Consider the following 143,492-nt stretch of genomic DNA (forward strand, 5'->3'; position numbering starts at 1 on the left):
GCTTTAGGGAGGACACTGAGCCATGATGAGTGGGGAACTCTTGCAAAATAGACTACAGTGGCATCCTTCTCTCATTTCCACCAAAGGTAAAATAATAAAAAGGCACTTGCATAGATGAATTGGGCATAAACTAGAAAGAGTGTCTGCACACCAAAACTCACCATTAGCTCACGGAATCAGGCACACGTTTCACAATCACTAATGTGAAACACCTTTTTAAAATGGCACAGTGGGGGTTGATCCAAAGCCCACTGTAATCCACCAGATTCTTTCCACTCCCTTCACTGAGCTTTGAGTCAGGCCTAAAGGCAGGCAGCAAACGGGATATCAAAGGGAAAAGGTCTAAAGAGAATGAAGAACAAGGAAGGAGCAGGTATGGCAGCTGCTGTAATAAAATACAAATCCAATATTTTACAAAATAGAATACTTGCAGGAAATATCTACTGTACATAGTAAAAAATTACTTCTAAGGCTAGGTTAGTTTTTCCCTTATTTATCACAAGAAAAAAAAAAAAGCTACATTTTTTTGTGTGTGTTTTTGTTGTTTTTCTTTTTTTTGTTGTTTTTTTAATTGACTTCTGGTAAACCATAAAGTAGCTATGCTAGCCTGCTGAATTAGGATTTCCCCATTAAATCCATCCTCAATGGAGTCTGAGTGCCCTTCTGAGCAATCAGATAAAACCCAGCCCAAATCCTGGGCTAGATTTGGCTGTGCCAATCCAAGGATAAATTCCAAGAAGCACAGCTCAGACAAAGGCATGAGCAGGACACCAAAGGGACACAACCCTTAAACGCAACAGCTATATGGGACAAGAAGGAAACAGTGAAGAAAGAAGTGTACTGGACCAGGATCAAATCTGAATACCGCTCTTGGCTTTTCCACTAGACTTGGGCCAGTCGCTTCACCTCCCCGTGTGCCTTTCTCAGCCCTCTTTTGCCCTGTCTGCTGCCTGCATACAAAACCCTTCAGGTCAGGGACTGTCTTGCCATGCAGTCACCTCCAGGCCTGAACTGTACACATCTTTCTGGCTAAGCGGTTGGTCTGAGATCACATCTCTGGAAAAGGACATAAGAAGAGGAGACCCATAAGAAGAGGTGGGGAGGAGGTGGAGGAGGAGTGGGTGTTCAGTGATATTTGTATGTCCAATTTCAGAGCTTGCCCAGACCACGTGCAGGGTTAGGGAAGGTTAATTCTCTTCATTGTGACTGCTTGAACAAAATCTTGCAAAGCTAATAAATACTATTTACAACAGTAACAGGAAGATGGCAAGAAAAAGAAAACACAGGACAATCTGAGACCTGGTCTACATGAGAAATTCCATCAACGCATCTAGAAGCCAATAAATAAAATCCATACGGTGCTCTCAGGAGGCACTTCTGGTTTAAGCCTTATATTGATTAAGTTTGTTGGGAAGGAATTGATCCAAACTAAACAGATTAGCCTTAAGTAGACTAAAGGACATCCACCCAAAACATTGCATGAAGTTAACAAAACCTGCTTTCTAAATAGATTTAGTTAAACTAGTCTAATTCTCCCACAGAGACGAAGTGTGACAAGACAGTGACTGATCTTTGCTTGAATTCCACATGGGTGGAAGCAGTAGAGATGCCTACCAGGACTGCTTCCAACCCAAAGAAAAAGCTAACTCCACTAAATGACAAAGGGGTTGGTGGGGAGAAGAGAGGAAGATGTAAGGGAGGACAATGCAGCACCATCATTGCACACCCCTCTCCTGCCTGTGCTGTTCACAAAACAGAACTGGGGCCCGTTCTTGTGCCTTCAGAGCAGATGAAGCACATGTTTCTCAATCTTCCCCAAAAGGCTCAAATGCTACAGACCAATAGGCATGGAGCTGTGGCTAGATTCTGAGCAGCATCGTGCCGCCTCTCCTGTTTCTCTCAATTACCTCCTCCCAAGGATCCCATCACCCACATGCTCCCATCGGTTTTGCGTATTCCACTCTTTTACCAAATGTCTTTGTGCACAGATGATGATGTGTACATGCAAGCACAGGCACACATACACAAATCAATCATCAGCACACTGCTGGTATCTTCTGCAATCATAATTCAATCCTGCCCTCGCAATATCAGACAGGAAAGAAATAAAAGCAAAGAGGGATTGTGTGTGAAGTAAGGAAAGGAGTTACAAGACAAGAGATCCCATCTGCAGTCACAGCCTCACCAGTCAATGCAGAATTTGGTGAATTCCCTCTCTTTTGTGCTTTGGTTCACTGAGGATGACAAGTCAGGGGGACTTTGGTTGAAAATATGTGGGAAAGAGGGAAGTCAAGAAAAAAGGCCTTTTTATTTTTAAGAGGTGGCATTGACTCTTCTATCTATTTCAATTATCTTCAGTGTTTCATTTCCTTCTATTTCAGAGTTGACTCTGTAGGAAAAAAACAACAACAACAACAAAGGTTAACACTAATAGTTAGTCATTTTTAAAAGCACATATCCTGCTCAAATTAGCTAATGCTAAAAAGGCGCTCAGTATTTACCAGGTACCCATCAGTTGGAGTACGGTAACACATTGAATTAGTCATCTCTTTGGCCCTGGGTATAACTTCGACACAGATGCTCAGAAGGCACGCTTGGTGTGATATGGCTCAACCTAGGCCTCTGAAAAGCATACTTCTAAACACAACCCACCTCCACCGTTTGGTGTGCTTGCTACTGCTTGTTAGCAGAGACCAAGACCTGAGCCATCAGGATAGTGGTGGGACAAACAAAGTTACAGTGGAAGGAAAACTGCACCCACATATTTAAACCAGTAGATATGTCTTTTTGCAGAGGCTCCAAACACAAACTTACGTTAAAAATAAAAAATAAAAAAATGAAAGAACTTCATGCTAAGAAGTTCAGATAATAGATTTGCCTTTTAAGTCTGAATCCTGCAAACTTTCTGCAGCATGCATTAGTAAGATCACTGCTGTGAGAAGCTCCAGCTCTTCACACCCTAACCTCAACAAAGCCCAGTGAGTCACAGCCTCACACTTCCACCCAACTGGTAAAAGCTTATTCCTTTAGGAGACACGCAACTAAATGCTTAAAGAAGCGGAGTGGGCATAACTAACAAGCCTACAAGGGCTAGGTTTCTGGTAGAAGCACCGAGCTTGGCAGCTTTGTTACTAAAATATTGTTGCAATCACTTCTCCAAACAAGAGTAGCAATACCTTTGTCTATAAGCTCCCCAGACAGAGAGTCCAAACTCTTGTTTCACAAGCAGCCCATCCGGCACTCACCTGTGCTGCTGCAGGCCCAGCAGCACTGATTTCTCTAGCCTCGTCTCGTTGGCTATTGTGAACTCCATGATATCATCCCGCTGCATCCCCGGCACAGCTTCCAGAGCTAGCGCCGTGTACTTGGAGCTGTCCGCGTGCCTGTCGTTTCGATCTGCAAAGGAGATCGGGCTTGACGACTCCTCCAGCTGGTGAGGCTCTTCATATATTAGCAGACTCCTTGATCTCACTGCATATAAACAGAAGGGAAAAGAGAGGTGAGAAGGAGGCAGGTCAAAGAGAACAGCCCTGGTCATTTCAGGAAATGGAAATCATCAGAGCAGAACTAGAGCTGCAAAGGTCTTGTCATTGCAATTAACTGGGTAGGTTGATAGCAGTGGGAAGATACCACAGCAGTGGTCCGAACAGGCATCAAAAAGCTCTAAACTCTTCACAGAACAAGAGAAAAATGAAATAATCACTTTAATAACATACGTTTAAAGCAACTTGTTCTGAACTGGCATGCAATACTAACAGCTTCTCACTCAGTCCTTGGACCTTTAGTTGACACTGGCAAAGGAAGCACCAGCTGACAGCCGCTGTGTTTCCTGACAGTATGAGCAAGTGGTACAGAGCAGAAAGCAAACTCTCCTGCTACCTTTTACAGACTACTAGCCTTAACTCCTCAAACAGAAACATAAAGGCTTTAAACAGAAGTACCAAGCAGGCTAGTGGAGAAAGGCTTTGCTCATCTTGATGAAGTCTGCTGCCATCAGCACACTTTGCCAAGCTATCTTTCTTTGATATATACCCTTCTTCTATATCGATGCATGGCCAGCTAAGGAGCAGAAAAACAAGAGGTGCTTGGGGATGGCTGTGGGGATGGGGGTGAAAAACAAATGCCAAAGAGCAAGACTGAGGTGGTTGTCACTTACCGATGGAGTCTGTGTAGGACTCTGGTGAGGAATGTTGCCTGGGCAACACCATCTTTGTAGCAGAAGGATATGGCCCATAGCTCTGAGAGAAGCTGCCAAAAACTACTGCAAAGCACAGCACCACCATCTGGCAAAGGGAAGAGGCATAAGAGGTTAATTGCACCACCTCTTGGCCCATGCGTACACATCAAGACTAAAAATCGACACAAAGCAGATCTCATAGGTCTTTGAAACAAAAGACTAGAGGCTATTTTCATCGCTATCTACCATGCCTCTTAGCAAAGGCACATACACAAGAACAATTCAGTGCTTTAATCCTGGGGTTTGTTTTCAGTGTCTGCCATCATTTTGGCCTGTTGCCTTATTTACTCCCAAAGTTGAAAAGCAGACACAACCGCCATGTGTGTTTTACAGATACTGTCGGGAATTTCCGAGGTTATTTCTGCTGCTGGCCCCAGTCTTGCTTCAAAGTGACAGAGAGGCTGGCAGCCGATGAGAACAGCATAGGCCTTGAATATCATTTCCATCAATTTATAGCACCAGCATAAAGGGAACTTGCTGGCTGGGTGTAAGGTGGGAAGAGCTTCATTCTAACCCTTTTCATATCCTGACAAATATTACTGAAATAGGAGAGAGGTAGATTTACAGCCTCAGTCATATTTTCATTTGGATGAAAAGGTTTATTTTTACTGGTATCTGAAAATCCAAGCATCAAAGGGCACCCGTGTTTTCATTTTACAACTCTAGACACCATTTCTCACATAAAATATTGTAGGAAATAATAAAACAGGTTACTCAGAGGAGCAGTGCTGCTTCTTTCATCACTGCAGCACCCCGCCAAAAGAACAAGCCCAGTCTCCTCCAGAATTTAATGCCCATTAACAATCATTAATCTTCATCAGCCAGGATTCTCACCTATCTCAAAATTAAATGTGAAATTATCAAGAGAAGTTTCCCAACCTGAGCATTTGGAAGTGAAGGGCTTCACAGAACAGAGGATGTGCCTTTGAGTAGCGGAAAGGGAATCTCATTCCCCTACAATTCCCAGTTTTAGGGAATACTCACCATAAGACAGGTCCCTGTCTGCGTGCTAGCTGCCTTACATGAACGGGACACCTTTCCAGCAACTATGGCTTGGAGTCTCTGCAGCTGCTGAAGAAGTGTTCTGGAAAGCAAAGATGAGGCATGACCATCAGATGTAGTGATCTACTTGCTGGCTAAACAGCTTTTTGCTTCACATTCCACACCTGGCAATAATGCATTTAGTTCTTGTGACAAGGTACAGATAATTAAAATCACCACCTTGATATCAGACATAAGGAGTGTTTTTAACTTTTACAAAGTTCTTGCACGCATTAGCGATGAATCTTGCAAAAATATCTTTTGCCTTTTCTTCAGCTGTTGTCCCTGAACAATGATTTATTTACCTTTTTTTCAGAAAGTTATTACAAATAAAAACTGCTTCCAGATTCTCTATGGGAAGCGACTCTGGTAAGTGTACAAACAACTGAAACTCTCTCCATGCAAGTGACTGGCTACTTATATAACCTGGTTCTATGGCATGAATTGAGCAGGAGTTTCACCATTATTTGAAGTGGTGCAAAAGCAAGCTTGTAGTTGCTGTAGTTGATGGCAGAGGTATATATGTCTACCCCCTTTTTCTGAAAATGCCCTGTACAGTGAATTGCTTCATTTTCAAAGAAAGGCATTTAAAGCACACACTTTGTTTCCCATAATTTCATTTAATAAATAAAGTATTTTATTGCAATTTGTTAAAGCCTCCAGGAGTTTACGAGAACAGTTGCTTGAAGCAGCTATTCTGACCGTGCCATTCAGAGGTAACCTCCATGGTAATTCTGTTCTGGTTGGAGTCAGCAGTCATGGACCAGGAAGGTATTCTTCTGCTTTTCTGACTATGTTTCTTCTGCTGTAGCATCATTACTTGCTACAGTCAGGATATTAGTCATTCAAGACGGCAATGATCTCAAAGAATAAATGGTATAGGGTTTTCACAACTGTTTTCATTAAAGCTTTTTTTTTAACAGAGAAGGAGTAACCCAAATGCCTGTCCTCATCACAGTCAGATATAGTACTATTTTGCCTCAAGACGTTAACTTTGCTGTTTGTTTCCAATTTTACTTTTTGCTTCTCTTGTATGTCTCACTACCTATTGCTGAGGGTAACCCTCACAAAACTCCAGGCAACAGCTTTGGAGACCATGACGTCAAACGCTAAAGCAAGAAGCAAGGTTAGGGTGTCAGAGAAAATAGAAGGTTTATTTTAAGATCAAACCAGCTAAAAGCTAATTGTAGGACAGACCCAGAGGTGCCTTTACAGCTCAATATATACTTGTCTGCCTATTATTATAGATTTTTTTAATCATCAATGATCATTGCTAATTAGGGTTTAATGAATTCAAGGACTTCAGGAATGCATTCTGAAATGAGCACAAGGCACTACAGCACATTTATCTGGGCCAGCAGATCCTTCCCAACTTATTAAGGAAGGATGTCTTGCATGCTCTTGAGAGCACCCTTTATTCTGCAACTCAGTGTTAAAAAGAAGAAAGCGGTTTCCTTTTTCCTTCTTCAGTCCTTTATTCACAGTTAGAGACCACAGGCAAATTAAGAGATGGAAACAGCATCCATCACATAGATGAGACCAGCCTAATGCTCTGCTCCCTGCTAACATTTCTCCCCAGTGTCTCCCTTCCGTCCACTTCATGGCTTAGGGGTCACACAGACTTGCATACAAGCTATGTATCATCTTCTGGCACCGAAGAAACTATTCCTTCCATATGCCACGTTACACAGCAATGCCTTTTTAACCCTGCAATCTCTGAGCTATTACAGAAGACGAAATCCCCCCCAACCTGCTTCAGGCCTGAGTCACTGCGACTGACAGAGAACAGCTCTGAGGCATGAGAGGAAGGAGCTCTCCTCCTCCCCAGCTTGGGGGCTGGCAGCAGCAGCAGACTTGAAATACATATCACTCCTGCCTCTTTTTGTGGAGGCGTCAGTGAGAAAACAGTTAATGGCTGTCGAGGATATCGACAGGGAAGAGGCGATTCTCCTTGGTTTTGCTCATCTCTGCCTTTTTGTGTCCAATTTAAAAAACCTGCTGGGCAGAGCAGGCCCAGAGAGCTGACACCAAAACACTCTTGTTTCGGAAAGTGTAATTAAGCAGGTATTTGAATCTGAAATGTTGGAAGATTGGATTCCAGGATGTGAAGACCTTTCCAGCACACCAGCTGCCTTCATTGTTACTGGATGGCTACAGGGATGGTCTGGTGTAAGAAGAGAGGACCAAGGAGCAGTTCTCCACTCTGAAGAACAAGAACTTGGGTTATACTGTTTCCTCTAAATATCATCAGGAAGGCCAAGAATGCTCTTAGTGCAATGTACTGCCAATGGCTAGATCCTAACAGGAGAAAATACAATCCCACGGCAGCGTGTATAAGGGGCTTTGCACCCACAAGGATTATTTTCCACTGTGTCTGACACATTTCCCAGTGATATTCAATTAGAGGGTCACCTCCGTAGGAGGTGTGAAATGTGCTTTCACGCTTTTCCCTGCCAAGGGAAGCACCTCAAAGGAAAGCTGTAAAGTGACTGAAGACTCCTGCTCTCCTTTCCAGCACTCCCAGCAAATCCACTCTGCTCATGATGTCTTATTTTCATGTGTGAATTCACGTAATTATCTTCAGAAGGACCCCTTTCACTACCAGAGTGAGGAACAAGTCAAGGCTTCCCCTCTGCTTCCAGTGACACTTTCAGTATGGAGAGGAAATCTGTCACTGCAGGACCTAGCCACCTGCGAAACTTCCTCAATACAGTATGTAAATTTAAAATCCAACATTGATTTAAATAACAGCAAATAGCTTCTAGGGGGAAAAAAACAATGTTTATTTTGACCTTTTTTACTTCAGAGAATGTATCTACTTTGCGAGGCAAAAAACTTATCATAAATGATTAAAAGGCAAGAAAAATATTCTCTTTCTTTCAGCTCTACACACAGAGTCCTTCTCTGCCTGTCCTATCTGTAGGACAAAGCAAACCCCAAAGTAAGGTTTTCATTTAAAGACCAGAATACCTCAAAGGAAAAATAAACCCAACAACAACAACAAATCATGATTCTTTCTGTTTTGAATTACAAAGGAAAAAAAAAGAAAAGAAAAAAACAGCATTTTTTTTTCATCAGTGTTGCTTCAGCACAAAAACACTGTCCTGCTGCTTTCAAAATAAAGAGTTGGGTCCAGGGCTGTCAAGCTTTGTCAGCTGTTATGGGGGTGGTCTGAAGCGAAGTGCAAGATGTCTCACTGTATGTAAATCCAGATCCTTCTCGTCTTGAAACAAGACTTGGTTAAAGGGATTTATCAGCCTCAAATGAATGAAGGGCCATGTAAATCAGTACCTTTCAGTACCCTAAAGGGGGCCTCCAGGAAAGCTGGGGAGCGATTCTAGGTCAGTGAGTGTAGTTATAGGACGAAGGGTAATGGATTCAAACTAAAAGAGGGTAGGTTTAGATTAGACAGGAAGAAATTCTTTACTGTGAGGGTGGTGAGGCACTGGCACAGGCTGCCCAGAGAAGCTGTGGATGTCCCATTCCTGGAGGTGTTCAAGGCCAGGTTGGATGAGGTTTTGGGCATGCTGGTCTGGTGGGAGGTGTCCCTGCCCATGGCAGGGGAGCTAGGACTGGATTGCGTTTAAGGTCCCTTCCAACCCAAACCTTTCTATGATTCTGTGATTGTCTATTTGTGATAACAATATTTATGTACTCAACCATACGCTAATTGCATCCTATTTCTATCTACTTCTCCAGAAGAAGTGAACATCAGTGTATTTATTTATAAATATAGACTTAACAGAATCGAAAAAGAAAAGTACATCTCACATGTCATACACATAGTACCCAGTCTTTCAATTCCGTCTCTTTAAGCCCAAATAGCCACAGCTTCCAGTTAGACAACACTGGTGTATGGACCACAGTAAAAGCCTAGACTAACATCATTTTCTGTCTTCGGTCCCAGTGCCACCATGTGAGTGGATCAAGCCCTCTTGGTGACAGGGACAAGCCGGCTCAACTCTTGATGTCAGCCTCTCCTCACACCCTTCTGATACAGCAGTGCTCAACATGTTTGGACGCTACCCAAACCAATGAGACCCTTGCTCACTTGCGGCTACAAGGCATAAGAGACGTGCATATAATAATGTGTTCCTGTAGTTTTGAGAAAACTCCTTAGAAAGGAACTTGGATGGGTTTCTTGCAAGGCACTGAGTCACATAAATTAGGAGAGGAAACATATGCCAGTGTTCTAATACTGAAGATGCCAAAAATGCTGCTGTCACCCACTCACATTAATGAAAATTAAAAACTCCCCCGCATCTTGATCCCACAGCCTCCTGCCTTGCCTTATAAGATACATGAAAGTCAAGGAAGATTCTTCTGGATACATTTTTTTTGGACCACATTTGCACCTCTTACATCCAATCTTTTCAGTCCCAGAATTTCAAGCTGAGGCAGGTTCTTGGGAAAGATTCTTCTAAAATTTTTTACGCTGCTTTTTTTAGCAAGAAATTGTGGTGCTTCCATGGTTTGGAGCCAGACTTTGAAATGTAAGCAGGGTTTCCCTGAAGTCCTAGGTATGTATCTGTGTAAAATTTGTTCTATATATAGACTAACAACATGCTCTGAAAAACTGATTGCACATACTGAAAGAAAATCCTGCTGCTCAATAGTTGTATGTGCTGGAAATTGCCTGTCAGCTCTCCTCAACTCCAGACAGACTATAAAAACACAATAGTGACTGCACATGCATGTCCACAAACTTTTAGGTGAGCAGCTATGGCTCACTTTTCCAACAAGGAAAAAAAAACAAACATAAATTTTGTCTTCATCCACACTGAATGCAAAAGGATTTTGTATGTAATCAAAGTGCTATTTTATTGTTATATTTTTCCACTCTTACATTTTTTTGCTATCAGAAACAGCTCTAACACTTGTAGATCTACTTTCATATAAAACTGTCACTGAGGTCTTCATTTTTTTTACTACATTGAACACTCAAAGTTGCAGCTGAAGTCAACTTGGACTCTGATTTGAGCATATTAAATAAGTCACGTATGACTGCGTGCTTAGGAACTTTGAGAAATAAGGTCCTAGATATTTAAATTTGGACATCCAAGAATAAAATTGGCAATGCATAATTTGACCTTCACTTCTCTATGAGCTTCGATCTCTGACTGTAAGTATGAGATGAAAGTACCAGCTATAGGATGCTATGAAGACAAGTTCTGAAACATTTGAGTAATTTCTGGATGACACATCAAGGCAATGTACCAATGAGGAAACTGGTCATTTTGAGTTCAATGTAGAAAAATGGATTATGTATATTAAGCAAGGACCTGGAATCATTCTCTGAACAAGACGTTTACAAAGCTATACACTAAATTAAAGAAAGTGTCTCTTTGGGGTGAGGTTTAAAAAAAATGGTGTTACATAATTCAGGCTTGATGAAAGCAGGCACTCTTACAAATCTCCCCATACTTGGATTTGCAGCCTTCACAGTTTTTAGGTACAGTTTGCATCTGAATACCCAAACCAGATCACCATGAAATACAAGAATTTCTGTGAGGAGGGTCAGGAACATCTGTTTCTCTGCAGGAGATTACAAATCAGCACTGATGCTCGTGCAGAGAGAAGAAAACAATGCAACTCATCCCATATGCCCAGAATATGAAGATTTCAGAGATAATATCATGTAGGTAAATAGTTTTAGACCAGTTAGCTTTAGGGAACTAAGATTATACAATAACAGAGAAGAGGTCCTAAAAGAACGGAAAATGTTATTAACAAAGCCATTCTCATGACTTCATCCGCAACAAGAGATGTAAATCTGGCCAAATTTAGCCAAACTAGGGAGAACAATTCAAGGCTTGACAACTTCTTGTCCCTGAGTGGATCATCCACAGCTGCACCCTCCCTTTTAGCAGCTGTTTTCAGCACCTACTGGGATGGATCCTAGGAGAAAGAACCCTATTCCACACCTGCAGAACAATTCCTGGCTCTTTTACATAAAGCACTGCAGGAAGATACAGGAGGGACAGAAATGGCTTGGCTCTCTTCAAACAAGCAGCAGATGTCTTTATGCATGAGCAGTGTGTGGGAGACACTCTCTAGCAAATTACAGTGCTACAGGGTCTGGCTCCATGAAATTAGAGATTGGATCCGGGGATTAGAAACAACACATGCCACTCAATTAGCAATACATTGGCTGCCAGACAAGCTCTGGGGCCATTTTTCACGATCGTGGGTCTTATCTTGAAAACCAAGTTTCCTCCCACTTCAGTGCTACCATCATGTTTAGTGGTAATATTCAGCCATCACTTCAAATGCCTCTAAACAGAAGGTGTTACCAGTGGGCTCACCTAGTACCTACTCCTTGGAATTTGCCTTCAACAGAGAACATGCTGAGCATAAGCCATGACTGACACTCTATTCTCAGCTAACATCCAATTCAAAGCTCAGCTATAGATCATTTTCTGCCACGTATCCTTTGAGAGTCACCATCGAGACACCCATTTACTCAGAAATGAAAAAATGAGAAGAAGCTGATTCCACCTCCAAAGGAAGCAGTATTTCCTAAAATGACAGATATTCTGTGGTGTCAGATGATCAGAACAGCGTACAGTAACTGCAATGGTAGCTAGTAGTCCAGAACAAACTAATACTGACTCTTGAGCTTCAACAGTAAGTTCTACGAGTGTCATGTTCCTGGTCACGGCCTCCTGTCAAAGCAGTCTTTCACAGACAAAAGACAATTTGGAGAGTTGGGCTGCAGTCTTCTGTTTGTTATGCATCACTAATCATGTTTCCTTGGGCAGTGGAAGAGCTCAAGGAAGAATACTAAAAGGTTTCTCAAACACACCACAAGCTAGGAGACAGTTTAGCAGCTGACATCAAAGCCCCTGCATTTTACATCGTGCTGCTCTGTCATGGTAACTGTTCTCCATCATCTTTCTTTGACACTAATCAGATCAGATACAGCTATTTTTCACATTTCGATTGATCTCTTAACTTTAGTGTTTTCCTTTTTCCCTGTAAAATCATGCTACAGTTTTGTTTTATTCCCCTCACACCTTACCTGTTAGTATTCTCCAAGACTTCGACCTTCTTACGCAGCTCACTATTTTCATTTGAACAGTTCTCAACTCTGGAAATAGAAGAAAGAAAGATGGATATAAAAAAATTCAGTCCTTTATTCAAGACATTCTGAAACAAAACAAATTTGCTTTCACAGAAGCTCTGTGATTCTGCCTGCATTTACAAAAAGTTACACCAACTGACTTTAGTCATAATCTTTAATCCTGCTTCAAGGTGCAGAAGACATTGCATTAGATACTACTCGCTATAGAGCATCTGCTTACAGTGCTCAACTACAACCAAGTAGGTGCAGCTTATTCAGGGTAATCTGTAACTACTTTTTGCCCCTTGAAATAGCTACAGCAAAGACCCTGCTCCAACCTTCTCTGTGCATCAGGCCACAGGACAGATACTTAAAAGTCACTGAACATGTTCCATCTGTATTGTTAGCAATTATTTTGTGCAAGGGTGTTCCATGTGTGCATTTCATTTCTAGGATGAAGCACCGAATAATTTAACAAATACCATGCTTCTGAAAACAGATCCTTGAGTTTCATAGAGGTTCAAGTAAAAATATGGCATTCCTAAAAGACAACTATGCTATTACCTGCCTGAATAGCTTTAAGAGGAAAAAGGCAAAGGAAATACTTTCAAATCTGTTTATGTATGCTAGAATTTCACAAAAGTCTAACTCTGAGAAAGCAAGTCTCACCCATAAAGACATGAGAACAATAGGAAATTTAATCAAGGATATCGCCAAAGATAGTACACAAGATTTAGCAGATCCATCTGGTGAAGTGCATAAGAAAAATACCAGGATACTTGTCTCTTGGAAGACAGATTAATTTGGGATATAAATCACTAACTGGGGATTTGGCTCCTTCTTGTTAAAGGAAGTCAATTGGTCACATGTTGTTTTCCTGAGCCCTGCTTATTCTCCCAAGCAGTCTTGACTCACCCACTTCCAATTTCTGTCTCCATCTGTGCTAGAAGACAGAATATATTCCCTCTGACCCTGCCTTTTCCTGGACACTGCCCACCCACTAGACCAACACAGTTGCACAAGAGAAAGGCTGGTAGTAGATGGGTCTTGCCTTATTTGAGGTTTAAGGTCTTTGGCGGCATGTTACCTAAGCGTTGGAGATAGACACAGTTATGTACGGAGCATCTCAGCACATGTACCACAGAAGCCAGAAGAAGGGCCTTTTCTCAGTCACAACCACGAGATGGCAGCTGGCACTTTGTGCACGAAACAGTCCCAGCATCAACAGCTGGATCCCTTCCCACTGCAGCAACCAGTGCTATTGGAACGTTTGAAACAGGAAGGAGGCTGGCTTACTTTTTTTCCAGACTGTCCATGTATTCTTTCTTTTTTCTTCTACTTTCCTGGGCAGAGATCTAAGGAAAAGGGAAGAAAAACACCAAATATTTGCAAAGAAAAAAAAGCAGCAGAGATGAATTAATAAACTGGTAAAGAGCCCTGACATTATTTGATTCAAGCCTCGGTACTGTTCTCATTCCTATTCCTGGCAAGCAAAGCACTGACTTGGTCTGTTTCCACATCCTGAAGCAAGACTGCTCCCTCTCAGTAGTAGGAAAAAGATCACTCTGCTCTTACAGAACTATCCTTAAAAAGCAAATCAGATTCATCTGCAGAGAGTATCTTAGGGCAAATACTAAATACTAAAAGATGATGCCAGGAGAAAATCCTGCAACTGGGAGAAGAAAAACCCATGCATAGGTTAGAAAGCAGCTTTGCAGAAAAAAGACTTGGGGAATCCTGACAGACAACCAGACAAACATAAGTCAACAATATGCCCCCATAGCAAAGAATAACAACCAGAGCTGGGGCTATGTTAGCAAGACCATAGCCAGCAGGTCAAGGGAAGTGTCTCTTCCCCTCTATTCAGCATCTGCAAGACTGCAGTTGAGAACTGTGTGAAGTCTGGGGCTCTGAAATAAATACTTTGGACATATCGAAGCAAGTCCAGAGCACGGCCATGGCTATAACAAGTATGCTGGAGCCCACGACATATCAGCAGAGGCAAAGAAATCTGGATTTGTTCAGATTTAAGAAGATAAGGAGGGAATCCTATTGCTAAAACAAAAATGAATTAAGTCTTCTCAGAGGTGTATATCAAAATGAGAAGAGCCCTGAATACAAGTTACAACAAGGGAAATTCCAATTAGACATGAAGCTTTTATTTTATTATTTTTATCCAGAAAAACAGCCTAATTTGGAAATAGGTTGCCCAGAGAGAGGCTGAGGACGCAGCACTCAGACAGTAAAATGTGACTGGACAAGTCACTTAGTAACTTGATCTAAGCTGCCTGCTTTCACAGCAAGGGATTGGACCAAAGGACCTGCAATGATACCCTTGAATACAAATGAGTAATTATATGTAAGTGGTACATAAAAAGCACAAGGAAATTTAAAATATTTTTGAAAAATTATGTTAGACCAAATTTCAATTCAGTGTGGGTAAATTTACACCTGTCTGCCAAACCAGTAACAGAATGCATTAACCTTCAAAAATGTGCTAATATCATCTAGAACAAGCAAATTTGCCAGGTCTGAAAAAATGCTTTCCTCCCCATCACTAGCCCTTTGCCATCTTGGGAGAAAGAGGACTTGCAAGGCATTTCACAGCCTTGATATCAACCATTCATCTAAAGGTCATGGAATTCAGTGATAAAAAGACTGGAGTGCTGAAATACGCAGTCAAACTTTAAAACATGAAATGGTGAAAAACACCTTCATCACCATGGAAAGGACACAGAGGTTCTTTGCCTACCCATAAGAAAAAGATTGTACTGTTTTTAAAATGGAGCCAGGCAACAGCAACTTGATACTCTACTTACTAAATACTCTATTGTTCCTGCGTTCAGGTAAATACCTAGACAGAGAGGCACTGTCACAGTGACAGACAATTTGATGGATGTGTTAAGGAGCAAAGAAGAATACTTTCTTAAAAGACATCTTACAGCATTCAGCAGTACTACAGACCATTGCTACTGAAATGTTGCAAAAATTTGTAGTGAAGGATGAGTAGGTATTACCCAGCAAAACTGCTAAACAAACATTGATTTACCTTGTTCTTTATTTTTCTGCGGATTTTCTTCAGCACTTTCTCCTCTGCTTTTGTCAGGGGCAGTTTGGTAGGGATTGGGTACCCCTCTGCTATAAGTGTCCTCTTCTCTTCCTCTGTCAGGATGAGCGGGCCAGTCCCCTGCAATTTCTGCAAGTGTCACAGAAACAAAATAACATCACAGCAAGAGCACACAGCCCTAGAGAAAGGGGGTTAGGGAACAGTGCAAGGCAGCAGCTCTCCCACTTCAGAGTGGATTCTGTCTACTAACCCAGCAGTTTCTTGCAACTGGGAGTGTGTGGAAGGGGAAGACCTTTTAGGTAGCTTCCATTCAGAGACTGAACCTTTGGGGCAGGATTGCCTCAAAACAGCTGCTTTCAACCCTGCTCTGAAGCCAACAGAAAAACTCCCCTTGGCTCAAATAGGAAGGAGACAAATGAGAAGCACTGCTGAAAACCCCTCCCTAAAAATCACCACTTGATTTCCAAGACATAGCAACAAGTGGACAGATCTACCAGTGACAAGTTAACCCAGCAGAGCTGGGTGCTAATGCAAAACACAACCCATGATGGGAGAAATCTCCTAACACTGCTCAACCCTGCCTCAAGTCAGAGGAGAGGCACACACCATTCCCAGTGGGAACAGGATAGACAAGAGAGCAAGAATTGCTGGATCTCCAGTTTTGACCAGAGATGGGCACATCCAAAGAACAACAGAAATTAGCAAATGTATGCAAAAACAGTAATTAAAAAACGAAAAACAGATTCTAGAAAAACTGAGCCCAACTTACATGTGGTGCAGTCAGGAGAGGGGAATTGGAAAGCGCTGAAGCTGTGCGCGACGTGACTTTAGCCGTGGCTTGCAGCTGGATCGGGCTTGAAGGAGGGAGCGATCTAGCTGGGCTCTGCCCTCCTTCAGAGTCACTGCCATGACTGCTGGGAGGGGTTGGAGGCAAATGCAGGGGGTCGACTGCTGAATGGCAAGAGAGAAATATAATGTAAGATTTGGAGGTGCTAACCTAAACTTCCACTAGAGCCACTGCCGCCACCACCACCAGCAGCTTTCCAGGGCTAGGACTGTCCGCTAAAAGATGGGTCAAGCAAAAGTGGAAACTTGAAAGATTTTCAGAGCATGCAGCTCTCTAAAGGAGGCATGAAACACAGCAGCTCTCTTTAGGTTCAACAGACAAAGCAGGGCTATGCTCATGTGCTCTGATTATTTCTACCTACCCCTTCAGCTTCTCCAAATGCCTTGAGATTTAAGTATAAACATCCAGTACAAGTATCCTACTTGGGAAACCACATTAGCAGAGAGGGCTCTGAGCCACTAGACCTTTCCAAAAACAACAGCCTTTCCCAACCTTTCTATGGATTTAACAAATTGCCAGTATTTTTCAAGAGAAGATAACATGCCCAAGATGTTACATCAACAGTAAGAGAAGAAATATTTTAGCCCCTAAGGATCTAGTCTGGCACAACTGGCAGGTAGTGACAACCTTGTGATGGCTTTGCCATACTGATGGAGCAGGAATAGCATAGGTAGCCACCGCAGGAACCTCTTTCATATTGTGCTCTCCAGAGCTATAAGCAAACTTCTACTGCACTTGCAGCCAACAGAACTTGTGCTGCAACTGGCAAGCAAAGTGCTGCTTATGACCAAATGGGGTCTGGACCAAGAGAAACGGTGCAGTCTCAGATTACATGGACAACTTAGTTATGGCTCTTTTGGATGTCCACTAACTCATTTTTCCTCTGATACATTTACAGCAATCACAATTGGGAGCAGGAAGATACAGGGCTCCATTTTCCACCTTCCACTTCTTTTACGCTTTGCAAATTTGAGTTGAAAAGCTCAAATCGGCGTGGGGGGAAGAAGGAAAAAAAACAGTAACGAAAAAGTTATTACAAAAAAAAAAGTTATTAGGTCTTTTTGGCTAGCATCTTAACTCTGGTTGCCACATGTACACTTGTAAAACAGTAATGCCCTTAATTGCACAAATTGAGCAATCCCATCTATGTTTTGGATTAAGATATAGGTTTTTTTTTTTCCACCTGCTAAATCAATTGCCTCTCTTCCTAGAGCAGTTCTACTTGTCTACATAATCGAATTCACTAACAGAACACCAAGTGTTCCTAACTGAGATACAGTTATCTTCTTAAATTTCAGTCAAAATATTTGACTTTTTCAAACTTTTCCCAGGTTAACAGATTATACGCCACAATTCCATGTTTTACATTTGGGGCAGGGAAGACCACTCCTTCCCCCTCAATTTATATATTTCAAAGGGACCCTGGTGGTTTTTAAACGTGAACTGTAGCAAATATGCTAAAACCAGATGTGCCTAACTTAATTTCATATACACTCTCTTCCTTGCTTTTGCAGCAGAGGTCAAAGAGGTTAAAACCAGCCAAGTTTCCACTTGTGCTCTTCATATTTTCTGTGCCTTAGGTAAGTTCCCTCAAGTTGATTTCTCTCCTAACCTAAATAATCCCATACTTTAAGGATTCATGCTCCCTCCAGCAACTGCGTTAATTGTTAGGACGTTGCAGACAAAATAGAGATCGTTTTCTTTGTGATGCGCAAGACAAAAACAAAGAAAAGGAAGATATAAATGGGTCAGAAAGGCTGGCTTTTTAACCGCCTGAGTCAAATCCCTAGAAGGCAACAGCTTCAGCCTAAAGTTTAACGTGGTAAACAAGGAAGCCAAATATTTAATCAGGGTAAAGTACATTCATCGCGCATTCTGGTCATCTCCTTTGCATGTGTTGGGTTGGTAATTAACAGACCTTCCTTAGAAGAGAGGTTCAGAAACTGATCCACTTCATGGGGCTCCAATTTAATCTCCGGAAGCACTTTCTGGCTCAGTGGTTTCATCTAGAAAAGAGAAATTAACAGCATGAAAACCCAAAGCACACTTCTTGAGGTCTTTATAGAAGGATACAAGGATGATTTCTCCATAAATGGAGAGCTTTCCCTCTCATACTCTGCTACAGGCCATGCCTGAACTGCTTTACACAGTTTTGCTAAGCCAGGCTACAGAGAATGCTGCCCTGACTAGTCCTGCCATGGCTTTTCTTATTACTATATTTAGCTAAATAAAAGATTACGCCTCAGAGATGACATTTCAGACTGAAAGCTAGCAGGCAACCCACTCAAATTACTTCTCTTAGCAACAGAGCTGCCGCTAGGATTTGCCGGACTGCACAGCCAGTTTGAGCAGAGACAGAAATGCTCCTGGAGGCGGGGGAGAGCCTGTTCAAGGCCATTGTCACCTGGGAGCGAGATCCAGGTGCCACTCACTGAGCCCTGGGTTGTCAGACCCAAGTTCATTTCACAGTTAGGAGGAGAAGGAACAGAGACAGCCATGGCCAACAGACTTTTGGAGGACACCTGACTTGCCCTGTTGACAGGGCTGGTTCACCAGGCTGCCAAGCTGCTGGCCAATCTGCCTGAATGCTGCATTCCCAGGCTTGAGGAAGTCAGTCTGGCACACCAGCATGCTCAGTGCAGCCAGAATCTCTCCCAGTAACCTGTGTAACTAATCCATGAGATGGTAGCGAGCCACCAGTTAGTCCCAAGATGCTCTTTGTAGTATCACAGCACCCCAAGCTACAGCAAGGCTACATACTGGGGACAGTGCATGCAGGCTACAAGAGAACTATGGGAGAGATGTGTTTCAGTTTTCCCAGTTTCTCATGAAACAGTTTATGTCGCACATATTTCTGACCCACATCCTAGTGGGAATGTTTATTTCCAACATTTTCTAGCTCCAGATGGACTGGGCTGCCATCACACCCTGGGGAACAGGGATGTCACAGTACTTTCTCCACTGGTGGGGAGCTCTGGTGAGCCAACAGCTGCTGCAGTTTGTTCTCCTAAACAGCCAAACTAAGCCCTTGTGAATGCCCACTGGCTGCTCCAGCTGTGGTCAGAAAGGGATCACAAACACCTTACTAGGCAGGCTGGAGTGAAAGCAGCAGCACCTCAAAATGTCAAAGCTTGACAGGCCTGGCAAAAGTGACTTAGTAGGCAAAAAGGAAAACACTCCAGTCACGTCAAACAAGGAGTCTCACCCTGATGAAGGGAAGGTGCAGCACTAAAGCAAGTCATTGTGGAAGACATTCAGCTTGTCAGGGCAAATGGGTTAGTCACTTTAGGTGAGGAGAGGAGAAGAGAAAGTCTGCAAGTACCAGGGCATCAGCCTGCAGCTCGGCTTGCTCCCCGTCCAGCGACGTGGCCGTGACAGTGAGACTGACGGAGGGAGTAAGGCCTGACGTCTCGCACAAGGCTGGCTCAGTCTTTATTGCTGCTGGAGTCAGCTCGGTACCCAGACACCATTCCTCATTTTCCAGGTCACCTGCCAGGGAAGGAAATTGGACACCACATGTTTAGGTCAGAGACAGAGAAGCTACAAACGAAAATAATGTCATCCCTCCTGCAGAGAAGGGAAACAAACACAGAAGGTATTTCAGTCCATCAGCAACACTCTGCCCTTACTATTCAGCTCTCAGTCAATGCAGACAACTGTTTTGGGGCTGTAACCTAATCTTAGCCCCAGGATACAGAGAGGAGCAGTGAGGAAAGACACAGAGCACTAATCACTGCACGCTGCTGAAAGCTGCTTACACCGAGCAGAGCAAGACTAAACAAGCCTTCAGGTAGAGCAGCCAGGGAGCCACATCCTACACACGCTAATGCCTGTTGACTCAGTTTTATTCCTCCTTGCAGAGGTAGTGCTTAGCCAGCCCTCTGCTCCTCTCACTGCCTGCAGTCACCACATACCTGGAGTGGTGGCATTACACTTCTAAGAACAAAGGATTTCACACTTTCAGGAGCTTTCCCCAATGACTCATTTAGTAAGTATAAAAGAAGGCAGTGGCTTTGATGATTTCACAGGAGCACCAGTGGCACGGTGATGACGCTCATTTCCTCCCCAGAGCATCTGGGGGACACAGCACTGGATGCATATTTTGGCAGCAACAAAACATGCATCATATGTTGGCAGAGCTGGCCCCAGCCCCCACTTACTGCAAGTTCACTAATCAGAAGAAAGCCATGCAACCTTTAATTGAATAAAGCTGACCAGTTTGTCTTGCACTGTCAAGAACTGGAAGAAGGTTGGGCTGGTAAGTTGCTAGCTCCCTGTTTCCATTCCTGGGGTAGCGACTGGGGAGGAAAGATGTTTGGCTTGCTGAAAAGGGATTTATTTTCTTGGGTACAGAGTATGACAGAGGACCAAGAATTCAGGATTCAATCTTTAAAATAATTTCCCAAGGCCATCAAAATCCTTATTAAAAAAAAAAAAAAAAGGCAGATGCATTTTTGGCAGTTGCAATTCTACCTTTAAAAAATCCCATTCCCATTGCTGCTGCTGGGGTTCAGTTGTATACGGTGGTCTCTCCTGCGGCAGATTACCCCACCTCATTACCCCACCCCTCTGTACTATACCCCAGCAGCACACAGCGCAGTCCTCTGCCACGACTTGTCAGCAGCTGCGAGAAGCGCGTCCATAAATCAAGCAGCTGGAATCCAAGGCCAAACATACAGAAGGGAAAAGGGTGTTGATTTTCCTTTCAGAGCTCTCTCCTGCCTTCATCCTGCCTCTCCTGCCTGCGAGGCTGATACAAGACCTTCACACATCTCGGCGGACCATGCTGGTGAGATGCCACCAGAGCCGAGCTGCAGGTAGGTAACAAAAATAAGAGCAGTCTCACAGCCTCCGTGTTCGCCTGCCGCTGCTGTTAGGACCACACAGACAGGCTGCAGGATGGGAGAGGTATGCACAGCGCTGGGGCTGGTCCTTGCTCTGTGGTGGGACCTAACCTCCGCCGCTGGCAGGGAAAGGGGTAATCTGAGCAAAGGCACAGCGAGGGATTAAAGATGAAAACACCTATCCTGTAATCAGACGCTCCAGAGCTGCCAGCCCAGCTCTGCCAAGAGGAGTAGCTGTACAGCAAGGGCTGAGCACCGTAGTTAAGTTGTTGAAAGGCTCACTCCCAAAGCCTTCCGGGAAACGCAGAATTATAAAAATAGAAGTATTTACAAAAAAAAAAAAAAAAAAAAGAGGTAGCATTGTCTAAATATTAACTCAGGAGAGAGGACGTTGCTCTCTTTCCACCCTCCCTCCTGCACCTCCCTCCTTACACACACAAAAACGCCATTCCCTCCCCCTGCCAGTTGTAACGAAGTATTTGGTGGACTCCCTCTTGATTGGTGTGTGTAGATCATTCAGATAAGAGCTTTAAAGGGGTAAGTTTGCCTGAAAATCCCGAATCCCTTGGCAAATGCAGCTTTCAAATGTTTATTTGGATAACTTCTGCCAAAGCCTTCCCCTCGTGGTACTGCGTGGAGGCTCTGCTTGCTGCCTGTCTCACCTCGGGGTCGAGCTGCACTGTGGCAGTGCCAGCAGCATCCACAAGCTACCTCAGCCTCCCTTAGGGAGGGCAGGCTACTTTTAAACGGGAGTTGTCAGTGAACCAAGTAATTAGCCCTGAACTTTCTGAGATTTCTATCATCATGCAAGTCGAAGAGGCTTTTTCCAAGGCCATGGATGCCCAGCAAAACAGGGCACATCCTCTAAGCCTGCGGGTCTTGATGTTTATCACCTCTCATCCCCTGGCTCATCATAAGGGCTTAGCTGCTGTAAGGCAGCAAGACATGCTAGCCTTCAGCCTGTCTCTGTCCTCCCTGGAACCTGACCATGCTGACAAACCTGACGTCCCTGCCACCGCCACTTAGCTCCACACTACCTGCTCCGAGTTATTCGAGGCATTAAAGCCAGTCTAACCAGTTCACGGGGTTACAGATGGTTTTGGAGACAGCAACACAGTGCATTTGATACTGAGGTAACTTTGAAGGACTGCATTTAACTCTTCTTTGACATTGCCTTTCATGCGTGCGTGGTAACAGCTGTCATTCCAGATGAACCCTCTTGAAGAGCAGTGATGGAGCAGCACACTGGTCAAATCCTACCTCAACACTCCCCTCTCCCTGCTTTTTCCAAGCCCCTACAACACAGTCACCACCTTGGTCACCAATGAATCACTTTCTTCTGACATCCAGCTCCTGAAGTTGCCGGTGATCTCTCCTCCAAGCCAGGAGAGCTGCGAGTACATTTCCCCTTCCCCTTTCCCCTCTTTCTGAGCACAGTAGTATGACACTACCCGAAAGTCATTATAAGTTTATTATTCTAACAACCCCTAAGAGCTTTAGTCTACTCTGCAAAGCCCTGTACTAGCCAAACAAGGAGCCCTTGCCCCAAACTCCTTGAGAATACCACACAAAACAAGATACATTTAGGCACACAGGGGAAAAATTGACCAGACTACACAACACTGGTCATATTGAAAGGCATGGCACACCCTTCATGACAACATTATTTCTGATGGAGAGGTCTGAGGAACCATGACAGAAGGTTTATGGGGGATGAGAAGAAGCAAGAAGGTGCACATGAAACCTTGAAATGAAATACACACTGGAGAAGAAGGGCAGCGTCTTCTCCAAAACAAGCGAGACATTGTAAGAGCAGACGACTGGGGTCTGGAAGTTAAAGGTGAGTATTCATCTTTATATCTGTCATGATCTAGGAGGCACACATGAAGTATTGAGACAGAGTCCAAAACAACAGGCTGAGAAAATGTCCTTGGTGACTGTATTGTGGATGGATATGGACAGGGCAGCGCTGCATTGCCAAGTTGGGATAAAATACACCGCAAACCACTCAAGAATAAGAAAAGAAAGCCTGAATAAGAGATTTAGCTATCCAAATGGCTAGGAAAATCCACATCCTAAAGATGGTCACTTTGGCTGTTAAAGATCTCTTCTCAGCCTTCAAATCCCTGACACCAAGGTTTCACTGCCGAGCAAATGATCCTGGCTGCTAGGACCCCTTGCCCAGATGAAATTTCCTATGAACTTCACAGCTCTGTCATGCAATGACTCTCTAGCTGAGAAGCATTCCCCTTCACCTACCTTCTCAGTAAGTCCACAAATGCGAGGCCTTTTGGCACATGAAATCTGTCACTTAAGCCATCCATATACTTTGTGAAACCTCAGCTAAAGATCCTACATGCAATGTACTAGCACTGTTAAATTGCACATACAGCGTATGTTAACTGAACATACTGTTACAGCTGCAAAGCACCCTGATATTCAGAAATACCCATGAAGGTTTATTTCAGTGTGTCTTTGCATATTATATTATATATAATAGCAATGTTCCTAATGTGATTGAAAACGTTCTCTGCAGCACCTGAACCTTACCCAACACACAGAGTGCACGGCACTCCCTTAGCTGGGGTGAATGCCATGTTTTGTTACTCCCATTGCCTCTTGCACAGACTCAACTCTCCTTTACCAAATACATTTCAAATTCAGTTCCTACAGAGTTGTTTAATTCCCTCCTAGGGAACAATCAAAATGCTTCACCAACTGGAATTAATTTCCACAGCAGTCCTGAAAATTCAACTGAGCCACAGAGAGATTAAGGCCAAAAAGTATCTATTAATTTAAAATGACCAACTGGAGACAACCGGAATTGAATTTTTAAGATGATTTAGCACTGTTATTATACTTCACTTTATCAAAACAGTATGCATTGAGTTCAGGTGCAGCTGTGAGCATCTAGCACTTCTGCAAGTTAAACTTCCATTTCAAATCAAGCATCCAGAAAAACAATTCACCACAGTACCCGAGAGTTTGTGACATGCATCTAAGATCTCCCACGTCCAAGACCAAAATTACATTTCTTTAGAAAGCTTTTATGTGCTGCTTTGGTAATTAAGCTGCCTTGCTTTTCCTGCAGGCTCTTGTTTAGCATGCTTCTTCTTCCTTCTTTTTTTAAAAAAAAGAAAACAAAACCAAAACACAACAAAACAAGGCAGGAGCCTTACAAAGCACCAAAGAAATTCAGTCAGTGTACTGAACAAAATTCTCACTGATAGGAACAGCTTTTAATATGGACTTTTCTTTGCCAGCTGAGCTCATTGTGTGTCCTGCGTGGTCCCAGCTACAGCACTGATAACATGTTGTAAGAACCAGTGTATGCAATAGCACAGGAGAAGAAGCTCAAAATAAGATGCAATTCCCTCTTTTTGTGCTTAAGTACTGCACATGGTGCATATTTACACAAACTGTCCAAGTAGTCCAAGTAACAAGCAAATCCTTTCTGTCCTCCACCTTTAGTTTAGAGCCCCTAATCCTACCCCAGGTTCAATCATCTGCAGTTAAAATGGACGATGCTAGTAGGACCTACCCAACATACCACAAGTGGACTTTCCCTTTTTCCTTTCCTTGCTCCACATCCTTATACCCAAAAGGGAAAATGTTGTTCAACGTTTTGCTCAGTGAGAGCTTAAGATCTTTAAGATCCATTATGAAGACTGAGTCACGTCAAAGTGCTTGGCTTTTGGTGCACAGCACACCCAAATTCTTAATTTCTCTCTACACTGCTCACCACATACATTACAAAAGTAATTTTCAACAAAAATGGAGTTCACTGCTTCTCTAAGCATCGCAGCTGTAGCAATAATCAGTACATGTGATTTAGGCATATATGAAAAACATACACAACTAAAAAAGGCTGTGTTTGTACAGAAACCAAAATACTACCTCTACAGGTTCCTAATTTTGTCCTTTCAGCTGCCAATATTTCCTGTGAAGAGTCCTGTAACTAGACGGGGAAGGAAAGCAAAATAAAGCAACCCATGTGCTTTGCTATAAGATGTTTATCAGGTCCCTTTTCTATGAAAATCAGTCAAAACTCTCCCACAGAGCTCTCAGGTAGCTGCCAGCTGCTAAAGTAAGAAGCCAGGTTTCTTCGTTCTTTCAAAACAGCACTTAGGAGGCTGTGGTAACTTAGAGAAAAGGACAGAACTACTTTTGCTCCTCAATGTGCTTAAAAGGCTGTTAAGAACCTATAAAAATATGTCAGGATTAATATATATATATATATATATATACACATACTACTTCTGTATTCATTAAAAAACATGTACACACATACATATATACATTTATATATTTAGACATATTCTCTTAACAGCACCATGTGGCACTTTCTGGGATACTCATATTTCTCTGATGACCTACAACATTTTACTTCTTCCTTGGCTTTCCCTTTCCTTTTTTTTTTCTTTTTTTTTTTTTAATTATTTATTTCTATCCAATGTATTGCTTTGCTTTTTAAATATAAATTCTTCAGTCTCACCCAACATACCAACTCCCATCCTCAGAAAATATGTGTTCTCCAGTGTCAACTGAATTTCACCGTCCACAATAGACGTGCAAACAGAGCTTATGAAATAACTGAAAAGACATCCCTTGCTCCTCACGTTCTGCACTATTCATTGAAGAGTTTAACAGAGGCACTTTTTGCATGCATAGCCAAGTTGAATCATGAACTTGCTCTGTATCTGAAATGAAATTAGAGATGCGCTACACATCTCCACCCGTACCCAGACAAGTGGTGAGAACACGAGCATTCAGCAAAACACCATCTTTTTCACCTCTTTCCTGCATTAAAAAGGAAGACAGCACCACTAGGCAAACTAAGCCACACGAAGGATGTACCACAGAACCTAATCTTGATGGGCAAAAAAAAGAAACCCAACCAAAAACCAAGGCATACCACCCTTACCATCATGTCAGATGGCAATCACACTGAAAACAGATGTGTGTGCTGCACCGTCACTTGAAACAAGCCTGCAGGTAAGACATGTAAAAGCATCAAGGGTTATGCTTATATGTATAAGCAGAACAAAGAGGCTGTCCTTGCCTCCTCAAAGTTCACTTTCCAAGGAAAAGATAAAATGGCTAGAGAGGGACAGAACGGGAAGCTTAAGGAGACAGCAACAGACCACTCGTCCAAGTGCTTTGCACATCTATCAGAAGAGACAACTCAGGACAGCGTAACACTAGAAGACCCCTAATGTCTCCAAGTACTCCCCAGCTCCCATTAAAAAAAATCCCCTCTTCAGCTGCTTCATGGATTTCAGCAAGAGGGCTTGAATTTGCTCCTTTCAGTCCATGACAGACCTCGCAGTGCCTCCCAACGCAGCACCCATCACACGTTAATAAGCGGCTCTCAGTCAGAGCAGGAGCTATGCTCACACCAAAGGCCTGCGTGTGCCAAGCATCCAGCCCTCCGCCTGGCCCCACCAGCAGCAGGATGACTGCTCCCTTGTCCTCGCAGGGCCTGGGCTCGTGTAACCGCCCGTCAGACATAAGACACCTTCACAACACCCGAAGCACTCAAATCCCACCTCCCCTCAGCGAGGCGAGAGCCCGCAGCCATGACAAGCTGACACCAGGGCCCTTGAAATGGCCTCCACAAAGAAGATGCTGTTTGACTGCCAGACTGGGGGCCTTTTTAAAACATCAGGAAGGGGAAATTAAATAAACGGGGAGAGATACAGAGTGAAATAAAGCAGCAGCGATACACGGACATCTCAATGCACGGCAGAAGCGGCCTATCATCTAACGAAGCCTCCTCCCCTCCAAGCAACCCAGAATCCACCCAAGCCCCTCACATTACTTGCAGCACTACCACAGTTGTTAGGACAGAAACAGGGACACATTGTTCCTCCCACACCTAAAGAAAGCAAGGTCAATATCCTCTTTTCTGGGGAGAACTTCATGGTTTTTAAACCAGAATCAGCTTCTCACATAAACCCAGTCAGGAGGTATCTCAGGGTTACAGGCTTTGCTTCAACCACTCTTCAGGCTGAGACTGCACAAAAACACAGTTCTCGGTAGTTTTATTTTGTTTACAGAGAATAAAATGTTATTTTTATAGCATCACCCTTAACACATGTGGGAGCGAGATGCTGAAATAGGGGCAAGCTCTCAAATGCCAGCTGCCGAGTTGATGTTCCACAAATGGGCTTTTATTGCCTCCACAGATTTGCTCATGCCTGACAAAAAAAAACGTTCTGAGAAGCAAAAGCCACCATAAAAGAAGATAAATTCAGTCTTTCTAATCATTCCAATCCCTATATAGGCTCCCCCATCACCTTTCCGGGCAAAGTACACTTTGCACTGTCAGGGAGGTCAGTAGAAAAAAATTATATATATATGTATATATATATATATATATATATATATATATATTTGACTTACTGACAAGAGGTGCAGACTAAGGTGGTGACTGGGATTTACAACCTTAAAGCTCAACAGTATAACGTGCTATGAAAGATTTATTTTTTTTCCAGATATGTGACAATTACCCATAGAAGCACTGTGTTCAATTTAAACAGTTGTCTCTCGGCACTCTGAATTTTTCTCCCCACACGGATGCTGTGAAGGCACATCTGCATTAAGGCAGCAATCGGGCTTTGACGCACATTAAAAGGACTTAATGCTCACAGCAAATCACTAAGTGAGCATGAGCTCCCAGTGCAACAGTTCAGCTAAAAGAGAATGAGATCACTGGTTCCAGAAACAGCAGGACTGGAAGTGGGAGCAGTTATTCCCCTAATATTCATCATCTGGGACATTATTCCAGGGAAATCAGCTCCCACAGTCACTTTATACAGAGTTTTGAAAAGGAACTGCAAGCGTTCCTTTGTTTAGAAAGGAAATGCAAGAATAGCTCCCTGTCCAGAAGATACACCATATAGGGCAGCACCAAAGTGCAGTTCATTTAAACTGTATCCAAGCAGAAATCAAGAGGGAACATAATCACAGCCTACAAACACCTGGGGAAAGAGGTTTCTGAGCACAGATGGTTCTCTACTCCAGCAGGGAAAAGGCCATAAAGAGATCTTACATGTGGAGCTGGAAGCTAAAGAGGGTCTGACTGCAAATACGGTTGTCAGTTATAACAGTAAGCGTAAGTGATCACCAGAATGCCTACCTCTAAAACAAAACTAACATTTTTCTGACACACTGATGCAGAAGTAGAAGTTCCAGCTTGATTCAGAGTGACCTATTGAGATTTTGGACCTCAGACATATGGAAGGACAAAAGTCTTTTCATCCTTTCGAACTGCAGATGCTGATAAAGCCTGATTGTTAACCTTCCACATAAAAATCACTCAAATACAAGTTATCATCACCAAACAGCTTCCTCCCCATAAGGAAACAAACAAAAGCAAAAAATCCACATAAGAAAAAAAAGTTAAAAAAACCAAGTGCAAATCAAGTTGCATTGGCATGCACTCATAAAAATTATCGGTATGTTTTTCAAGCATCTTTTCCAATCACAAATGAAATTATTTAAAGAAAAGGTAACTGGACAAAGGCAGCGTAGAAGAGATTCCACTTCCATTGTTCACATCCCATGGATTTGGAATTGGGAGAAAAATATTGTCCGAATTGTCCGAAGCAGGACAATGCATATAAACTATATACATATAACCTATTATACATATAATAAATACATGAAATATCAGTTATACATATACTATATATAAACATATCTATTAAGTATGTATATTCGTATAAAAAGTATGAAGACCACCCTGAGCCTAAAGCCCATGGGTACCTCCTGTGCGAAAAGGTGGCACGCGGCAGATCACTGCATTGCAGACTCTACACATAAGGAAGCATTTTCCTGTACAAAGCGCTGTCTGGGATGAGGGCTGGATTTGTCATTGCCAGGCTATTTGCACTGGAGAAGTGGGAGCCATGCACAGTGATTTTGTGGGTGTTTCTTTTTCTTCTCCAAACCATGTAGGGAGATTGAGTTGAAGCTTACAAGAAAATTTTGGCTTTAAAAGCACATTGCAGGAAAACATAACCTCAGCAATAAAAGTTAAAAACACAACAATACAGGTTATATTCTGGGGCCAGCCCCAGCTTTGGCACAGGCAAGCATAGAACAGAAACACGCCATTTCTGCAGAAATCACTGTCAAACCTTTAGCCAAGGCAAGCTGCTTCAAATCCAAGTGCAACTTCAAAGCATTCCTGAGAAGGAAAGCATGAACAGGAGGGCAGGTGGGGACCAAGACAGGCCTCAGAAGCAGAGCCTGCGGGGGACTAGGAAAGGAAAGCACCCAGCCACCTGGCCCCAATCTGAGGAGAAAAAAACAAGTAAAGGACTAGTCAGCTGTTCACTCTCTCACCTCTGCAAGGCTCACCAAGTGAAAAACAAACAAAAAAACCAAATGCACCCATTGCTAGCCACTGCCTGATCATTGTAGCTTATCCCAGAGGATTAAAAGCCCCACACAGATGCTGCAGCCCCTGCCCTGTAGGTTTTCACCTACTGACCTAACAAGTCCAAAACAAGAGACAGCTGCTGTCCCAAGGAGTTTGTCCCTTACAGCAGACAACAAATGGTGAGAGGGCAGGGCTGGACCCCAAGCCATACAGGAGGCTAATCACAATCACTGCTGAAATTCCTGGCTCACCTTGCTTGCCTTCTTTTCCAACCACTGCAAAGACAACTTAACAAAGACATGCACCAACTGTAACAGAAAGCTTTTCTTCCCTAACCATTTACAACTACTGGAGGCAAACCTGTGCGCTGAAAGACCCCAATGGGTCCACAAAGTTTCCTTACCCACCAGCCTTGTTCTCAGTCTCCCCTCTCAGCTTCTTCATATGTTCTTCCAAGAAGCATTTTTCACTTCATAAGAATCCACCATGCATCCTCAGAGCTACTCTGCAGTTATGTCTTAAAAGCTGGGGCTCACAACCAGAAAGCAGAAACCTGCTGTGAGCAGGGCAGCAGCCAGTGGTGCTGTCAGTACCTGGGATGCAGTCTCCTTTCTTGTCCTCCCCTGGATCCCTCCCCAAGCCAGGATCCTTACTCACCGACTGGTTCCAGCAAACAAAAGTGTATGGTCAGCCAGCTGCAAACAAGCAGACCTATAAACCTTTCTCTCAAGTATCTTTAGTCTTAAAAGTTTATGCAAAATTGAATATAAGAATAGATTCTGGGGAAAAAAAAAAAAAAGGCAACAACGTACCAGATGTCTTGCACACATCTGCTTTAAAATAGTTACACCTGCGAGCGCATTCATAAGCTGGAGATTTCAGGACTGGTGCTTTCAGAGAGTGCACATGTTAGCAACAACCTGTGAGTGCTTGAAAAAGCTCTTCTGCACAAAGCCAGGGAAATAATCTGAATACAAACAGGTCAGAATGAATAATTGGGAAAAACTGGCGCCTGGACCTTGATCTTATGAACACTTATAAACATTTTCACCTTGCAGTCAATGGGACTTCTCAAAAGAGCTGAGCCTGGGCTGACACACTTGCCAGGCTTTATACCTCCAGCACTGTTTTTTTCTGTTGTTGTTGCCCTTTTTTTTCTTTTTTTTTTTGACTCTTTAGCTAAGATTGCCCAACAGGACGCTGCTCCAGCTGCCCCAAGGTGCTGCTCCCATGGGAGCCCCCAGCCTTGGCCAGGTTGCAGGATGCACACCCACAACCACCATCTGCAACGCACCCATTGCCAAGGAAACAAACTTCAGGCTATTTTTAAAGGCAGCCAGGCAGGAAAGGACACCAGGCCCATGCCAAAAAAGCGCCCTCCCGACCCCCACTGCCCTCTGTGGGGGCATCCTCCTCCCTCCTGTCCCACCTGAAGGCTGGGCCAGCACAGGGCTCACCAGCCACCTCCAGCTCTCAGATAGCACCCAAGGGCTGAGCAGCAGATTAGTCTCACGCAATTAAAATGCACTGAGTTAAAAGCAGCGACGCGCTGGAAGCCAGCTGGCGTCTAAATATACCGAGGCACATTGCACTTGAGACTTTACCTTTGTGGCAAGGAGCTAGCAGCTCCAGGTTACACTGACAGAACGCTGCTGGCATGACAACTCCAGCAGGGACCAAAACAGGTGCCTTTGCCAAGTACATACTCCCTACTCGTACAGGCTAAGGGGTCTGGCCCTAGAAATCCCTCCTTTTCCTCTCCCCTTGCACGTTCTCCCTATTTGCCTGCCCATAAACTCCCCCTGACAGAGTGACCAGCAGTGCTGCACACCCTGGGGATCCAGCCACCAGCACTCATTGCTAGGAGAATTACAAAGGGTCCAAAAAGAGAGCTATAAAGAAGAAATGTCACATTATTGACTTTACTGTAAAATGAGGACAAAGCCTGTTTACCACATGCTTTGTGCAAAACCCCAGGCCCTTAGTCCTCTGGAGCTAAAGGTGAAGCTCTGAAACAGCATCCAAGCTCCGCTTGATCACTGTGTGCCCTCTTCTTTTTTGCACCACTCCCACCGCAGGCAAGTGCCCATGCATGCACACACGCACGCAAGAACCTCACGCGAGCCTCCTCATCAGCCTGTTTCTGCCCTCGGTCCTGCAGGGCTGGATCCACGGAAATGATCATGGAAACACAACAGCAAGAGCTCAGCAATCTTCCCAGTGGGGTAGTTATTTGGAGAGGCTGGATATTTTGCACATTTTTTGTATTAGCGCCTTTGCCAAGGGAACTGGAGTTCACCAGGGTTGCCAAGAGCGTTGTGTGCCTCCACTATCTAACAACGAAGATGCTTTCAATCTTCAGTACCAAATCCTGCAGTACTGCCACCTGCAAAATACCCCCTCTCTCTCCCTCATGGGCTCAAGGACTGAAAAATTATCAGCATGATGCAATTTGAATATATATTTCAGACATCCACGTTAACTGTAACACTGTGATTTCCTCAAGTGTTTCTCTGAGCTTCAACATTTTGAAGTCAATACATATTGAAAGGTTCATGAGAGTCATTCCAGGGTGAAGATTAAATAAAATCCCAAACACCAAGAACAACTCCTCCTCCTCCTCCTCCTCCTCCTCTCTTACGAAACACTGCAGAATGAGCAGAAGATGAAATACTTTCCATTCATTTTCTATTTTTAAACCCACTTGTTAATGTTTCTTGGCTTTTTAAAATATCATTTGACTAGAGCTCTATTAATTACCCAGTAGTCTCAGCAGTATGAATTTCTTCAGGATTTTTCCCCAAAGGAAACTCCCCTCACTTTTAGCCTAGTTTGGAGCTTCTCTCCGTTAACTTCTGGGGAAGCTTGTTTTCTGAAGTTTCTTCTGCTTGTTCTCCTGCCACAATAAAAGTTTCTATCATCTCCTGTATGTATTAATTTAAAGATATTCACATAAAACAGTTTGGAAATACAAAAAGGGAAGGCTTTATGTAGATGATGTTTCCAGACCATCTCTAAAAACCCGGTCTCACCTTGAAAAGCCTTCTCACAGGTTTTACTTGTTGTCCTCAGCGAAACACAGGCAAACTTGTGAAATCTGCAGCAGGCCCCACCTTGTCTGAAGAGAGTGTTTTGGACTACAAAACTGTCAGCCTTTGTAAACTCATGACCTGGTGGATCTTCATAAACAGCTTAGCCTGTTAATGCTCAGACATAAGCACTAATCTCTCTCTGCCTTTTATTGCGATGTAGCTTAGTACTCTACTGCATTTCACTGTAAACCTCATGTTGAACACATAAACAGATCATTAGGAGTGAAATTCTGCCACATCGAGTACTCCTAAGAGATGCCAGTTATTCATGTCCTCACTCCTCCACCAGCACTAGCTTTTAACTTGAACTCCCCTCCCTGCCAGCAGGTATCTTCATACCAGAACAAACAGGTTGGATCCCATCCTCCCACCGTTCCTGCATTTCCATTTTTTTCCCCTCCAGATGTTTATAACAGCTGAATTAAACATGACTGCTAAAAAATGCCAGCGGCGTTCATCATATCCTGTGCATCACCATTTCCCACAACATTTACAATGCTGCAGTCACTGCCTTCACAAAATCACCAATGGCTTCTTGATGCTTTTCATTCTTTGCCTTTGTTTTCTTCTTTTCTTAGAAGTAAAAAGACAAAAAAAAAAAAAAAGAAACAAAAAAAAGAAACAGGACTTCAGCAAGACAGCTTTAAAGACTGGAGCGCCTGAAGTTGCATTCCTGCACATGTATTTAAAAAATAAAATAAGATGAGCAAGTTTTCATTTGGGGATACCAGAAAGCTCCACATACTCACTACTAAAAATAACTTTAGTTTAAAGGGAGGGGGGTGTTTTTTTATTAAACCTGAAGTGATGTAGGTTGGAAGAGACCTGTGGAGATCAGCTTTCCCAATCCTTTGCTCAAAGCACAGCCAGCTCAGATGAGATTACACAGGGCCTATTCTGGCTCAGCCTTGGATACGTCCACAGACAAAGACAGATTCTGACACCTGTTCAAGCATTTGACCCACTCGTGGTGAAAAGGGTTTTCTTAGCATCCAACTGGAATTCCCCTTCTTGCAACTTCTATTGTTACTCTTGTGCTATCACTGTGTATCTCTGAGAGGAGCCTGACTCTGTCTTCTCTGCATCCTTGCATCACGGAGCTGTAGACAGCAATAAGATCTCCCCTCTGCATTTTCTGCTGAAGACTTCCTTACATGTCCCATTCTACAGTACCCAGACTTTACTCATTTGGTTTATTGATCTCCATTTATCTTCAACAGCCACAGATTTGGATACACGGAAACAAGTGTATTTTTGGACCTTCTCCCATTTCTTTTGGATGAACACTTCAGTTTAATTCAATACGTGAACAGTGAGAAGTTAGTGATTTCTGTTGAGCACAATTTCCTTGTATGTGGACAAGTTTCTTTACCCACAATGCCCACAGACTTAAAGAAATCCCCTCCGTAACTTCACTGTAGGTATCCCAGCTAGCACAGAAAGTCCACACGCACCCTTGGTGCATCACCACCCCACCAGGAACATTTCATTACTCCATCACCATGGCAAGCAAATGAGGACTCAGTGGAACAACATGAATTTTGCACACAGCAGTACTACCTTCATTGAAGTTGTCATCGGTGGAGATGTGGGTGAGGGGAGACTGGGGCCGGGAGTCCCCACACAGGGAATAGCTGTGCTCTGCCTGGATGAGGGGCGCCGGGGATGCTGGAGACAGCTCCACCTCCATCACTTCATTCTTCTCAGACAAGAAGGGATCGTTCAAGAGCTGGCCTAGGACATCTGGAGAGAACTCATCCAGGAACTCTGTGAAGTGCTGTGGAGATAAAAGGGGGGAAAAAAAAGTTTATCTCCTTGTCTGTCTGTCTTTTCAACAACAGGAGAGCACTGATCAGAAGAATCCTAGTATCTGTACCAGGCATCTGTGCCAGCCAGCAGCAGGAACTACCAGCCCTGCTTAAAGACCTGCTGCTACAATCACTTCTTCCAGTTGAAAAACTACAGCTAGAACAGCTGTCCTCTCGTAGGCATACACTGAAACAGAAAGGTCTGTGATTAACTCACAACAAAAACGGAAAATAGAATATTTTTTAGTAGCCATACCCTGAAGCAAGCTCCTTGTTCGCCCCAAATGTACTCAGCACGCCACCACCAATGTGCTACCACACGTCACCAGACAGTGTGAAAGCTCCTGCAGGATTTATTGTCAGAATGCTTTGTGTGTGGAATCGAACATACTGGGTTAATGTTCACTGAAGTACTGAGAAAAAAAAAGGAAACGTATCCAGCACAGACCCTCTGCCACTGCCAAATGACAATTCCAACTGCCCAGACCAGGCGATGTGCTCTAGCAAAACAGGTCCACACACGTCTCCAGACAAGCAAGCAATGCATTTGCTATGCAGTAGATTTCCTGGCCAATTTATATATCTATTTCAGAAGTAGCATTCCAGCTAGGACAAGAGCACTCATCCAGTTTCTAGGCCCCACAGCTGGAGCTCCTGCCAGCCAGTACTAATTACCACTTTATTTATTACACTGGGTGCATTACACTGACAATGCATGGTATGTCTGTGTGCACCACAAATAACTTTGTGCTTGTTTCTTATTCAAAATGAGCACAAACCAAATCTCCTAATCGTGATTTGCTTCCTTGAGACCCCAATGCAGTTCCCATCAATATCCAACAACTCTGTGGCTCTTTCTGTTTTCATTTCAAATGTCAGAAGACATCTTGGACAGACCAAGAAACTGCATTGCAAAAAACTATTCCTGCTCATCTTATTCACACAAAGAATTCTATTTTAGTACAAAAATGTTTGTACAATGAATTATAATGAGCTTTTCCAAACAATCAGGCATTATCTACCATTTTATATAGGAGTCTTTGTCAACTGGGGCACAGTCCTAAGTCTGTTTGATTTGCTCTGTTTTTGCAGGCAGTATTGATCTTGGCTCTTCGTCTTGCTCTCTCCTGCAGAAACAAACACTGAAATTCAAGATTTGACTTCCTGTAGGCTAAATTAAGAATTAAACTAGTCAATATTGCATGAATCCACGAGGGAAGCGGTGTGCTTACACCTCTCGCATGCACATTGCACAGCTCCAGCAGCATTTGTGGCCTCAAGGCCTGATGCTGGAAAACACTGAGCTCAGTCGTCTCTTACAGAGCCCATGATACATTTGAAGGGACACCAGCGCCTCTTCCAAGATGCTCACTAATACTAACTGGAACTTCTTTCAAAATTAGAAAGGCTTCAGTCAATTCTGACAGACACTGAGGGAAAGAAAATATTTACTAAACATAAGGCAACAAACAGAGAACCACAGTTACTATGCACAAACAACAAACTGGCTAAAATAAAGCATTTACAAATGGCAAAATGGATTCATAGTCTTGTATTAGCTTGCTGTGAATGATAGCTGTACTAAAATTCTCAGACGACTCAGCAAGAAGGTCATCACCACATTAGAAAGGCATTTTTATTTTAATTTCAATACGCAAGGACTCACTCTTCACAGCCAGGGCTGCTTCCCAATATCTGCAAGGCTAAATGTATAAACTACTGTTCCCTACTAAGCAAAGCAGAAAGGATGCTCAGGACTAGCTGAATACCCTCATGTAGCAATAAGAACACTGAGTAAAGCAGGGTAAGCAGCTGTCAAAGTGTGAACAGGGGACAGTAATGCTTCCCCACCATGATAAAAGGCAAGGATGAACCTACAAAAAGCAGTGCTTTGCTTAGAAATAACTTTTTTCCCCATAGTCTACGCACTTCTTTTCCTTCAGGCTAGTAGTAAGTGTCAATTATATTTGCTTGCATATTGTCCTAAAACTGGCTAGAACATTTCCCTCTATCTAATTCCTGCATACATTACTCTGACTGATGACTAACATAAGCTGAAAATGGGCTGCTACTGCATTTGTACACTGGTTTCAAGACACAGCTACATTACCAGCAGCAGCATCTAACCTGAGGATGTCACCCTGGAAAATATCATACCTAAGCGCTGACTTAGTCTGACACAATTCAGTTGTTCTAAATTAAAACAGACCCAGCTGAAAGACAAAGTGACCACAGGCTACTCAGCTATTTTTGGCAAATTCACACAAAGATTTCTGCTTGCCTTCTACATACCACTGCTTCAATACGGACAAAATTCGTATCAATTGCTATTTTACTTATTCCACTTGCTTAAAGTTAGTTTAGATTTTTTTTTCTTTCTACATGAGGAATTTTCCTAAAACCAGTTCAGGAAAAGCAACAGAGGAAACAAACATTTAACTTCCCGAAACCAGACAAAAAGAGGAGCTTGGGGTAAGGAAGGGAGTTCAACATGTTCCTCAACATGTGTCCTTTCTCCTTCTCAATTGCAGCTGCAAAGCTGACAAGCAGCAAGCTGTGAGGAAGAAAAGAAAGTGCACACACAACAGAAGTGTCTGACAGTAAATAAATGCTCCGGCCATTTTTAAAATAGTTCTTTCATTTTGTTATCACATTTTAATCTTATTTTTAGTGATCTGTGATGTAACTTTGAACACTGGCCAACAAAGAAGCCTCCAACAAGGACCACAGGCCAGACTGGTCTTAGTGAAGAGATACAGTTTTGGGGGACCTGGACTTCTCAGTCATTAGAAAAAACAACACTGCTTGAATCACAGGAATATTTTGTATATACACGTCTCTATTACAGTGAACACGTGAAGCTATCTTGCTTTTTTTTTTTTTTTTTTTTTTATAAGGGAAACAATAGTCTCATTGAAAGCAGCCCTGTTTGCTTACAGAATTAAAAAAGAAAAGGCATTTAAGCAGCAGCTACAGCTGAAGCTTTTAGTAGATAGGCAGCCAGCTCCTCACAGTTTCCACCTAACCCTAAACTGCTCTCCTCTACCTTTTCAAGGCACATCCTCCCATCACCAACCCTCCTCCTCTCCTCACTCTGTTTCCACACACACTGCAGGCATCAGCTGCCACTTCCAGAGCCGAAAAGCCACCAAACAGCCCTCCATCCTGACAGTGCAGCAACCACCCCTGCACTCAGGAAGAGGAAAGGGCAATTTCAGGAGGAAACGGAGAATTTTACACTGCCAGAAAGTGAATATACATTTGGTTGGAGAAGAAAGAAGTCCTTTGTCTGCGGCTTTCAACTTGGCATCTTTCCCCACCAAAGTTTACCTTTTAAAAAAAAAAAGAGAAAAGAACACTTGCATGAAAAAAGTGCTTTTCAGAAAACAAACAAACAAACAAACAAAAGCCTCTGCAGAGAGCTCTGTTGCCAGCTTCCTGCTATCCTCACACACCACTGCCGGTGACAGCACTAATTGCAGCTACACTGCTACAAGGAGTCCACTTGAATTATTAAACTCTCCTCCCCACAGAGCAAAGTGATGTGTTCAGCTGGGATTTTAACCTCCGTAAAAAGTCGTGGATTTAGGACAGCTGTAACCTTATCTTCCACTTCTCCTTCTCCCAGAGCACTGCAAAGACAAACAAAACACCAGGGCTCGCGTTTGCAGGGGGAAAGCTGCAGCTCCGCAGAGTTTTGCCGCCAATCTGCTTGGACGTGGGCTCCTGCCTATGAGCCAGGTGCTCTGGGGGAACACAAAACACCTACAGACATCGGCCCCATGGTAAGCAAACAGGAGAGAGCTCTTGCATCCGGGCACACGGTGGATTTTGGATGGCTCTTAGAAAGTCCTATCTGGCTGCAGGCCAAGTGAGCCGCAGGCTGCAGCTCTCACAGCCTCGGACTGTTCCTGCCAGACAAAGCCCCTTTTCTCCAGCTCTGCCTAAGGGACAATTTTTTGTCTTGCTTGTCTGCTCAAATGAGCATCTCCGACGTAAAACAGACTTGGTCACGTTTTGGTAGTTTCGTGGGAGGGCTGGCTTCTGCAGCAGATAGCCTGAAGGGCGGAGATAGCGCTGATTATCTCAAGGTGTCACGTTATCAGGACAAAGAATGAAACAGGCGTGCCCAGGAAAATGGCTTTCGAAGAACTCACTAAAAAAGGAGTGAAGCCGAGAACCCCAGACGACATTCCGTAACTACGGTTAAATTATTAATCAAGTGACATGCTTGGCTGAGCCTGGAAAATGTACTGTGTCAAATAGGAGACCTACTACGTGCTTCCCACGAGAGTACACACAAGGTTTTCCAGCAAAGATATCCCAGATGGGAGCTGCAACAGTGGCACCTCGGCCCACCACAGGCACCAGGACACTGCTTGCCAGCCAAGTGCTACAAGCAGGCCGTGCCCCGCACTCCAGACAAATCCTACAAGCACGCCGTGTTCTTCAAGTGTCAATCCAAGAGCAAGCCGGCCTACACGCAATGTGCTGGGGCGAGAAACAGCCACAAATTTAAGATATTCCCCTCCAGGGAGTCACTGCTCCCACCCAGATCCCTGAGTCAGGGCAGCAGGCCTGCCGCTCCTGGAGGGATGCACGTCCCCCTCCACAACGGGAACCCCCTGTGTGGGAGCATCGCTTCTGTCCACCAGGCACTTGGGATAAAAGTGAAGCCCACCATTGGCCTGTGGGTAAAAAACTGCCCAATATTAACCACTTGTAAGGTCTGAGCTTCAAAAACGGGAGCAGGGAGCAAGGCAGAGACTGCATCCTTTCCTCTGTACCAAAAGAATACGCAGAGTAGACATCATGTACAAGGCAGTACTCACAGACAAGATATGGAGATAGGGGAGACAAATCAGTCCCCATCTGTAGGGATGTAGATACGCACCCCAGGCATGAATTTGTCCCCACCCACAGTTTCCTCTCTCCCCCTAAGTTAATTGGGAGAAGAGGGAATCATCTCTTCCACAGCTCTTTCATGGTTTGTATAATCAAAGGTGTGTAGGAGATAAAAGAGCATCACAAAAGACAGCACCATTTCCAGTTAATAGCATCAAACACCAAGAAGAGTGGCTACATGGAGATACCATCTCCTTTTCAAGGAGCCAAACACATTTCACAAGCATCTGGCAGCTGCTTATATGGTAGCTGAGGAGGTCTGACTAGGAGTCACAGCTGTTAACACAAGGCTTCAAACCCTGGGGCGTCCAGGCAAGGTGCCAGTGGTTAAAGATGGCACATACGTGCTATTCTGTCTCAGTGGGCTCAGCCCTAGACTTGGTTGTATGACAAGAGCTGTCAAAGGCACCACACACAGCTCTACCTGGGTTTGAAAGTGCGGCATCTGCCTAAGTCCTGAAGCAGAGATCTGCCCTCTCCAGCTAATGAAGAACCATGCCTAGAGACGTTGCTCATGGAGGACTGCATACACAATCCTACCAATGGTGATGATGCAGCAGAGAAGTCCACGACTTTTTGCATACCCCCCCGAAGGCAATTTCTAAAAAGCTCCCTGAACACCTGTGTTTTCTTCCCAGACATGTTGCTGGTGGTGCAGTTGGCTTTCCTGTTTCAAGTTCACCAGCAATGCCCTGGAGGTGTGAGCCAGCTTCCAAACAACCAAGACAACTGTTCTGAGCACTCATCAGCACTTGGGCATCAGTTCATTTTCACATAGATTCAAACACGAACTCTGCAGATTTTCAGGTACATCGCATCCCTCAGCTTCTTCCTCTTCTGGCAATTCTTTATTTTTGCAGTAGGGAAGCTGGCCAACACACATTTTTCTCCAAACTCAGCCACGGCTTGGATCACGTAGTATTCATCTTTGTCAGCTTTGAGAAGAGCTACCAATGGAGCCCCCTATAGCCTCACCTCCACAACTCACTCACATATACCCTTGAGGGAACAGAAAAGCTCATCTACTGGCATAGGATGCGTTGATACATCACTGTTATGAGGCACAGATCCAAGCTCCTGCTGAACTGCTCTTACAAGGATGAAAAATGAAGGACGACCTGGCAGCAACACAGTATTTTTCCAGCAGACTGATTCCAAAGATGGGGGGCTGAAAGAGAATCAAGGCCAACTCTCTCCAGCACCCCCACAAGGAAAAGAGTGGAAGAGCAGATGGCTGCACACTACACGATTTGATATACTAGGGTGCTTACCTTTGGTATGTGTTAATTTGGGGAAGGAGAAGAATAGGGGAAAAGAGAAACCAACTATGTTTGGCAGTGTATAATTGAAAAAAAAAGTCATCTGACTGTACCTGAACTGGCTGAAATTTCAGTTCCCCAGAAGACCTCTTGGACAGACCATAGTATTAATGAGGATGCAACTGCAGGCACATCTAACTGCTCACTCTTAAATGAGACACAAAGACCCTCCCTTTTGGCCTGATTAAGAACCAGAATAGCTGGAAGAGCTCTCTGATGGCAGGAGAAATGTCTTACACACAGCCACGGCAGAGAACAGGGAGACTGAGGACTGTAAACAGTGCCCACTAGTCACGCCTCAAACAAGCTGATAAAACAGCAGAGATTGGCTTATGTACCTGCCCAGGACAAACAGAAGGAACCTCAGATTTCTAGGTGTATATCTTTTACGGTGTAAAAAAAGTCAAAACCAAGATGCAGAGGAATAGTTGCTCAATTATTTTACTCTACTATAAAATTCTTTACTATATAGTCATTGACTACACTGAAATTGCCTCATTTGCAGGAGGATGTGAAGAGTAACATGAAATTGGTATTTGAAAACAGCGAAGAGATCTACCATAACAGCAGATAGGATCATTTGGAGTCTCACACCAGCAATTACTCATTTTAATCACAAAAAAAAAAATAAAAAAAAATTGGATGGATTAAAAAAAATCCACTAAGTGAATAACATTCAGGTTGTGTCATCAGCAAAACAAATGCCAGGAAATTCAGAGCTAATGGATTTACATGGTAATTAAATCTGCACATCTTCCCAACTTGCTCAGGTTACACAGCTGGAAATGCTGAAGTTCATGCTGAGCAAATCTTATAATCCACCCCATTATGCGCACATGCATGCACACACTTCCATTGCAAACATTCAAGTATTTCCAACCCACAATCGGCAAAGCAGCAGCCTACTTATTTTTAACTAATGGGGGATTTTTCAAGCAGCATATTTATTCCTTCGCCGTTCCTCGTTCAAAAATATTCTTCTACTTTCTGTAACCTGTCCTCCTCCAAAGAACTTTGGATTTGAAGAGGGAATTAAAAATAAAATTAAACTCTGTAATAACTAGGGGTAAAGAGGAGTTGAAAGAAAAAGGAGGAGCCCCTGCACAGTCAAGGCAAGGGTGAGAAGAGGGTGAACCCTGAAGTTCAGTGTCTCTTAAGCCCAGTGTCCGCAGACAGAGAAAAGGATGCTATTGCTCATTCCTAGCACAGGCCTCTTGGGAGCCATTCAAAATAGGAAAATCCTTCTCACATTCCCCTGCCCTCCCCCCAGTGCACAATTCTTGGACCCAGTCTAACTTTTCAATAGGCTGGGTGCATGTTTTTCTATTTCCCCTCCCCATAGGAGCTAAAGTCAGAGAGGAGTGAGTCACGGGGGGCAGCACACCAGCGCGGTGACTCAGTGAGCTGGAAGCCCTTCAGGAAGGCTCCCCATCTGGGTCCCTGGGCAAGACCTCAAAAAACATTATCAATTTTGTGTTGCAAGTGTCTGGATTATGCACTCAGGTCAGACATATTCTTTTGTTTGTTTCAGCTACCGATTTTTTTTCATTTTTAAGGGATTTTTGGTTTGGAGATTTTTTGTTTGTTTGTTTGCTTGTTTGTTTATTTTTCTCCTCTGACACCAGGCTCACTGCTATGCACTTCATTTGTCTCATAAATCAGCTCTCGGGCTGCCAGCTTGAGCTGCAGAACTACAGAAAACTGAAGCTCTCCCTCACTTTTCCCCATGCCCTTCACTCCATCCATGAGCAGCATGGCTACAATTATTTACCCAGAGTGATTTGAGAGGCTCCGAGACAAGCCTGGCTGACAGGTCTGCCTTTGACAAGCCTCCGAAATGCCAAGAGCAGCAGCAAGCCTCCCCCTGCCACCTCCAGCTGACGTGACTCACCCTAGACAGAGAGGGTAGTTGAGCTTCCAAACCTTAGTCATTCGTGTCTCTGGTGGTTTCTGGCATCCAGGCAAGGCGTTTAAACAGACCAGTTATGTCTTTTTAAAAATCATCCAGTGAAGAGCAGATGCAGCTGGTTTTGTTTGTTTTATTTTCTTTTTGCCCCAGCTATGCTCCATGCATTTCATGCCAGTCAAAAGCATTTGCTGTGAGGGTTTGGGGCACCTACTGCCTCTTCGGAAGGAACTTACATTTAACTTATATTTGCTGCAAGTTTTGCATCGAACTAGCGTCTTCTGGGCAGCCACCCAGTGTTTAGCCAAAAACAAGCAGTGAAAGAAAGCCTTCAGACAGGCTGAAATCTCTGTATACAAATTTTACAACTCACCAGTGGGCATTTATGGTCTTGTTAGCTGCCCAAGAGCTAGGCAGCGGGGATAATACGTTTTGTCATTGCACAGCTGGTTTAACTTATTGCCACTTTTGAAAGAAAACAGTTACTTTGGTTTCTTCTTAAATACACACAGAACGGCCTTAACATTAGAGCAGTATTTCACAACATTTGGGCACACTGCACTTGGTTTCATTTATCACCTTCGCTCACCGGGGAGGTGGGAGGGGGGGGAAAGCAAGGAAAATTTGTCTCAGTCCTGGTGTATCAGCATGGCTTGTTGAAGGGCACAAATAAGCCCTTTGTAAAGGGCCTTGCGCCCATCTTAAAGTGTAGCAGGAAGAAGAAAAGGATAACCAAGAGAAGAAATCAGAAGTCACGGGGATTAACCAGGGGGACTACAGCGGGGCAAAACCCTGTCCCCATCACAGACTAGCACCACACCAGTCAGACAGTTACTTAAAGCAGAGATGCTGTAACCTGCCCTGCAGGCACTTGGCTCATCTGCTCACCCCACAAAATCTCATTACCATCCCCATACATCAAAAGCAACACCTGAAGCTGCCAGCCTCAGGCCAGGGGCACAGCCTCTCAGAAACAACCACCCCAGCGGGCACACTGCACAGGGATGCTGGCAGAGCCTCGTCTACCTTCCCCTTCGTGCAGAGGGCTCCTGCAGAGCACAGATGCTCCCCAGCTCTGCCTTTTTCATGTTTAAAGTGTTCCCAACAGCCTCCTCCCTAAGGACCAAACCAGTATCTTTCAAAGGAGGATCCTAAATTAGTCTGAACAGTGTAGGTAGGAAACAACAACTTCTGCTCCATCGCTGGAGCTCGCTGCACGCTCTCGCTTGCCACTCATGACTGACAGGACACTTAGCATTTAAACCAAACATCGCTATTTTAGTCTCCAAGAACTTTACTTCTTTAAGGGCTGCGAAGTTTAAATGGCAGAGATCCAGCTTGCAGAGGTTATCGTTCCTTCTTTTTTCCTAGCGACGGCTGCAGACCTACACTATGACCACAGTCATCATTCAGGTCTTTAATTAAGGTTTTCTGGTTATTATAAAATAAGTAAGGCTTTACTACTGGTATTGGGCAGCTTAAGGGTAGACTTAAGGGTAGAGTGGGCGTTTTATTTCACTAAAGAGTTATCAGGTTTTGTTTTACAAATGCATTTTTAGTTGGAGGGAGGGGTGTCTTTTGGGTGTGCTTGTTTTAAGAGTAGGAGTATGGAAGCTGAGGCTGGAAAAGAAAGGACACAAAGTTAAGCTCCTAAATGTTTATTTAAATGCTTTTGGTTTTTGAAGAGTCAGGCTCTCTCCAAGTGTCCAAATGTGGACTCCGTAAGTTGATTATGGAGAACACGATAGCTTTTATAAAGTGCTGCCTAATGTATGTAGACATAGGGGTTAACGTTGCAGATGCATGTAATATTTTAGAAGCAAAAAGAACACCGCACACATATAATCCTTCCTTGAGCTCAAAACAAAAACAAAAGCCAGGTGCTTGATCACAGGGCAAGGAGAAATAAATAAACCAATAAATAAACAAACAAACAGTGGTTCTGCAAAACAAATGTGAAGAAATCCACAGGTCACAGCACCTTACCTGGGAGGTGAACTGCCCTGCCTGAATCAGAGCTCAAGGACCAGCAGCCTTTGGCTGACGATGACCTCAGCTGCCACGGGGCTTAGACCCTGCCCAGCAGAAACTGCTGCCCCCTCTATCAGACAGATATCTACTATCAGGCAGGAAGAGAAACAACACTGGCAGGACTTTGTGTTCTGTGCTGCTATCGTGGAGCGTTACACGTTAAGCGCTGTGCACTAGGACAGGCAGTTTGATGTCAAATCCCACTCCAGCATGTGATCGAGCCAGACACTGGAAAAGCCATCACGTTAAAGAACCCCTCACCTGTAAGCAAGTCCTACACCTTGCTTCCAGTAAAAACATCCTCAGTTTTGATCTGATACACCTCTCATCCCTCCCACAACCTTGCACTGTGGCAAAGTATCATCTCTGTATGTATCCAACACCGGGTATAATCAAACCCAGACCTTCCAAAACTTTTCCAAAACTTTCAAAAATCTTTCACCTTGCACCTATGCCCTATGCTTCGTGTCCACACAGCTACTGCCCTGGGAAGCTAAGAAAGCAGAGTAATAGGACTAGTGAAGACACCTGGGGGGGACTGCCCCTATCTTGTACCTGAAGCCATGACACTAGAGAGCTGCACTGAAGCAGTGAGCTCTGCCCAAACCCACCCCACGAAAGTACACCTTGCATTTCAAGCTGCCTCCAGTGGCCCTCCTCACCATGAGATGGAGGCTTTAAGACACCCACTGCACCGGTACATCCATAATTCTGCAGAAATCCACAAAGAAATTCACAGAAATAGTTCTGGCACCGTGCTTTGTATGGACCAGTACCTTCACCAACCTCTAAGAAGAAGATGCATTTTGCATTACATCACCATGAGAGCGGTGGGGGTCACTTGCTATTACTTGTGTCGGAGGCAGACCAGTTTGTTTTGAAACTGTACTGAAAGCTGGAGAGAGAAAGGAAACAAGGAGACAGGATGTGAACGAGATAAAATAAATATACATAGAGAAGTATGCGCAGCATTTGTCTAGACACATTATTTTAAGGCACCCCATACTTTAGAGACAGAATTCCAATTTCCTACAACAATTCCTTTGTCATGGAGCCAGAAAACATTACTTCAGTCATCTTTATTTATATTAAAAAAAAAAAAAAAAAGAAAAAAAAGGAACGGTTCTGAATGAAGGTTCAGGCCTTAAAATAGCAGTAGATGGAAACATCTGTATCCTAACACACGGTCTTAAAAAACGAAACAAAACAAAAACCAAAACAAAGTATGTAAGCTTCGTTCTCCATGCTTTCCTGAGATACAGGGACCGGGGGAACAGCTTATTTAGTAGTGTCTGCACTGTCTCTCTCTCTCTTCACAAGTCTTCATGATACAGGGGAGACTTTTTAATTTGGCTGTGAACAGGCATTTCAGCATCTTCTGACAGCTCTCCCCCATTTAGAGCATCATAAATCATAGAATGGCATGGGTTGGAAGGGACCTCAAAGATCACCTAGTTCCAACCCTCCTGCCATAGGCAGGGACGCCAACCACTAGATTGGGTTGTTCAGGGTCTGATCTAACCTGGTCTTGAACACCTCCAGGGATGGGGCATCCACAGCAGAATTCCTGCTGTTCCTGCAGTTCCCTGCAGACCTCTGCATTTCACAAAGGTCTGGACATCAACGTTTCATTTCCAGACCTTTGCTCCCAAGCAGCAGCACTTCTCAGGGCGTAAAGGAGTTCCTGGGAATTGGGAATGATGCTCCAAGCTACAGGCAAAGGCTCCAGGGGAGGAGCAGAGCAGAGGCATAGGGGCAATAGAGACAGAAGAACAGAGATGCACAGGGAAAGCAATGGGACGGGAAAGGGGAAAGTCACCATGCTTCAAAAGGAATAAAATTAAATCTACAAAAGATATGCAGCACTCTAAGGTTACACAAGAACTTCCTCTGTCCCCAGTTACGCATTTTTGCCAAGCGTCACTGACTTCTGTGCCATGATATTTAAAAAAAAATAATAATAAATCATAAAATGGTCATTCTTGCCACTGTTATGGACTTACTCTGATTTTTTTTCTTCTTCCACACCTGAAGCGAGTTCAGGAAGGAGATCAGAAATATTAGGGTACTGCTGGGGGCTCCAGCATCCCCAGGGCAGGGGGAAGCTGGCATTCTGCTGTGGGAACACCACCGTCAGTGCAGCCCAAGCTCAACTTCACTGAGATCTCCCTACCCTTCTCCTGCAACAAACCACACAAAATACACGCATTTCCTCCAGCCCATGCTCTGCAGTCCTGACAAGCTGGTCAAGCTCTTCAAGCTGCCCCCGTACAACAGAGGATCAAGAGAACCCAGGAGAAGGCCTTTAAACAAGAAGGCATCAAGGTGGAACCAGATGATCTCTGAGGTCCCTTCCAAGCTGGGCTTTTTGGATTGTAAATCATTTATGAACACTTCAGTATATGCCTAAATAAACAAATAACAACAACAAAAAACCCTGCCAACTCACCGTGGCAGGTAAAGAGAAAGCCATACGAGGCAAACAACCCTGCCTACCACAGATATAAGAGCACCCACAAGTCTCTTACATATTTAGGCTACTGGAAGAAAGGAGAAAAATTAAGGAGAGTTAACATGTATCAGAACGTAGAAAACAAGAAAGAGTTAACAGAAAATACAATTCAGAGGGAAACAAGACCACTTCTGAGCTTGTTAGGCCCTAGAAGAATGTTAATTATATATCGGGCAATTGCTTGGCTGAAGCTATGTGGGGGAAGGGGAGAGGACCAAAATGTTTAATTGAACACTCCTGGGAGGGGGCGGTTCTGAATTACTGCTCTTTATATGAGAAATAACAGATGATACAGCCATCCCACAGGATGGTAATGAACCGATTTTCAGCCCAACAACAACGAAGGAGAAGATAAAAACAACAGCTACTCAAAGCTGACCATTTTAATTAGCAGGCCTAGGAAGCCTCCATCTGAAAAGTCTGAGCAGAGCTGCTAAGGAGCTCTTGAAACTATTTTCAGCAAGAGACAATACTGATGGACTGGAAAAAAAAAAATATATATTTAAGTGTAAATAAGGCAGCCGAAGTAACAGTAAATTGACCTACCTGCTGTTCATTCCTGACTAAGGGAAGAGATGGAGAAGGAAGAGAGTAGAGTCCAAGAACAAAAGGGAAAGAAGTGTATTTTTTGCTTATAATTCCAGAATTTATAATCCAGCTTTGCAAATGTTACCTCTTTTTGTAATAATCTTACAAGCTTAATACACCTTTTCTCTGGTAAGGCAACTCGCATGGTTGTACAAAAAATGAAGCCACAGCGATACGAAGTCAAGATGACACATTCAGTGGGCAAAATAAATAAGAAATCTTTTGATGTGAAACATAAACCAGTAGATTGCGCCATATGTTTTCAGTGGGTTCCCTCAGGGATCAGTTCTTGGCCCCAGACTCTCCTATTTTATCAGTGACCTGAGAGGAGAAGTCACAACCACTGAACTTTGCAGATAAGGCAGCTCCAGCAGGAGCAGTGAGTAATGAGGTCAGGTCACAGAAACAAAACGCAGATTAGTTGACAAGTGGCCATAAACAAGCACCATGTGTTAAATAAAGACAAAGGTAAAAAAATCTTACTGCTACAAAAGAAAGGCCCCCAGTCACGCTCGCCTGATGGACGAGTGGACAATCAGAAGTGGAGATCTCAAAGTGGAGTTGGGATCATGGGAGGAAAGTGGCCAAAGAAGCACCTGCCAGGCAGGTGCTGCAGGCTTTGGGGCCTGGGGAGGAATTCCTGCACCAGGAGAGCCCTCCCCTCCCTTCAGCCCAGCTCATGCCCTTGGCCAGAGCCAGAGCATCGCTGCCTCACACAGTCCTGGGCCCAGCCCTGGGATGCTCACGGCCATCCTGAGATGGGGGCTGGCACCCGGTCCCCACAGCTAAAGAACTGGAGGGAGGTAACAGTACAGCCTGCCATGCAAACCTCTTGCTTTTTTTTTTTTTTTTCTTTCTTTGTATTAAATGAAGGAGGAATTTATTTTCTCCCTGCTCATTGTGGATGAAGCTGCTACTGGCCACAGCCACGCTCAAATCCTGTACTGCCAAATTCCAAAAAAAAAAACAGCAAAAGATGTTGATCAGCCAGGGAATTCCAGAGGATCGTCAGAATCACTGCAGAGCTGGAAATCCTGCCTCAAAACAAAAACAAGTAACAAAAGCAGAAACCAATATATTTAGCTTGTCAAAGAGGAAATGAATGCAGAACAAGAACTTCAACTACTGAAACTGGGAGTAAGCACTGGCGAATGGCCCTACCAGTTTGCAGATAAGTTTATATGTTAAAGTCAGATCCATTCATAGTGGTTATAAAGGAACATAATATTAAAAAAAAAAAAAAAAAAAAAAAGAATAAAGAAAAAGGAAGGATGATCAGTCACCATTGACTTTCTAAGCTGAAGCCAGATCCATTCATAGTAGTTATAAAGGGACACAATATATGTATTTTTTTTTTTTTTAAATAAAGGTGGGGGAGGATAACCATAAAGGAATGGCACGAATTCTTTGACCCAAGACATTCTGAATCCAAGATTGGAGGTTTCCCCACAAAGATATGCAGGAATTCAAACAGGAAACAATCTGGGGAAGTTTTACAACCCTCGATTTACATAAACGTAAACTAATTAATCATAATAGTTTCCTTTGGCCTTCTTGCAACAAAACAAGGCTGTTTACTAGAGCAGCAGCACGTATAGGAGAAACCTACACAGACTCAGAGCTGGGAAACCTGCTGATGCTGCTTTGCATTCCTACACTCCAGATAACTCGCTATCCTTATCAGGAAGGCAGACAGGGAACACAGTTCAAGACCCAAGGTTTAAGACCAAAGGTTGCTGCGCTACACACAACCCACCCACTCGGGAGCAAGCTCCAAGCGAAGCGCTCGATAAACTCAGCACTTCAACTGGCAAAGGCAAGTGGCAAACACATCCTGCGGCACCAGCCCATGGAAAGCCTTCTCCCTGCATTTATTTTTAAGGCTGGGCTCCCGAGCCGTGCTGTGGGAGTGACTCAGTGCTGCTCCCCACACCCGAGCTGGTCTGGTGAGGGCCATGGACACCACAGGGAAGGAGAGGCAGGCAGGGGCTGTGAGAGGGAGCACTGGACTTCAGGGTTTCTCAATCAAAGAGATCGAAAACAAAATCAGCCAGCAACACCCACACATACAAACTGTTCCTTACCCTTTTGATACGGATTTTTTTCCTTAGGGGCAGCTGCAGTTGTACCAAAGCATAAGTAAACACTCGCAACAACCTGCAAGGACTCACAAGCAAATACTATGTGATCGTTTTCAGATCCCATACTGAATTTCCAAACACACCAAGCATGATAGATGCCTGTTTTCAGTGGCAATGGGAAGTTCCCAGCGGGCCGGGTGAGGGCAATGCCGGGGCACGTGAGGGAATTAAAAGGAAGCTTCCACGTGGAGGGAGCGATTTCAAAGGAACTCATTCAGCAATTGCTCTTTTCAAAGTCTCCTTTACACTTCCTAGTTAGCAAAGCTGCACATGTCTGGGCATCTCTTTAACAGCCTCTCCTCCTTTCCAAACACTGAGTTTGCAGCATCAGAAGGCTGTCCATAGCAGAGATCATCCGAGGCAAGTCATTTTATTCTTGCTTTCAACCCAAGAAGGAGCACAAACACAAGCATCCCCAATTCAAGCACACAGAGAACAAGATACTTTGGGCTTTTAATAAATAAAAGGTCAATAAAACTTCCTTAATGTTTTTCTTTATAAAATTTAAAAAATAATTAAATAAATAAAAAATGAGCGAGTGACAGAGAGGAAGCAGAGGGAGCATCTAAGGGAAGAAGGAGTTTCATCCTGTTTCAAGGATTAATTACAGGATTAACTCCACCAGGCGATGTGAGTTTCTGGCACTTAAAGCAGAGCTGCATTCTAGCCAACGCCTCCAGCCAGCACACACACACGCACGCACCCCTTCCCAATCCACATCCCTCAAATGCTAATGCACAAACAAAGGCACTTTCCCTCGCAGCGCTGTGATTTAATTAATTGCCTGTATCGAGCGAGCGCACCGCACAGAGCAGAGGATGACTCTCCCGAGACAGCCAGAGAAGTTTGCCAGAGTCCTGGGGATAGAGACGGGCGGAGGGAAATTTCAGACATTGCATAAGCACCGGCACATGTAATCGCTCCCTGGCGCTATCCCAGCCAAGGCAAACACAGACCTGTGCGAGCTGCAGCCAAAAGCTTACTCGAGCCATTCAGAGGCAACTCGGTGCCTGATGAGCAGGCAGGAAAGGGACCGAGAGGCGCAGCCCGTGCGGGAAGGACGGGCACTCGGCCTTCTCTCAGACATCCGCCCCAGCATCCAGCAAGCGCTGGCTCCACGTCCCCACAGGCTGACCCCTTGGCCCGTGCTTGTGTAGTGATTATCCCAGAGCTCAGAAGACAGAAAACGGTGTTCTCTTCCAAGTTCTGTCAAAATTCCCGTAAGGCATGAAATTCTGCCTGGCACCCAACCGCCCCTGCCCAGCCTGCAGGGCCACCAGGCTGGGCTCCCCTCACCAGCATCCCTCCCACTGCTCAGCGAGGGATCTGAGAGGGGGCAGGCACCCCTGCTCACCCATCAGCCAAAACACCCTGGCACGTAGAAAGGATCACTGTGAAGCAACAGGCCCCTTTCCCGACCGAAGCAGCAGCAACCAGAACACAATCCGCATTTAAATGGAGGACGTCATGTTTTTTTTCCACGCATTCTGCGAGCCAGCTGCAATGCACAGCCATGTGAAACCCTGTTTATCTCCCAGCCAGCACTGCCCCCGGCATTCTGCCTTCTGCTAGCTCAAGCACAGAGCACCTGGTGGAGGGAAAACACTTTCCTGGAACCAAATGAGTCTGTCTGGTTCTAGGAAAAGAAAGGTATATAGCCAGACAAACAAACGAGGGAACCTTGCACTACCTATCTGCAATGCACAACTCCAAAGCCAGTTAAGGCTACGCACACATACACACACAGGAAGATATATACTTGTGCGTGCATGTGTCTCTGTGTGTATTAAATATAGTTTAGTTTTTCATACGGCACCGTTGGCTGCGGAACAGCTCCAGCAAGCATCTGCTACAGACCATCTGGGCCGGGAGGGAACGAGAGCGAAATGTTGCAGGACTCCTGAGGAATTGGAAACTTGCTGAGGATTTTACACACAAGGTCGTTGCGCAAGGTACACCAACAAATGTGCGATACCAGGAAGGTTCTTGTAGTTAGAAGGGGGAAAAAAAAAGAGAGAAGTGATCCTGAAACTGCTACTTTCTGCTGGGGTTGGAGTTGGCTGCAGACAATTCAGCGATCTCACCGTCTCACTGTGATCTCACACCGCTGAAATTCAGCATCATTAAAAGAAACAAAAATCAGGTTCTCAGGGCACGCGTCAGCATGGCAGAAGATGTAGAGCTAGACTGGGATTGTCCTGAAGAACTGAAAATGGTGCTTGAAGTTAAATGAGTTACAATGGAGTATCTTAACCTTCCATTGAAAAAGTTAAAAAACAAAACAAAACAACAAAAAAAAAGTATTTTTATTCCTTACATTAAATTAACAAGCACACATGGAGATGTTATTTAGCTGTAGTCTTCTCCAAAGGCTACAGCTAAATTCAGTAACGGAGCAAGATGTTATAAATCAAGGCTCACGGTGACCATGCCTCGTCTATGCAGAACCAATACAAAGACCCTTAGATGTGCCAGAACTAAAACCCTCTCATTTTCAGTCCTGCTGAGCACTCTCCTCTGGGTTTTTTGTTGTAGTGGTGGTTACAAGACCTACAAAGGATAACAAAGGAAACTAAACAACATCAAGTAAGTTCAAGTTTGCAGCGTCCGCCAACTTCCCCAGAAAATTGTTCAGCACACAAAAACAAAAAAGGGCTTGAAAACCACTGCTCTGGTTCTACTGAGAAGCTGCAGTTTCAGGTGGCTTGGGAAGATCGGGTACTTGGCAAGAGCCAAAATGACCACAGTTGGCACTAATGCCAAATGGGAACTCAGCATTTCTGGGATTTCCATAAGCTGAGTTGTACTTGTTCTGTAACAGTCTCGGGATGAGAGTATATAGACACCAGGAATTCCAAGAGACGACAATACAGAGGAATAGCAACTCGTTTTTAGAAAGAGTAGTTCCCCTTCTTTTCCCCACTACCAATCATGCTTATTTTCCCAAGATTGCAATAAACTTTATCTAATAACAATTCAGAAGGGGCAGCAGAGCAGCATTTTGTGAAGGGAGCCCACAAGCCTATTTCACAGAAGGGCCTAACAGCTCCGTTCCACAAAAGGATCCAGTTACACAGGCTTCCAGTTTGAGCTTTATGGAGACAGTCAACCATACAGCAAAAAGCCTGCAAACAGATGGAGATAATAGAAATGTAAACGGACCAGCCAGCTCTCTCTCAGTATAACAACTGTATGCGGTATTTTAGAAGTTGCCAGGTGAGTGGGAGGGAGGGAGGGAGGAAATAGAAGAGATCATTGGTGTTGCTCCAATCTCTGGTTCACGCAGTGCCAACCAAAACTATACCCCTCTTGAAAGGGATTGCTAGGTCTGTCACAAAAGGTCAGGCTAAAACGTGGAAATAGATTTAGACAAGATGTCCATGCTAACAGCAATTCAAACTCCATATTCCTGACCTAAAATGCCAATATCAAATAAAAGCATGACATTTTGATATGCTTTTAAAGGTCTAGTGCTCTAGCCATTTTTATTTAAGCAATTTGTCTGATCTCGATGCTAACCAACGTTCAAAAATACAAGAAGTGAGGAGAGATGCACACTGAGAAGCATCCCTTTCTCATGTGTTGAAATCTGTGTTCATGGCTTTTTGGTTGGCAAGACAGCTGCCACACACAGAGCTAAAACTGCAGGAATAAAAGCTTGATTTGAGTTTTCATACCATATAATGCACTGTAAACAAAGCTCCCTATTATTAGGCAGCATTGCTACCATACAGCTCCAGGAGGTGCAACCAGAGCAATAGGAAGCAAGTTGGCTTACTGACCCAGCCAAATCGTGTGAAATTTCTCATTGCTGTGGGATGTCCATCAGACAAATACCATGTGTATTCAGATGCTTTCCTAGTACACTCTGAAGCTGATGTTTTGTTTAGGGAAGAAATTAAGGAGTTAAGAAGGACTACAAAGGAGCTGCCTGCTAGTACCTGTGAGAACCATGGTACTGACCTGGCTAAGGCCATTGGTGATGAGACGGGCAAAAAAGAGGTAAAAAGGCAGAACAGAGGAGCAGTTAAGGAATGCACACAGCTCCTTATCTTGCTTTTCAGTGATTAAATTTCCCTGTCAATGACTGTTTCTTATCCCAGACACCACTTGCATAACTAGCCCAAGAACAGCCACAGGCAAGCCTCCTCTGCTGAGATACCCAAGTTTCATCCCAGGCAAGATAACCTGGAGCAGCAAAGAGATCATGCAGTCGTTCACCTTCTTCAGCCTCTCTGCCAATAATGCCACAAGAGCACTCTGCTTGTGATGGGGAGAGCCCTGGGGGTATTGGAGACAGGGATGATACTTAGCTAAGAGCCACCCAGAGGCACCCAAGGTGCATTTTGCATGTGATACCTGCCCAGCCTTGGGATACCCACACCCTTCCATCTCTGCAGAAGAACTAACAATTTCTGGAAGAAAAATCTACAAAAACAGCCCTTGTTCAAGATGACTTTGCCCTCCTGCTCCCTGCTCCATCCGCTGCCTGCAGAACTATCACTCTCACACAAGGAGGAGCACATCTTTACCCCAGTCATTTCTGCTCACAGGATGGGACAAGGTGCACAACTCATCTTCCTCAGTGGTTTAAACTAAAAAAAAGGGCTCATGAGGCCTAGGCAGCTCCTCCCAGGGAAGTCTCCAGCAGAGAAGCAAGACAGACAACCAGAGGTGGTGGCAAAACTCCCCTGCCATGGCCATCAGTAGACATACTTTAAAGTGTATTTTGAATTGCAAATTTTGTCTACTCAAAATAATACAGTCATTCACCTTTCCTCAGTCTTTAGAGCAGCACCAATAGCTGCGTTTCGAAGCCATCTCTTTTAACAAATTAAGTAAATACAGCGTCTCTCACACTCAGCACCACCCCTCAGGAGAATCTACGGTTTGGAAAGCAGCAGAGTGACCAGGACAGAATGCAACTGGAGTGGCTTCGGAGCTATTTTGGCCTGGAGCACAGACACAAAAAGAGCTACTGTCCTCAGAAAGAGCAAAGAGCATCCCCACAATTCACCGCACGGAAGCCCCAAGCAGAGCCCCAGCCCTATTTGCACCATGCTCGTGCTTTACGCCCAACTGACACCACCTGACGTGCTAAAACCCCCTGGTTTTAAAACCCAGAACTTACATCATCCAAAGCTACACACGTACGCAAGGCTCAGCAGCCCCAGGATCTGAAAAGCCCAATTGTTGGCACCGAGCCCTGCTCCTTCCCCACCAACCCAAAAGGAAACACAGGCGCATTTGTTGTGGCAGCACTGCCAGCACACAGAGCAGGGGCTGTGCGCAGGCGGCACGGAGCCCAGGGGGCTTCGCCTCGGGCCCAGCCACCCCCAGCGCGGGGTGGTGTGCTCATTTTCCCCTTCACATCGGTTTCTGAGGCTCCTTCTTTCGTTAACGCAGCCTGCCCGTGGCTTATAAACTACACACAGAGAGAACAAGTGTGAAATTCCTGCGCTGAGGTAGCTCCCCGGCACAGCTGGCTCGCATGTGCCTCGTGCAGACAAAGAGCTGGGGTCAGCCCCAAAAGGCAGGGGAGAGGAGCGGCGCCAGGAGCTTGGAAACCCAATTTCACTGCTCACAGAGAAGGAACAACACCCCTGGGAGGTGAAGCCCAGCAGTGCCTGCCAGCCCCCCAGGGCTGCCCAGCCAGGGCCCAGGCATGCACGCTCCCCAGCCAGGGGCCCAGCCACCCCGCGAGCCTGCAGCTGCAGGAATGTCTGGGACCGAGCAGGCAGCTTTTTTTAATTGCAGGCTCACTGGCTCAGTCTGTCCCGGCTGGGTGGTTTTTTAACGTTTCTTTTTTTGTCTATTTTTTTTTTTTGGTGTGCTTTGTTTTTGTGGAGGGGGAGAGGAGCGGTTATAAGGCAGGCCGCAGCACACTCCCCAGCCTATTCTTAGGCCCAGTCCTGGGGGCTTTGATGGGACACCCTCCATCCTGTTCGACCACAGTCTTATCTAACCCTCATTTTTGTGTAACGGTCTCCTTTTAAAACTCTGAGAAGTCAGTTTTCTCTGTGATAGCGGTGGAGAAAACAGGGCTTTCAGGCTATACAAACCAGCGCAGTAAAACCAAAGGAATACATTTCAGAAAAACCTCATGTGCATGAAAATCTAGTATGTACAGAGGAGTGTTATAATGGTATCAAGCTACACAATGTACATTGGGCAACTGGTCTTTTACAGCTCCAGAGGCTTAACACAGCCCAGATGCAGTGCATGAGAGCACATCTTGAAAACCAAGCAAGTCTGGGCAGTTGCATGCAAGTTACTCAGGTACTCCAGCTCTGTAACCAAAACTCAGACTGAATACAACTTAGAGGCATGTTCAATCTCCAGTATTGGGTTTGATGCCATCATACCATATTTCAGATACTGAAGGGGTTGATAAACGTGCAATTTCTTACATCTTGATCTGAGGATCTGTTTCACCAATTGGCGTGGTCCAGTCCTTTTCAACATCCTTCAGCACTGGTACTCCTCACGAGAGTATCACCAAGAAAATCCCAGTGTTGCTGTCACTTGAAATTCTGAGATACAGTTATTTAGCAGACATAATCTGCAGAGATTAGTACTCCAGCTAACAAAGACCATCTTGGCAGAGCAGTATGAGGAAGCTGCTCCAGGTTCGGTTATGTCAGCAGATGTAAACGGGTCCTGTGTTCCCAGAAGAGCACACCTGACCAGAGTCAGTTACCTGGTTGTTTCTTGCTTTCTTTCCCAAGGATGGTTCCTGCCGTCTCTGACCTGTGTGGCTGATCAGGACAAACCTCACATAAGAAGCCAGCGAGACAGCCCGCATCTCAGACATCTCACAGCTGCTCATTGGCAGCCTAAGCATTGAGTGCTGCATTAATTCAAGCTTTTCCAAGAAAACGGGCATTTTTTTCACCCACCTCTCAAAACTGCATTGCTTACAGTAGCAGCCTGCCTCACAGAGAATTTCTGCACCTGGGGTCTGCCTTTTAGCTGTAGGCATTCCCACAGCCTTTGACCCTTCCAGAAAGCTTTCACTGCAATGTCACCAAATCCAGAAGTTGTAGCTCTGACTCATGGGAAGTGTTGCAAACACATACACTCATCAACTGACAACAGGGTAAAATCTGATCAAATCCTGCAGGGTTTGTTCTCCTTGGAAGCTGATGCTCATCCACATCCACTTTTGGACCCACTACCTGCATGGGCACCATCTCCACACCAGTTTGCTACCAGCAGAAACCAGCTTCCATATGCACGATTGCCTTGCTCTGCTCAGGCCTTAGCTCCCACCAAGGCAAACCAAAAATACCCTCTTAACAGGTGTATCATTTGATCAAAAGGAGTTTTCCTCCAACAGAAGTCAGATCACTGGATGGGAAGAACCTCAAGAGAAATGCCCTTGTGGCTGCTACAAACGTGGTGCTGTTCCCTATTAACAGCACTACCTTGCACAAAGCACAGCCCCCTTTACAAGTGTTAAGGATGATGCAATGTGTGATATAATTGTATCAACTAGCCCATTCTGGCTGAGATCAGCTCCACAGAACTCATTCAAAGTGTGTTTCTCACCATAAAGCAAAAATAAGAGCCATATTCTTGCAGCATATCTTTCTCAACAACTTGGGCAACCCTTCTTTTTCTGTATTTACTCAATAAAACAAAACACTGAGAAACCTCTTTATTTATTTTCCAGATACAGCGATGCAAGTTATTTCCTCAAACTAGAGCAGCATTTGGCACTGGAAATGAAACAAGAACTTGAATATTCCTGTACAAGGATATTTAAATCTACCTATTGCTTTGTATGAGGCTGGAACTCCAATGTCCTCTCTTTAGCCCCGAGAAAACCAGTACAAAGAGTAGACATCTTTACAGGTTCCCTACAATGAATAAATTCCTACTTACGTAGGATGAGTGATTTGAGCTCTGTCAGCAACTTCACAAAATTTTTGTGTGTGAAAATGCACTTTACAGACCAATTTCACTGCATTGTCATCCCCTGATCACTTGAGGAAATTTCATGTTGTCCAAGTTTGCGTTGTGCAATCCTAACGCATCTCCAGGCTGAACTGCTGTCTCGTACAGACCTCTGCGTGGTTCCCTTTCCTCGTGAGCTCATGGATCAGCCTGAAACTTCTCCGGCTGTGCTGCATCCTGATCGGAACATACCGTCTCTCAAAATGTTGCAACAACGACGTTTAACTGCCTAGCATGATTTTGCAGGCTACTTACCACAACCCTGAAACCCTCAATGGGTGGAGCTGTCAGAACTCCTTTAAATCAGCAGGATCAGTCCGGCAGGCTGTATTTACAAGGCTGCCACCACAAGCCCTAGGAGAATGCTAGTAATAATGCTTCTCTGAAGCGTGAGCGCTCATGTGTGTCATCCCTCCCTCCTGAAGGAAACATCTGCTTCCAGCCTATGATGTTCCTAAATGCCATCGGAAAAGACTTGACTAGGTGGCAAAGTGCTTTATGATCAACACAGAGAGCCTCAAACTGAACTATCTGCTGGTCCCTAGACCACTTGCCATCCATCAAACACAAAGTACTTGACTTGCTTCTTACTACAGAAACGATCCAGACATGCTGAAGCAATTAGAAAAGAAAATTCAGCTGAGGCTCTTTTGGTAAGCAGCCTGACCACTGCAGTGTTTTTTTCTGGTATTCCATATATAGTTGTGACAATTGCAGTAAAATATTCGCTCAGCCGCCCTCCCCTAGCCAGCCGAGTCTGTAACCACCCTCCCACACCGCAGATGTACCCTAGAAGCAACAAAATCCTCCCTCGCTATTTACACAGCATGACAAACTGGGATGTCACTGCTGCTGCAGCGTTAGTGCTCCAGCCCTCTCACCAGATACCAAATCTGTGTCTCCTGAGCAAGGGCGTACCTACACAGTGCCCAAGGAAAACAGACAGGCAACTTGGACAGCACCTTCTGTTCAGCAGCAGGGTACTTCCCATGTGGTTCTGGCTCACTATAGGATCCAAGGTGGCTACCAACAACTGAAAACTTGTAACAGGAATGATTTTAATAAACAGTTATTACATCACATTTTAGTCTTAGCATATATATATATATATATAGGGATGGACTGCGAAGTATTTCATGCCTCTATGCTTTCTTCTTCAGATAGGCTTCCATCTAGTGGAACCCCACAATATTAAGGGGTAAAATCTTCACCTTACCTTACCGCTATGCATAATCACACTAAACAAATGTGTACCAGTGGCAGAAACAGAGTGATGCCCTCTGCAGCATGGCATCAAATATGCCCCTGCGTGACACAGCATCCAGGGCAGGAGTTGGCCAACGCAACGCACGTTTCTCAGTCTCTCTTTCACTTCCCTCTGCCCTTCCCTGGTGTCCCTCACCACGTCCTGCAGCTAAATCCTTTCCTAGTACGATACTAGAAGCCCTTTCTGCTCCTGGACTTGTTACACTGGCGCCTCTTTATGCGAGCCTGCTCACAAGTGAAGAAGTTGATACTGGTCTTTAGCATTTAAATACCTTTCTGCAGACTGCTTGCCAGGTCCTAGTATAGAGGCCCTGTCGTTCAGTCCGTATGTGGGGAACATCCCTGTTTGGCTTGGCTCAGCTCCCCGGAGCGCCGCGTCAATAACTGGAAGCAGCCGGGCTTGCACGGAGCTTCCAAGAACAGGCTCGGAGGAATGATGCAACGCCAGGCACCCTCCCCTCAGAACAAGCAGGGGGGAAACAGGGAAGGCTTGAGGAACTGGGCCTTCATCGAGTCCCCAGCTAAACTGACTAGCAGCATGTTCTGGGAAAAGTGATATAATTTCGTCGGCGTGTTTACTGACGGCTGGGGCTTAGGTGTCTCTGTGGATCGCAAATGGAACTGCTGTATAGCCACAGCCAGAAGCCTGAAAGCGCTGGTTACGTTAGTCATGCTCTTTCACTTTGCAGAGATCCTTGACAATCTGTTTAGAAATCAGAAACCCATGAGGGCTACCTCTCCTTTCTGTTGCTACGAGACACTGCATCAAGCTATATATAACCCCTGGGCTATTTCAGCTCCAGGCCCCCTCCTCTCCAGAGTCCCAAGGAAAAGAAAAGCGCCTGCATGCATACGACTTAGAGTGGGGAAAAAACCTCTCCACTTTGAGGTACGTTTCAAATAACTCTGCTTAATGCAAGTACTGAAACAAGGCGGCACACAGACACTTTTTGGGTAACTATACCATGACCTCAAAGTTCACAGACGCTGCAGCATCTGCTTGTTACAGACCTTTTCGACAAGCTGTTTCTCAGCACCCGTTTCACACGGCCATTTCTCTCGGGTGTGCTTTGCACATCGCAGGAGTTACAGCCTGGTCTGGTTTCTTCACACCCCCGCCTGGTCCAGAACGCCTCTGGAATCTGTTTCGCTCACTTCTGCTCACCTCCCGGGCCTTTGACTCACATTCCTTCCCTGCTGCTAGACTAAACTGGCGCAGCACAGTCTGCCTGGCTCAAACACCAGACCTCTAGTCAGACATCTCTGCAGAAGCATGAATCAAGATTTTTGGGACACCTGCCTGAAAGCGCCTTAAAAGGGCTCAATTAAGAGAGGGCACGTAGCTGAAAAGATTCGCCTCTAAGGCATTCTAGCAGGACTATGAAAAGTCAGAGTCATTTAAAATCATTCCCTGTTCCTAGGAAGAAGAAGAAGAAAAAAGAAGAGAACTTTACAACTATCTTCTGCTTTTATTTCCATCTTTTCTGATCCGTTTCACTGGCTGTAGCCCAAGTGTCCAGCTCCCAAGTGGGTGCTTCAGCGGTGAAGGCGGCAGCAGCCCCACCATATGGTTTCTATATGGGCACATGTGCTCCAAAAAGAGATCTGTTCCTCATCTGCCAACCATGCACTGCTGTTCCTACTGTCGTGAGGAACTCAGCTCCACGACATATGCCAAGCAGGAACGAGATAAGGCAGCTTACCAAAGATAAATCCACCATGTGTCCATAGCAGGAGAAAGCTTAGCACACATTCAGGCTACGGGCATCTAGAGGGGTTTGTGGTGTTGCATCCATCTTGTACTATTGCCCTGCTGCTACAGGTGATCATTCCACAGCAGAACGACACAGAAGCACTCCTCTGCTCCACGGATTAACTAGTGCTGAAGGACTCGGGTTGCTCATCAGTTCTGTTCTCTGGGGGCTGGGAGCGGTGATTCCCAGCAGGACACTTGATGCTGAGCAGCAAGCCAGGAAGGGCGTACTTCATGAGCTTAGCTCCCTCCACAACAACAATTTGCAGGTGCACTGGGTGGTTTATGCCGAAAAGAGAAGCAGCAGCACTGCTTTAAGGAAGCTGAGCATGCTTCTGGTGACTGTTGTACTTCCAAGACAGATTTCATGCAGTTTTTCAAACCATACGTGCTGTCCACACCAAAGATAGTCTTTTTTCTGCTAGCACATTTCAAATAAAAAAAAGCTAAACAAAACAGTACAACCCCTAGAAAAGATTATGCCATACCACGAAAGCAGTTTAAGGCAGCAGCTTCTGTCTGCCAGCTATCTAAATACAGAGCATGTCAAGGAAGAAAAAGTTCTCACCCTTCTCAAACATCCAGGGCACTCTCCTCCTTCTGTCTCAACCTGCATGCCAAAATTAAAATGGAGTCCCCTAGAAAATATGGGAGACTGCCTCCACACCAAAAAAAACCAAGCTACTCATCTCATAAAAATGATGCAAAGCTTCTGGGTAGACAGTACTAAGGTAAAGTCTGCCACAGGCAATGGATTTGAAGTCCCCTCCAGGTGGTGGTGGAGCAAAGCATAGGCTTGAAGTATCACAGCAACACAGGTGGAGGGACAATGATAAGCTTCCACCACTATAAACTGGGGTAAAAGTCAGTACAATTGGTACAAATGTGATCACATTAGCAGCCACCTCCACTAGTTTTACTTTGAAAGCTAGAAACCTTCTTTTTGTGCAGGTATTTACCCACACCTCCATATTCAGCCTATTGGCTTTTCCTGTTTCTCATCGTATTTGCTTTGTTCCTTTCCTCTGCCTTTATGAGAACAGACTTCTTCCACCTGCCAGGGCTGAAGATCCTGAACAAACTGGCATAGAGCAGATGTATTTTAGCAAGCCCATCCAAGCCAGGTACAGGGAAAGCAAGGCCATTGTTGGTACTTGACTCCAACAAGGGAGCATACGTAAAAGTGACCTTTGGGACAAATGCCTTTCTCTACCAGAACGTTTTACCCTTTCCCACATGTTTTGTGTGTTGTCCCCTTTCTTTATGTGCCAAGAGATGACATGATAAACAGAAGCAGTTCTGAACAGCTCAGAGCAATTAAAACGTTTATTTGAACTTCACTGAAGTCATTGCAGTTTAGGTGAACGGCCAAATGCTGTGATGCATTTGGAGAGATAACGGGAGTCACTACGTGTGCTGCTACTCTATGTTCTGCCTTGCAGCACGCAGAGTCAACAGGTACAGCAGTAAAGTTTTATAGCATTTAAAGCCAGGAAGGACTATGAAACCTGCCTAGTCTGACCCTCCAACACATCCCAGTCTACTGTTTCCCTGAGGTACCCTCTTACAGGGTCTGATAATTTGCCCTTTGTTGAAATATACCCTCCAGAAAAGCACATGGGTGAGCTACAAAGATCAAGAAATGACCATTTCATTAGCTAGCCCTGCAGTTTGTTTCAGCAGTGATTGTCTCTGCTAAAATGCCAGCCTAGTTTCATATTTAAATGCAATGGGCCTTGAAGTCCAGCTGCTGATTCTCGTTCCGTGTTTTTCACAAGATTAAGGCTTTCTGCTTGGTATCTTTTTGCAGAACCCAACACATTTATCCTCTGATACCATCTATTAGCAACTACTTTGAGTCAGTCCTTTAATTTCGTATATATTTTATAGTAAGTTTTTTAAAATATGTTGAAATAAGTATCCAATTACTTCCAAAGGGTTTCCATTTGCTTTAAACCTTTCATCTGAAAGAATCACAGAATCATCTAGGTTGGAAGAGACCTCCAAGATCATCTAGTCCAATCTCTGACCTAACACCTGACCTAACACTAACAGGCCGCCTATTCCAGTGCCTCACAACCCTCTGAGTAAAGAAGTTCTTCCTAACATCCAACCTAAACCTCCCCTGGCACAACTTATCCCATTCCCCCTCGTCCTGTCCCCAGGCACGTGAGAGAACAGACCAACCCCCACCTCGCTACAGCCTCCTTTAGGGTACCTGTAGAGAGCAATAAGGTCACCCCTGTGCCTCCAAGACATTGTTCATCTGACTGTATGTGCTTTTCATAAAATGATTTAATCCTGGTCAGCAGGATATCTCTATCCTTCTACTTTAACTACAGGATGCTACAACAGCTTTCATATATTTTTAATACATTTGGTACCAAGTTTCCCAGTGTCTATTTTTTATTTCCTTTACTCTTCCACTTAATCAATTTAACATTTTCAAACCTTCCACCACGATGGCATGACCTAATGAAAATCAGTGTCAACAAGCCAAACTTCTCCTTTGGGACCTTTTAGCCTATTTGGATTTCCAGACTCATTGGTTTCAAGGGGTTCTGTAACCTGCTTACTGGCAATGGTTCATTTTCATTAAAAAAAAAAAAAAAAAGTCCCTCTTCTACACCTACACCTGCCAGCGCTGCATTTTCCCTTTGGTTTTCTTAGCTGATCATTATCAACTCCTCTCTGCTTCACGAAGTCTACTCTACATTGATAGTTATTTACTCCTTTCTTCTCTACCCTGTGAGTTTACTTGGCGCAAAAAGAGAAAAGATATTTTCAGAGGATATCAACAGAAAAAAAAGAGTAGGATAACGACAGCTTAAGATTCATATACCCCTTCACAATAACGATAATTTTATTCCAAGCACAGAGCTCTGAAGACATCTTCCTGAGAGTACAATGATATTCATTACCTTTGTGTTACAAGAAGCACATCTGAAACCAAAGCTTTTGCAGATTCTCTATTCTGGTGTTGATACCGAAAATTGCCTTATATACTTCACCCTCATATGAAACTGAGAAAGAAGCCTCTATAATATTAGTGTGAACATAACATAAACTGTTCTCATCACATCACTTCTACATCCTCTTCCAAACACCTGTCAGAGCAATACAGATTGAATGTTTTTAATCTTTCCTCGCAGACCAGCTACTTCAGCCACTTATTTTTGCTGTTCTTCTTCGAGTTCCCCCAAATTAGTCTCTCTTTCAGATATCCAGGTGTCGAGAATTACAAAACCCGCAGCCAACCCGTAGCATACTAAGGCCTACAAGACGCAGGTTTCCACGCATCTCCCCAAAACTGTACTTTCCAACGCCGCTATCACCACTGTAACTACACCACTGCCAATGGGCCATCTGCAGTTACAACCCTTGCTCCTCTGAAATACAGAGTTTACAGCTTTATACAGTGAATAACATTTCAGTTGTCTATCCCCTTCATCTTCAGTGCTGCAAGTTTCTGCAGATTCCCATGTCTTGCCTCTGTTTCCAACCTCCGTTTTTTTCCTCCCCCTCAAATGCCTACAAATTTGAAACACAAAATCAAATGTTTTTTTCAGAGATTCCCTGTAGCCCCACCCCACCACATCACATAATGCCCCTCATAAATACTGAAGCTCCATCTTAAAATCAAATAGGGTTTTTTTTTTATCCTCAATTAATCTTGCCAGAAAGCTGCTCCAAGCAAGGTACTGAGGAGGGGGTTGCCCATATGTCTCTCTTCCACATCTATTTCATCAAAGCTAAAAAAAGATGTTCTGGACACAAAAAGCCTTTAATTTTAGTTTAAAAAAAAAATAAGGCATTTACTACACAGTTTTCAGTATTATAGTGCCACTTTTCTTTTGGTTTTGGTCTTGCAGACATGTTTGAATTTGAGAAAAAACAGCAGCATAAATCGAGTCTCCCTCTCCCCTGTGATTTCACAAAATATTTGCAGCAACCCAACAATCAAGTAAAGGCCACAGGAAAACATTCCCGATTCCTGAGCAGACTCCCTGCAGAACTTTGTCAGCAGATATGGACACAGTAGGCAGGAAACCAGCTGAAATTTTGCACAAAAGCAAGACAGCTGAAGCGGTAGCCACAAGCCACCCTGGGCAAGATCTAAGGCAAGGCTTTTTTTTCTCCTTTGGTCCTCTTTGTCCGCAAATGAGGAGCATCCCCTGAAAGCTCTGAGGAGCAAAACCAAACAGAATTGCAAGGCAGAAGAGGAAGGCAAGTTGTGCATCCAGACAGCTCACCCCTTAAAAGCCATATCAAGGGAAATTTGGCCGCATTGGCTTCTCCGGGGAGCCACGACTGAGCGCAGCCTTCCAGCTGCCGGTGGTGGGAGCCGGCTGGGCACCCCGAGGGCAGGGCTGAAACACAACGAAACTGCACATCCGGAGGCCTTCTGCAGTGCAGGCATCAGCTCGCTCCCTCCCCTGCTCACTTATGAGCTTTTGTCACTCCATGGCCATGGGCACGAGCCCTGGGTACCCAGCTTCATTTCCTTCTGGGTGTGGAGGAGGGAAGGAGAGGGGTGCCGGGGGAGAAAGGGGCAGGAGGAGATGCAGGTGTGCTCTCCAGAGTTGAGGGGAGAAATGATTTCCACAAGTCACATCCCCAAGGCCGGGCAGAAGGCACAGGGCCAGCTGCCATGGACATCCCTCACAGCATGCTCAGCCCCCGCAGCAGCACATCAGGGAGCACCAGAGCCCCCGAACAGAGCCTTGTGTGGGCAGGTTCGGCTTTGTTTTCCTTCACATTTACGCTTTGTGAAAAAAATATGGCTTGCCAGCCTCCCCCAAACACCACACCATCCCCAGCCCCTGACCACCCGTGCTGCTGTGTGAGGGGAGACGGTGGAGAGGAGGATGAGGAGGAGAGAGGGTGAGGGACCAGAGCTCAGACAAGACACAAAGGCAGTGCTGATGACGAGGACAGTTAAACCCGAGATGAGAAAGACAGATGTTTGTAGAAGGTCAGCTGCTGCCTCATATTACAAGGAATGAAAACAGACAATTCAGACGCTGTATTTTCCTCCATTCTCATCTTTTGCTAGCAAGGACGGATTCAAGAAAGCCTGCTATCTCGAAATAACATCCTTCTTAGCCTTGATTCCTCGTGAAGGTCTCATCTCGGCCATACTACCAGAAGCCTTCCCCACAGGCGCCAGCCCTGTTGCTGCTTCTGCTGTAAAAAGGCAGGAGGAGCAGTTCAGTTCACTGCATTTTGCTCTTAAGTTTTGGTTCCACAAATACTTAGGCAAACGCCTTCTTCGTGTGCTAGAAGCGCCAGAAATGAAAACACACATTTTCAGACAGCATTAGAGGGAAGCAGATTAACGAAGCTCACAGCAGAACCTATCGGAGGCCGGGAAAAAAGCAGCCTTGGGATAAGCTTCCCCTTGTGCCTGACGGTAATTGCTGGACTGTGGGGAAGAAGGAACAGAGACACGCTTAGTATTCCAGCCTTGGGATTTGTTTTAGGGTTATTTTTTTTCAGTTGGCTGTTTTTTTATGTCTACAAAAATCCCTGTGAGCTAGTCACATGAACTCTATGCAGGGTGGTCTCTGCCCACAACGAGCGTTTTGGGGTTAGCCCTGACAAGCAAACAACACAGGCAGGAGACAATCCTAATAGGCATTAGGTTGGACAAAGAGCCTTGAAGCAAATGGTGCAGGCTCTTACACGGTCGTATCATACAACAGAGGAGCAAGGAGGAGTGGTGCACAAAACTTTCTGAAGAAAATTACGGGTGCATAAACAAACCCCAAGACCAACACACGACCCTGCACATCATGTTTGCTGCACAGAAGCAAAACGCGCACACAGAGCAGCTGGAACTCGGTGCAGTTTCCTTCTCCCATTTCAGTAAACCCAAATTAGAAGTGCAAAAAAGCAAACACACCACAACCAAGGCACTGCTTCTGCAAAACCGTGTTCATCAGGAACACCAGCTTCCTAACAAAAAAACAGCAACACCAGGTGGTCTCCTTTGCTTAGTAGTTTAATGAAGACATGGAAAACTTGGGGATCGGACTCCTGCCTCCCAAGGCAGTATCTTGATAAGGCAGTCCCTTGGGTTCACAACTGCTGTGGAAGTGAAGGCTGGAAGGGGCCTCAGGTGGCCTCCACCCGAAGCAGGGCCGGCACTCAGCTCACCCTGGGTGGCTCGGGGCCTTATCCAGCCAGGTCTGGGAAACTCCCAAGGATGGAGGTGGTGGCAGCTCTTGGGCAGCCCGATCCAGTGCTCAGCTGTCCTCACACCAGCGCATGCTTGAAAGCATTTTGCCACAGCTGAGGGCCCTGCTTGCATCGCAGCACTCTCAACACCCTTGGTACAGAACAAGGGCATGGGAACATCCCCTCTGTGCTCTAGATCTAGCAACAGCAGTTCATTTCCCTCGTGCCCCTCGCTTGGGACACACTGGAATTGGCAGAGGAAGGAGGCCAGAAGCTCCTAGTGCCCAGGCCCTGCCCTAAGAGCGGCCTGGTCTCCCTCTCACCCAATACGACTAACAGATCGCACAGAAGGACAAGGCCAGCCCCAGCGCGACTGCTGCAGGGGAATGTTTTTTCTTGGCAGAGAGGAAAGAGATGAAGTGGGTGTCACATTTTTCCTTCAGATTTTTGCTTGTCACCACAGCGGAGCCGGATCACACACACAAGATTGAAAGCTGGTTAGTGGCAGATGGCAAAAAAAAAAAAAAAAAAAAAAAAAAAAAAGGAGTAGTTTCCAAGACACAGTGGAGGCACAAGAAGGTCAGTGGCACTATTAAGCTACAAATTCAGACAGGTGGCAGCTCTGGGGACAGCTCTAGCAATTCAGGTCCATCCCATTTAACCTGTCCTTATTTTCTCCCATTGCCTTCCCTGCTTCCCAAATTGCCCTCGTGAGAGGAAGCAGTCCTTATTTGACAGAGCATTAGCTCCCGTACTGCACACACGCAGCACTGAGATTACAACCCAGCTCAGCTTTCTGTGGGCACAAACTACACCTGACAGCGAGAACAGCAGCCCCAGCACCTCAGGCCACAGAAGGCAGCCTACACACCTTCACTGAGCCTCGCTAAGCCTCACCATTTTTGACCTGCTTTCCTTACCAGCTATTACTCCAAGTGAGATGAAAGGGCAATCAGTCTGCCAGGAAAAACGTGGCTCTCAGCCAAGATTATTTTTTGCACACCTTGTTTGTTTCTGTTGCCTTCACGCAAGACGAACAATGCTGCATCCTCTGCTTCTCACCAACACGCTGCTCCGTGGTGGTGCCATCGGCCAGGTCCAGGAGGAATGCTTCTTTGAACCTCCCTTCTGTCCATTGCTCTTCTCAAACAACCTCTCTTCCTACTGACCCTTGAGCAACTGCTTCCTCCAGGTAACCCCCTTCCTTCCTGAGGAAAACAGTCCACTGGTATCAAATAAATACATAGGCTCTTATCAGGATTATACTTCGTACGCTTACCAGGACTACACCTAGGCACAGGCTCCTGAAGCTGGCCAGATGACTCCCACTGCACGTTCCTTTAGCCCAAAACACAACTCCACCACCCTCTTCCCCAGCCAAGCATTCTCACCTGCCCTCCCACCTCCGCACCAGGACCTGGGCTGCCACAAGGTAAGCTGCATTGGGAAACTGATACCACCGAAAACTAATTTCTTGCTTGCAAGAAAGACATTTTTCAACTGGATGAGCTCCCAGGGAGCTGCCACAACAGCCTGCAGTTATATCCAGGTGCAGAACTGCACTGTCAGGTCTTGTCACTCGGAGAAAACACGGCCAAAGGGCATCCAGACAGCGCTGATTTCTCACCTGCATGATTCAGGGAGAGATGAAAAGGGAGCAACAGCAGAAATGAGCGTGCCTTCCCTGGAGAGCCAGGTGCAGAGCTCTACTGCAAGATGATCACTGGGGGATGTACCCTGAGTCCATATCCCGTGGAAAAATAAAAGCCAAACCAGGGAATGGGAGGAGTTGGACCCTATAAACTCAGTCTGAATTGGCTGTTCCCCCTGTAAAACCTGTGCTAGGAAAACCAAGAAAGGTGGCTACCCATAATCACCAAGCCTCACCTACAACATGACCCTTCTCCAAAAGCGAGTGAAGCAGCCCGGGACAGAGGGAAGAGAGGATGGCTGTTTACACCAAGCACTACAGAGCGAGTAGGGAACAACTTCAGGGAACGCAGGGAAGGAGGAGCGTGGTCAGAAACGAAGGGCAGCAGGGGTAAGCCTTCAGCCCCTCCACTTTAAAAAGAAAACAAAAAAAAGCCTCACAGGAAGCTTAGGGCAGCAGCTGCCTCCCTTCCACATCTGTCAGACAGTGGTGCAGGTGACAGCCACACAGCGAGAAGCAAGGACAAGGAAAGAGACCGCCAGAGCTGGTGGTATGCCGGCCAGCGGCCTCTTTGCTTTATTTTCATATTTATTGTATCTTTATTTGGTCTGCCTTTGCTGGCACGAGGTGATCAGCTCTGACAGAGCAGAAGCATAAGCGAAGGCAGGGCGGAGGAGGAGGAGGCGCACGCTAACTGCTGCAGCTGGAGCCATGCCTGGGAAGCCAGGGGGACAGAGATCTGACCAGACCACACCACCCCAGCCGGGATCTGCAGCTAGTCGGCCTCCTCAACAGGCACAGATGCTCCTAAAAAAGTGAGAAAAGACTGCTTTAATAAAAAACTAGGTTGGCTGGTTGTTTTTTTTTTCCTTCCCCCAAAAGGCTGGCGGAAACTTACTTAACCCCAGCCATGAAAGAGCCCCTAAGAAGGGACTCCTGACAGCACGAACAAAGACCTGCAGAGAGCACAAGTTCCCACCATCCGTGCAGGAAAGTTCAGCGGCTCCAGACACAGGAAAGCACTGTCTGGTAGTACCCTGAATGAAATTCCTTCACCCCGGCTATCACGCACTATCAGCCCCGCGCTTAACAGCGGCCGACCTTCCAAAGTAAGGCAACATTTACGTAGGACAGCGCAGAGCGGCCGCTTCCACGAGGGGGGAAACAAAAAGTAGTGTTTTCGTACGCCAAACACTGGCTCATTCTTATCGACCACGCTCCAAAGCCAGTCCCGGGACAGACTAACATTTTTTCCAGCTGCCGTCCTCACGGCAGATCAAGCTCTTCACTGAGACCAGCCAGCAACTCGATGCGCTTATTTTTCTAATTTTAACTGACAGAAAATAGGAGGGTACAAAAAGTAAAGTTTCAAAGCATCACGTGTGTGTTTATCTCAGCTTTCAGAGGAACTGCGGATTGCTTAAATCCATTCTGACTATCTGGCATGGCCCTTGGCAAGCTGGAATGGTTTTCTTATTTAAATTCAGGAGGAAAACATGGGGGAAAAAATGACTTTCAGCGCAAAGCACCAAGTACAACCAGTTCTGATGTTCATCAGTTGTGTCCCTGAAGCTTTTAATATAGAGAGTTATTATCAGAACTTAACATTTTGTAGAAAGTCTGTATACAACTATTAAAAAAAAGAATCTCACCTTCATATTTTCCCCCTCTTTGCTAGAAGAGTTTGGCAAAAAAATCCCTGAAAGTACTGATTTTAGATAACTTGAGGTGAAAAAATTCTATCTAATCCTCCATTTGCAATTATATATAGAAGAAATAATTAGAGATTTCAGTTTTCTTATTAGCAAGCAACAGGCTAAATCCCATTTTCAAGTAAATTTACTACCTTCCCCTCCAAAAAAAATGGATTAGCCTGTATCAACGCCAGATTTTACAGAGAGCCACCTTATGTACAGGCAAGCACTACAGAGTAGGACCCAGCCAGCTCTGCATCCACACACGCCGCGACAACCACAACTTTTAATTAAATCCACACAGCACATAAAAATGAAGCACTGTATCCCATCTAAATTAAATAGTGCCACTGCCGTGCTCCGAGAACTACAGGCAATCCACGGCAGCTCGCGCAGACGCCCGATTTCTGCAGAAATCATCAGAACACGGAGCAACAGCCCCCAGTGTTTTTGTGGCAGAGGAAATGAGTCACCGCGGGCTCCCAGTGGGGCTCGGAAGCTCGCAATGGGCAGTTTTTAATCTGAAGAAGGAAGGCTGGCTCGAGGTTTTTCCTGACCTATCTTAGGGGACAGGCCACGATGAAGAGGTTGCGGGACCGACGGCGCGAGGTGTGCCACCCTGAAGCACGTGGCACACGTGTGATTTGAGGGTGGGATTCCCGTAGCACCTTCGGAGATACGGAAAGGGGTTTACCGAGCTCTAACACTGCTCAGAAAATGGCACTGGCACCGTGGTGTTTGGGGCGTTTCGGTTTGCTGATGATGAGCCTCCATAGAGCAGTACTCAGGCCTGTTAGCAGGAGAGCAATACTCCCCCGCTAACTTTGGGCTACTTTGAAGCAACAAGTAGCTAACGTGTTTAAAAACACCAAAAATCATGAAAATGGAAAGGGAAGGATAAAAAGCCTGCCTCTTCAGGATTAAATAAAGAGGTTTTAAGTGTCCAAAGCTCGTAAGAAGCATCTGCCTTTCAGCTGCCCTCTAGCAAGGGGACAGGTAGCTGGCATCTCACAGCGCGTTTGCCAACAGCCTTCTCCATCTGCACCAGACGTGGCATTTGCCCACCGGTGATGCCAGGATGTGTACAGCCACGGATCAGCCCCAGCAGAGACCTAGGAGCCGTGCAGCTCTGCCACTTCGAGCCTGCTGGCACTGCACACAGGAAGCAGGCAAGAAGGTGAGGAGCCTGCAGCCTGGCCGTGCTCCTGCTCCCTCGGGGCTGCTGCAGGCTTTGTGCTTCCTTTCTGGTTGACTGCCAGGAAAAAGGAAAAAAAAAAAAAAAAAAAAACAACCTTATAATGCGTTGTAAAATACTAGGGTATGGCATTACCAGCACACAACCCCAGCAAGCCACGGGCCAGATGAAGATCATACGCAGACACGCCACGCGTGCCGTGAGCACACCCTTGGGAAGCCTTTCAGCCTTTTCTTCCATGCGAAACTCGAGCGCTCTGGAAAAACACGCTGCTGCAACCTATCTGGCAGCCAGGTGGCTACCATAAAGCACGCAGACTCCAAGGAGCTGCCAGAAGGGCTGCTGCTCGCCCCGGCCCGTTCGGAGCCCCCCGAGGCAGCGGTTTCTCCCAGCACAGGCGATGAGCTCACCGGCGGAGCAAGGCTGCTGCGGGCGCTGGTGAAGTCATCAGCTGGTGAAAGAGAAATGTAAGTCCCCGGGAGGCTGGAGCTCAGCCCTGGTAATTAGGGCTGGAATAGTTTAAAGTGGAGGCTGAGTCTTTAAGCATATGCATGCTTTCGCACTTGCCTGCCAGCTTCAAATTCACCAGATCCACGAGCAGCCTTTAGGGTTGTTTAAAAAAAAAAAAAAAAAAAAAAGGTTAAAATTTAACTTAAGGTACACAAAAGGCAGCTGGCACGGCACTTCCACCCTCCCCAGCCTGCACATGGCGGGTCCGGCTGCAGAAGGAAAGGGACCCGCTCGGTGCTGCTGGTCCGTCCCGTACGGTGATGTTCATCCAAGGGAGGAAACCAACTTCACAGCTTCAGTCACAGCTACGGGGAGCCACAGGGCACGTGCTCCTCGGCTGCGATGGTGACAGCGCCGGCAGGGTGTAGGAGGCTGGGCTCCACACAATAAAAACAGCTGGGGTAGACCAGTCCTCCCAGGCTGGGAGCATCAGGCGGGAGGTAACTGGTGTTTCGTCCAGAGGGCTTTTTGGGTGGGTGGCTTTTTTTTGTGTTGGTCTTGCTTGCTGAGTTTTTTTTTGGTGCTGTTGTTTAAGTGATCCTGTGAACTTTGAGCCAGAGGTGAATGGAGAGTTTGTTTCATGACGGCAAGCAGGGTATTTTCCGCCACACGGCGGGACGCACTTCCCAAAAGAAATGAAGTTCAACGAGCAGAAACGTGCGCTTTCTCATCCCCGAAGAGCGATCACTTCGGAACCTTTTTTCCCCATTAATGACCCCGATACCCTGCTACGCTTACTTCACCTGTAGCGCTCTGCTGCTTTTGCTTTCCTTTACCGATCGATCCGCCTGGAGTTCTTCCAAAACCAACAGAGCAGGCAAACACCTTCCACGCTTTTTATTAGGCTTTAAGGTGGCCTTTTCTTTCCGAGTGGCCCCTGAAGGTTCCTTTTCGAGTACCCAAAAAAACCCAACCACCAGACCCCAGAGACACGCCGAGGGCAGCACTTCGCTCCCAAAGGAAGCAAGCCCATGGTGCTGCTGCCTCCTGCGAGACACATGGTGGGGGAGCGCTCGAAGCCCCAAAACCCCAAGAAATGAGGGGAAAAGCAGACGGTTTGATGCCGTGCTCCTGCCCACGGGGCACCGCGTGCTGTCACCTCCACCCGCACCACGCCGCCGGCCTCACGAAGCGAGGCGAAGACACGCGAGGTGAGCCCCAAACACAGGAGCTCATTTAGGGCGCTAATTAGGAGGGCACTAATTAGGACGGAGGGGAGCTCCCCAGCCCCAGGGCAGCCCCCAGCAGGGGGGCAGCACCTCCAGGAGCACTCCGGGGGGCTGCAGACAGCGGGCTCCCCACGGCAGCGCCCCGGTTCCCTGCCCCAGAGTGGGGACAGCCCCGCGGCTCGGCTCCCGTCCCCTATTTCCCCCCGGTTCCCGGTCCCGTTGGCGCTCACCGTGTGTCCCAGCAGGGCGTCGGGGTCCGCGGGCTCGCACAGCTCGCTCAGCTTGCGGTCCCACTGCAGCAGCAGCAGCGGGGGCTGCTCGCCGCCCTCGCACGCCTCCATGGCGGCACCGACACCGGACCCGGCCCCCGCCCGCTCCCTCCCCGCGGCCGCCGCCGCCGCCGCCGCCGCCGCCACCGGCGCCGCTGCCGGGAGTGCCCGGAGGGGCGGGGCCGCGCCGCCAGCTGCGCGCCGCGCCCCCGCCCGGCCCCGCCCCCGCCGAGCAGGCAGCCAATGGGAAGGCGAAGGAGAAGGCGGGCGGAGGGGCGCGGGCCAATCGCCGCCCGCCTGCCCGCCCGGCTCCAGCTGCGGAATGCGGGCGGGGACCCGCAGGGCGCGGCGTGGGAGAGGAGAGTCGCCCCCCCGCGGCGCCGCTCGGCCAATGGAGAGGAGGGGGCGGTGGGAGCGACGGGAGCGGCAGCCAATGGGGCAGCGACAAGACTGCGGCCGCCGCGCGGAAGCCCGCCCCCCGGCTGAGGGCAGCGGGAGGGGGAGCCCCTGAGGAAAACAAAGTGGGGGGGGCGCTGTGTGGGGCAGGGCCGGCCCGAGGAGATTCGTTAATCTTCCTCTGACGTGACCAAACAGTAAAAGATTAATAAAAAAGTTTAACAACAGCTGTGTCCAGTGGTCAGGAACACGAAGGGAAGCCCCCCAGTTGTGGTACAAAGTGCTGCCAAGTCCTCATAAACACTATGGAAGACTTTCTTTTGGCCACAGAAATATTTTAGTACACAGACACTACCCATTTGTGGGTCTGCACCCTAATCTAAAGCATGACATCGGTAACTAATAACCAGACATTGGTAACCAGGTGTCTTGTGCCTGCCACTTTACTGGTATGGGTATTGAAGGCTACATTTCATTTGAACTCAAGTGTTTCTAAAACAACTCCCTGGGACTTCATAATGAACCGTGACCAAGTGGCCCTGCAGTGGGACGACTAACATAGACCACACTGAAGTTTTTGTGCTGCAGAACCAGTTATTCTTGGGGAAAATAAATGTGTATTAGAAAGTTTCTGCTAAAAATTGGCAGCGCGTACAGGGCATCAAGAAGCAGGAGATGAACGTGAAGGAAAAGTAATCCTGTCCAGAGGATATTAATTAATCAACACACGGGACAGCACTCCAGTGCCTTGCGCATTACTGGTCACAAACTGACTCTACACCAGAAACACACACACTGGAAAGACAGCGCCACAGAAACATCAAGAACATTACACAGACACAACTCTCCTCCTAACTTTTCCCATACTGCTTGGAGGATTTTAAACAGTGTATTTCAACAGCTACTAGCATGCTGAAAATCAAGGCAGTTTTTCCGTGTTTCATAATTTTCCTCTTCGGGCAGATTTAGCAGCAGTTTTAAATTCCAGCTCAGCTAATTCTGTGAGCATTTCAGCCTCTCCTTTTGCGTAAGACCATTTCCTCACCACAGTCTTCTGAACTGTGTTCAAACCCACCCTCCAACACAGGGGGACAATAGAAAACCAGACCGTCAAGCTACAAGAAGAGAAAAGGTGGGGTTTTATTGCGTGCAGAGATGCAGCTGAAGGGAAGAGGGGAGAGCTCAACTTTCTTTTACTCTTCTGTTGCCTGTTTGCAAGGAGCAGAAAACCCACACTGAAAAGCCACACACAAAACCAAGCCAGCTGAGAAGGAGGTGGCTGGTAAGAAGGTAGAGCTCCAAACAAACATGACTTACTTTAAATATCAAAGAAAAAAAAAAAGCTAGCAACAATACAAGCCTGTAAGTTAAGTCTCAGAAAGCCTGGCAAAGGAAAGGTGCTCTCTTTTCTTTGCAGATCCGGGTTACAGAAGTCACTCCAGTGACTGCATCGTTACCCAGTTCTTGATCGGGTCAGTTGCACAAAGGCTCATTAAATATTTACAAGTGACATTTTTCTGACTTGTGACAACCAGGATCAAGATAACCATCCATTTTCTAAAGCCATTTTGTTCAGGTGAGTTTGAAAAGTCAACCAGCAAGAAAAGGACAAATAGCAACAGAGCCTAACCTATAAAAGGATAACAACCGTGTGCTTTTTTTTTTTTTTATCAGCTACAAATGAAAAATCATACTCCTTAAAAACCATAGAAAATGGCCATATGTAGAAAAAGTGAGTTTCTTCAGCAAAATTAGCACCTCTTAAAGAGCACAGGGCCCAAATTTCAGGACTAAGAATGACACAGAGAAAGACCAGGCTACCAACTTCTAATCACAGTGTTTTCTGGAGATTGTGCTGAACTTGCAAAGTATGGTAACAAGCTGTTTTTTTTTTTTTTTGTTTTTTTTTTGTTTGTTTGTTTGTTTGTTTTAGGTGAGAGACAAAGCAACCAGCAGAAGAAAAAAATTTTACATGCACCAACACACGTTTCCCACAAGTGGATGTCTTGGTAGAAATCCCATAAAAGGTGATTTCTTTGCATATTTATCATCTGCAAACACATCACTTACACTAGCCAGCAACTGATAATGCACTAACAAAGGGAATTTATTGTGTAAATGAGATCTGCCATGTGAAGAAGCTCACCATCCCCAAGGGAAAACAGGACAAGACCTGGTCAGAACAGCCACTAAGTTTTAGTTTGTACATACAGACATGCTCAACTATTTGCAAAAATGCTCCCACCACAGAAATTTCAGTTAAAAATAGAAGGTGAGCTTGAGAATAGCAAAGTTTTCTTCCCACAATCCTGGCATTATTTTTTTTTTCTGACATGAATACTTGTGAAAGATGTGGGATTGCCAGTACTGGAGACAGCCCACTGCTGAAACCACATAATAGGTACACTGACAGAAACACAAGATCCCTTTACCAGAATATTCCTCCGTCCTGTACCTAGGGACTTCTCAAAGCACTAATTCAGCTTTCCTGCCTTTGCAATTCAAGACCTCTCTGCGTGAGCTTTTACCAGGCTCCCACAGGCAACGCCAGCCACACTCACCCCTTCATATGAGACACCAGTCACACCTTTTGGCTGTGACAGAAGTCAAGGCAGGTTCTCATCGGTTAAAAAAAAAAAAAAAAAACACTCTAGTAATTCTGTACTAGTCCAGGCCCTCAGTCACGTTTAATCATGTTCTTATTCTGTCCTCAGAAACTGAGTCCTGAACAAGAAGCAAGAGAAGCTGGTTCAGCCAAAGACATCCAGTCCTGCTTCATGAAGCAGCCCTCAAGGTACCATGTACGTTGTGGGTGGGTGGGGATTGTATCTACATTATCAATTGCACGTCACACTTCCATTAAATATGTTCTTTGCTGTCTGACATTTTGAAAGCTCTTAACAGGCACAATGCCTGCGGTATTTCCCTCAAACCAGAGCAAAACAGCCACTGAAATGAGCACAGAAGAGGGTTTCCTACACCTTGCACTACAGTGACAGAAATAACTGAGTGGCACTGAGGTGCCTCACTGACCAAAGGAGCTCTGTCTCAGCTCTCTTAAGAAATACTCCAAACACGTAAAAGAGATCTGTATTTATTTTATTTTTTTATCTCTTCCAATCTACCTGAATAAGTACATAAAATAAATTCCTTGGGAAGGTCAAACATGTCTAAATGCCCCAGCTGTTGCAAGCAAACAGGGCTTTCCTGATCCAGTTTACACAAGAGGTTATCAGGGACAATCAAGAGCTGAACGCCATTCACCGAGGGACAGCACGGAAAAATATTGCCCAGCTATAAACAAGGTATCATTGTATTCAACTTGGTGGATACCGCTCCACTCTAACATTTCCTCACAGAAGAAGTAACTAGCCCTAAAAAAAAGATCCATCTGCTAGATGAACGTTGATTTCACACCTTATTTTCTCGTAAGCCACATTACTCACTTATACATTAACTTCACCCAGTAGCTGCAAGGTGGAGTTGAACACACAACTTTTGCCACCAGTTGCTTTTGCTCTATGTCTATTGCTAGTAGCATCTCGAAGGAAAATCCACCCTAATGCAAAATAGTAGTGAACAATCAAGTGTGTAGCCTCTCAAACACTGCATTCTCACTGTAGATGTGTGTTGTCTTTGTAGCAGGTACAACACAGCAATCTTTAAAAAAATTATCAGCAACTTTAAGTAGAACAACTGGAAAAGCAAGAAAAGTTGAAGCTCTTGAGCAAATATTTTTTTTGTTGGCACCCAGTCATACACCTTGTGTTTGCTCAGCTCCATCCCCATCCTGTGCCATGGGCAGAGACTAGGATGAGCCCTTTGGCACTCACCGAGAGTTGCAGGTGCAGCAGTGAAGGCAACCATTACTGCCACCTCAGTACTCCGACTTCAGAGCACACAGCCAGCTCCCAAGCTCCAAAGCAGGCAGTCAGAAGCAGCGTTGAGCTCCACTGTCACGGCAGGGTGTAAATAAGGAGGTAATAACTAAATGAACAGGCTTAGTACATTCACTCCAGGCCTCCTAGCTATGAAAAAAAAAAAAACCTTAGGAGAAAGCTCAGCTTTCAGCTACCAGGAAACTTCTGCATGGACCAAACACAAACTGTGTTTGGATGATCACTGTACAAGTGCACCACAATAACCCTGTGGCAGTTCACATTCTTCTCGCCAGTGATCAGGAAGAAAACAATGCCACTTTCTACTCCAGCATCCGTAGTCAACCCTGCTATTAGTCACCCTTCTCAGAAAGTACTGTGCACTACAGGAACCTGTTATCAAGTCACACAAGCACCCTTGGAGGAGCTTATTACCTGTCACCCCTGGAACCACCTGAAGGTCTGTGTTATTAGGGGTTTACCTTACCCCACAAGGACTTGGTCTTTCTGTCCAGCACTTCCTTCAGACAGAAAGAACAAACGCAGAAGAGTTGTTTGATTTTAATACTGATACTTAAGTGCTGACCTTGCATACATCTCTCAGTCGTGAAGATCTGCCCCTCACCTTGCGTGCTTTTCTGTAATAAATCAGCTGAGGGTGAAATGAGTATCACATTCCTGCGTGACTGTACTTCTGCTGGCCTGACTTGAAGCAGGGAGAGCAACATGGGATCACACCGAAATAACAGCAGTGTTGTGTTGAACCAACTTTGTGTAGAGATGGAAGAGCCAGCAAGGAGTGGGAATTGCCAGGTTGAGCCTTGGGACAGCTATGTTTTAATGCACGCTGAAGGTCTAACCACGAAATCTTTGCTCTTTTCTGCCTCTGAAAGCCTGACATACTCCTCATGCAGATAACTGCACTAAGAGAAGAGACACTTCCCTCAGTACAGATCAGAGCCTCCCAACAGACTCAGATCTAACAAAGAGTAGCTATTGGAATTCAAATCTGAACTTTCTATTTTAAAAGATACCACATTCTCGTGTGGATAGCACAGTGAACTAAGCACTTCCAGCACATCTAACACCTCAGCATGCCAGCGATGGGGACCAGGATACTAGCTGAAGCAGTAACTCCACCCAGAAGTAAATGCCAAAATGAAAGTTTTTGGTAGTACTGCCAGTGCTCATAAAGAGGAACGTAAGACCATTCTATAGGGGGAAGAACTGAAAAAAATACACATAAACATGCTTTGTACTGGAATCAAGGAGAGATGAAATAGCAAATCCCACCAGCTTTGAAGGCAGGAAATTGTCACCCCCTACATTTTCCTTTCCCTGTTCACGTCTTACTGTTACAGTGGGAATTTTACCACTTCTACATGTAATAATGAAGCACCTTTTAGCTTGCATATTTATTTATTTTTTTTAATAAAAACATTAATAATATTCAGTCTGATACTTGAAGTCAAAGCACAATAACCACCACTCCCCCAGTAAGAGAACCCAGGTTCGGCAATGTTTTTCACAGTACCATTGGCCTCCCTTAAGGGAGGGACAAGGCAGTCGTTCTGCCAGCTCCTCCCGATGGCAAATGGCAGGCATAGCACCCTAACACAGCACTGGGTTGGGAATACGGTATCATATGGACATAGCATGTCAAAGGCCATAATAATGAAGACCTAAGCCCGTGACCAAAGCAGGCTTTGGTGAAAGACAGCATCTGATTTGATCAGATGCTAGAATCGACACAGGGTCAGAATCAAACGCACAGAAGGTGTTTCTCCTCCAGGACAGAAGAACAATTAAGGCAGATGAGGATATAAGGTTTGAAAGTGAGGATTAAGAGAGGTGATTTCAACTTAGATATTCATCAGCTCAATAATTAATATAGTTTCCTAGGTTATCCTTTCCTTTAAGGAAAAAAAAGGTCCAAAGTAGAGATGATGATGAAGAGAGGAAGCACACAGGAAAACAAAACAAAGCACACACATAATGGATATCAAACGTTATTTATTTTTTTAAAGAAACTACAGCAATATACATGATTACAGGATTATGAAGCACTGTGATGCACAAAGAATGAAATGACCTCAGTCCAAGCACTAATGACCTCACACCTTTTCTTTCACATTATCGCTCAGAAAAATTACGTTATCTGAAAAGAAATAGAGAATTTATACTTCAGGATTATTTTGCGCTGTTGCACGCCTGCACATCCACAAAGACAACCTATTTCTGTAGAAATAAGCTGCAAAGACACATATTTCAGAACAGAACATTTCACAAAACTGTCCAATACAGGGTTCCAGTTTTATCTCCCCAGAAGGCTGGGAATTCAAGACAACCACACACTATGGAACAAGTGTGCTAAACGTGATGAAAAGTTGCTGAACAAAGATATCAAAAACATTTCAAAATAATGTTTTAATTCTTTAACTATTATCTCTATCAGTTACAGCTTACTTTGTTTTTATTTTCGCATTTTCATTATGCACTATCACATCATCAGCCCATGGGACTATAGTATTATTATTTCATCATTATTTACAGTGTTAGTACTTCATCAAGCCTCAGTTTCTGCAGCATCTTGAGACTAGGGATTTTGAACACTAGCTAGAAATCATTACGGAAAATACCAATTTAAAACAACAACAACAAAAAAAGGATTTGCTTCTCTCCTCCAGCTAATTATAAGCAGCAACCAACAGCACTGCTAGCTGCAACTGCTCATGTGAAAGTTTGATTGCTATCGTTTTAAGGAGGCTGAACTGTATAAACATCCAGAATATTTTTTTCTTTTTCTCCTCTATTTTTTTTTTTTTTTTTTAGATATAGCTGTATAACAGAAGTGTTCGCTTTACTACCCAGTTATTTCAGCCCTTCTTCAAAAGCCACAAGACAGTTGCTCTACCCACAGTAAAGGAGTAGGACCAAGTTGTTCTTGGCTATCCTCATGCTATTTAAAGACAGTTCAGTTTCCCAGTTCTATTCTTCACTGTGTTTACTCAAGGGACAACACTACTCTGTCCATTCTGTGCTCTTCTTACCACTACTGGCTACAAGACTGAGGTCTTTTTAAGTTCTCCATTAAATTATCTCTCCATAAAAAATCTTTCACAAACAAGGGTCCTTAAAGTTGGTGAAGCCTATCTTGGAGGAAGTAAAAATTTCTGGCCAAACTTAAGAAAAAAGTACTGAATGAACTCTGCTTTGGCTAGAAGAATCTGCCTGACCTGCAGCACTACATGGCAACATTCTTAAAACACGCAGTATCTGCCTGTTGCACCAACTGGTTTGCATAAGCAAACTATGCAATAGTCTGCAACCAGAAGCTCTCACTTTGTCCCTTCACACACAGTGCCAGAGGACATCTAGTGGCACAAGCTGGAAACTGAAGAGAGCCTCTTCATTCTCTCAAGCCTCCCCAACTACAGATTCTGAGGATGAAGACAGACTAAGCCCTATTTCATAGGTCCTCCACCCCCTCCCTCTCCATTTTAAAGATACAAAGTGGACTTTGGTGCACTGTTCCTCACCTGCGACAATTGTTGTTGCCTGCCGCCTCACGTTGTTTTTGTCTGTATATTCACCATAGTCTAATTTCCCTTCAACGTAGAGTCGAGAACTGAAAAGTCAAGAATTTGGTTCTGGTCAGAAAACTCTACCACTCTTTTCTCCTTTACATTTGATTCTGAATCCATAGGCTTTTGCATCACTTCGATGTAGCATGTTTGCTAGCTTACTGTAAGGCACTTCTATCTTAGTACAGCTCCTGCTCACCAGAACTGGCCAAGAATGTTTGTAGCATCCTGGCTTGTATCAGAAATATATGGTCCACAGGACTAGGGAAGTGGTTGTCCCCCTGTATGTGGCACAGGTGAGACTGCACCTTGAGTACTGTGCTCAGTTGTGAGCCCCTCGCTACAAGGACATCAGGTTCTGGAACGTGTTCAGGGAAGAGCAACAAAGCTGGTGAAGGGAGTAGGAAACAGAAGTTATGAGTGGCTGAGGGAGCTGGGACTGTTTAGTTTGGAGAAGAGAAGCCTGAGGGGAGACCTCATCACTCTGTACAACTACCTGAAAGGAGGCTGCAATGAGGTGGGTGTTGGTTTCTTTTCTCAGGTGACAAGTGACAGGAGGTGAGGAAACAGTCTCAAGGTGCACCAGGGGAGGTTTAGACTATCAGGAAGAAGTTCTTCACAGACGGGGGTGGTCAGACATTGGAGCAGGCTGCCCAGGGAAGAGGTGAGGTTGCCACCCCTGGACGTATTTAAGAGACGTGTGGATGTGGCACTTAGGAACATGGTTTAGTGGTGGTACTGGCAGTATTACGTGACAGCTGGACTTGATGATCTTAAGGGTCCTTTCCAACCTAAATGATTTGGTGATTCTATGAATTCTTACATCAACTAATTACAAGGGCTTTATATCCTCTACCACGTTCACTTACCCTTTCTTCACATACTGATACGTAACATCCCTGAGGCCTGGTCTGAAGACTGAGATCCTGTGCCATGTTGTCTTCTGACTGATATCACCTAAGGTACATAAAAATAAGTCAGATGCCACATCCTCTTTTTCAGGCAAGCCTCAGAAATTAGTTTCAGCATGTTCTCAAATTATGAAAAGTGATTTAAGAAGCAGAAGTACACTAGTATCCGATGTTCCACCCATCTGTGTCCAAACAAAAGTGCAGGAGCACAGTTCCAACCAAGAGATCAGTTTCCCTGTAAGCCAATGCTCATACTACAAGACTTTTTTGCCCCTTACAGACTCCACATCAGACAAAAGTTAGAGGAAAAAAACAAACAACTGTAGCTACAGACTGGTGGAAGAATCATAGAGCAAATGTATCATTGTTTTTTTTCCCCTCTTGGAATAGAGAGTACAGAAGCTGCTGCACCTCTGGCAACCCCAACAAGGCAGAACTGCCACGTCAGTGCTCTTTCCTTTCCTCCAGAGGAGGGTCAACAAGCAAACCCCTATTCAGCACACGCTGTTCAGAATGAGTCTGGGACATACAAACATCCTTACTGACCCATGAGGAACTTCTCTGCACCTCAGAAATTTACAGAGCAGCCTGAAGGCAAAGCATGGTGCTACTGAATATGCAAACATGACCACAGAACAGGGCAGAAGCAGGTTGCTCAGTGCAAACTCACCTCCCTGGGCTTCCTCGTTTTCTCCTGTTCGCCACATCTCATTGGTTGCAAGAGAAAATATGGTGACAGGGTTTTTTCCATCCACTTGCCTCATGATTGGGTCCTGTCCAACGCGACCAAGTAACTGAACACGATTCATGGCTGAAACACAAGAGAGTAAATGCAAGAGGAGATGCACTACTGAGTATGGGACAGAATCCTGAAGACTCAATCATCATTTTCAGTACTAGGAAGAGATTAAAGATTTCAAAGAGGCTTACACAGGTGAATTATGATCCCTCTAATCTTGGCAAATTGTAATCAGAAACTTTTGTCAAGGACTATAACAATCACTTTCCTCAATTTCTGACCATTTTTCCAGCTTTTATCACTTTTGGCTAATCAGACCCTGCACTGGTTACTATTTTAGTATTGTTATCACTGCTGAATAACCTCATTTAGGGAGATAAAGGTGTGTTTTTTTTTTTGTCATCTTTTCCACAGACACATCCATACGTGCTTTGAGACTATTTTGCATTAGTTTAAAAATACCTTGATTATTTAACTATCATAAGACCATAGTATATCATTGCTCTTTTTGTAAAGAAAATGATATACTTTCAACAACATTGCATTATTACACCACATCCTCTGAATTACAGGGTCAACATTTTTAACAGATCTGGATGGACACAGGTTATTCCTTCTTGTTGAAGGCAGAAAGCTGGAGGAGATAGTGGAGCACCACTCCTACACTGTGAGCATGTGAAATGGAAGGTAAACTCTGAAACCTACACCTGGTGTGGCAGCAGCAGCACCCAGACAAGCACTGCAGGCACATGGAAGTCCAGGCAACGAGCACACAATGCACATAGAGGCAGGTGCTGGGAAGCACAGCAGCATACCCACCTCACCAGGCAGCAGCTACTTACATCTTTCCAGGACCAAGGAGCCAACCGTATCAGACTCATGCCTTACAAACTGGCGGAACACCTGCAGGAACAGACAGATATCAGCCTCTGCGACACAAATCACACCCACCACACCGCATTTCCTGAGCCCCTACGGAGATTTTTGCAATCCCATTCCTTCCCAGCGAGGCACGGGGGCTGGGGGAAGAGCTCAGCCGCACCAAACGGAGCCGGGAGGATTATTCAAGGCCTGTTTTGTTAATTTAATAGGCTATTTTGTCAAGCTGGAGCCTGACAGCCGCCTAGGAAGAACATGAAGCTCAGAAACCCGCCGCCTTCTTGCACGCCCCCCTGACCCGCACGCACACAACCCGCGGCGGTCCCACGCCTGGCGCAGCCCTCCCCAGACACTCCACAGCCGCAGACCGCGGAGTACCGAGGGCCAGGGCCCGCTGTCCCTGAGCACAGCCCCTTTTTTCCCCTTTTTCGCCCCATACCCGCCATGGGGCCGGTCGTAGCATGCCGCCGCCCGCGGGAGGAGGCCGGGGAGCAGCGGGCCCGGCCGCGCCCGGAAGCGGAAAGGAGCCGGGGGCAGCCGCAGCGCCACCCCCCGCCCGCCAAAAAGAGTCAAAAATCACAGGAATAAATAAAGATAGCCACTCGGTCTGAAGTAAAAATAAGCGTTAAAAATCTTTATTTGCACATTTCGGGGTTTGAAAGGGGGTAGGAGGTTAAAAGGCGCGGCTGTGCCAGCGCTTGAGTACAAACTGGTAGTGACGGAGCCATCGCTTCTCGCTCTCCCTCACAGCACGGACACCGGGTGTCACAGCACACAGCTACCGACAGGAACTCAGGAAGCTACATTTAGCAGGGGGAATGAGATTTATCACACACTTCACGAAGGCAACTCCAAAAGAAACAGGACTGACAAGGCCTAAATGCTTTCTAGGCAGCCAGCTGGATAGCCCAGGCAGGCCGTGGCTCCATGTGGGAGATACCTGCATGGAAATAGTGCCACAGATCCACCTGCCAGGACACACTGAAGTCATCCCCTCCCCGCTTGAAGCGAGAAGTCCTTTCCAATCAGCATAATCCACACCAGGCTTCAGGAACCCTTCTGATAAAGCTTATCGACTTCAGTTCCATAATTTCATGCTGAGAGTTAAGGGAGGGGAAGTTTCCTTCAGCTTCCTCAAGTAAAGCCCCCTTAACCAAAAGCACTTCCTTCGCTCTATCTCCCTCAGTGAAACACTGCTCCAAATTCATCTAAAGTCCATCAGGACCATGATGTAACAGGTCTACCTCCTGACATGTAGTTAAAAATACTATTCTCACCCCCCTCAATGATGCTGTACTCCTCACACAACCAGATTTCCTTCAAAAATACACAGGTGGCCAAAGTGTTAAGACCACAGAAACATCAATAAAACATTAGTGGGGTCTAAACAAAGGGAAGCAGAAAAAAATGCCATCCTTCCCTTTGTATGTGAAAATATTCTTAGTCTAGAGCAAGACCAGTTACACAAGAAATTAAACAGGTAAGGCTGAGGAAAATACACTTGAAATCACATCTTACATTTCTGAGCTAGTCATTCTTTCCTTTCCTCAGCCAGCATCTCATCATAGCTAAAGAGGGAAACAAAAAAAAAAAAAACAGGGAGAGCTAATATGGGGTGTTGGTCTGGGCAGACCCTCTGCTTTCACAGGGCCATTCAGCAGCCAGAATTTTCTTGGACAACACAAATTCAGTAACCCAAAGTAAAGCTAAATGAGCGGCAGTTCTTCCCTCCCACCAGGCGTTTGCTGTTCTGCTTAGAAGAGGTTTCAGACTCTGGTAGCTTGGCACTTAAGGGCTGGTCCTTCATGAGGCTCTGGGCAAGGCGTGCTGCTTTTAATTCCCTGCAGGGAAGAGACAAAAAGGAAGAAAGGAAGAGAACTACATTATATATGAATCCCCATTATCTGTGAACAATTTCGCACAGGAGGGTTACTGCAGTACTGCTGAATGGTTACTTTTGGCACTAGGTTTGACATGAAAAGTACTACAGGTTTCTCCACAGTTTCTGTTCCTGACTGGATTGACTTTAAAGGTTTAAGTAGTCCATGCCTCAGGTCATGAAACACACAGACCAGCACCAGTATGAAGAATCCCTACCTCAATCTTCCCCCTCCACATTGTTTCAGTATTCGTATTGTTAGAATCAGTGTCACTCCAAGCAGCAGATATCTAAAAAAGGCATTTACTTCTCCTCCATTGCTTTCCTTCCCTGATGCTTGCTGCTCTCCCATAACATGTGCTCTTTTGTCTACACTGAAAACCTATTCCCCAGCTGAGTATTACATTATTATATCATGACTATTATTATATGGTTGGGTGACTATCTAAGCACCTGAAAACATTACTGCCAACAACAGCAGCAAGTGAGCATGGGGAAGGAGGATGTCCGCCACCACCTCGCATTTTTCTCATCTTGCTGTGCAAGATCACTGTCTGTTCAGTAGACTTTTCTTATCTGGCAGCACATTGTATCAGTATTTTCCATCACCCATGCTTGCAGTAAGCGTGCAAGTTCACTGCTCTAGTTCAGCCAGTGTCTCAAAGCCAGAAGTGAACCACAGCTGCCTTGGCACCACAAGTCCCTAGCTACAGCCTCACAGCCCTTCCAGCTCCAGGCCCAATAACTGAGTGTTCCTGCATGCTGGGTCTCCCAGCACTGCCTCCCTACATTCAAGCCTGGTGATCAGACCTGTCTTCTCTCCCTCATGCCCACACAAGCCCTACCTTTCCAGCATGGCAGTCTTACACTTCTCCACATTCAGCTGCTTCTGAAGCTGCACAGTTTTTTCAAGTGAAGGACGGAGAACTGGGTGCTTTGTAAGAGCTGTGGCAGAAGGTCTTTCCGCTGGGTCAGGATGGATCATGAGCTAGAAGGCAAAGGAGTTCAGGGTTTAAAACTCCCTTGCATGTGAACTGGAAAAATTCTTATCCTGTTAGGCTACTTACTCACCTTAAGGAGTTCAAGAAAGCCATCGGGAAGCTTCTGAGGGATCGATGGGACATTCCCTTTGCGGATGTGGTGCCACATGGCCCCGTTGTGAGGCAGTGGTCCTGCACCTGCTGCTAAAGCTATCGTGAGTGACAGAGCAAAGATGTCCGCCTTCGGCAAATGGCAGTATTGCTGCAGAGAGGAGATGAAGTGTTATACAAAGAAAATACCTTGTTATAATTAGAGGTGTTGGGCTATCACCTCAAAAAGCAGCAGCTAAACAAGTACATGATACTGCCTCCACTGTCCCAGTTAGTTTTCTCCTCTTTAGAATAAGAACTTTGGCCAGTAATATTGAATTTTGTAGTATTGTTGGCTAGTTGTTAGCAGCACATTAGCTTCCACCCACTCGTGAGGAGCTTGCAGCCCACACTAGAATCATCAGAGCAAGTCTAGGGGACAAACACCTAACAAATATGTGCCACCTGCCCTTACCACAAGGCCATAAGCCAGGCATACCTAACTCAAACCAAAAGACTGCATGTGATATATTGACCTAACAGTTCCTAAATCGACTTGCAGCACAGGAAAAACAACATCACTTAAATACCTGAGCTGATTAACACATCCAACCTGGTTGTTACATACAGATTCCCTTTCTGCTCACTGGCCAAAGTGACAAAAATACTACAGGTTTAAGAGGACTTGCATCATTCCTCAGCTGTGCCTCCTACCTCTCCACTACCTAACTGGTGTTTGTTCCTAATTGGTGTTTGTTGTACAAAGCATTTGCCTAGATGCATATATTACTCAGTGACATACAACAGTTATGTCCTCTGGATATGTCACATGAAGGGGACTTAAAGTTTTTGTCCCCTTTACTCATTGCAGGTAAAATAGTTGCAATAATCTAAAGTTGCTTCTGAAGCACATTAGGACAATACCCAAGCCTGTACTATTTCAATTGTTAACTTCACTGATTTCACAGCCAGACCTGGCACAGGAAAGAGGAGATAAGATGAGAAATATGCCAGAATAATGGTTTTACTATGGTTGATCTCTCCACCTGCTCACCGCCCTGTTCTCCCACCAGCAACTTTACCTCTTGCAATACCTCATTGGCCAAAAAACGTCTGTCCCCTTCCTCCACTTGGGGATTTGTTATTGATGTCACATGGCCAAGGTCACCTAAAACAAAAAAAAAAGTGACCAACAGAGCAGAGAGAACTAAGTCTCCAATAAAAGCCAGCTTTTTAAGAGCACCTTTTAAGAGCACCAACAGAATGATCAGAAACAGAATAAGAACAAGCCTGCTTCTACACAGGATTCTGGGTTTGGAAACACGCCAACAAGTTTTCTAATGCTTGTCACTGCAGAGGAATTAATTCTGGTAAGTACGAGAGGTATTTAGGATGATGCTATCAGTTCTGTTATGTAAATCCCTTCAACAACTAAGACATAGCAATATCAAGCAGTAACGGGCAGCCCTAAATTTAAGTCAGTTGTAAAGTAAGCAAAAAAGCCTACCAATCTTATACATCACACCAGAGGAGAATTCATCTTCGCTGTCGCTCTCTTCCTGCCCAGCATGGCCTTCAACTGCCAGCTTGTGACAGATGAAGATATTGCCTGCAAGACAGTGAAGTTTAGCAACTATTATTTGAGCAACCTGACTGCAGCAGTCAGCAGTCTGACAACTCTGTAGAAATCCCACCTGTCAAGCTAGCTAAGCTTTGCAGCCAGAGAAATTATGCATGTGCTTTCTGCTCAGCTTACATATTCAGCAATACAACTGTCTTGTCAGTTGTATCTTATGCATAAAATATCCCAGCATAATCAACTTCTCTGCCCCTTCCTTTGCTCCACAAGCTGGGAGCATGATTTCAGCACACAAGAGGAGATCCTCTGTTAAGGATGTAACTATGCAACTGCAAAGGAAACGTTGCTGTGGATATGCCCATCCTCAGCTGCACAGAGAAGAAAGCTTGTTACTATGTTTTACAGAAACTTCATCCCTCTGGGTAACTACAGAAGAAATATTCACTCCTCACTGCAGCTCTCACAAAGGTTGAGCACTGTGCAACAGAACTGCAGCAAATAATGAAGTCCCTGTCTTCTTTAGCAATCCTACTTGCTCCACTAGTAGGAAAGTGATTCCCATGAACCAGGATTATGAGGATCATAACAATTAAAGTCTGCCAACTAACAGAGAATGTTCTGTTCTAGAGCCACAGCAGTGGAAAGCTTAGAAATTCACAAGACACATTCACTTTCTAGGGCAAGATACTCTTTCCTTCAAAGCACTGTAATGCATCCAGCCAGCAGCACTCACAGGGCAGAGGGAGAGTGTTACACTTACTAGGTTTGATATCCAGGTGTACAAGGCCAGAGTTGTGGATGTATTTTAGCCCCATGGAGACCTGTAACAAGATTTCCTTCAGCTCTGCTTCAAGGAAATACTGTCCACGTTTTGCATTTTCCAACAGTGCATCTTGGAGACTTCCACCTAGGAGAAAATAGCCAAAGACTTTATGGAGCAGCGTGTTTAGAATATAAGTTATGGACCAGAGCACTTGCAGGCTTACTAGTGACAGCCCTGACCAGACCTGGATATCACCGCTTGGCACCAGCCTTCCCATCGCCTTGGAGCACCCTGCTGCCTGCCAGGCACTCAGCAACTGCAGTTCTACCTACAGCACCAGAAGGACTGACCTAGGAGCGATGCTGCTGCTACAAGTCTACAGGGGAAAGGTTTGTTATTTTTTATCTTTACAGGCATAAAGCAGGATGTGAACAGTGGAGCAATAAAATTAATCATGTATCCACTAGTGGTAGTTAAAAGAATGCAACATCTGTCAAAGCAGGGAAATTCTGTGGGTCTCCATTAAGGCAGCTTGGCTATTTCACTTTTTCACAGGACTAGCAAATAGCATTGCCTCACTCCCCATCAGTTTCCTTTTCACCACTTCTCCTGTAGTCTCAAATGTTCGTTCACTAGCACAAAAATACATCAGTGATCCCCATGTTCCATGGTTACCTCCACCGGATTTAGAGTTATTACTCCAAACTGCTATCACCAATTATAACAGCTGCCAGACTAACACCAGATGAGCAAGGCGAGCTATACACCGGCCTTCACAGCTCCTCTGGCAGTCAGGTGTCTTTTCCAGTATTTCCCAACAAGCCATACGGCCAGAGCAAACCTGGATGAGCGTACCACCCTCCTGCCTGCAGCACCAGTGGACATTTCACCCCATTATTTAACTCCATTCCTCTGCAGCTGATGAGGCCTTTCTCCTAGCCAAGAAAACTGTAAGATACTCATCTTAAGTACACTCATCCCAACACCTCAGCCTTCAATAGCACTGCTCTTACCATTACAATGCTCGTTTTGGATAATCATGTGATCGTCTTCTGCCCACGCTGAGTAGTAGCGCACAACATGGGGGTGGTGTCCAAGGACAGCGTGAGCATAAACCTCACGCAACGCCAGCTGCCTAGAGAAGCACGCACAGAAAAAGTATTGGGGACAGGGCATCAGGGGCTGCTCAGGTTGTAGCCTGTCTTGGGAGAGGGAACACAGAGGTATTTTGGACTTTCCCTTGGGTTTTGGCAAACTGACGAGCTCTCTACTACTGAAGCAAAATCCAGCCCTTAAAAAGGACGTTCAGGAACACCTCAAACTGGTTGAGTAGCTGTCAAAAATACTGAATGAGTCTTTTATTGAAGAGGAAGCTTTGAAGCCATCACTTCAGCACGTCAACATGCAGGACAACTGCCTGGTCAATACAGATGCAGAAAGGCTGCACAGCAGGGCAGGGCAATGCCACAGATGAGATGTTTAACAGTTATTTTAAAGACAGACTGGCTGTATGGATCTGAGGAGCTTGGTAAGTTGCCATGTTGCTTTATGATGCCTGGGGATACTTCTCTGACATTCATGCTCAGCAGACCTAAAGCAGTAACTTTCTCCACCTTCCCACTTGATAGTGACAGCAGCCAGCTTTTGCTCCTACCACACTTCTCAGATACCTTTAGGTCTACATTGCCTCCTTCTCCATCACACCTCCCAAAAACACGTCCATCATTTCAACCAACAGTTTCTAGCCAGCACACTCACTCATCCGAGGATCCTGCCAGAGGCCTCTTGGAGCGTTTGATGGCATAAACGCATCCATCAAGGCGCTTGATGCACTTGTAGACAGAGCCAAATTCTCCCACACCAATCCTTTCCAGCTCCAGAAATTCCTTCTTGTAGCGGGAAACCATATTGCTCTCCTTCAGAGGACATCTCTAGAAGGTCATAAAAACAGCAGAGACAGCAGGATGAGTTGGAAGTCAGGTAACACTTGCCATGTTTTTAGAGATGTGTAGCATTTACCTATACAGAGCAACCATCTTACTCCCTCTCCCATTCTGGATTCTACATATGCATGCAGATACACTTCTAGTCCTTCCACTTAAAGAGGTTGCACTCTTCCTGGCCACCTAACAAAGGCCACCTTGACCTGACTTGGCCAAGATTTTTTTTTTTAAATTATTAAATCATGACCTGCTAGCCATAGTTAGAAATCACTACCATGACTACCATCACTACAGTGACTACCCTGGGCTCAGGAGAAGCTTGGTGCCCTAGCTTAACGCAGCCCCAGTAACATAAGAGCCGCTTTACTCTGTTAGTCAAGAGTGCCTGCAGCAAGGGCATTCTGCATCAGTCCAGGCTCTCATCAGGCTTGATGCACCAGCTGTGACTAACTGCATAGCATCAGGTCTCAGTATTTGTATTTCCAGCTATTTCCTCACCGGGAGCCACTTTTCCACAAAGGGCTGAAAGCCTGCAGAGCAGCTGGAACATTATTGCTACAGTAATAGTCCCCAGGGAAATAGAGAATGCTGGTACTGCACGTAGAGTCATGTCTACTGGCAGGAGAGGTAAGTAAAGAAGAAAAGATAAGCAGTGGAGCATGAAGTGAACAAGAGAGAATGGGCTAAGTGGTTTTTCTTTATCATCTGCATCCCTTACAGGGATAGGGGTTCACGTTGGACTGCTTTCCAGATAAGCCACTGCTGTGATTCCTGCTAGACTGATGTGACCTTAAAGCAAAGGGGTAAAGAGTTGGTTCCTACAGCCAGTCAGATGGGGCCCATATGAAATTAACTCTTCATAACAGGTCATCTTTCATAAGGCAACTGTATATTACACTATCTTAACTCAGGAAATAAATACAACTCCTGGTAGTTTTATACCTGTAACATGCTCATTATAATCATTGAAGCAGAGTAATATTTCAGTAAGTTATTTGAGGCTTCCATCTACAGAACACAGCAATTGTGGTAGCCCCAGATGTTGCATGATAGAAGAGCTACAGCTGCATAATAAATCTGCTGCAGTGATTTTTCTGCAGTACCAGTTTTCTCTGCTAGAGGGTACCATTATTCTTCCAGTAAGCCTAAATATTTCACAGTTACAACAAACAGTTCCACCTACCTGCACAAGAGATGTTTACTTAGAGGTGCTGCTCAGGAAAAGTGAGCTTTTTGTCACACCTGAATAGATGTGATCCAGAAACCACCCGTTTGAGTGGTTTTCCCCCAGATAAAATGGGAAAGGAAGGGCAACTGGACCCAGCTCTGCCAGCATGGCTGGGGTCACGCAAGACCTTGTTCCTGCCCCATGCAGCCAGGCCAACACAGCCTGCCACAGAGGTTTGTCAGCAAAGCACAGGCAACAGCAGGACAGTTTGGTTCTGCATTTCAAGGCAGTATCTGCTGATCTGTTGCTAAGCAAACCATAGTGGGATCTTATCGTGGACCCAGAGAAGCACAGATGACCCAGCTTTCTTGTCCAGCTCAGGGCAGGGAGCAAGGGGAAGCCCAGAGCCCTTTGCACAGCTCTCCCACCACACCAAAGACCAGCAGGAGCAGAGCAAAGGGCAGCAGCAGGGAGAGGCCCCGCAAGGGTACACTGAGCTCTTTCTCCAGCACTGCCAGCAAAGCTTCAGTGTGGAGCCAGATTAACACCCATTCACAGCTGGCCTCATTTATGCACTGGTCAGAGTGGGATTTTCAGCCAGCAAAAACTTTTTTTCCATACTTGCTATAGCAAAGTACACAGGTCCATGGATGTAGGTAGCTCTGCATTTACTGACCCTATCACTTTTCTCTAGATTAGTCCCTTTTTTTCCTGTACCTCAGCTTTCCTCACATAATAGTTGTACACAGTAGCCAAGGTAGTTAACTAGCACAATATATTGTTTGTGGTATTCAAAAATTAGAAGCATCCTCTTGGCTCACCTGACAAGAGCTACACCAAAAAAAGACATTTGCCTACTGAAGGTGAATAAAAAGTTTGCTGTCTCCTTTCAGCAGTTTGCCATTGTGACTACTGCAGTTGAAACTCAGACCTTGACACTGATCCACACCAGAGCCATTCAGCTCAAGTCTGTGTGTTTGTGGTACAGGTACATATATTATTTGCAATATAGAAACCATGTTACCTTTACATCCGAGGATGCTCAGTACACTTGTTCATAGCTATGGTAATACACCTGCTTCTTCAAACCACAAAGGTACTCTCATTATTTACAGTAATATAGCAACACAGTAATTACTTTCTCCCAAAGGCAAGGAGCCCAAGTTATTATAGTTCCCAGAATGCCCTACTGACCAAAATAGATGAGTCTTAGGATCACTTGTCAAAGTTTCAGATCTGCTTTATCACAAGTTTCCTTTCACAATTATTTCCAAGTTCGCGGTCTCAAATGTTAACATCACACATCCAGCTTGGAACTACTCTATCAGAGGTACCTATCTTCTATCACAATGCCATGATTTAAACTCCAATAGCTGAATGAATTTCATCAAGCACCAAATATTCGCTAGCATCTTATGCTCTCTGTGGGAGATTATGCAGAGGCACTCACCTTGGTCTGTAGATCCTGTTTTAACTGGCTTCTTGGATCAGGATTCCTCCTGTAACGGAAGTTCAGGAAAGTCAAGATGCATCACTTCAGCCCAACAACCAAGATTTGACATGAAAACATTTCACAGAACAATCAAATCCCATCCTACATATGTATTTTGTAAAGGATTAATATGCAGTGAGGCTCTAGGTCAAGCCTGAAAGACTGCAGACTCAGGCTAGAAACTCTCAGTCAAAAGAAAATCTTGCATAAATCAATTTTTGTAGTGTCCACAGGACACAGAAGCATCATCCAAAGCACCATTCTGCTGGCTACCTTATTTCTGGTGAAGCCACATGGAAAATGGCCTTGCACAACAAGCTCCTAGTGATGGAGAAAATTGCACTGATGTGCTTTCAAGGGGGTAGGGGGAAGCCTTTGTCCTGTTACAGCTGGGACTATGAAAGAAACATCATCGTAGTGCACAGGGACTTGACTAAGCCTGTGTGTTGGCTATCCCAAACCAGATTTGGGCCAGAGCTTTTGCAGGTCAATGATATCAAGTTCCCAGCTTAACAATCTCTATTACATCCAAACATGCACATCTTCCAAGTCCCAGATATGGGCATAAACCAACCTAACTCCACCCCACCCATGGTCAGGAGAGAGTTGCAGTTTTCTTCTGAATCCAAAACATTGAGGTGAGCTGTTTAACCCCCACTTACATTTCTGAACAAGTGAAACTACTGGTTTTACTCATATTTGTTCTATTACCCTCACGTCTGGTGAGGTTTGTTTTTCATCAGTGAACACTACTGAAGTGGATGATTCATCACTAGCAAATAAGTCCGGGTACTGGATGTTTCCTTCATTACTTATCTCCTTCAAACAGACTCCTTCCCACCTGTTATTTAAGAACAGTTCACTTACATGTCTCCTCTGACTTTCCGCTTGCCATTAGGAAGAAAGAGCATTTGCCGGTATGACTCTGGTGTAAAGGGATTAATATTGACAAGAGAAGATTGGGTGGAGTCATCCGAGTCAGCGCCAGGAGTAAATCTCAGATGTCGGAAGCCTTTGGGTGGGACCTTTGACCCAGATGAAGGGAAAGCTGTCTTTGATAAGAGGCTCTGTATTGAGGGGAGAAAAAAAACACAGTAGATGAGCCAACAAAATGTGTTTGGTTGCTGCCATGTCAGAATAAAACCACTGCTGTCCTGCAAATGAAGGAGAACTCAGCTCCCTTCCTCAAGGCAGGGAAATCTCTAGAGCTCTGCATGCCTGACTTAACCCTGACAGTTTGCTTCTTCTTCCACAAAACGCTACGATCTTCACCAAGCCCTCTCTCTGTTCCCTGCTGTCTCAGGTGAGGGCTGCAAAGACACTTCTACAAGCTCAGTCCTCAAGAGGAACCAGCTGTTCATCTTCCCCACCTACAGAGCCACAGAAATTGCACCATGGTTGCATTAACACAAGACCAATTTCATCAAACCTGGACTGTTGCATCAGTTTGGTCAGGACAGGTTTGTCAGGAAGATGAAGTGGGACATGACCTGAGTTCCCTTCTGATTTGAACCCTTCAGTTACTACCAGCTTTTTTGAAAAAGAAGTCTACCTTTTCAGTTTGCATTCAACTTGTTTCAGCTTCAGGGTGGCAGCGTAAGGTCCGCTTTTAATACACCTTTTTCCTAGAGAAAGCCCTTAGAAAGGGCTTTAAATCCAGCCCAATTTACCCAGGAACCAAGAAGCTCTGTAGGCTTGTGGCTATGTTCCAGTCTAGCCACAAGTCAAGAAAAGGATATAAAACACCATTGCAGCCTGCTGCTGCATGCTTGCAGTTCCCATCTGCTTTACTGGAGCTCTACTCCATAATCAGACTTGTCTCCTGTAACATCACCTGAGAGCAGCTGCTAACACAGGGTAAGCAAGGCAGCTACCACAACTAGCTGTAGCAATTTGTTCAAGGATGGGGTATGGCCACAGCCTGTAGTTGTCTGCCTGCTCTGCCTTAGAGGAGACTCCAGAGCTCATCTGCACACAGTTAGATGTGGCTCTGCTCATACTCTTTCTCCCACCTTGAAGTGTTCCACAATCAGTGCTCCCAGCCACCCTCACAGGCAGATTGAAGCCTCTAGAGCCTGTCTGCTGCAGCTTGCCAGAAAACAAAGTGGAGTGAGGCCCTTTACAGCCACTGCCTCTGGAGAGGGGCAGGGCACTCTGCAGCACCTATGGCCATGTAGTTGGTCATGCGTGGCCGTAGGGCCGCCCTTCCTTCTCTCCACAAAGCCACATTTCTGGAGGGGAGCAGAAACAGAAGCCCTTTGATAGAAGCAAGAAGTACAAATCCTTACTTGTGAGGCCTGGAAGAGCTCCATTTCATCACAAGTCTTGAATGCTAGAAGCCAGTACACACAACAAGAGATCTTTAGGGACAGAGAAGCTGGCTTCAAGCCCACACTTGCGCTCACAGAAGGCAGGATCAGCTGTATTATGTTCTATACAAGAAGCTTCACAGAAAATAGGGGGCTGAGACCATTCTCCCAACAAGCCAGATAAGTAGATAAACGACATCTTAGAAGAGCAATGCAGAGGAAGATGGGCTAAGTCTTCCTCCACAAGCACACATTGATTTGTTGCCCTGAGAACAAACTCCTGCCTTCCCCAAGATCACCGAACAGCTCAGTTACACGCTAAGAGAGAAGCAACATCAATGAACAGCGAGCTGGTTGGAAGCCTTCCAGCCTCACTAGACAAAGTAAACCCCAGCAGCAACATCACTCCCAACGTGCTCTTTGAAGAGAAAACTCACTTTCATCCAAAAATGAGCTGAACAGAGCACGCAGTGTGGGCAGCTGCCTGCCTCCAAGCTCCCCCCGGGGGTGAGGAGCACCTCAAAGAGGCACATTTGTCCCGCTGGGAGCACAGCACATGCTTCCTACAGGTGATACAGATGTCCAGTGCCCCAAGCAGAGCATGGGCAGCCAAGGCACATGGCTGCTTTTTTTTTTTTTTTTAAAAATTTGGCTGAACTAATACCAGTTAAGTAGTTTCAACAACAGCTTGGAAAGAGTCAAAACACCTGCTCCCACACACAGGTTTCTATTCACACTTGCAGAATAATCACTCCTTAACTAAGGAGCCTGCAGTCCAGGTTTCTAACAGAAGAGAAGGCCAACAATCATTAGCAGTAAAAACATGTTTTCCACAGAGCTAGCAACAGACTCCCCACATCACACACACACAGCAGCACCCCAGGGATGCCACAGACCCTGATTGCTGAGACACAGAGGTGGCTGACATTACCTTGGGAGTGTATGGGGTGTCACAGAGCCGCAGCTTCTTCCAGGTGATGTGCAGTGGTGTCTCAGCATTGCCACGGCTCCTGGTCACACCCACAGGAGACTTCAGGGTAGGACTCACCCAGGCTTTCGTCCTGCTCAGGAAAATCTCACCGAGTTTCCTGTGAGGGGTTGCAGGGAGAGGGCTGTCCCCTTGCCACTTCTGGGAGTCGCAGCTCCTGAGAGGGCTCAAGGCCAGGGCATCCTCCTCGTGTATGCTTCTGTCTTCACCCTCTTCGCCACAACTGGAAAAGTCCAGCTTCTGAATGAAATCATCGCTGCTGTCCCAGTCATCCATTTCACCATACGAAATGGAACAGATAGAGCTGATCCTGGCCTGTTTGGTTAGAGGGAGAAGAAGGCAGCATTATTTACACAAGCAGAATAACTGCCCCCTCCCTTAGGGCACACACAACTAACATTTAATTGCATTGATTAAGGATTGTCCCAGAACTCCCAACTGTAAATCCTCTCAGCTATCATTCATAGGACAACAACAGCTTTGACTTCCCTTTTTCTGGTGAAAATCAAATAAAACCCAGAACTCGCTACCTTTCCCAGTGAGCTTCCAAGGGAAGTTCTCCACCCACCAGCATTTCACCAACTACTGCCATCACAGAGACTGAGCTACCAAACCCTACAGAGCAAAGCACGACAGCCCTCCCCCTCCCTTTTCCCTCTCAAATTCCCCACTCCACCCCACTCCACCTACAGCTGTAAAAGCAGAGGGATCCCTAAGCTGTTACCAGACACCTTACAGGGAACACTCCTCCTGCGCATTTATAACCACCTTACGCCTGCCCCATTGCTAATGGGAAGCAGCTGGAGCTCAGCAGCACCTGTGTATGGCTGCTGTGGGTCTGGATCTGCCGTGGGTCTGCAGCCAGCTCTGCAGGGAGCCGGGGCTCCCTCTGAGTCATCCCCTTGCTTCTGCACGCTCTTCCCTCCTCCGGCTTGCCGGCCCTGCGGGGAGGTGATGTTTGCTGACAGCCAGGCTGCTTCATGTTAATCCCACGGGGGATGCAGTCTTCGTGGGCCCAGCTTACATAAACGATCAGTCTGATGGGGACGGACCCGCTTAGGTCTGAATTTGGGCTTCCTGCGTTTAGACGTGTGTTAATTTGGAAAGCATTGCCGCCTGCACTGGGAGGTTCATAGCCTAAGTTATAATGTGCTAGACTTCGCGAGGGGACCATATGTGGGGCTCACTGTGGGTTCCCATCTTGAGGTGTCACGTATGTGCCCAGGGAGAGGAGGGGGACACTGGCCATGCCGATGCTAGTGGCACACGCAGGTGGTCTGCTGTCGCTCAGCAGGAGCAGGATGAAGCCTGCATTTTGAACAGGGATCAGAACGAGCTTTAGTGAGCTGGGAACGAGGTTGGAGAAGCCTTTTCTCTTAGCATCAAGGAGGGCTGCTGGAGGGATGTGCAAAAAGTGGAAGCAGTCACAGCCCAGAAGAGACCAGGGCTTGTCAGCACGGGCATGTAGTTACCAGTGCACAGGTTAAGGGGAAATCCCTCCAGGAAATAAAGGGACACGACAATCTGAGGTCAATCGACCCTCATAGGCTGGCCTTTAAATTAAAAGCGTGGCCATCTGGGTCTCTGAAGTTGCCTGCTAAGACCATGGCCAGCAGTTCCCTTGACACACGGCACCAAAACGGTATTAGGACGTGCCAGGCGCTCAGCCTTGTTTTCGCAGCTCGCGTCTGGCCCAGAGGTTGCAGCATTTCTTCCAGGCTCTTGCTGCCGCACAGGCCCACTTCTCCCATGGCACTTGCTGTCCTGCTGTCCATTTTTTGCCCTTTTTTGTTGTTGTTTCTGTTGTTCTCAGGGGCTGTGGGTAGCTGTTCCTCTAAGGAGGAATGGGAGGTATAGAGGAGGAAAGTTGGACGGGGTGTGAAGAAGGCTATACTCATTACTCTTGCATCTACCTAAAAGCCACCACATTTTCACTTCTTATTTTTTTCTGGAGGACTACTAAGATATGGAGACGATTTTCCTAGCCCTCAGCTGGAGGGAAAACGTGCTTGTTTTCTGTCAAAAGAGACTTTTTTTCTCCTCAAACAGTCCTATTCCCTCTGAGCCGAGGTCTTTTGGATTCCTAGCGTGCGGATGACAGAGTGGGGAGAAGGGAGCTCCCCTATTTTTGCACAGCAGCTGCCGGAGGTGCAGTTCAGAGGGAACAACCCCTGGGGGGGCACAAGATGAAGGGAACAACCCCAACCCCAACCCCAGCCCCAGCCCCAGCCCCAGCGCCGTGCCTCAGCCTCAGGCCCCGCCCGGCCGCCATGTCCCCGCCCGCCATCCCCGCCTCCCGCCGGCCCGGCGCTGCTGGGCCCGGCCCGGCCCGGCTCGGCTCGGCGCGGCCATGGTGGAGCGGGGGGACGAGGCGCCGCTGCTCTTCTGGGCCGAGGGCCCGGCCCTGGGGGTGCCGCCGGCCGCCCCCGATGCCGGAGGAGGAGGAGGAGGAGGAGGAGGAGGCGGGCGGCGCCTGGCCGGCGGCTGGAGCGCGGCGCCCTGGGGAGGCGAGGAGGAGGCGGCGGGGCCGCCGCGGGCGGAGGAGGACCCGGACCAGATCGTGGCCGTCTTCGTGGTCACCTTCGACCCCCGCACGGGTGAGGGGGGAGACGGGGATGGGGCGGCTGCAAGGGGCCGCGCGGGGGTCCCTGAAGCGCCGTGTGGGGGGTCGGGGTGCTGGGAGGGACGGCCCTGAAGGGTGGGCTGGAAGGTGGGCTCTGTGCCCCCACGCCACGGGGCTCCCAAAAATGTCCCCGTCCCGCAGCCCGGGGGCTGCCGAGGTGGGGTTGGTGGCATCTCCCCAGCTGGGGGGTTTGTCCTCAGTGTCCAGAACAGCAGCAGGTTGTGTGTCGGTGAGCTGCGTGCCTGCCACGACACGGTGAGATTTCCCTGGCTGGCTCCTGGGGAGCAGCCGCTGCTTTGAGAGAAGTCCCGGGAGAGTTGGGAACTGCTGCCCTCACGTCCCGTCCGCAGTTTGCATGGGGTGGCATCGGCCTCGGAATAGCCCGTCACGTCCAGGAAGATTCGGAAGCGGTGCTGAGTGTAAGGGGCACGGTAAGGCTGCGAGGGACACACCGACAGATCACAGCGTCACGGGTGGGAGGCGTCCCCGTGGAGGACGTGGGCTCGGAAAGAAGATTTTGGAGCTGCGGTGGTGTGGGGTTGTTGGGGCCAAGAGCAGGAACTCCTGGGTCAACCGTGTCACATCTTATAAGGGACTTGTGCAGTGCACCTGGAGTACCTGGTCCCCAATGTGGTAACTGGGCAAATACAGACCGTAACAGGTTCCCTCCCGAATTTAAAAGGGTTTGAAGCAGACAAGATCAGTGCCTCCGGCAGGTGCATGTGCTGGGCATGACCTAGGGGTCAGAGGCAGTGTCTGGACCAGTGGTGGTCACCCCACTCCCAGCATGATAAACCCGTGGGACTTGTGAGGAGCTCTTTTCATGGCTATTACAAGGACAGCTCTTGCATTAATGTGCTGCGAGCTAAGTGCAGAATGGTGGCAGCCCGGCAGCCAGCCACGCAGCCTTCTCTTTGCTCCCTGACCATCGGCAGCCCTCTCCTTAAGGGAGTAACGAGCTGGGAATGTCCTGAGACTTGAAAAAGTGCGAGCGCCTGGTCTGTGCAAACACTGCCCCACAAAGAGCGCAGTCACAAGGTGTTTTAACGAGTTTAAACTGAATTTCCTGGTACACGTGTTCTCTCGGGCAGTGAGTAACTGGAGGCCCGAGATTATGCTGGGCAGCACTGGGGATATATCCGCTGGTGTGACCTACTTGGCATTAGGCTCCAGCCCATGTGCTCTGCTAGACTCATATTTGTCTTGGGTAAAGCAAACAAAAGTGAACAGGACAATAAATTCTGCTGTGGGAAGAAGATAAAGAAAGATAAAGTGAAGTCAATGGCCACATCCTCCCTATCAGAATACTGCAAAAGAGGCTGAACCGTCTTAGCCCCTTTTCTGCGATGGTGATGACAGACAACCTTGTGGAGGTCCTGCGCAGTCTGTTGGCTTACGGGGTGATGGGAGTAATGGGGGAGGAAGCGAGGGAAGAAATGCATTTTCTAGCAGTAAACATAAAAGTGATGGTTTTCTGTCCTGCATTTCTCCCATCTGGGAAACTGAGCCAGAATACTGCTAGGTCTCACTTGGTGCTTCTCCTGTCCTGGCACAGCACAGTAGCACTGCATGGCTGGGGACCCTAAAGACCTTGGGAAATCCTAGTGGTGAGGAGGGCCAGGTGACGACTACACTGCAGCCACCAAGTGCTAGCACTGCAAGGATATAAAAATCCAGAGGAGAGAAAGGACAAGGAAAAGAGGAAGAACATCCTTAACTTTGTACACCAGAAACCAAGAGCACAGTTTCTGACTTGGCCTGGTGCTGGGAGATCTCCAGATCTCCAGGTTTGTCTCAGCAAAACCTCTCGCCAGCTCTCTAGCACTGCTTGACTCTCACTTGGAAAGTTTCCTGTGCGCACGAGAGCTGCTCTATGCCCAGAGAAGGGAAATGCTTCCTGTTTTTCTGCATTACTCTCTCCTCCCTCTTGTTTTTCATGCAGGCTGGCAGTTGCTATTGCATCTGGGTGAAGTCTCTCCTTTGTTTGCTCTGCTGTTTCACCAGACTGACTTTCTTTTTTTTTTTTTTTTTTTTTTAATCTCCACGTTTGCTCTCCGACTGCCACGTCGCCAGTACATTCATAGGGCAAGGTGGCGTGAGGAACTGCCAGGAGCACAGGTGTGGATTGCTTATGTCAGCTCCCAGTGACAGATCCCAGGGAAAAAAAACATGCTACCTGATATGCAAGTAGGTTTCATGGATATGCATAGGTTAAGGCTCTGTTTCAAGACATCTTTTCCCTCCTTGCTGTTGCAGCACACCTGTTGTTGGAGCCATGTCCACATCAACGCCTCTAATAAATGGTATAACGCTTCGCAGCAGTACTTCTGACTAAACTGAGTAAAGTTTCCTGTGCTTGATGGTGCTCCTGCTTACAAATGTATTAATATACAACCAATACAACCAGTAGGTGATTCTCTGTGATGCAAGGCTTAAAAGAGGATCTAGCCCTAACCCCAGTTTTGCGGTTACGAGGCGATAGCCTTCCGGGCTTACTTCCTGGCTCTGCCAAGGAAGGGTCTTGTGCCTTTAAAAACAAAACGAACCCACACAACAAAAGCCAACATCTATATATAATATGCAAAGCCTACAGGGGACCGTGCAGGCTGCCATGATGTCACTGGCTTTCTCTGCCAGCCTTTCACACTTCTTAAAGGCGACGGTGCCTCCGCTCCGTGCCTTCCCCCGGCAGTGCCCAGGGTCACCAGGCTGCTGCTGCTGCCCCCCAGCTGGCTCGGCGCCATGGGAGAGGTGTGCTCGGGGACTGGGAGCTTGCAGCTGGATGCAAACTCTCTCTGGTTGCCGCACTTCTGCTGCTGTGTTTTGAAGTCCTTGCCAGGCAGGGCTGGGGGAGGTCTGCTGAATACAATATCTGTGTGAGAAGAAAAATAGCCCGCTTAAATGTCAGCAGCTAAGCCCAATTCCTGTGCGAGTTTGCATGCATATACTTATGCAGGATGAGTAATAACACAAGAGGCAGGCCTCAGAAATAGAGCTATTTAAACATGAGGCATCTATTTCTAAAAGTCTGGGCTAAGCACAGGGCCCTTTCAAACGTACGTGCTGTGTCCACGCAAGCGCGGCTGCGAGGCTTATCCCTAAAGGCAGGAGGAAGGACTGGGCCAGTTGAAAGCATCTTTGTGCTGCATCTTCCATTGTGTTATATACCAAAGAACTTTGTTTTTCCATTTGCTTTTAAAAATAAGTTGCATTATTTCAAATCCATTCAAATGAAAACATGATTTCAAATACCATGGCCTGAGCCTACAGCACACGTAGCTGCAGTAGGGGTGTCCAGAAGAGCAGGTTAGGCTCTGAATTGTATGGAAAAGCACAAGAAGTGCCCATTTTCATCTGTCGTAAACTTGCCAGTGGCAAGGCAGGACTTTGTCAGCTCTAGGGACTTCTTGTGACCGCTCTGGTGTCATCTGTTCCAGGATCAGGCCCCTCAGGTGGCCTTTTCTCTTGAACTGCGTGCTTTCTGGCTGGGCTGTCAGGTGACAGGCATTTGCTAGTTTTGATCTAGTTTGTAATTCATGTGCTTTTTGTGTGGTTATTCTAGCATGCACAAACATGTTGCAGTGCTTGGAACTCCCTGGCCTCCAAATCAAGCTTTAGCTGACTCCTCCTTCCCTTCCAAAAAAAATAGAGAGAAATTCTAGGGAGTACTGACGATCAGGATGTTGGTTTAGGGGTTCCTGTTTGATCCTACAACGCGTAGTCAAAGGGAGATATTGATGCTGCTATGATCTATCACATAAACTCACCCTAAAGAGCAGCAGTCCATGGTCAGGGCTCTGTCTGTATCAGGTACTCAGGTAGGCAGCCTGAAGGGAACAGTACTGGTGCTACACCCTGTGCACTGTCGGAGTGCCCGGTGGGGCAGAACGGTAGCTGCTCCGTGATAGTGTATAAAGAATAAACCCATAAAGTACCACTAGGTTCCAAAACAACCGGGAAGTTTTTGCAACATCTGGGTGTTGTGCTGCAACAAGTAACATTTGCAAGAGAGGTGTTGAGTACAGTATCACTGCCTCTGTCCAAAACAGGTAAGGAGTTCAGGGGCTGTGTTGGTTCAGTGATGCTGGCATCCCAGCTGTGTAAAGGCAGCAGCTTGCAATTGCTGGTGTTGACCCTTTGCTAATGAGCACTGCATCCACGCTCACTCCAATAAATTTGCTTATTTGCAGGCAACATGGTGGAGTGGTGTTTACCTCAAGATATCGATTTGGAAGGCGTGGAATTCAAATCCATGGCAAGCGGGTCCCACAAAATCCAGTCAGACTTCATGTGAGTATCTCGGAGCTATCCTGCTGCTTCCCTGAGCTGTGCATCTACACCATCCCTTGATTCAGGACATGCAAGGAGAATACCACCTATGAAGTTAAATTCCTGCACTGCTGTGCTGCCAACACATATCTAGCTAAGCAAAAGATACTGATCAGATTCGCTCAACAAGGTACAAAGTACCAGCAAACTATGTGGGATCTGCTGTGTGACAGCTTTGAGCTGTGGAGGTCAGCCAGTGAATGGGGAAGGCCAGCTTCTCAGTGATGTGCAAATTTTAATGCTTATTGGGCAAATCGCACTGCACTGCAACCTTTCAGACAGTCAGCAGAGACATGCTGTGAAGGAGAGAGAATGGCAGGAAGGATTTTGCAGAAAAAAAAAGAATTTAGAAATGCTGTGGTTCTTAATGCTGTCAGTGCTTTTGATCCTTTAAACGTTGTGTTAAATGGTCCTCACTTACTTCTCCTCCTTCAGTGGAAAGGCTGATGGCTAGTTCTCCTTTCTCATGCTCTTGCTAGCCCAGTGCTGCAATGCAGCACAGGTTTGCAATGAGTTGCACTTACACCATGGCTTTTGGTCAGGAATAACAGTTACTTTCTCAAAGACATATGGATTTAACCTTGCACTCAGCTAGAGCATGCTTCCACATGCAGGCACCCAAAATATGGCTGGGTAGCCAGACTACTCACAACTCCATGTGCTGTGGGGTTCTCTTCCTTAAAAGAACACCGCTGTGTTGATTGGGTCCTGCATCCTCACCTGGCTTTCCGAGTTCTTCCCTTACTGGCTGCCACGCTGTGACGTGGCTGCTGGGGCTTTGGTGGCAGAGGCACTGGGAACTCCTGCCTTAAATGTCCTGGCCTGTTCCTGGGAAGGCTGAGACACCCAAGGCCAGCCCTTAACCTTTCAGATAGCAAGGTGGGATTTCAGGGGGTTCCTGAAAGAAGGAACGGTGTTCCCAAATCAGTGTTTCTGGTGATGACACAGATAGATACCTGTCGTTCATTCCCATCTTTTAACCATCTTTTAACATTAACTCTTCTGTCAAATGTCTGTCCCCAGTTATTTCCGGAAGGGGCTCTGTTTTGGCCTGGCCTGCTTTGCCAACATGCCTGTGGAGAGCGAGTTAGAGCGTGGTGCCCGCATGAAGTCCGTGGGGATTCTGTCCCCTTCTTACACCCTGCTCTATAGGTACATGCACTTCCTGGAGAATCAGGTCAGGTAAGTTCCCTTGGCTGTGGGACTGGCCACTCCACCAGGGGAAGGTAACATTGCCCCGATGGAGAATGGTTTTAGGTGGGAGTGAGGACATGGGGAAGATGTCAAGATACAATTTAAATGACAGGCTCACTGGAGAGAGGGTTACAATTCACAATGGGGAAGGAGAAAAGGAACCCATTCAGCAGCAGCCTGCTGTTGCTGACAGCCTAGTGGAATGCTATCCAAACCCTACTTACTTTGAAGCACAGTGGGGAAAAAACTGTCAGGGGAAAGCACAAGAAGTTAGCATCCTCTTGTTGAGAGGACAACAAGTTCTCTCTCCTTTTGAAAGCTATTTTTGTGAGGGCCCTCAAAAAAGCCTGTCATGGTGATCCTGGCCAGGTGTATGCCTCAGCTGCGTTGAGCACACCTGGCCAGGAAAATGGTTGTGGTAGCAAGGAAAGCTGTTCCTACCTGAACGTACTTTGGAACAGGATCAGTCCTATGTGTAAATCAGCTCACTGTCTGCTTCAGTCCTGCCCGTGTTCTTTGACTGTGTTGAAAGTCGGTGTTACCCCTGATCCTCAGGCTGCCCTCCTAGATTAAGTCTGTGCAACTGAGGCACCCGGGGCTCCTTTGCCACGCAGGAAAGCAGATACTGCCTGGGGCAAGGCACTAAATAAGCAGAGTCTGGAGGTGCGACAAATCTCCCTTTTCCCTTTCTTTTCCAGACACCAGCTGGAGATGCCAGGGCACTACTCCCATCTAGAGGCATTCTACGATGACAAGAAAGGAGTTCTCCCTGATGGCAAGGGCACTGCATCCCAGCAGCCTGTCCACTGGCTGCCGTCCATCCACAGATACATGTACCCCGAGATGAAGGTGAGGCAGGGCCTCTGGGGCTTGCAGGAATGCGCAGCGTGCTGCTGCTTTTTACTGGTGTCTCCTACTTCTTTACATAAGCAGTCACCCCAGCACTTTGTAGGCTGCTTTAGATGAGATTTTGTTACTTGGGCTGCTCGAAGCTGCCGTTCCCTCATTGCCGTGTGCTGGTCTTGCTCCCACATTCAGACTTAGACATCTGTGCATATGTCCCTGTTTCACCTCTGAGCTGTTTTCTTCCCTTTCCCTCCACCTGCAGATCACACACCCTGCTGGCTGTATGTCTCAGTTCATCAAATTCTTTGGTGAGCAGATTCTTGTCCTCTGGAAGTTTGCCCTGCTGCGCAAGCGCATATTGATATTTTCACCGCCCCCAGTTGGAGTTGTCTGCTACAGAGGTATGTTTCCAGGGACATCACAGAGCCCTTATATAGTAGGCTGAAGAACTGCAGCAATGCCTGTGGGTATTGAGGGTACAGACATCATGCAGGTCTTAAAATCCCATCACAACCATTCCTCATGGAGATACAGTTTGGCCTGCATTTACCTATTTCTTACAAAATGCTTTTCTTCGGGCCTTTTGGGTAAGGACATACCTGGGGCTGTCAAACATGGGAAAATAAGACTGCTGAACCATTCTGTGGGATCCAGAACATGCGATTCCTGTGGGAAAGCTGATTATTTCCTATCCAGGATAAGATGTTCCCACTTGAGAAGTTCTGGTGTTCAGAAGTACTTCAAAGCCTTAACCATTGTTTACATAGGAGCGTGTGGGAGAGCTGGGTAAGGGGGTTCGTAATGCCCTTGCAGAGACTACTGAAAGCATCTCAGCACATCCTCCTCTTGTCTGCAGTGTACTGCTGCTGTTGCCTTGCCAACGTTTCTCTACCTGGTCTTGGAGGAACCGTCCCAGAGTCCAAACCGTTCTTCTATGTGAATGTGGCAGACATAGAAATGCTGGAGACAGAAGTATCATACGTGGCCTGTAAGTATGATGGGCTAGGCAGAACTTTTTTAACTTCGGGCTGCAAAATGTCTTGAGACACCGGCCTGTGAATTAAAACTGAAGATAAGATGTGCATGGAATGACTGTCTGCAAAGGCAGGAGAGAACAGTTGGTCTGCAGGGAAAGCAACACGCTGTTCTGACAAACCTTCTCTGATTTTGGCAGGTACAACAGAAAAGATCTTTGAGGAGAAACGGGATCTCTATGATGTCTATGTGGACAACCAGAATGTGAAGACACATCACGAGCATTTGCAACCACTCCTGAAAATTAACAATGCTGACAAGGAGAAGTACCGACGGCTCAATGACCAGAGGTAACACTAGAGATCTGAGTGGTCCTGGTTCTGTTAGCAGAGCAATACTGTGTGGGATAGAGAGGACACTCCTCTTTGGTACTTGCCACCTTCTCTTAATATTTTTCAAGTTTTCCACTGCTTCAGCTCATCTCTTTGATTCTGGTTCCACTGTAGCTGGCTGGTATGAGAGTCCCTGGATACTCTGCATACCTGTGATCACTCCATCAGTGAACTGGTGGAGCAGACAGAAGGCAGGAAGAGAAGCAGAGTGTGATTCTGTGACTGATCAGTGACGCACCGCTGATCAGTAGCAGAACTGAAAACATGACCCTTCTACCCTGATTTCTAGTCCCGTGCCTTATAAAGGCTCCCTTGCCCCAGATACTGGGCCAGCGGGGCTAATCTGATTTGTCACCAAGAAATGGATGTGAGGTTTTCATTGTTAATCGTTATTTCATAATGCTTTGGGCTTCCCTGGAGGCACGTGCATTTAATCCGTCTCCCTTCTCTCAGGCAGATGTTAATGTATTCTCAAGAAGTGGGTGAGGATTGTAGCTCGTGTGAAGAGGACCTTTTCATCTTGTAAGTGGCTACCTCTAACACTTAGTTGGTCACTGTTGGGCTTTGGGAGCATCTTTCACTGATTTCAAGTTGCACTAGTGTAGCATATTATCAGACACCATGGCTAACACAATTCCATAGTCAGTTCCGTGTTTCTCTAGGGATCTAGAAGCCAAACTGGTTCTACCTTTTCAGCTCATCCCTCTTGCAATTTGAGATGCTAAAGGCAGCCATGTGTGTCTCCACGGGGGACTCTTAAGTGCTGGAACAGAGAAAGAAACTTCTAAAACAAAATCAGAAATGCAAGAATCCCCTCCCATTCTTGAAAACGTAAACACCGTAGGACTCTTCATGCAAGAAACATTTGGCTCAGGAAAGCACAATGTCTGTGGGAAGCAGGCACTGTACTGCACTGGGGGAGGTACAGCGTGGAGGTAAGACCTGAGTGCGAAGGATTAGCCCATTGATGCAGCTGGCTCTGTACTTGGGACACAGAGGAACCAGAACTGGATGTAGACTGTGAGGTACAGAATGAGATGAAAACCACACCTATACCACCTCTGAAGCCTTCCACTGCCTGTTGCTATTGTTCACAGGCTGCAGCAGCTGGCAAGAAGTTCTAGGATGAAACTGTTTGAGGGACTGTCAGGGCAGAACTTTGTGTTGAGCTGCACAGCCGTAGTCAGAGCTCTTTTTGAAAAGCCTTTTGTGTTCCTAGGAAAGCACTACGTAAGAAGTAGCTCCCTTTGTTGTGTTCTGCTCCAATAATGGAGAATTTATTTACCCAAGGGCTTACTTAGATGGATAAAGCCATTGTTTCATCCTTTGCTTTACGGAGCTATAGGTCTGATATACCCACTTAATTACCACAAAGTAATTGTCAGCTCTAGCTGACATCGTGGCTTTCTTCTGAAAAGTGAAATGCCTACCATAACTCAACCAGACAAAAGCACCACTGTAAATTAAAAGATACTGCTTTGTTTATTCCACCCTCTGTTACAGGGTGGATAGAAACCTACTACAGCATCACCTAGCAGGGTGGGCTCTGTGCTTAAAGTGGGTTAAACATGATTCTGGGGCTCTGCTGCCGGTCTGGTAAATATGCTGTCTTCTTGGGGTCCAATGCCATCATCTCAGCTGACTTTACCCTACAGGTTTTTCATGGAGCAGAACAACCGGATATTTCAGACCCTGATGGAAGTGTCAGCCAGCCAGGACAAGACGCTGACAGCTGACCACGCGCGAGGCATGGGTCTGGATCCCCAAGGGGATCGAAGCTTCCTTATGGACCTCCTGGAAGTGTACGGCATTGATGTTATGCTAGTCATTGACAACCCCTGCTGCACTTAAACCAAGGGCCAGAGAGATGGGGAACAAAGATCACTTTTTAAAGACTATCAGACATTGCTTAGGGGCATCACTGGAACTCACCACAGCCACTGGACAGATCTCTTTTTATTTAATAACTCTATATGGAAAGTATTTATAATTGTACAACAAAATGTGATTTTATTTTTACCACCTTGATTTCCCCAAGAAGTACCTGCGCCATTTTTTTGTTGTTGTTTTCGTCTCCCCTTCTTTTTTTGTTTTGCTTTGTTTAGATATGACCAGTGGCACCCCTGCACCAACCCTCAGTGGTGCCAGTGATAGCTAAGTTTTGGCCTAGTCTGGATGCCTGAGGGCTGAGGCCTTCAGGAAAGCACTTTGTCTGATGGGGACCAATGTGAAATGCTGTTGCTGAGCTCTCAAGACTTGACTGGAAAACCATCCTATCATTCCCTCCTCTACGTGGGGACTGAAGAGAGCTTCAGCACAGGCTGTTAGCAGCCCAGTCTCCTAAAACATCTCCTGTCCCACCATGCTTTTGGGTGGGGACAGTTAAACCAATGATAAAGAACAGGACTCCTTTAAACACTCCTCAACCAGCTTTCAGCAGCTGAATTGGAATAAAGCCACCCTTCCCATCAGTGGCAGAAGCAATGCTGGGCTGAGGGGGTGCTACAGGAACTAATGACTTTGCTTACCTGAGCGGCACGGTTTCACTTTCAGCACTGGAGGTGGTGTAAGCTGTATGAGACTACACCTACCTGTCTCTCGGCTGGAGAAGAGCACCATCTCTACCTAATCCCTCCTTCCGCTTCCTCTGGTTTTCGGTTGTATTGAACCTGCTGCTTTGGATTCAAGTCTTGAAACCAGCAAGACGGTCTCGCATTGCAGAGGGACCACCGTCACTGAGCCACCTTGCAGTCACTATGCTCGCCAGTCTCAGCTCAGATGAAGCTGGGCAGGATTGGGTTGAATTAAGTGTATTCCAACTAATGCCACTAGCCCTTTCTTTGTAGCAGGCAGTACTTGCCCCTCCTGTGAGTTAACACTGTCTGCCAATCCTTTGTCAAGCAGCCTCCAGCACTGCCTGCCACTGTCCTTGTCTTCGGTGTGAGACAGACAGCAGTACGCGACCTTCCAGCTGGGACAACTGCACGGTTTGCAGGCGGCTCCCTTGGAGTTTGTTGTTCCTAACTGGCTAGAAGCACTGGTTAACTGCAAGCCTTTTTCTTCCTGAGCAGAGGAGCTGCAGAATCAGACGAATAGCGTTCCTCAGTCTTTTACTGTGAAAAGATAGGATTCACCTGCTACAGGGCCAGTTTCCCTCCAGAAAGGCTATGTCTGCCAAGACTTGGCCACACCAAGTCCAAGAATGGTGCTGTGGCTTGTAGGTGTGACGTACTGCTTTGTCCAAAATCCTCTGGGCAGTAGTAGCATCAGCTTTAAGCTACCTGTTCTTCCTGAACTATCACCAGGCCTACTGAGCTGCTGCTTCTACTGAAAGAGACTTCAGCACTTTGGAGCCTTTCTGCAGTTTGTAGAAATTTCAAGCTGCAGTTGGTGTGTACATTTACCATAGCATTTTTATAGAACGGGACAGCACCCGAACCACAGAAGTCTCACCTGCTAATTCTATGTAAAACAGGTCAAGTAAATCTCCAGGAAGACCCCCTGTGGATTTTGTCACTCAAGGAAGGAGGCTGGCATTATTCCTTGACAGCTAGCTGCAGCAAAGGGGTAATTTTGCTTGCTCTGGATTCAGAGGTTTTAGTGAAATGTGGGATCAGAGGCTTCACAAGATTTATTGCACAGTTCACTGGTATGAGCTTCAGCCTATTATGTTCTTGTGATCTGTTTCTGAGTAGTTGCTTCACTGCTTGCTTTTTCAGTGCTTTGAATGTTTTCCTACAGGGCAAAACATGCTGCTGCTTGTATTGCCAGTTGCTCACAACTGTAACATGTTCATCCTTAAAAGGTTAGGGAAAAATCGAGAGAAAAATGGGACCTGAACATTGTGTAATGGAAGGGTCAGGTTTTTTTTTTTTTTTTTTCCCTTGAGGAAAGGCTTTGTTTTAAAATTGACACTTCTGGTATAAAAGCAACTCACAACCTCCAAGCCTTCCAACTTCCACTTCAATTTTAACAAGGTGTCTGCACTGAAGACCCCTGGGAAAGTGTAGTGGACACCACATTACTGTGACTTAACTTCCTTCAGATACTAAAAAAAAAAAACACAACTGAAACTAGTCTCTAGCAACTCTTCATTTCCTATGCAGTTTAGCTGTGATCAGCTGTTAATGACTTTCTGTTCTCCTTGATATCAGTAATTCTTTTGCTGAACTGAGTAAGAACAAACCTTTAATATGTCATTGAGATTTTACAGCCTCAGCAGTCAAGAGTTTTTCTAACAAACTACATTACAGCACCATGTTCAGGAGCTGTCAGAACATCGTGGCTACAAGACAGCACTGCTAGAATCTATTGAGCAAAACCCCCTGAATTTATTATTTAGCATTTATCTAACCTCTACTTTTCAGAAAGTAGGTCTTCAGCTGCTAGCAAGAGCGTGGGTGCAGATGCATCAAAGCAAGCAGATTACTGTAAAAGTAACATCCACATTACATCCCAGCTGGATGGCTACAGCCTATTTTGCTCTTCCTTGTAAATCTGTTTCTCTACAGCCTTTATTGGAAGATGACTGCCACAAAAGCCAGGAAATATCCAGACAGAAAACAGAACAGAAAAGACTTCTCTGTCCTAGCCCTTTTCTTTTTTAATTAATTCTCTGCAAATGAACTCTATCAGCACTATCTGTCTCTCTATCACTCTTTCTCTGTCCTTTTTGAATATAATCGACGTTGCTTTTATTGGTGTTGCATGTGGAAAATCCTTGATAAATGGGTACTGAATATAAATGAATGGCTACAGCTTGTCCCATGAAGGCTTGTTTAGCAGGCTGGTTTTGTTTTCTAGCCTTTGAGCTAATTTCACTGAATGTTATCTGTCCAGGAGCTAACTGTTATACCTTGAATGAAGTACAGCTTTTTAAAATCCCCTTCTTGGAGCTTAACAGCTCTTTTTTTTGGATACTAGCAGCTGGAAGGGAGTCAGCTATTTGGTATATTTTGAATTAAAAGAGGAAGGAAAGCGTGGCATAAGGTAGGACATTGCTGATTACTGCAAGATCCTCTTCTGCATTTAAAGTACTTTGCCTTTACAGTGGTGCCTTTGATTTCTTTGGTGTGATGTCTGTGGTCTGTAGCTGGTGATGACAGGCCAGGTTAAATGGTTTTAGTAACCATGTCTATCCAGTGCCGCAGTAAACAGCCTGGTATGTTTCTCTCTAACATTTAGGCCATAGTACAGCCGTTACAGATTCTCAATTTGTACTTGCATGGGTATAAACAGGAGAGCAAGAGCTTCACAGTTGTATCTTAAGTTGGACTACATGTGTAATCAAGTAATGAATTATTACTACTTTACTCCGGAGTGGAAGGTAAAGCTCAAGAGAGAAATAAAGGCTCGATTTTTAATTTCAATAGTGGATATACTCTTCTAGACATTTAAATCATGAGAAAAGTCTTCCTTCCCACTGCGAGTTTAGGCCAAGCAGCACAGAGCTCAGCACAACTAACAATGATAATGGATACTAAGAGGGAGGTATTTTCTTGAATTACAGTTCAAATTTGTCTTAGAGACACGCTAATACCCTCTTTTCTGGTATAAATGAAGTAGTTACTCCAATGCATATTAGAGCTAATGATTCCATCTGTCACAGGAGATGAGCTCTCCTACCCAGCGTCCTTAAGGGCAAAAGAAAGTACTATTACCTTTTGAAGATAAAGTAGCTTACTGCACAGGCTTATTCTGGAAAGGGAGTGGTTTCTGAAATAGCGGGGCAAAAGTATTCTGTCCTCCTGCAGAAGTCTACATACAAAGCATGCTAACCCAAATTCTCTCATCATTTTTTTTTTTTTTAAATCTCTCTCCCCAAAGATAATGGTCTAGTAGTGATTGTGAGAGATGACAACACGCATCTTTTGCAAGGGACTGGAATGCACCGACTTCACGGAACGATGTCTGTCTGAACCAGAGGGTGATAAATGTGATAAATGCCAGTGAACCAGGATTTCAGATCCTGGTTAATGCAACATGCCATTCAAATGGAAATGTTTAATTGTGGTTAAAATAAACAGGTGCCTTGGGCTAGTCTAATATTAGATTGTTATCCTTCATTTTTATTTATGTTATAATATTTTAAGCCATTCTAGAATGTACTGTAAGTTGAAGCCAGAATAAGTGTTCTCATGGAGTGGGACTCCTCCTTCCTGCCTTAGAGTTAATACAAAAAAAGTTGTTTGTCTTGCTGTCAGACAGAAGAATAAGCAAAGAGTCCTTTCTTCTACCCTGTAGACAGTGGGTTCAACCTCCACTTATTTCACGTTACAATTTCCTCACACCTTCCCCTTTGAATGTTGCCATTCAGACATCTACAACCACTCCATACTGGAAAACCTCCGAATTGTAAAGGAAGGGGAAAAAAATCACCTAAATAAGCTAATTAACTTACATGGATATCAATATTTAAATATTAGCCCGTATCTCAGCCTTTCCTTGGTACTTTTAACATCAGAACAGCATTAAGAATACCAGTTCTGAAAGGAGCTCTTAGTTACCCTTCAGCAAGGAATCACACTGTGCAAGAGCAGTCTCTCTGATGCTAGGGAAGGGAGAGAGTCATTTTCCCCTTAAAAATGGTCCAGATCAACCAGGAGCTGGTTCTTACCTTGCCCCTTCAAACAGGCTGGCTGTCACTGTAAGAGCTCTGATGTTATTTGCATCTTGCAGATGTGTGGTTGCTCCCATAGGCCTGTGGCTGTGTAGTGAAACTGCTTACTAAAACATGGGTATTTTTAAAAATAATTAAAGCTTACCTTTTTGAAACGGCTGCTGCCTTGTCTTTCATGCTACTTGAGCAAAACCAGTGCTGATTTTCCTAGAGAAGAATCAGCTTGAGGGAAAACTCTCCTGGTGAGAACTGCCCCGACCGTGGCTGCAGAGCGTTCCAGGTAACTCTGTGGCAGGCAAAAAGAGCAGAATACAGCCAATGTTTCTGAGTGACCCAGGGGTCTGCTGGGCACTTGTGATTGCTCTAGATCAAATGACAGCTCAACACAGGCCCTTATCACCAGCACAATGATTAAGAACAACTAACAGACCTCTAGCATCCTATACCTCAGTCAAAAAAAAGGTTAAGTACTTAGGTAATTAGTTTTCTCCCTCTAAAGCCAAGGGAAGGACAGCATCCAGTTTGGTTCCAGCATCACTTAGAAACCAAACCAGTTCCTTTCCAAAGCATTTTTTTTTCCTTAGCAAGCCTCCAAAAGAGGGTGCTGTTGCAGCAGCATGGAGCCAAGCTGCATATTAAAGAAAAACAAATGCTACTGGAAGTCGATTCGCAAATGTCCTTCGACTACAGTAACAAATCAACCAACAGATGAACTTAGATTAGACGTGGGGGCTATGTACAAACAGCAATCACATCAGAAAAATAGCAATCTATTTTTGTTCTCAAGTAAGCAAGGCAGAATCAAACAAATGTGTAAGTTATAATAAGAAGGCCAACAGATAACCTTGATGAAGTCAATAACATTTCCTTTCAGCAATTAAAAGTGAAGCTATTAAAAAAACAACTCAGAAAATCAACAAAACCGATTATGGAACTGGGGCTCAGAGGGATATGGGATGCGTAAGGAATGATGAGCAGTGATTACATTAAAGAGAAGAGCAACCAGGTACAATGAAAAAAAAAAAAGTTATTTGGATGCTCTCATTTGTACTGTATTACTACAGGAATAAAAGGAATACTTACAAGCTCAGTTGGCTTGTTAAAGAGTCTTTCCACCTGGATTCCATACAGCCTCAGGTCAATGAAGATATTCTCCAATTTGCTTCTGTGTAACATGCCTAAACTTAATCAAAGGAATATGTTTCTACTGTGCTAATAACTGGAGCTCTACCCTGTTGAATCTAGCAAGATGAAAAGATAACATAAGTATCTTACCAAGATACATACTGGAAGTTTTCAGTCTTCCTTTGAAGCTTTGTGTCCCTGATCTCCCATTTATTTTGCAACAGAGTAGACAACCTGTCACCTGTTTCAATATGGCAATTCCCACATTTCATATACATTCTCCACATTAGTCCCTCAAAACAATTTTTCCAAGGTCCCAGCCTTCTTGAGATTTATTCATAGGTAAAGCAGACAAACTCTTCCAACACAAGGACAAGTGTGCTTTCATTTTACTTTAATATACAATTGCATTAAAGCAGTAGCATCTGGCACATAGCACTTAGCCTGCAGTGCTGTAAATGGAACACTGATGACTTCTTCAGGGGAGGAAAAAAAAAATGCCATCAAGTTAACATGCAATTCTTAGAATTTTAATTTGCATTATTAGCCCCTTTGAGGCTAGCCAAATAGCCACCTTCAGTGGAAGTTCCTTGTGCATTAAAATTGCCAAATGGCTCATTAATCTGGTAGGGTTAATCCATTTAGCGAGGATATGCCTTGAAGAGAACCTGATCAGACTGGTGAACACTGGCCCCTTTGACGTGAAGTGTCACTGTACTGCCGCACGGAGCATCTGCTCTCGCATTCGGGGATCGCAGAAGAACCGGAGTTTCCTGGGTAATAGCTTCACCTCCACAGGCATGGCTTCATACTCCTCGTTATCAATACCAAAGGATCCCTCAGCGCCCTGTGTACAGATAACAGTGGTGATTATTCCAGCAATGCTCCAATACGGATACCTGCTTTTACTGATTGGCTACAAGTTGAATGCTTTGCTGTGCTATCCAAGATGACCACCTTCCCATGCCTTCCAGCCCATTTGGTCTCAGCAACACGGTGAGAGCTATCCTTCACTGCACATACCGTATTAAGAGCCTTCTGCATAAGATGTTACCTCAGTTAGTTGCTAATTGGTGATAATTAAATGCTAGGGAGCCTTAATGACCCACATTGTTTATACTGAAAGATTCTTTGCTATTGGAACTATAATTATATGCACTTAGCTCTTGGCCTGCCAGCGGTGACACAAGCTAATCTGCAGAAGTGCCTGTTAAATAATTCCTATTAAATCCACGTTACAAACACCTTTTGGTATTTATTGATCTGAAACGTGAGATGCAAAGTAATTCACTGGTCAGGAATTACTCAGCAGAATTTTCCTGAGCTTTTTCTTTAATGCTGATAAAGTCACCAATGATTAAAACCATTCATCAAAATGTCACGTTGACTTTAAAAATAAAATGGTGTCTGCTTTGCACGTGCTACACTCACTCAAGGCAGGGCTATGTCACATTGATACTTAAACTACTCCAAATAAGATGGTACATCACAACAGCTCAGACTGGACAAAGTAGCATAGGTCCTGTAAATCACAGAGCCACAGCAGTCCACCAGGATCAATGTATCCTGCTTCTCTGCAGAACTGGTGAGGCTCGTCTGAACTGTCTCCAGTTCCTTCATCAGATCTAGGTCAAGGATTTCAAGAACAACGCTGCTTTGAGCCATGCACAAATATTCTGAAGGTCTCAGCTGCAGTATGAAGAGTTCATTTTATACTGCAACTCTTTCTGAGCCCAACACTCCAGAGTATTCTTTAAGAAATGCAAGACTGCCATGAGACTAACTGGATGCAAATATTAGGATGCTGGCTCATCATTACATAATTCACAATTTTTGCTTGGTAGATACAGATATTTTCACTTTTTGGCATGTTCTATTATCCTTTAATATGGAATTCTTTTTCCAAATGGTATGAGAGCTCTGTATCATTTGAAGATATAAATGATCTATGAGATTGACTTAATGCCCCTGCAAAAACAAGCAAGTCCTCTCCAAGGCCATAACAGTCTCTTCTTTATAAGACACAACAACAGAGTAATCTAAACAACACAGGTAGATGCAGTTTTGGCTTCTTTTTCAGCTTAATCTATTCAAAGTTTCAAGACACTTCCCTATGTTAATCTGAGCCCCACTGTCTTGTGTCTCCCTCCCGTAACACTTCTAATATTTATCTTCTTCTCTACAGCATAACCCCTTCCCGGCTAAACTGTAACTGAGAAATTCAGTCTTTAATACTATGGTGAAGGCGCGCATATTCAATGCACCTCAGTAAGAGACCCTTTACAACCATCACTGCTGTACACATGAAGTTCTGTCCCTATTTACTGGCTGAACGAAGCTTCCCCTCTAGTTTGCAAACCACTTGGTCTGTAATTCCAGTACTTGTGTCTTGGACAGGGACTGAATTGCTCCACTGAGGAACTGAGTGTCTCATCAACTGCGTAATTAATTTCCCAGATTTGGAGTAGAGAGTTCTTAATGCGTGGCATTAACTGGCACCAAGAAATAAAGTGACAAAGTTTCCTATCTCCCTTAACTTCTTACCTCTGGAAGCTGCAAGATGCACCTGCTGGCTTGGATGCACTGACTCCCTTCAGGGCACGTATGTGGATCACGCATCTTTTGACTTCTGTTCAAACAAAAAGAGGCAAGGTAAGGAGAAAGTTCTGTCAGAAACAGCTATTTTTAGAGCTGACACTTCGTTACGTGTTGGTAAATTACTATGCATTTGGTAAACTTGGAGGTTATATACATATACAAAGACTTGTGGGCTTAACTGTGAGAAAATAAAACAGACATTGCCTCTTCTGCTGCAGTCAGTACACATCAGTATGCACAGACAGACTCCAACCAACTTCTGCTCCGAGGTTCACTGAATACATTTGCTTGTACTTTCGTAACACTTTTGTGCTCCTCGCTTACATGCAGAACTGTACAGCTCCCACACTGCATGGCTACCATCTCCTCAAATTCCCTGCACCCATGTAACTTGCCAGCAACTTAAAAAAATCTAACCAAAAAAACCCTGATAGGTATATTGAGCCACTAAACTATCATCAAGCCAAATCAAATGAAAAATCCCCTCTTCTCACATCGCCACCACCCAGCATGGCTTCTAACTAGTTCCTTTTAATTGTTCTTGTGTAGAAACATGCAGATTATCAGTTTATCCATTCCAAACAGAATGCAGTTTTCTCAGTTGTTCTCTCTCTTCCGGTGCCCATGAGATTCTTGATTACACACAGCACTTTGAGAAGTGCTGCTTTCCTACTTTTGCTGATGTTGAATGGGAGCACCTAGAAGGCAGTTGCTTGTCTCAGGAGGCTGGTGGTACAAGTGCAATTTGGTGTGTTTCAAGCCTGAGGTTGCTGTCCTGTCACTGCATCAACCGCTGAAGAAGAGCACGGTGCATTTCCTTTTCTCAGCGCGTGCTGCTGCACAGTGCACACAAATCCTTGGGTATGCTGACCTCTCCCCGGTCTCCTGACTGAAAGCACGCAACCCTTTGGGTCACCTTTCACACAAGGTACACCACATCCCACCCTCAGTTCGGCCTCCTTTCCAGACAGACAGCAACACACGGACAGTAAAGCGGACGGCAGTTACGTGGCTAATATACCACAGCTCTCAAGCACAGTTACCACAGGTATTTCTAGGACAGGCAATGCCAGCTGTCCCCAGCTACTCTGTTCTGTTGGCTGATATCGAAGTAGATTATACATGTATTTAAATAACCTCATGTTGTCCCCATAAAAAAAAATCACAAAAACATGTCAGACACACCCTATACAGCAAATAATCCATGCCCAGAGGAATGTATGCTCACTTTAAAATGCCAGAAAATCCCAGAGAGAAAGGCTGAAACAGGTGAGGATAACCAAAGACAAAGGAAGAAAAGCAAAGACACTAAAGGAAAGGGCAGGGAAGGACAAAAGCAATATTAACTATGGGAAGTTTGGTTTTAATCCAATATGTATATACTAAAAGATTAATGAGTGATTGTGAGGGAATTAAACATCCTCCTGGCAATATAAATTATAAATCATTGCTGGCATGCAATACTGTCAGTTTATACAGTGCTGTACAAACAAGCACAAAATATTCTCTGCTTAAGGTTTAATCTGTTCGAAGTTTAACATGTAAGGTCCCAGATACTGCACTCTGGTGAGCACGTAGATTTTTTTGATTAACAGAGGTAAACGAGGCTCTACATAAATGCGAATATGGGATCAAGATAAGCTCAACAGGGATGAGATACGTAACTAAGGATTAGTCAAGGGAGAATGCTAGGAGAAGAAAATAGACACAACTCCTCCTGCAGTGATCGCCTATCTAGTGACCCTGTGTAAAAGGATCAGGAATCATTTCCATGTGATTCAGCTCCTTACTCAAGACAAGACAGCAAAGCAAAAAACAGGAGCAAGAATAAAGCCCAATAGCAACATTTTCAATTGATCATCTTATCCTACTCCACACACTGAATTACAAAAATACAAGCAAAGAGAACCTACTGTAGATAAAACACAATTTTAACCTAGTTCTCATCTTCAAAATCAGCTGATGTGAAATTCTGTAACAAAAACACAAAACCAAAGAAGTCTTCTACACTGCAGCTGGTAACTGCACTCATGCCTTGGAGTGACTGCTCTCCGTGTTTCCATATACAGAATCTGAGCTGGCTATCAGGACACAGATTACTGGTGCTACACTTTCTGTCTTCCCTTCAGCACTTCCTAGCAGACATTACCGCATAACCACCTGCTCTTCCCCTGCCTCATTTGAAATATCACCTCTACACCTGCTGCAGATGCTCTTGTTCACACAAATCTGATCCACAGCCGGCAGGTGCTTCTATAAACTTGGGATTTCTTTGAGATTCACCAGCAGCTGCCCTCCAGCGTTCTGATGCATTGCCTCCAACCACACAAACGCAATGCCTGAGCCTGCATTGTAGTTTCCCCTGCAGGATGCATGGTTTCTGTGATCTACCAGTTCTGACCAGATCATGTCAGTGTCCTCTTCAACAGAAAAATAACTTGTTAACTGTATTGATATAGCATTTTCCCTGAAAACATTCTCGACTCCTCCAAATTCTGGGTGTTTAGAACTATGCTTTGAAAACAAAACAAGCAAAACCCAAACAAACAAACAAAAGCTTCATACGTTTCTAAAGGCAAACCCTGCTGGTGCTAAGCAAGGGGGAACCTGTAACAAGGGCTTGATTCAAACGCAGCTCCAAAAAGTCACTCACTGCACAGTGGAGAGCCACTCTGAACACCCTGATTTTGCCTTGCAAAAAGAGGGCACTTTATTTCTGTTCTGACTCGTCTCTGCAGAAGTAACTGGTCCCTCCTGTTGCTCCACCACGTACACCCCTCTTTCTCTTTTGTTGTTACCTCCAGACAGTGGGCAGTGTTTAATCAAAAGATCTTGTTTCTTTGAACTTTGCTTGAAAAGCAGCTCAAAGCTTTCGGCACTGCCTCTGATTAGCTAGCCAGCAGGGCATGCTACCCCTCAACAGAAGCTTTTTCTGTATAGCAGTGTAACCACAGTCAGAAGAACATGGCACACTACTGCATGAAGCATGCCCAGTTCACGTGGGAGACATTGCACACCGGGTGTACATTTGAACACCTCTCCCTTAAATCACCCCAAATCATCCACGTTTTTTCTGGTAGCAAAGTGTTCAAGAACCCCGTATACTGGAATATACCTTAAGAGGTCAAACTCCTCTTGCTGCTAATGGGAAAATCTCCTCTTCCTTTCCTTTCTGCAATCTTTAAAACAAAGATTTCACTCTCAAGCATATATGGTCCACATGGCTCATGCAACTTAAAAGCAGTTGCAGCGAGCATCCGAATCCACTGTGCATCCATACATCAGAAGATATTCCCACAGAGGCTCATGGGATGCTCAAATAAGGGGCCTGCTGCTGCTATTAATGTCATAAACAAGACACATATGCAGGAACTCTTAGGGTGATGACAACCAGGTAAAAATGTATCCCTATCTTCCCATCTGCTTTCACTAGAGGGGGCCCTCCGACCAGAAAACAGAATTAGCAAATATAACAGTAACATATAAAAGAGTTTAGTAGGACTGGATTTAGTAGGAAAATCAATTGCTAATAAAAACTGCACAGAAAATGCAATGTATTTGCTAGTGAGATGGTATGCAGGAGCTGGAAAAGGCAGCTCTGATTTGTATTTGGTGATAGCAGATAAACAAGCACATTACAAGACAGCATTCCAAGCATAAGTAAGGCAATACGTGTTCACTCCTTTTCTCCATGCTTCTTCTTCACACCTGCAGCCTCCTTGCTCCACATACAGGGAGCACCAACACATTTAGTTAAAGTCACTGTTTCAATTCACACCTTCCTAAAGTTCCTCCAGCTCAGATCTCATATCTCAGAGGAGTTACTGAGCCAAGGGAGCCTTTCATTTAAACGCTGGGCCTATCTTATCAGAACGCAAAAATTCCAGGTACTGATAGTACAAACACATCAGCTCTGTGACCCTTCTCTTAAACCACTGAGCAGCTAGGGCTAAAAGATTCTGAAGTCTTTTGGGCTGCCTACAAAGCTCTGGGTTGTGACATTGTTTTCAAAGCATCATCATTCAATACCAGTGGAGAAAGAGGTGAAAGGTATAGGAAACTGAGAGGCCAGGAAGAACTCAAGGTAGACTGATCTGCCTTGTTTCCAGAAAGAGGAAATCAGTAAGAATTTTGAAGAACAAAACCAGTAACCTCCATGAAGCATTACTGACTGATGACCTCTGCTTTGGAATTTTGAAGCACAAAGTAAGGGAGAAACATAAAACTCCTCAAAATTAGCACTCTGACTTGTACGGAGATTTGGACATCTTTTTGCAGCCTTCCCATACTCACCCTCTGTTCACAAACTGTCCCTTGCTGACAGTATCTGCTTCAATGCAAATATCCATGAAGTCTTCAGTGCGCTAAACAACAACAACAACAACAAAAAAGATTCAGAAATGAAGCAGTTAACATTTCAAAATGTCACATCCATGATACTGCAAAAATGCCCAGTTCTGAGTCTCACAAAAGGAGGCAGATGCATTTTTGCATTTCATGCTTTTTCCTTTCTCAGCTTGAGATTTGGAAAATCTTCCCTATGAGGGTGGTGAGGCACTGGCACAGGTTGCCCAGAGAAGCTGGAGAAGCTGTGGATGCCCTATTCCTGGAAGTGTTCAGGGCCAGGCTGAATGGGGCCTTGGGCAACCTGGTCTGGTGGGAGGTGTTTTGCTCTTCCACAACCACACGCATTTACTGTCCTCTAACTCACAGCAGCTCCTGTCCTTTCTTTAGCGCTAGCTCTTTTTAATTCTTTTCTCTGCGAGTCAGAAGAGAGAAAAAAAAAAAAAAAAAAAAAAAAAAAACACACTTCCAGGCAGTCATTCATGCCCACAGCTTCATTCCAGCACCCGCTTATAAAACTGAAGTACTTATGTATCCAATTTCCACTCTCCCATGGGTCAAGAAGGAAAGGACTGTCCACTTCGATGCCCTGTTTCCTCCTGGGTAACCCTAAAGCTTTTGTTTGCTTAGTGAAACTTTCTTGTTATATAGACTCCTCCTGATCTCACCACATTCATTTTTACGTAAGTCTCCAGTGCTTTTGCTTTTACACCAGCTCTGAAGTTTGCCCACTCCTAGATTCAATCATGGGCCTCTACTTGCACAGGGCAATGAATTATTTAGACAAAAGAACAAGAATTTAGCAAGAAACAAAACCTGTGTGGGCAGGGAACATTTGGAATCCAGTTATACAGTCTTACCGTCAGATCAAGCTGTCTGTTCTGAGTTGCAATGGAAAACTCAATGGTGGATAATTTCAGTTCTTCCCAGTCCTCTGGGGCTGCCTCCTGGGGGATTTCTGTGAATCAGAAACAGAATATAACATTAAAGGGAATTTACTTATACAGATCATCATTTCACTGCTGTGAAGCACAAAACATCAATGCCAGCCACAAAAATCACTTTGACCCATTGTGACCACTAGCTTTCCTTCTTTCAAACATCACGTTTTTTTTTTTTTTTTTTTTTGGGGGGGTGGGGATGGAATACTGAAGGAAAAAAAAACACTGGCATTCACACAGTAACATGAAAGACTATCAAGCATATTACCTGGCAGCCCTGTAAATCCTTATGCCAAGGATTAACAAATCTCCTGAACTAGCATTACAGGAACATGAAGTGCTGCTACCAGAAAAAAAAAAAATAAAAAAAAAAATCCAGTGTTCAGGATGCTGTGGTAACATGTACCTTCTATAAGAGAAAACCCCAGGGTTCAGTTCTCACATACGGGTCACTTCTATCTAAATACTTCTATTAAATCACCTCTACTAGGTGACAAGCCTCTACTAGGAACAAGCAACTGTGAGCCCACTGCACATACTGGCTTCTTCACAAATCCACTTTTGCTTATGAGACCACAAGCACTGACTGAACTACTCGTTTCATTTCTGACAAACGCCACTGTAACTATCTTGACAAAGTCACAACTTAAATGTTAATTAAAAAAAAAAAAAAAAAAGGAAAGGGAAAGTAGTAAGAGAGTGGAAAAGTAGGAAAAGTAATACAGAAAAAAAAAAAAGTAAAAAGCACCCACAACTCTGATTGATTAGACAAGCAAAGGCTGTCTGTAACTTTACACCAAAATAGACCCAACTTCACCTTTTCGGGGAGGTGACCAGTATAAGCGAAGTCGCCTGTAAAGCCTCACATACAAAGGAGGCCTGGACGGTTTCTCCTCTGGCTCTTCTGGAGGTCTCTCAGTTGGACCCAGGTACATGAGATCAGCTTGACGTTTCTGAGGCCATTCCTTGGATTTACATGGAAAGGAAACGCAAGAGACAGAGGGCCTTTTGTTGAGCACCTGCCTGTTTATTGTGCTTAGTCCTTCAGCCGATTTACTCTGTGCTCACAAGCACTCATTCGGAGCTACCCAGATCCTGCCATGGCCTCAGCCTACTTTTTGGCTCTTCAGGCTCCAGATTCCTATGCGAAATGACATCTCTGCAGCTTGAGAAAGATCACCCCCAGTTCCCAAGCCTACTAATCCACTCCTTCCCTACACAGAAGCGGGGTACTTTCCCCACCAACAGCATAGGGAAGTGTTTTTTTTTGCTGCCAGTGCTGGGTAGGGTGACACAGCTGCTTCTGAGGGAAAAACCAAAACTGGCAAGGTCAAGAGTAATGTCTGAAAGCACAATTGTTTTCTGCGTGGCATCAAGGCAACCTCAAAGAGAGCTGCACAACAGGGTCTAGTGCCAACAGGCAAAGACAACAGTGCTGTGTGCAGCCAAGGGGCTCAAAAATCTGGCCAGCCTTTGTCTTTCAGCACCTTAAACAACTGAGATGTGACCGTATTAGAGCACCTGACTAGACAGGTGCACACAATGGGTCTTAAGGCAAGTCAGGTGAGCTCTATAAAGATCTGAGGAAAAGAAATACCGTGTTATTCTCAGTGATGCTTCAGATCCACTGCCAGAAATTGATGACCTACAGCAGAACCTTAGCTCCTGGAAGCCTCCAGCTGCTGGCAAAGTTTATTTCCTCTCATTTAATTTTAAAACTAATTTCTGAAAATGCTTAAAATAGAGGACGTATGGATAGAATAATAGGATCTTTTTTTAAAATGTATTGCCGTTTCAAAGGAGAGTTACAGCAAACCCAGCAATGATAAAGCACACAGCTGCAAAGAAAAGCTAGGATAAGATTAAACTCAACACATTGGAGCCATTTCTTACCCAAATTAACAAAATGATAACATAGGAGGCACATAAAGCAATAGAGAGCACAACTGGGGGAGATCAGGAAGAAACTTTTTTATCTTAATAGCAGTAAAAGTGGGCACTTCTCTTTAACCTTCAGCAGGTTAAACATATCTTTTAAATGTACAATGAATAACTCACCAGTGAGACTCACTATCAGTGCCGCTCACCGAGGCTCAGGCCTCAATAAAAGCGAGAACGGGGCTGGAGAGAGGTGAAGAATAAGTTTTTACCTAGATTACCAGCACACAAAATCATCATCTCAAATCTCTTGGGGATGGGGAGCGGGGTGGAAATCTTTCATGAATGTATTACAGCCTTAACTCCATGGCTGCACAATCTCATCTACCACTGCAGCTCCTGGGTATTTCCAGAGCCTTTTCATGAGGCTCCTTATATGAGAAGAGAAAGGCATGCGAATGAAAATGCCTCATCTTTCATGCAGGTCAAATTTTTAATTTTCCAGGATCATTTTAAAGCAACAGTTAAAGGTAAAATAAAAGCTATTAATCTTCATGTTCATTTTACTACACATGGAAGCCTGATTATCAACATTCATGAGCAGTCTAATTATGGACAGTTCTGCCAGATGAATAAATCAGAATGAAATGTTTTCGTAAGAAAGACTGTTTAGAAAAGGTGACGGAGCACTTTAATGGTTATGTTCAGCACCGCTACCGCTCTCCAGCTTCAAAAATGGTTACTGGCTCCCCCTGGTGACCTTGCAGCAACAGATCTTTAGAAATTACTTATTTTTAAAAGGTATTTTGCCTCCCCTTCATCTCTTCATAAATTAAGTCTATACCAATTGCTACATATTTCAATGAGTTGAGTTTCATTCCCAATGTATATATTGTTACCAGAACTTCAGAAAAAAAATACAGATAACATATACAAAGCACAGTCAGCCTTTTCATTTCTCATCTATACAACCATTATAAACACTTCCCCCAATTATTCTTACCTTCAAAGTACTGAAAAAGTGAGCTGCTTTAGTTTTCAGAGGCCCAAGGTACCAGTACCTGAAAAAAGAACAGACAGAACTTCTGAGATATCCAGGAGATGATACTGGGCAAAGGGAGAAATCTTGCTTCAAGTTAGAGCAGAGTTGTTTGCCGCTGAAGTTAGTGCTCCCCTACAGATTTAGCTTCATGATACTACAAGTATCCACACAGCAGCTTAGCAGTGACATCCCTTTCTTGAATTACAGACTACCAAAATGCAGCATACAATCTTCTCTACAGGCAGCCTGACACCTCAGTAGCAGAATTTTACATAGTTATGAAACACAAATAGGAATAATTTAAAAGTCTACGATCTAATCGTTGATGGGATGCACAATACCTCCACAATATCCCATAAAGAATAAGGTTGGAGGAAACAAGGAAACAAACAAAAATCACCAGTTTAAGTGGCAAGAGAACAGAACCAGAAAACATTCATCTGCCCCAAAGTACTCTCAGATCAAAATCAATGTTTTAAAAAATAAAACTCCTGTCAGCCATGAAATATTGTATACAATCTAAAGATGTGACTATGTTTAGGTAGGCTTGGTACACATTTTGATCACTGTCTTGCATCAAAGAAGGTCAACAAAACACATTAAACACCATCAGCTCAACAGTATTGAAGATGTAAGGATATCATTAACTATTAAGGCATGCGACAGTCACACCATTCCCATCAAGCCATGAAATTGCCTGTAAAATAATAAAGCCTCAAAAACAAAGCACACCACCATGTCTCTGCCAGAACAGTACTTAGCTAAGGGATAGCCAGACAGAATTCTGGAACTGATCAACTCTCTTTGTAGTAGATGCCTTTTTTTTTCAGCTGTCCTGGAACACACTAAATGTTTATATAGCCCAATATCCTCCCTTTGACGGGCCAACAGGGACCAAAACTGTATGCTTATGGAGAAGTATAAGAAGAGGACAAGGACACTGGGCTCTTATCTCAAGCACACTGAGCCCCCGTTCATTTGTGGCTGAAGTGCTTTCCAAGCTGAGCATGTATTGTGCGCATCCAAAACCATTCATGGAAAAAAAAGGTTTGAAGTTGTTCACACTGCCCCAAGTACAAAAGGTGCTGTCATACCTCCAGCACACGCTCCAAGACTCCTATGAAAGGCAACTGCTGCAGGAAAAAATGTGACTAGACCTTGCCTAGACCAACAGTAGGCAAGAAACAGGGCACAGGCAAACCTAGTAAGAACACAGAGGGGTGAGAAGTGCTCTTCCTTAATCCTGGGGCTGCAATTAGCAGGAGAGCCCACAGCACAGACAAGTCAGCATCTACTGACATAGCCAAGGGCTATTTACTGCATCTCTCCCATCCCACATCACCTCTCAAACCCACTCAGATATCTACCAGACTCCAGAGGCCTGCTACTGCCTGCTTCCTCACAGATAGCTCATTCTCAAAACACACCTCATTTCCTTACAGCTGTGCAGCAGCAGTCTGCGCTGCAATTCCTCTCTAGCAGTCTGAGAAGTGAGCTGATTTGGCCCTGCTGCTCCTTCACCAGATAACGCCGGTCATTTGATACACAGACAGAGGCATATTAAAGGTCCATTTGGAGAAAACCCAACAATTATTAGTTTAGCATTCAGAAAACAGTCCTCAGACAGTACGATCCACGCCACTCCTGGCAAGAACTGAAGGGCATTTCTACTGCATCTGATGTTCCTCATTGGAATTGAGTTACAGAGTCTGCATGCATCTTTTCATTGGCAATTGACGAAAAACAATGGTCAACTACTTTACTTAGACTTTCCTCAGGGGACAGCTTTTCCCACTGATCCAATCTGAATGAAGTTCCAGAAATGGGCACCAAAAGGCAAGCAGAAAGCAAATACTTTAAGAAATAGTCGGCATTAAATAAATGATTATTTCAAATGACAAAAATCCTGACATGTCTTACACTTAGTGTAACGATAGACCCAAAAGGAGGGGGTGCTTCTGCCTGTCAAAAGTTTACACTCAAAAAAGACTTCTTTGCAACAGGGGGGGTATTTCTTTTTAGACAAGATGCTAAAAGAGGTACAGCATCAAAAGAGTGGTGTTTTCTTACTTGCTAGCTTTAGCTCCTGCATCTCTGTAAGATCCCCATCTTAAACCAGTCACTGCAAACACAGGCTGTTCCTTTTCCCCCTGTAAAGAAAATTAAACAGTGCAAAATTACGTCGTCTTACCTTTTTTCCAACTTTGTTTTTTGAAACTAGAAAAATATCATTTCTATATAAAAACTGATTTCTGATTAATCCCAAAAGAGAAATTTTGCAGGAAAGGTATGATAAAAAGCTAACATCAGTAAAGGTTAAGCAGGATTTAAGTATTACACATTCCATTTACTCCCAGAGAGAAACACAAGAGGTAAAGATTTTAAGAGGTTGACTGATCTTGACTGCACACCCAGCAACAGCATTTAGTTTCGTCGATAGCGTCAGCCAAAAGCAAGGTGCTCTTGTACAGCAACATTAAGCTCTTGCTGCAAAAATGTCTATTCTACAACACAACAGAAAAATAATAGATATTTTAAAAAAAGAAACATACTGGGCACAGTCAAAAGTTTTCCATTTCACATATTTCAGCTTAAAAAAGAAAGCTATTAATTCAACAATACATATGAATGTATTAAATCAGCTTAGACAGCTATTGTTATCTTTCACCATTTCCACAGAAACATCAGCGTTAGTAAGTTTTGCATTCGTCAGAACTCTCTAAGCCTCCCAAAAATACATTCAGGCATTCAAGTGTTTTCTCCAGTTTAAACCAGCTGATGTCACAGCATACAGTGAAGAAATGACTGCCAACCAAACTGCTGATATCATAAGCTAATATAAAATTCACAACAGCTTTACACAGAGGAAAATTAGTCTATTTAAACAGAACCACATGAGAGTAGGGAAGTTTTAGAAATATTGGATGCCAAACAAATGGGTGTTTACCTTGATCTGCAAGACATCAAGTGGAACTGTCTCTCCCTTCAAAATGGCCAATGTAGCATTAGTAATATGCCTGCAAAACAAAAGAGAAGGAAGAAAAGGAAAACAAACAGGTAGAAAGAATACACTTAAAATGAAAAAGAATACGTTTTAAAATTATACTTTTTTTAATTTTATCTTGCAGGCCCCGCTACCAATTCTGGTGGGGCTTTTTCTTGTAGTAACCACAATACAGCCTCAAGAAAAGAGCTCTGACAAAGTGCTGTGCCTCTCTGAAATCAAAAAGCAAAGTAGGTGGCTGCAACATGTGACGAAACCTTCATTTTAACAAGCAGGAAAACTTCCGACAAGCAAAAGGAAATTCCCAGACAAAGCTTTCCAGAGAAGTGCCAGATCATGCAGGAACAGTTGCCTGCTGTTTTGGCTATATCTACGGATCAAAACATGGCTTTATTTTATTGGTGGCAAGTGTAATAATCTCAGAGGGAAGCAAACAGGTATGAGACTGGTCTCAATTCACTGCGTCTGGGACTGTATTACCTCTGTATGTTAACTTGAAGTTTTTAATCAACATAAATCTTCCTATCAGCAGCGGTCACGTTGTTTTGGTCTCCATTATGTTGTGGACATTAGTTAAGATAATTCTCATTTCATGTCATAAAAGGTGGCTTCAGACCTTGAAGCACGTATTTCATTAAAACCCTTGTTGTGTTTTTTTTAAGGAAAAAAAAATCTATGTTCAGTTAAATTTAAGTTCCATATTGTGCATAATTCATGTGTTTCAGCTAGAAAGAAAAACAAACAAACAAAAAACCCACAAGCAAGCGCAGCTTTGAGATCCGACTACCTGTGTGAATCAGCAACAAAAATTGCCCTTGGCTTAATCACACTTTGGATAGAGAAGGAAGCTGGTACTCCCTTGGGCCTTCTTTTCTCCTAATTCATACCTTTCTGTAAGACCTCTGCAATTCCTACACTCCAAAGGAAAGATCTAACAGTGATGAAGGAACCAAAACTTAAGAATTTCTTTTTAAAATATCACTTCTGCACTTCTTAAGTCAGGTTCTGTTACTGGTGTAGGTTGTTAAGCAGCCTATTGACCAAATTCCTTTCAACTTCACCAATATGCTGCAGTCTAACTTCCACAGTTCATTACCTGGGGACAAGAAGATCACTCATTTCACACAGCTTTTTTAGAACCCAAACATAAATTATTATTTTAATCTTCGCCGCTGATTACAGCCTTGTCCATCTTGCTGAGCTTCAAAGCACTCTGGTGGTTTTAATGAAGGATGTTATGCCAGTTGGCTCGTGGATTTTATGTATGATGGATACCAGCAAGGGTTCCGCAAAGAAGAATGCTAATGAGTTACTGGGAGAACCAGAGTGAGCGGATTTCAGTAGCAAGGAGAAATATATTTGTTAGTATGGGAGGAGAGGAATGTAAATTGAAAAGAAATGTGTGGGGAAAAAAAAGATTAGCTGACCAGACTTTGTATTTTAAAAGTGGACACAACAATCTTGCACCAAACTGAAACACAAGCAACAGATACTGCCAGGCTGTGTCACATCAAGGGTGCTGATAGGTAAGAGTCAGGTTGTTGGACAGCTGCCGTCACAGTGAAGGGCAAGAAACTCTGAAGTCAGTAATGGGATCCAGCTTTTCCCATGGAGGCACTGATCTGCCTTACTATGCAGATACATAGCAGGCTACATGGGGACTGTTTTCTAGAATTCTTTAACTGAAGAAGGGCTGGAAAAAAGGATTTTTTTGTTTTGTTTTCATATCCTTGCTATTGTATTTCTGAACATTCCTAATAGGTTCGATTCTATTGATCATTTTTTTTTTTGGTTTTGGGTTTTTCATTTTTTGGAACATGCCAAACTGAGCATCACACAAAGAGCAGTTAGCAACAGTAAACAATTTTATGCTCTGATGATACATACTTTTCCTTCTTTTAATTTTTAGTCAGCTTTTGGAAGTCATTAACACAAGCAAGTCCAGAGAAGGATCAGGCTCCCCAGAGACTGCCAACTTCTATGTAACACAGAAGAAAAAGAAAGCATCAAACTACCAAGGTGCATCGCTCCTTGAAAACAAACAGAAGAGGCGTTTCAGAAAGGTGTAATACTTACTGAACTTGGTTCGTGCTCTCAGGGTAGAGCGTGTGGCTCAAAGTACAGGTCTTTCCAAGTGGTATGAATCCTATAGGAATCTTACTGAAGGCAGCCTGGACACATAAGGGGAGTAAATTACCATTTGCATCAGCTGAAAGAAGCTTTCTGTGTGGAGATCACAGCTGTGTCTGATATCACCCCTTTGGCACTAAGCTGCCAGGCACCTCCTTAAATGAGGCAGTAACACATAATGACTCAGAACATGGCAGCCGAGTCTCTGAGCCCACTGCTGCCAACAGGGTACAAAGGAGCTCTCTGTAATCATTACGAGCATTGTTACATGCAGGTTGGCAGACACGTCCTAACTAATGCATGGGTTCTGTCAGCAATCTGCCATCTTTCTTAATACTGATGGTGGCAGCGCAAGCTCTGCATCTCATTTACCATTGCGGAAATCCCCATCTGATAGAATACCCTTGCATGGCAAAGACATTTTCCCAGTTAAGGAAAGGAAATTAATTGATTCCTCTGGCATCCAAGTGATGAGGCAGCAGAAGGTCTAGTTTTTGGAAATCATTGACCGTGTTATTTTTCCATGCCACATTTCAGTAAAAGGGCTTGTTGAAGGTGCAAGTTATTGCACTGCACCTCAAAATAAGCTGTGCTTTCTGGAATGTTTCAGCAAATCAACGTGAAGCACTGCGTATCACAACGTACCATCTCCCTCCAGGGTGGTGCTCCTAGCAGTGCCACGATACTGCAGATCCCCACTGGCTAGATAACATCCCTCTCACTTCATGCCCACCTGCTCTCCCTTGCTATCTCTGTCTCACCTGCAAGTGTTAACACGCTTCCAACACCCCTCTCTCATTTTCTTGAGAATTCACAGCTTATTCAGTCAGGCTCTGCTCCCTTGGCCACTAGGACCAACGCTTCTGGAATACCTTGCACAGGCTCTTCTTATCCAGACAACCGTGGTATGACGTACCCGAGTAAAAAGGGAAGCAGAGCACAGAGTGAGGGGGCTGAACTACAGATCCCTACTCATAGGACAGATATGAAGGATGAGGAGAATTCCTTGGCCACAGACACGATGGCAATACTACAATGCACTACTCTACCCAAAATAGTGCTGGATGCAGAATTTTCTATGCAAATCAATCCCAACTATATCAAGATAATAAGTTAAAAATAGAGATGAAGAACTAGCCAGTAAAGCCTCTAATTTTTTTCTTCCAGAATCTTTAGATTATAGAGGTCTCAGGGATCAGCTACAATAATACTAAATTTAAAAAACTGATGCCTCAGAACTAATTCATCTAGCACCCCCTTAAAAACACTGGCAGAGTTGCAGAGCTTCTCTTGTCACATTCAGACAAAGCAACTGCCTAAAGAGATGCAATTCTAGCTGCCAAGTATATCATCGTAATCTTGTCTGGATCATTTAATTGAGTTTTTGCCAGCTCTTGCCGGGAGGTTTTGGGAACAATGATCCCCTCCTTTCTTCGATAACACTGTCCTCCCTCCTTGAAAAGAAAAATCTCTCTCATTTCCATTCTGAGTGTTCCACCTTGAGAGGTTACAATTTGCTTTCCATAGCCATCTACATAGGTAGGTATTCACAGCTTGAAAAAATGGCAAAACCACCATAAAACAACAGGAGCACAGCCATAAGCAAATTCAGTTTCAAGCCTCTATAAATACAAGAAAAACAAGTACTTTTGCCCAATGCTTCTGCAAAACAAAGCAGAATACAGAGCTGTCTATGGATCTTTGAAAGTTGTGCATTTGGCTTCTCAAAAATCCCTGCTCTGAAGCTGGAAGCTTCCCAAAGTCGAGGCTTGGGAGCCACTGCACTCCATGAGAAAGGGAATGAAGACCAATGGGAAGAATTGCAGGACACTAGCATGGCTGACTTACTATGCAGCACGCTGGCTTGGGCTTAGTAAGCCACAGTATCTGCAGAAAAAAAATGGGACCAAGGGTTCACAGTGGATACACAAGACACTTTCCCTAAGAAACAGACAAAATCCTAAAAGTGACAGACTTCCTCACCTCATCAGCTCTGCGGAGAAGTCCAGTTATGACCTGAAAAACATGGGAAAGTCTTAATCTTGGAGAATTTTATTTTGCAATTGCCATAGAAAGCAATGAAATTCATATCCAAATTTATTCTTTTGAAAAGATTTAAGAAACAGCTTCTCTCTTGGAACACGCGACTGTTGCTCGCATGGGAAAGGAGGCACGCTCAGTGTGCAAACATGATGGGAACAGCGGGGTTCTGAGTGCTTATGAGTATATGCTGGCACCACAACTGATGCCAGTGTAAATGCTTTAACACTGAACAAACCCAGATAAGTCCCTTCTGTATAAATGCAAGAACCACAACTGGTCAGTGTGTGATTAAGAATTATAAATTCTAAGCTCAGGAGAAATTAGCAGATGTATTCCAACCACTTTCTTTTAAAGTCATTGTACTTCATTTAGCCATTGCCTTATGAAGCCAGTAGTTAGCATTCCTGGAAATGCTTTAACAGAAAAACAACCTGCCTTGAAAGAGAGTACTCCCCAATTACGCTGGCAGTTTGCTCCTGTCATTAATTGTCTTGACAACAGACATTTATTAAATGCATAACATGCTTTGGCATCACTCCCACTTAATTTTTAAATTATTTGATTCCCACTTTGCAAAAAACACATTCATCCTGGGCAGTACAGATAGGCTAGTAATAAACTTTGAAAATTAAACCATTAGAGCTACATTGCACAGAAAGAAAAAGTTGGAAACATTTCTCCCCAGATATTTTTCCCATTCTAAAATGAGAAAATGTCAGACATTCCTGTTCCCCACCCCATCTCCCATCATCACTTTTAGGCAAAAAACAGCTATCGCAGTTTTCTTTTTCCCAGAAGCTCAAAATATTGAATGAAAAAATGGATGCTAAAACAGACAAATCTTCAGGACTATCTGTTGTGACGTTGTTGTCGTATTACACAGGTTCAATCTTCTCACCCTCAGCTTGGCTATGATTCTCAACAAATAGGACAAAGCTCCTGAAGTACCTCTTGTACTGTGCCATCTCCTCCTGCAATAATGATCAAATCAGTGTTCTCCATCAGTTCCAGCAGCTTTTTGGCTTGCCCTTCATAATCAGTCTGAAGAAACAGAAATACAAACATGAGAACTCAGGTGATTATTTCTAGGATTTCTCTTCTGTAGAAAAAAAAGAAATCTACCCATTTGTTTACTAATTATTCTCATATAAGCACAAAGTACTGTGCACTTCTTACATCACATTCACTGAAATTTCTTCACCTTATGAAACAAATCCCGTACCTAGTACAATACAAAAAGTAAAAACACATACACAAAGCCTATAAGAATACCACAGTAACTCTAATTTGGTAGATCTAGATTACCCAGCAATAATCAAATTTCCAAATAGTTTTACATTTAAATAAAACCACAGGCAAACTACATTCTTGCAGATAAAAGTCCCATCACCTTTAGCAGCCAAGGTGTTCAAGTGCATCTCCTGAAATACAGGAGCAGATACATGAAATGCCGCTGCTCAACAGTGGCTAGGAAGCTGCTGACAGCTGCTTCAGCAGTAAAGAGTATACTGACTTTCTAAACCACCAGAACTAGTTTTTGTATTGTTTGTTTTTTTTTTTTTTTTTTTTTTTTTTTTTTTCTCTCCAAAATGAATGCTTTTTGCAGGTACATTTCAGTCCCAGTTACTGGGCTGGCCCTGTTTTGCTAACTTTTGAGATCTGAAGTTAGAACATGTCAGTTTTAATTCTTGCAAAACATTTTTTGGTCGTAGGCTAGGCCTACACATTTTCAATGAACAGAAGAGGGCATTAATAAAAGCAGCATTTTAACATGAAACAAAATCTTACAAAATTATTCCAAGACAGGAAGACAAATATTCGAGTACTTCACTGCCAAGACATAGTGACTACTAGATAATCCACATATCACAGCCTCAAAAATCTGCAAAAAGATCAGAATCCCTTCATGTTTACTTTTTGTTCTCTTTCCAATGAAAACTCCTCTGCTAATTCAGGCCTTTACAGCTCAGTTTTCTGCTTTTGTGATGGGGATGTTGAATTAACTGGAGATATACTGAAAAAAATATAGTAAAAGGTTATTTTTAATTAATTTGAAGAGTTCCACTGCACATCAAAGTTCCTTACTTCTGAATTCTGCAAGTTCAGGCAGAACTGACAGTTTCAACAGTGATGGGCATGTACTGCTAGCCAGCACGCAAGTATTTAGAGATTTTCCTCTCAAACATGAATTATAGAAGGGCTGCTTTAGACAGTCAGACAAGTACATGTGCTGCTTTAGCTGAAAATTAAAAAGTCAGTACAGAGTTTGTAAATTAACTGTGAATTAAAACGAAAAAGATTAAGTACTATTTTAAAATCTCAGTAATTATTTCCTCCCATCAGATGCCTGTGGGACAACTAAAATTTCAAATATACCCCAAATTGAATTTCAGTTCTTCATGAGCAGAAAGCGAAGCAGACAATATATCTGTATTAACAGAGCCTATCAGTTCTTACCTTAACCACAGTTACATCCAAGCCAGATAAGTGCAAAATTGGAGCAGCATTCTTCTCAAAAAGGTTCCTGGCTTTACTAGTTAAAAACAAGGAAAAACTATTTCAATAATCTGGTAGTTAAAAAAAAAAGGGAAGAAACAAATGAATAACAACAAGAAATATAGTTAAAAACAGAGCATACAATCTACACAATCAGTCACCAGACCTGCCAGTCAGGAAAGATGAGATTTCATTTGTTTCAAATGTATTATATTTCTAGACTCGTATCTCAGATGTCAGCTTTTTTTGTTACAGTTTTAATAAATGCAGAAAAGGTTATCTGGCTTTCTACAAAAATAATTTTAAAAATCAAAACAAGATCTCCAGAGAGAGATTTATTAGAAAAATTAATGACTTACAGAGCAGCAGGCTTTAATACAACAAAGAAAGTCCATTTGGATTTTCAGAAGATTAAAAATATATATTTATTTTCTTGTATATATTATTAAATAAGTCTGGAAGCAAAATTTGATCTGACCGTCTTTTGTTAAAGGACTCATGCATTTTATGCTTGTAAGCTTTTAATGAAATAATTATGCATTAACTATATATTACTTAGAAGTGGAAATATGAGACCACAAGTCAGAGACTTTAATTTATTGACACTTATGCATTTTTTAGTCATGGGTGTTTTGAATAAAAGCACGTAAGCTCAAGTCCTCCCATGTCAGATACATCATTTCTCTGATATCATTACTGAGATGCAACTGATAGCTTAGCTGATTAGCAGAAATAGACATACATCATATCCAAGATAACTGTTTTCCACTAATGAATATGCAAAAACAGCAGCTGACCTCTTCCAGGAGTCTTGCTCTCAGCCCATATTTAGCCTCCCAGTTTGTAGGCACATCCCTTTCAAGGACAGGTTCCTACAGAAGTAAGATCACTGCTGGCTAACTTCAACTCTTGAAGCAATCAAGGTCATCACTTATTTCTACAGTTTTTGCGGAGGGAAATGTGCCACATACAAAGGTATGTGGAAGAATGACAAAGACCCAAACACAGAATAAGAGAAAATGTGTATATATGTACATATATTTGAAAATCATTCTTTCAACTCAAGCATCTAATTCTGTTCTTCATCGTAATATTTTTGGTAATAGATATTCTGGCATAGTTACACAGCACCAGCTTGGCATCAGAGGGGGGCAAAAATGAGCTCAAAAATTTGGCCAGCTTTTATAGTGAATGGCAGATTAGAAAAACAGAACGAAGTGTAGGGGAGGGGGAATTTTACCCTTTGCAAGCTGCTGGGTTGAGGAACACTGTCGCTTTCTTCAGTGGCATACTGGAAGGAATCAGCTGGTTGCCAAAAACCTTAATAAGAAAAAAAGAGCACAGTTCAGTTTCTCTTTTAAGCACATTAGTAAAGCAGTTCAAAATAATGCATCTCCCCAAATGTCAGGAGGCTTTCAAGCCTCATGACAACCAAATGACTTCCATCTGTAGTCATTGTACAGGTCTCCTATCCAAAGATCACTACTCTTAGCAACAGCTGGCACTATTGTCATAAGAAATCTTTATCTCAGTTTTACAATTCAACCAATATTTTTTTATTTTTTTTTGTCAAATTATAGTTTTCTGGTATGGGATATCCAGGGAGAACTATCCTTGACTCTTAGGTTACTTGATTTTCCCATGTAATTCTCATGCACCTGCTTGCCACCTTCTTCTTGCAGCTTTTTTCACTTCTGCCCTTCATTTCTCATATCTCCTCTGCTTATTTTTGTATTTTCTGTGCTTAAGTTTTTGAAAATATGGAAGAAGATAATCACCAGAGAGTTTGTCCTCACCTATGTGCAAACCCACTGTTGCCTCAGACACTTTTTCCTCCTCCTGTCTCTTTATTACAACCACTGAATTATCTTCATCTTTTAATCCAGTTCTGAATAGATGTCTTCACTTTAAGTTCTCTGAGAGTTATTTCATGCAGCCTCTTGTGCCTTTTAGCCATTTGTACCTATGTCCACAGCTTTTCAGCACAGGAGAGGCATGAGAAGGCAAGGCTTCCACACATTACTTCCCACTCCGCAGACCTCTTTTAGCTCACCAAAGGCATCCTCACTACCACACAAATCAAACTGGTTTGGGATACAAGGCTGACAACACTCAGCAGAATCAACCAGAAGCCCCGAAAATAAAGCAGGAACAAAAGGTTACTGTGCTGAACATGACAGTCATCTGTCCCTACTTTTCTTTTTCCTTTACTTTAAAGGTTAATCCCCTGGCAGGAGTTTTTATATTGAAGAAGGCAGACACTGTGCACAAAACAGTGTAGATTTTAGTGATCATTAGCTGTTTAAAGTTGAAATTACTTCCCCTTGCCAACTTTGCTCAGGAAGCCTCAACTACTAAGTGCACAGCTGGCTATGTCACTTAAAACATTCAAATTTCTTCTTCAAGAGAGAAGAAGGATAAGAGAAGTTGCTGAGAGTAAAGGAATGGTCAAAGAAAGGGAAATAAATCAACAGCTCCTTAGCTTTACCAAAAAAATAGCTGGCAAAATGATCTATGTGTTTTATTGCATTTAGGGGAGAGAGTGGGGACAGGATTGGGAAAGATAGGAGACCTCTGGCACGTTACAGCTGTTAAAAACAATTAATTATTTACTTGGGGGAGCACGGTGTGATGTATTTGCTTGCTCTAAACAACCTAAAAAGGCTTATAAAAATTTTAGGAGTACTGACATGATCATTTCTTTATGTAATATACTTAGACATTTATGTTACATATGGGGGCACTTCGAAGGCTAATTCAGATTTTTAAGACAGGAAATAAAAAAATAATAATGCAGCATTTTCAAAGTTGTTTTTTTTTTCTCCCAGAGCCCAACGTAAGGAAAGCCAACTTAAAGCCATTAAAAATTGTTATTAAATATATATGAAGCTATTATTTAGGAAAAGCAATTCCTTTTTCAGCTCCTTGTTAAAGCAAAACTCCAGGTGTTGTGTTTCTGGATTCCTAGCATGAAACTTACTATTTTGCAATTATGAAAAACCCATTACACAAAGGCTTTACGGTGTTTTATGAACACAAATAGAGAAACAATGTTCCATTACAGAAAACCATTCCCGCTCACAGACTGAATTTGTCACCTAAGCAGGACCTGCCTAATACAGACAGTCACTGACATCAGTCAGCGAGGCCACGTCTGCAAAGCCCATAGTCGGCTGAAACTGGTTTGTTTGGGAGAAGGAGATGTAAAAGGTTTTCAGTTTAGTACATGGGTTCTTCACTGGGGAACCTTTCTGTAACCATTTGCCACCCCAAGGCTGTCATTGCGAACTGGTATTTTAATTCGGACATGCACGGTGGAGTTCTTGCAGTAACTAGGGCTATAGGAGATGCTTTGGCAGCAAGGCAGGTTATCAGCAATTTGGTGTTGTTCTAGGCTTAAGAACTCAAACAACTTATGTAAAAATAATAGGGAGCCCCTCACATTTCACTCTGACCAAGGTTTTTCTTGAGTAAGCCTGCCTCTATTTTTCTCAGCACTTATACAACACCAGAAACACAAGTAGCATTTTTCAAACAATTACAGATTGCTGCTATTCCAAAGATCAAACCAGACATTTAATGCCTTGATACTATATTGCTGTGGGTTTTCAAGCTGTATTTGGCACGGACACATCAGTGAGAACACAAATTACAGCATGAACTGATTACTGAACTTTCTGGTTCATTCTTTTTTAATGCAGGAGTCTTCTGCAGGATATCTTCCCAAGCTTTACCCCCTGCAATTGTAGGAAGCTTTATTTTATTTAGAAGAATAAGCTTCAATTACTGAGGTATTAACTGCTATTTCTGGAAAAAAAATTAAAAGCTATTGCTTTGATATCTGTGCAGTGAAAATGACTATAGAAAACATAAAAATGAAGAACAGGCACTTTGAGTTGGTATAGTCAAATACTAAATGTATTCAGCTCTGAAGGTATCATTTTTGAAAGCAGTATTTTCTTTTTTTTTTTTTTTAGTTATTACTATATTTTAACTATAAAATTATTGTAATTTTTTCCTCATTTGTTCACGAGACCTGAGCTCCCTTATATCTGTTTTGGCAAAAAAAAATCCACAGTCCAGATCAAGCGGCTGTGAACATCTTCCCTTCAACATCTGGCAGATAAAAATTGGGATTATGCAGGTGCACCACAGCTATAAAACAGGGTAACCTCAAGCAAAGGTCTTTAATGAGAAAATTAACATTCAGCATTCTTCTCAGGCCCCAGTACACAGCAATGGGAGCAGTATCACGCCCTGCAAAATCTCCAGCATCTGGCATGGAGACGGGGGTTTAAAATTAACTTTGTTTGAAGGAGGAAGACTTAAAATCCTGCACGACCCCACCGAGGCAACCTGAGCTATCAGCACAGCGTCCCTGATGAAGGCGCTCGGGGACGAACAGAGAAGGGTGAAGCCTGCCCAGCGGAGCGCTAACGGGAAGCGGTTTGCCCTGCCTCTGCCCCGACAACGTGCCTCGTGGTGGATCTCAGACTGCAGCCTCCTGTCTCGTCTTCTTTCTACTGGAAAATGTCAGGCCCAGAGGAATGCAGCCAGCAGAAGGAAAGGCAACTGAGGTGTTTTACCCCAGCGACAGCACCCCAGCTTCGGGCTGGAGGCCGGCCGCCCTTCGGTGCTTGAGCAGCAGGACACAGACGGCAGCGTTGTAAGGCTCGTCACGCAGAGAGGGCCTGCTGGGAGAATCCCAGGAGCCCTGCACAGCCAAGATAAGAGGGGATTTTAATCTAATTTTATCACTTTAGACGGTATTACCTCGGCTTCTTGGCACGCAGCTCTTCGTAGCAGGTTATCGCTGTTAGGTAAGACAGAACAGAGTGGACATTAGGTTGAGTAAGTTTAAAACAATTTTCTCATTTTCACCATATCGGTCTGTACCCTTTTAACACATGCTTTGACAGCTCTAAAATAAAAAATACAGGTTCTTTAAGGCCTATTTAACACATGTTTAAGGATAAAATGCCCTTGTAAGCACATGTGCGTATTTTTTGATTTTTTTTTTTTAAATATGTGCACACAAACACAGTGTTTTTGATAGTAAAGCAAAGCAGAAAACAAAAGATGCCAAGTGTGCTGAGATTACAAAGGCCATGAGACACAGTACAGCTACGGTTTAATTTTAAATTGCTACATAACTGCACAACTGTACTCCAGATCTAAGGGTTTTTTTTAAATGCTAATATTACCTGGTTTTTACTCTGAAGTTACTTCCCACTCTGACAGTACAGAAGAGCTTTAGAGTAGACTTAAGGGTAACTTAGACTTAAATCTGTGAGCCTTACAACCCTGAGCTCCCCCACCCATCGGTTTGTCAGCTGGACATGCTAATGCAGCACATGCCGCCCAGCCAGGTCTGCGCATGGACTACAGCTGTAACCCAAAGAGGTGAAAACCACTCACCTCACAAACATTTAAAAATAAAAAAGAAAGTATCGGTATTAGACACACCACTGACGGTCATGTCAGAAAGAGATTCCAGGCTAATCCTTGTGCTTGTCATTGGTGAGGGACAGCATTAGCACAGCGGCAGGCAGCCACACTGGAGACTGAGTGCAGAACACAACTCAGTTCTTCTCCAGACCCAAAAATGCCCTTTTGGGCCTCACAGACAAAAAGGAGAGTCCTGTTGTGCAAGACCCCGTCTCACCTGTCCTCTAGGTACCAAACACTTCCCTCTCCTTGCTAAAACCAAAAATCTCTATCAGTTTTCCCTTGGCAGTATCTGGCAAGGCAGTACAGTCTTGCCTCAAAAATCTCCAATACAAAAAATCAATACCAGTTATAGTCAGCGTAACACACACCAAAATTAACATACTAGACCCATTAAAAGGGAAAGCAGCACACTCCCACCCCAAACTGTGGCTCACTGGGCACAGTCTGCAGCTGAAATGGCAGAAGAGAAGGCAAAGCCTTGGCCAGAACAATGGACCCAAGGAGGAGTGGGATCTGTCCCATCCCACGAGCCTAGACTATTTATCTGTCACTGGAGCCATATAAATTACTGCTTCTGACATCACCAAAAGATGCTGCAGCGTACTAAAAGGAGACGTCAGCTGACTTTAGGTGAGATACTGAGTTCTGAGAAAATAACTGTGAAGCAAAAAAAGACAGATTTATTCTTAGTAAAAGCAAAAAGACTAGGAGAGAACTCATGCACGGAAAAAGAAAACACGTAAATAATACCCCATGAAGATAACAAGTAACTGGAATGTCTAAAAAAATTTCCTTGGAGGCATACCAATGCGTTTAACTGCCACGTTATCTCCTTCACACCGAAGCAGCAAGCCATTTGTATTAACTACCTGAAATATTACTGAGAGGAGCAGCAGGCCTGTGTTTGATTGCGCTAATCTCGCGAAAGAGCACCATTAAAATAACTCTCTCTGCAAAGGTTTGTGTACGGAGCCAAAGCCGGGTGCTGCAGCTAATTCCCCTTCAATCAGGACAGCACGGGGGCTGTGCCCACGCTGCCCTGCTGATTACAGGCCCTCACACACGGACTTTTTCCCCCCCTGTATGGCTAGAGGAAACACAAAGCAATTGCGATGTCAATACATAAAGCTGAAATATTATGGGGTACCAAGAAAACCCCACTGCCAGATGATGGCCACGCAGCTGATCCGTTTGTGAACTGCAGTCCTGACCTCGTTAACAAATCCTAGTCAAGTCTGTGCGATCTGATTGCTGCACATCGCCGCTGCTTTGCTCAGAAATCGAGCTGGGTCACACCACCAACTGCTCTGCCTGCCTCCTCCCTGCAACATTATAATGCCTGCAGCGCTAAGAACCTCTAAAATTGAGTCCAGCACAACTTTCAAAAGCACTCAGAAGATACTGCATCGTCTGTCCCAACCTACAAATACCCCCAAAATAGTGATCAAGAAGCTGTGAGAGGCCTGCAGCCACAGCCTATGGCTTGGGGCAACCAGCTCCCCTGGAAGTGACTGCACCATGAGCATCTAAAGCAGCTCAGATCCCCTTTCAGGCAGGGTTACCAGCATTAAATCCAAGACTCTGAAGTATGTTCAGCCAACAGGAAGCCCAAAAGCACTCTGTTTGACCAAAGCTATGCACATCGGACCAGTCTCCAGAGCTACCACAGAACTCCTTCCAGAGTTTATCTTCACAGAGAGCATTTTGGCTGCTTCCAACGCAGCAAGACCACAGCATCCTCTCTGCTTGATACCAGCACTTACGTTCAGCTTGGCGTTGGAAGGACATGAAAGACAAACCTAGGTTTGAATCAGCTTTACCCAAGAATCAGACTTTATGCCCCACGTTTTTTGATGAAGTTTTGATGAAATGAAGTGGGCCGCTGAAGAAGAGAGATGCAGAAAGGTGACCAAGTGAGTTATCAGTTGGCAAACACTCAGAGACTAACGCTCAAATTACAGATAAGAATCAGACTCGGATTGCTGGCAAGCAGTCAAAGGCCCAGATGCTTTGCCAGCATTTTCTACGGAGGAAGTCAATACTTCAGTGCATACAGAGCTGAGTATCTGAGGGGTCCACTGCCTCGGCACGATGCACAAGTCCCCATCCTCACCAGGATGATCACTTGCCCAGCAGTACCACTGCAACGCTCTGGCCAAACTGGACAACCAGTTAAACTGAGATTAAACTCCTGCTGGCCTGCCGTAGCTGGTGACTCACTGCACCACCTGGACACGCAGAGAGCACCAACAGCCCTCCTTAGGAGAGCAGATCCAGGGCAGGAACTGGGAAGTGAGAGGGGATTCCAAATCTGGTGGAAGCTTTAAAATAATCATATGGTATCTTTTCTTGCTGTTTTATTCATCAGTAAGGAACCATCTCAAGAAAAGACAAAATACAGAATACGATTCAAAAGGATTTGAATTTTATCCTGTGACTCCTTACACT

At 44.7% G+C, this 143,492-nt stretch overlaps 5 protein-coding genes across 6 annotated transcripts in view; 1 reads left to right on the forward strand and 4 right to left on the reverse strand.

The window, feature by feature from the left end:
- Positions 1-1,472: 1,472 nt before the first annotated feature.
- On the reverse strand, positions 1,473-73,531 carry CREB3L2 (cAMP responsive element binding protein 3 like 2). Of its 2 annotated transcripts, none has more exons than XM_084284324.1 (12): positions 73,398-73,531; positions 34,141-34,357; positions 19,578-19,744; positions 18,174-18,261; positions 16,178-16,356; positions 15,391-15,537; positions 13,638-13,696; positions 12,300-12,368; positions 5,222-5,321; positions 4,157-4,283; positions 3,246-3,471; positions 1,473-2,389 (listed from the first exon to the last, which is right to left on the reverse strand). In XM_084284324.1, the coding sequence occupies exons 1-12, from the start codon at positions 73,506-73,508 to the stop codon at positions 2,314-2,316; spliced, it is 1,566 nt and encodes a 521-aa protein (XP_084140450.1). In that variant the 5' UTR covers positions 73,509-73,531; the 3' UTR covers positions 1,473-2,313. The 2 variants fall into 2 exon arrangements, with proteins under 2 accessions (XP_084140450.1, XP_084140449.1); XM_084284323.1 differs by having other exon boundaries at positions 16,178-16,359.
- A 6,175-nt stretch (positions 73,532-79,706) lies between these two features.
- On the reverse strand, positions 79,707-84,329 carry SSBP1 (single stranded DNA binding protein 1). Its single transcript, XM_084297162.1, has 6 exons — positions 84,263-84,329; positions 83,787-83,847; positions 82,876-83,016; positions 82,164-82,251; positions 81,250-81,338; positions 79,707-79,868 (listed from the first exon to the last, which is right to left on the reverse strand). Exons 1-6 carry the CDS (start codon positions 84,284-84,286, stop codon positions 79,825-79,827), a joined length of 447 nt encoding a protein of 148 aa, XP_084153288.1. The 5' UTR covers positions 84,287-84,329; the 3' UTR covers positions 79,707-79,824.
- A 1,181-nt stretch (positions 84,330-85,510) lies between these two features.
- WEE2 (WEE2 oocyte meiosis inhibiting kinase) lies at positions 85,511-97,290 on the reverse strand (the record flags this gene model as incomplete). Its single annotated transcript, XM_084288213.1, has 11 exons — positions 85,511-85,664; positions 86,548-86,690; positions 86,774-86,944; positions 87,855-87,940; positions 88,280-88,381; positions 89,112-89,258; positions 90,128-90,249; positions 90,873-91,045; positions 93,676-93,724; positions 94,585-94,784; positions 96,958-97,290. 11 exons carry the CDS (start codon positions 97,288-97,290, stop codon positions 85,511-85,513), a joined length of 1,680 nt encoding a protein of 559 aa, XP_084144339.1.
- A 2,074-nt stretch (positions 97,291-99,364) lies between these two features.
- On the forward strand, positions 99,365-110,330 carry DENND11 (DENN domain containing 11; the record flags this gene model as incomplete). Its single annotated transcript, XM_084286960.1, has 9 exons — positions 99,365-99,611; positions 103,828-103,927; positions 104,990-105,148; positions 105,859-106,009; positions 106,269-106,407; positions 106,863-106,994; positions 107,181-107,331; positions 107,827-107,895; positions 109,029-110,330. 9 exons carry the CDS (start codon positions 99,365-99,367, stop codon positions 109,222-109,224), a joined length of 1,344 nt encoding a protein of 447 aa, XP_084143086.1. The 3' UTR covers positions 109,225-110,330.
- A 5,161-nt stretch (positions 110,331-115,491) lies between these two features.
- Positions 115,492-143,492, reverse strand: part of AGK (acylglycerol kinase) — a 29,756-nt gene continuing 1,755 nt past the window's right edge. Inside the window, exons 2-15 of the mRNA XM_084305629.1 lie at positions 140,367-140,406; positions 136,834-136,913; positions 135,555-135,630; positions 134,046-134,138; positions 133,038-133,070; positions 131,001-131,095; positions 128,868-128,937; positions 127,991-128,070; positions 125,882-125,939; positions 123,818-123,965; positions 122,920-123,017; positions 122,009-122,079; positions 117,662-117,746; positions 115,492-115,964 (exon numbers count right to left, since the gene is read on the reverse strand). Coding sequence (XP_084161755.1) covers positions 115,827-115,964; positions 117,662-117,746; positions 122,009-122,079; positions 122,920-123,017; positions 123,818-123,965; positions 125,882-125,939; positions 127,991-128,070; positions 128,868-128,937; positions 131,001-131,095; positions 133,038-133,070; positions 134,046-134,138; positions 135,555-135,630; positions 136,834-136,913; positions 140,367-140,406 — 1,165 coding nt within the window. The 3' untranslated portion in view covers positions 115,492-115,826. The remainder of the gene's footprint in view (positions 115,965-117,661; positions 117,747-122,008; positions 122,080-122,919; positions 123,018-123,817; positions 123,966-125,881; positions 125,940-127,990; positions 128,071-128,867; positions 128,938-131,000; positions 131,096-133,037; positions 133,071-134,045; positions 134,139-135,554; positions 135,631-136,833; positions 136,914-140,366; positions 140,407-143,492) is intronic.

The sequence above is a fragment of the Netta rufina genome, assembly GCF_964035555.1.
Source record: "Netta rufina genome assembly, chromosome: 1".
Taxonomy (NCBI): Eukaryota; Metazoa; Chordata; class Aves; order Anseriformes; family Anatidae; genus Netta; species Netta rufina.

Bases quoted from the DNA above. Each gene is read 5' to 3' on its own strand.
- CREB3L2 (XM_084284323.1), bottom strand. From the start codon at position 73,508: ATGGAGGCGTGCGAGGGCGGCGAGCAGCCCCCGCTGCTGCTGCTGCAG. The intron at 34,358-73,397 runs GTGAGCGCCAAC...TTATCTCCACAG, and splicing joins ACGCCCTGCTGGGACACACG to CACTTCACAGAGTTCCTGGA. The intron at 12,369-13,637 runs GTAAGCCAGCCT...TTCTATTTCCAG, and splicing joins ATGGACAGTCTGGAAAAAAA to AGTTGAGAACTGTTCAAATG.
- SSBP1 (XM_084297162.1), bottom strand. From the start codon at position 84,286: ATGCTACGACCGGCCCCATGGCGG. The intron at 83,017-83,786 runs GTAAGTAGCTGC...CTTGTGTTTCAG, and splicing joins CTCCTTGGTCCTGGAAAGAT to CCATGAATCGTGTTCAGTTA. The intron at 81,339-82,163 runs GTAAGTGAACGT...TTGACTTTTCAG, and splicing joins TATCAGTATGTGAAGAAAGG to TTCTCGACTCTACGTTGAAG.